The 110461-nt window shown below is 42.9% G+C and overlaps 3 protein-coding genes across 11 annotated transcripts; 1 reads left to right on the top strand and 2 right to left on the bottom strand.

Moving 5' to 3' along the window:
• Positions 1–65739: 65739 nt before the first annotated feature.
• Positions 65740–72781, bottom strand: ZNF22 (zinc finger protein 22). 8 transcript variants are annotated; one of them, XM_046655269.1, is made up of 4 exons: positions 72134–72749; positions 70499–70685; positions 69932–70065; positions 65740–67604 (listed from the first exon to the last, which is right to left on the bottom strand). In XM_046655269.1, exon 4 carries the CDS (start codon positions 67518–67520, stop codon positions 66843–66845), a length of 678 nt encoding a protein of 225 aa, XP_046511225.1. In that variant the 5' UTR covers positions 67521–67604; positions 69932–70065; positions 70499–70685; positions 72134–72749; the 3' UTR covers positions 65740–66842. The 8 variants fall into 8 exon arrangements, 7 of the variants coding, with proteins under 7 accessions (XP_046511225.1, XP_046511222.1, XP_046511224.1 ...); XM_046655266.1 differs by having other exon boundaries at positions 69444–70065; positions 70499–72751; XM_046655268.1 differs by having other exon boundaries at positions 69583–70065; positions 70499–72751.
• A 3025-nt stretch (positions 72782–75806) lies between these two features.
• RASSF4 (Ras association domain family member 4) lies at positions 75807–110229 on the bottom strand. Of its 2 annotated transcripts, none has more exons than XM_046654415.1 (11): positions 110111–110229; positions 100794–100886; positions 98497–98572; positions 86959–87101; positions 85427–85518; positions 84529–84692; positions 80623–80724; positions 80290–80341; positions 79546–79667; positions 78619–78716; positions 75807–77287 (listed from the first exon to the last, which is right to left on the bottom strand). In XM_046654415.1, exons 2-11 carry the CDS (start codon positions 100853–100855, stop codon positions 77227–77229), a joined length of 972 nt encoding a protein of 323 aa, XP_046510371.1. In that variant the 5' UTR covers positions 100856–100886; positions 110111–110229; the 3' UTR covers positions 75807–77226. The 2 variants fall into 2 exon arrangements, with proteins under 2 accessions (XP_046510371.1, XP_046510372.1); XM_046654416.1 differs by having other exon boundaries at positions 100794–100889; positions 110111–110226.
• Positions 91193–92677, top strand: DEPP1 (DEPP autophagy regulator 1). Its single transcript, XM_046654417.1, has 2 exons — positions 91193–91482; positions 92030–92677. Exon 2 carries the CDS (start codon positions 92057–92059, stop codon positions 92645–92647), a length of 591 nt encoding a protein of 196 aa, XP_046510373.1. The 5' UTR covers positions 91193–91482; positions 92030–92056; the 3' UTR covers positions 92648–92677.
• Positions 110230–110461: the final 232 nt, after the last annotated feature.

The raw sequence follows: 110461 nt of genomic DNA, 5'->3' as shown, positions 1-110461 counted from the left end.
AAATTTACAGTAACAAATTAAATGGAGATAACCTAAACACTCCAACTAAAAGAAGATCATCAGATTAGATTTAAAAATAACCTGAGCTATATGCTGCTCAAGAGACACATCTGATGTATAAGAACATAGAAAGTTTGTAAGTAAAAGGATAGGAAAATAAAAACTAAACATATCCCATACAAACTAAGAGAATGGGGATGCAGGTATATGAGTATTGTACAAAGTAAACTTTAAGACAAAAAATATTACAAGATGTAAAGAGGGACATTTATTCTAATAAAAGTATTGATTTAACAGGAAGGCATAATAATCTAAATTTACCTCAAAATATATGAATCAACAGCTGACAAAGATAAAATTAAATCGAAAATCCTAAATGGAGATTTTTAAAACATCTCTCTCAGTAGCTGATAGAACAAACAGACAAAAATATCAGTAATGAAAATGACAATTTAAACTGCATATTTAAACACTGACACATAGAATACTATATCTAACAACTGATAGTATTACTAGTAATAGAGTAATATTGCTATCCAGTGCACACGGAACATTTACGAAAATTGATCATATGCTGACCATAAAGAAAGTTGCAGCATAGCTTTAATACTGGACCCGACAAATACATTACATAAAAGGAACATCACGGAACAATAATAATTATGGAGCATTATGGTCTAATACATATAGATGCAAAAAGGCTCGATAAAATAGTAGTGTATCAAGTCTGGCACATTTTAAAATGTTAATACAAGTTAGCTTTATACCAGGAATGCAAGTTGGTTTAATATTCAAAGTCAACCAATGTAATTCACTATATTAAGACAAAAGAGCATAAAATGACATAACTTTCAAACTCAGGAAAAGAATTTCATAAAATTTAGCACCTATTCATTAACAACAAAAGCTCTTAATAAGATAAGAATAAAAGTGAATTTTCTTAATCAGAAAAATAGTAACAGCAACAACAAAAGTCTAAGTGAAACATCATATTTGATGATGAAATACTGAAATCTTCCTCTGAGATTAGGACAGAGACAAGTATGTCTACTATAACTACTTATATTCAATGTTGTTCTGAAGGTCCTAGTCATTGTAATAACTCAGAAAAAGAAAAACATATAAAATTGAAAATAAACAAATAACATTGTCAAAATCACAGATGATATGACTGTGTATGAAAAAAAATTCAAGGGTGAATTGGCCATAGTTGCCAGATACTTAACATACAAAAACCAATTTTATTTTTACATGCTAGGAACAAAAATTACAAAATAAAAATGTTAAATAATACTATTTGCAGTCTCATCAAAATATATCAAATATCTAGGGATAAACCTGTAAAAGACAAGTGAGGGCTCTACATAGAAAACTATAAAACATCACCGAAATAAAAGAATATCTGAATTAGTGTAGTGAGCCATACTATAACCATGTATTGGAAAACTCAGTATCATGAAGATGTCAATTCTTCCCAAACCAATCTACAAATTCAAGGCAATTGTAATAAAAATACCAGCAGGCATTTTTTTCTGGAAATTAATAAGCTGATTCTAAAATTTGTATAGAAATTGAAAGTACCTAGAATAGCCAAGATGGTCTTGACAAATTAGAATAAACCTAGAGAATATACAAGACTCCAGACTTATAAAGCTATAGTGAGGAAATATTGGGCAGTTTGTGCAAGAACAGATAAATAGACCAATAGAAGAACATAGCATCTTTAGTTTGATTGAGCTTCTGGAAACCAAGTTTGATTTGTGATAGAAAGTAACTCTAACTAGAATTCAATGAATAAATCAATTCTCTTAAATCCATACTTTCTGTTTAGCCATCTGGGGAAAAATGGTAAGAACAGCTGCTTGCTTGTCTTTTGTAAGCTCATGGCCCGGACATGAAGGCATCATGTTCCCTCCCTCCTGGAATATCTTTTGTGCCCAAAGACACCCAATTTCAAATTTACCACTTTTATATTGAAGATAACAGTTATTTTTCATCTGGATACACTGATTCACTTTTGGTAGAAAAAAATGGGTGGAAATAAATACACGTAATTTCTCTCACTTTTTAATTTTGAAATAATTGAAACCTTTCAGAAAAGTTGCAAGTGTTGTACAAAGAACTCCTACGTACAGTTCACCCAGGTTCCCCAATTGTTAACATTTTACCACATTTATCTTAATATTCTATTTTTTCTAAACTATGTAGCAGACATGATGACCCATTACTCATAAGTACTTCAATGTGTATTTCCTAAAACGAATGACACTTTCTGTTATGGATTGAAATATCTTCCCCTCAAATCAATATATTGAATCCCCAACCCCCAATGTGACTGTATTTGGTAGTAGAGCCTTTAATGAGGTGATTACAGTTGAATGAAGTCATAAGGGTGTGGCCCTAATCCAATAGGACTGGTATTCCTATAAGAAGAGGAAGCGATGCCACAAGTGTACATGCACACAAAGGAAAGGCCTTGTTGAGGACACAATGAGAAGATCTGCAAGCCAGGAAAAGAAGTCTCACCAGAAACTAGCCGTGCCCACACCTTAATCTTGGACTTCTGGCCTCTATAACTGTGAGAAAATAAATTTTTGCTGTTTAAGCCACCCAATCAGCAGTATTATATTATGGCAGCCCTAACAGACTAATACACTCCCCTATTACAGCACAGTCATTAAAATCAAGGTATTAATATTCATACAATCCACAGACCCTATACAAGTTTTCCAATTGTCCCAACAATGTTCTTTATAGCAAAAACAAAACAAAACAAACTTCCCTTTTTTCCCTTTCATTTCTAGTCCAGGATCTAATCCAGGATCACATGTTGATTTACTTGTCATGTGTCTTTAGTTACCTTTAATCTGGAACAATTCTTCAATCTTTCATTATCTTTTATGATTTTAAAGTTTTTGGGTACTGGTAAGTTATCTTATATCTCAATTTTATTTTGTTTGATATTTCCTTGTGACTGGATTAAGTATATGCACTTTTGGCCAGAATACTAGAGAAGTGAAGCTGTGTTGTTTTCAGTGTAACATACCAAAGACCTGTGATATTCATTTGTCCCATTAATGGTGATGTTAGCTTTTATCACTTGGCTAGGATGGTGTCAGCCAATTTTCTCTGCTTTAAAAGTAATAACTATTTTTATTTATTAACTGTCATATATAAATATTTTACTTACCAATCAATAAGTAATTAAGTATGGATTTTACTTATCAATTAATAACGAATTAGTAAGTGTTTTGTGCAACAATACTTTGAACCTATGTACAAATGCTGTTTTCTCAATTATCCATTAATTCTTTTTTTTTTTTTGAGGAAGATTAACCCTGAGCTAACATCGACTGCCAATCCTCCTCTTTTTGCTGAGGAAGACTGGCCCTGAGCTAACATCTGTTCTCATCTTCCTCTACTTTATACGTGGGACGCCTGCCACAGCATGGCATATATCTAATAAAGGGCTTGTATCCAAAATATATAAAGCATACTTATAATTTAATAATAATAAGACATTCAATCCAATAAAGAAATGGGAAACATAGTTATATCAATACTTCATCAAGAAAATACATGCAAGTCAATAAGTATATGGAAAGATGATCAAAATCATTAGCCATCACGGAAATGGATTACTTTTTAGCAATAAAATGAAACCAACTACTGACATATACAATAACATGGAATAATCTCAAAAATGTGCAGAATAAAAGAAACTAGGCACAAAGAGTACATATTGTATGATTCCAATTATATGAAGTCCAAAAATAGACAAGACTATTATATGATAATGAAAACAAGAATAGTGATTTTCTCTCAGGATAGTAGGCAGTAACTGGTAAAAGAGAGAAGGGAATTTTGGGGGGTTGTAGAAATGCTATATATCTTAATTAATATTGTGGTTACATGAATGTATACGTTTGTCAAACTATCAAACTTTAAACTTATGAACTGTGCTTTTTATTACCTGTAAATCTTACCTCCAAAAAGGAGAAATGGGAAAAAAATGCTAATTGCAAGCTGAAATTTTAACTAAATTATGAGTGGATACATAATTTTCCTCAAAATATAAAGTACTTACAAAAAATTGAAATAAAAAATAGTTTGGTCTTTAGAAATAGATCTTACAAAACAAAGCATTACAATCATCTTTGAGTTGTAAGTATATTTTTGTGAAAAAATTTCTGTTGCAAACTCTTCTCGACTCTAATGGGAGGAAGAGTTCAGAGATAGTTATGAGCTAACTACAAAAAACTTCCTCTGACCCTAATGTTCAAATAATTTCATCTCTTGTTTGATAATTTTGAGGAAACTTTTAGAAAAATACTTAAGGTTTTATTTTTCAGGGGCCAGTCCTTCTACTGATAGCTAATTGCAGTCTATTAAGAAAAACTAAATATGCCTTCATACTTTTTATTTTCATGATGTTTAAATGGTATTCAATGCAGGATCACCAGGACCAGTGTCGGCATTGTCCTGGACATATTCTACTTGTTCAAAACTTCTCTGAAGTAAGTGAAGAATTTCTCTTATAATGGAAGTTTTGCTTAGTCAATCAACATCTCCTTAGAAGATTATGGTGATATAGAGGAATGCTTTGGAAACAAGGACAAACTGTTCAATTACAGTATATAGTTCTGCACCTAGACATAATGATTTCTATCACAGGACACAATGATTCAGATTCCAGATTATTTATAATACTGAAATAACTGTGTCACATTAACAAAATCCATTTTTGGCTGAGTACAAATTTATATGATATTAAGAATGGTAAGAAGTCAGCCAAGAAGTCTCAGTGGGTTATTTAAGTAACATGTAGAGAGCAAGCTAATGCCATATTTGTGAAGTCTGATCATTAAAAATGTATTTGTCAGATGTTCCTAGGACCATTGAAGGAGAAAAAAACCTGGAGGAAAGATGAGTGGATTTTTATTTTAAAAAAATGCCACTGGGGATAATTGCCAAAATGATATGAGTGGCTAGACAGATTAAATATCCAGGCCAACAGATTGAGCAGGCAGAAAGGGAATGGAGCCTTTTGGCATTGTCAGCCCATCTCCCAATATTTATACCCTGCTCGCTCTGCCCCCACCCACTCAGGGTGCTAGTGACAAGTTTCTTCCAAGCATGGTGGAAAAAACAGTTCAATAGGTCCTTACAACTTGACAAACAATCCAATCTGGAACACACTCTTCTCCCTATTATGCCAGAGCCAGGCAATTATTAACTCCTTACTTGCAATGGTCCCCAAACATTGGCATGCACCAATACAACCTAAAGGGCTTGTTAAAACACGGGTTGCTGGGGCCCACTCCATGAGTTTCTGGTTCTGTAGGCAGACTCCAAGAGTTTGCATTTATAACAAGTTCTAGGTGATGTATTGCCACTGGTGTGGGATCAAACTTTGAGAACCAATGAAATATTTCATTCTTTTGACATCATTCCAATTCTCTTCCAGTAAATGTAAGTTAGTCTTTCAAGAAGATTAGCAGTGTGGGAAATGAAGCTGCAGAAATAATAAGCTGTTTTACATCCAGGAACAAAGTGGAGTATAAGCAAATCAATATAGTGGGAAATAGTATGCTCAAATGAGGGGCCAAGTAGAATTGAGCTGTTTATAGGAAGTGGTGTTAGAAAGAATGAAGAGGCAGGGGAGAGAGGAAAGAGGAAGTTTACTTTTTTATTTTTCCCTACTTTGTGTGTCAACTGGCTATGAGAGCCATGAGCAGAAGTGGCTTGAGAGCTAGTTAGTGGTAACCGTGATAGAACATTTTCAGGGAATTCTCCAGGGCTGCATAGGACCTTTGTAATCCATGAACACCATGAGTAAGGAGGTACCACACAGGAACTCTCTGTCCACATGGCCTTAAGATAGAAAGTAATAAATTCACTTCCTAGTTTACCAGTCACTCCAGTGGGGATAAATTAGCAGCTAATTAATTCTTCAGGGAGTACTTTTTCCATTGTCTAGTTTAACTTGAAAATCTTTTCTTTGAAAATTACCTGCTTATGTGAAATCATAAAATATTATTTTCATTATCTTGCTTATGTTCTAAGTAATTAATGCAGGAAAATAGTTACCAGGCATTTCCCCTCAAAACCTCAGTGAATCTGCCCTTTGATCTCAGCGTGGGCTAGGCAAGGCATGCAAGTCATTTAATAATATAGTGACTGAGTATTGGCCTTCACTGAGGAAAAAGGAAAATGAGTCAAGACCAGAAGATGTTCAAACTTTTGAGGTCCAAGATTGGATGTAGGTGATGTGCAGAAATAAAGGAGTAAATAAGTAATCGCAGGAACCAGTTCCAAGTCAGTTGGGGAAAACGTGTTCCACCCTGTATCTTCCACTGAATGCAGCTGTGAAACAGAATGGATGCAGCAGCTATTACAGGACTCTGTGAAGTGGATAGTAGCAGGAGAATTGGCAGAAGACCAGAATTTAAAGTACCGTCAAATCAGTGGTGAGCTTACCCTGTTTTTAATCCCCTGATCCTCATGCCTCTTGATCCAAGACACAGGTGAAGTCACAAAAGTGAGCAGCAGAGAAGAGGAACTAAGGCTCCATGTTTCTGACCACAGAACTTCAGAGTCACTTCAGGGAAATGAAATGTACTGGGGAGATTATGATGAGATTATTATAAGATCTCAAGAAAGAAATCCTGTTAAATTGTTAAATAACTCCAAGGTTTACTCCAAAAATGTGCATGACTAGATCTGATCCTAATCAGTATAATAAAGATTTTGAAAACTGAATTGCCAGAAAGATTTCTAGCCAGAACCCACACTGCCACTGGGTGATGCACATGTAGGACAGATCTGAATAGCTCTGCAAATGTTTTTGAAAACTGAACTGACATTGAAACCACAGCCTACAGAAGATGGAACAGACCTTGTGGCCTGAACCTAATCAGGTCAGTTCCTTACCAAAGTAAATATATCAACATTTTCCAAAGGATTTTTAAAAGACTCAGAGTCTGAAAACCTGATATCCCAGCCCAAAATTACTCAGCATATAAGAACCAGGAAAATCTCAATTCTTATGAGAAAAGATGACTGTCATCAACTCTGACATGACACACATGCAGGAATTATCTGACAAAGACTTTAAATCAGTTAAAAGTATTATAACAAGCAATTGAAAGAATCCCTAAAATTAAAAGAAAAATAGAGGGACTCAGCAATGATGTGTAAAAAAGAACCAAATGGAAATATTAGAACTGAAAAATACAATAACTGAAATTTAGAGGTCACTGAATGAGCTCAAAAGCATAATGGAGACGATAGGTGAGACTGTCAGTGAAACTGAAAACAGATGAATAGAAATTATCCAATCTGGGAAATAAAGAGAAAAAAAGACTTAAAACAAATGAACAGAGTCTCAGAGATCTGTGGGAAAATAACAAAAGATATAACATTCTTGTCATCAGAGTCCCAGATGGACAGCAGAAAGAATTAAGTGCTGAAAATATATATTTCAAGAGATAATGTCCTAATTTTTCCTTAATTTGACAAACCGCATAAGCCTACAGATTCAAGAAGCTTAACAAATCCTAAACAGGATAAATCCAAAGAAATTCCATGCTCAGACCAATCATAATCAAACTGTCGAAAACTAAAGACAAAGAAAAATATTGAAGTCTACTGGAAAAAAATGACACATTGTCTGTAGGGGAAGAACAATTTGAATGGCTGTGAATTTTCAACCAGAAACTAAGGAAGGAAGTGGTGTGATATTTTTCAGTTGCTGAAACAAAAGAACTGTCAATCTGAAATTTTATATTTAGTTAAAAAAGACCTTTATAAATGAAATGAAGGTAAAGTGAAGGTGTTCTCAGATGAAAAAAAACTAAGACAATTTGTTGTTAGCAGATCTGCTGTAAAGCAATTGTTAAAGGAAGTTCTTGAAGAAAGAAGGGAAATGATACCAGAAAGAATATGGTATATCAGGGACAACAAGCAAGAGAAATGGTAAATATCTTGGTATATATAAAAGTCTATCCTCTTGAGTTCTTGAAGATATATTTGATGGTTTAAGGCAAAAATAATAACATCATCTGCACAGGTTTTTCAATGTATACAGATATAATATATAAGACAATATAACATAAAGGGGGGAGTGTAAAGGGATCCATATGATTGAAAAGTTTCTACATTCCACTTAAGTAGTAAAGTATTGATTCTAATTAGACTGTGAAGAGTTAAACATGTGAATTGTAAGTTTCAAAGTAACTACCAAAAACAACCTATACAAATAGATATAGTAAAAAAAAAAAAAACAACACTTGGTCAATTACAATAGAATAATAAAAATATTTAGATAAGTCAAATGAAGGCAGGATTTGGGGAAACAAAGGAAGTAAAAACCACATCAAACAAATAATGAAATTATAGACCTAAATCCAAACAGATCAATAATTTCCTTAAATGGAAATGGCTTATACTCACCAATTAAAAGACAAAGATTGTCACAATAAGTGTTGCAAGATTACTCTTATATGAGCTATCTAAAGTAGTCAAATTCTTAGAAAAAGAAGGTGGGAGGGGGAAAAGGGGAGTTGTTTGATGGGTAGAGAGTATGAGTTTTGCAAGATGAAAAAGCTCTAGAGATCTGTCACACAACAATGTGCATGTTGTTAAAGCTACTGCACTGTACACTTAAAAATTGCTCACATGGTAAATTTTATGTTGTGTGATTTTTACCACAATAAAAAAAGACAGAGATTGTCAGATTAAAAAAACATAAAAATAAAAAATCAACATGACCAAACCTACGTAGTTCACAAGAAACTAATTTCAACTATCATGATATAGATAGTCACAAGTAAAATAATGGAAAATGATATAGCATAGAAACACTAATCAAAATAATGCTGGAGTAGGTATATTAATATCAGCAAAGTATACTTCAGAGCAAAGAAAATTACCAAGAATTAAAGAGGAATATTTCATAATGATAAAATTGTTCATTCACCAAGAAGATGCAAAACTCCTAAATGTATGCATACCTAACAAAAGAGCTTCAAAATACTTGGAACAAGAAAAGGGCAGAATTAAGGAGAAATAAACAAATCCACAAATATAATTCAGACTTGAACACTCCTCTATTAGTAATGGATTTAACTAGGAGAAAAACAATCAGGAATATGTGGAAGAACTGAACACCACCACTAAGTAGATGTAACAGACAATTACAGAATACTTTACTGAACAACTATACATTATTTTCAAGTGCACATGGAACATTCACCAAGATAAACCTTTTTCCGTGTCATAACACAAATCTTAACAAATTTAAAATAATTTAAATCATACAAGTATGTTTTCTGACCATAATTTTATTAAACTAGAAATTAATAATAGAAAGATAACTAGAAAATCTCCAGGTACTTGGAAGTTAAACAATACACTTCAAAATAATCTCTTGGCCAAATAGGAATTCTTTAAGCCAATAGAAAGCATTAGCAAAAATATTTTAATATTTTGAGCTGAATGAAAAATGAAAATATAACATATCAAAATTGATTGTATGGAGCTAAAACAGTGTTTCCAGGGGCAATTATAGTGTTAAATAATTATATTAGAAAAAAGAAAGTTCTCAAGTCAGTAATCTAAGCTTCCATGTTAATAAATTAGAAGCAAAAGGGGAAAACAAATTCAAAGCAAGCAGAATGAAGGAAATGATAAAGGTAAGAGCATTAAACAATGATCTTGAAAACAGAAAATAGACAAAAGAAAAGAAACAAAAATCTGGTTCTTTGAAAAGATCAATAAAGTTGATAATCAATTAATAAGATTACAAAGATAAAAAGAGAAAAGACATACATTACCAATATCAAGAATGAAAGACTGAATATCACTACAGATCAGACACATTAAAAGAATAATAAGAAACTACTATGAACTATTCTATGGACATAAATTCAACAAAGTAGAGGAAATTGCCTATTTTCTTAAACATAAAAAATGACCAAAACTTACCTAAGATGAAATAGACAACCTGAATAGGTTTATAATTATTAAAGTAGTTGAATTCATAGCAAAAAGACTTCCAATATACTTCTGAGGTGTAAAGGGCTTGGACATATCACTCTCATCCTTATAACAAGAAAATGCTGAAAAACTTCCTGAAAATCAACAACTTTTTTGAGATTCATCAGAGAACAAGTTTGCAAGACACACTGCTACCACAAAATCTGGGGACAGGCGCATCCAGAGAGACATGGCTAGATTGGATTATGTGGAGCAGTAGCCACTGGAACCATAAATTGGTAGGAAAACTTAAATAGTCATTTTGACTTACTGCTGGAAGCTGAGTCTGAACTAGCATGAGAGTGAGAAACTATTGTGGATTGCAGCTTGGGAGGTGGGCCCAACACTTTTGTGGGCTTTATCTCCAGGAACCTTACCAAATACTGACAACGAAAATCCCAGAAAGATCTTCTGATGACTCTGGTGGGGAGAGGGGAAGAGTAACCATTGTGAAATATGCCCAGAGCTTTCTACGTAATGAAGTCGCACATTATGGGGGAAAAACTTTGCCAGAGCCTTATCCTAGTAGATGCAGGGGCACTTTTCACACTCCAGCCTTGTCTAGCCTTCTTTTCTCAGGTAAGGGGGAAAACACCCAGAAATAATGGTCCAGAGTTTCAAGGAGATATTTTGGGAATACTGCAGCTAGGGAAGAGAGCAGGGACCCAGGGGAAAAACTCCACCACTGGAGAAATATTTGTGAGGATCACAGGCTCAATATTAAAATATTAAGATTTCATGAGAAGATTACAGAATGTCTCTCTCCTCCACACCTTATCATTACAACAACGTGGCTCAAATATAATAACTGTGGGTTATAGATGAAGGAGATCTGAAGAGGAGTACTTATGGAAACAAAGTCAAGAAAGGAGAAAAAACAAGAAAATTGAGAGGAATTTGAATAATCTGATAACTACATCTGCAGCAAACATCAAACAGAGCCCAAATCCTAGCTATAACAATATAATTCCTCACAATAAAAGCATATGTACCTCAGTTCCCATTATGTGATACATATCTAGCTTTCAACAACAAAAAAATTATGAGAAATGCTAAAACAGCAAGAAAAGACTATTTGAAGTGCAAAAGCAATAATCAGAACCAGACTCAGATATGACAGTTATTGTCCTTATCAGATGAGTAGTTTAAAGTAACTATAATTAATGTGTTAAGGGCTACAATGGAAAAAATAGACAACATGCAAGAATAGATGGGTCACATGAACAGAGAGATGGGCACTCTAAGAAAGAGTCACAAGAAAATGCTAGAAATAAAAAACCACTGTAATGAAAATAAAGAATTCCTTTGATGGGCTAATCAGTAGAGCTGACAAAATTGAGGAATCAGTGAGCTTGACACAACTAAGGAATAAGTGAGTTTAGGTCAGTAGAAACTTCCTAAACTGAAATGCAAAGAGAAAAAAATGAAAAAGAAAAACACCACCAAAACAAAGAAACATTCAAGAATTATGAGAAAATTTCAAAAGGTATAACATGTGCATAATTGAACTACCAGAAAGAAAAGAAAGTGAATGAAGCAGAAGAAATAGTTGAAATAATAATGATTAAGACCTTCCAAAAATTAACAGCAGACAATAAAACACATATCCAAAAATCTCAGAAATACAAGCAGGATAAATACAAAAAACACACAGATACAAGTAGAAGATTTTATTTAAACTGCAGAAAACTAAAGTCAGAAAGAAAATCTTAAAAGACTCAAGAGGGGGAAAAATGCTTTAACTGTATAGGAACAAGGATAAGAGGTGATTTCTTGGCAAAGTCCATTCAAATAAGAGAGAGTAGATTTAAATATTAGAGTTAGGGAAAGACAAAAAAATAACAACCTTGAATACTATATCCAGGAAAATTATCTTTTAAAAGTGAGGGAAAAATAAAGACTTTCTCAGACAAACAAAAACTGAGATAATTCATTGCCAGCAGACCCACCCTTCAAGAAATGTTAAAAGAAGTTCTTTAGGTAGAAAGAAAATGATAAATCAGAAACTTAGATCTGCATAAAGGAAAGAAGAGCATTAGAGAAGAAATAAATGAAAGTAAAATAAAATCCTTTTGTTACTCCTTATCCTTAAGTGATCTAAAAGATAACTACTTGTTTACAGTAATAACAACAATAATGTATTGGGTAGTTATTAGCCTATGGATGAGTAAAATGAGTGATGTCAATAACACAAGTGGTGGGAGGGGGAGATTGAGAATACTTTGTTATAAGGTACCTACACAAAACATAAGGTGATCTATTGTTATTTGAAGGTAGACAGAATAATTAAATATGTATATTGTAAACTCTTGGGAAACCACTAAATGAATTTGAAAAGAATTATAATTGATATTCAAAGAGAGGAGATAAGACAGAATCATACAAATTGAATCCAGAGAAGGCAGAAAAAGTGGGGGAAAAGAAACAAAGAACAAACTCAACCAACAGAAAACTGTTGTAAATGTGGTAGATATTAATCAAACTACATAATTACCTTAAATATGAAAGGTATAAATACACCAATTAAAAAGCAGTGATTGTCAGGTGGATAAAATACTAAAATGCAAATATCTGCTGTCCACAAGAAACGTTAACATAAGGAATTAGATAGGTTAAAAGTAAAAGGCTGGAGAAAGATAAGCCATGCTAATGCCAATCAAAAGAAAGCTTGAGTAGCTATACTAATTTCAAACAAAGCAGACTTCAAGTACGAAAATTATCAGGAATAAAGAGGATAATTCTCCAAGAAGAGATAGCAATACTTAATGTGTATATGCCTAACAACAACGCATCAAAATCTAGAAGGCAAAATAGACAGAAATGCAAGGAGAAATGGATTAATCCACTATTATAGTTGGAGATTTCAACACCCCTTTTCCAGTAATTGATAGATCAAGCAGGCAGAATATCAGTAAGGATATGATTGACCAGGACAGCAATTTGATTTTGACATTTATAGAAGACTCCATCCAACCACAGAATACACATTTATCTCAAGCAAAAATGGAACATTTACCCAGACAGATCACATTGTGGTCCACAAAGCATTCCATAATAAATTCAAAAGAAAAGAAAAGAATAGGAATCATGCAAAATACTTTTTCAAACTACAGTGGAATTCAATTAGCAATCAATAACACAAACAGAGCTGGAGTTTCTCCAAATACCTAGAAATTAAACAAAACAATTCTAAATAATCCATGGCCCAAAGAAGAAGTCTTAAGAAAATTTTAAAAATATTTCAAACTAAATGAATGAATAGCTTATCAAAATTTGTGGAATGCAGCAAAAGCAGTGCTTAGAGGAAAATTTATAGTATTAAATGAATATATTAGAAAAGAAGAAAGATATAAAATCAATAACGTAAGCTTCCACCTTAGGAAACAAAATAAAGAGCAATTTAAACCTAAGGTAACCAGAAGAAAGGAAATAATAAAAATTAGAGCAGAAATCAATGAAATTGGAAACAGGAAAATAGAGAAAATCAATGAAACCAAAATTTGGTTCTTTAAAAAGATCAATAAAATTGACAAATGTCTAGCCAGGGTAACCAAGAAAAAGAGAGAGAAGACATAAATTACTAATATCAGAAAGAAATGAGAGATGATCATTACTGGTCCCATGAACATTAAAAGAATAATAAAGGAATACTGTGAACAATTCTATGCCCACAAATTTGATAACTTAGATGAAATAGACCAATTCCTTGAAAGATACGAACTACCAAAACTCACACAAGGAGAAAAAGATAAATTTAATAATTCTATACCCTTAAAAATAAATTTATTCAATAGTTAATAACTTTCCAAAAAAGAAAGTACAGGCATATCTTGGAGATGTTGAGGGTTCTGTTCCAGACCACCATAATAAAGCGAATATTGAAATAAAGTAATTAAACGAAGTTTTTGGTTTCCCAGTGCATATAAAAACTGTGTTACAGTATGCTGCAGTCTATTAAATGTGCAATAGCATTATGTCTAAAATAACAACGTACATATCTTAATTAAAAAATAATGCTAAAAAATGCTTAGCCTTCAGTGAGTTGTAATCTTTTTGCTGGTGAAGGATCTTGCCTTGATGTTGATGGCTGTTGACTGATCAGGGTAGTGGTTGCTGAAAGCTGGGGTGGCTGTGGTGACCTCCTAAGATAAGACAACAATGCTGTTTGCCTCATCGACTGACTCTTCCTTTCATGAACAATCTCTGTAGCATGTGATGCTGTTTGATAGCATTTTGCCCACAGTAGAATTTCTTTCAAATTTGGAGTCAAATGTCTCAAATCCTGCCCCTGCTTTATCCACTAAAGTTACGTAATATTCTAAATCCTTTGTTGTCATTTCAAGAATCTTCACAGCATCTTCACCAGGAGTAGATTCCATCTCAAGAAAGTGCTTTCTTTGCTCATCCTTAAGAAGCTACTCCTCATTCGTTAAAGTTTTATCATGAGATTGCAGCAATCCAGTCATATCTTCAGGCTCCACTTCCAATTCTAGTTCTCTTGCTAGCTCATGTCTGCAGTTACTTCTTCCACTGAAGCCTAACCCCTCAAAATCATCCATGGAGGTTGGAATCTACTTCTTTCAATCTCCCATTAATGTTGATATTTTGACCTCTTCCCATGAATCGTGAAAGTTCTTAATGGCATCTAGAATAGTGAATCCTTTCCAGAAGGTTTTCAATTTACTTTGCCAAGATCCATCAGAGGAATCACTATTTATGATAGCTGGAGTCTTATAAAATGTATTTCTTAAATAGTAAGACTTGAAAGTCAAAATTACTCCTTGATCCATGGGCTAAAGAAAGGATGTTGTGTTAGCAGGCATGAAAACAATACTAATCTCATGGTACATCTCCATGTACCATTGCCAGAGCTCTTGGATGACCCGGTGCATTGTCAATGAGCAGTAATATTTTGAAAGGAATCTTTTTTTCTGAAAAGTAGGTCTCAAGAGTGGGCTTAAAATGTTCCGTCAACCATGTTGTAAACAGATGTACTGTCATCCAGGCTTTGTTGTTCTATTTATAGAGCACAGGCAGGGTTGTTTCAACATAATTCTTAAGGGCCCTAGGATTTTTGGAATGGTAAACGGGAACTGGCTTCAACGTAAAGTCACCAGCTGCATTAGCCCCTAACAAGAGAATCAGCCTGTCCTTTGAAGACTTAAAGCCAGGCATTGACTTCTCCTTTCCAGCTATGAAAGTCCTAGACAGCATCTTCTTCCAGTGCAAGGTTTTTTTGTCTACATCAAAAATCTGTTGTTTAATGTAGCCACTTTTATTAATTATCTTAGCTGGAGATTCTGGGTAACTTGTTGCAGCTTCTACTTCAGCACTTTCTGCTTCATCTTGCACTTTTATGTTATGGAGAAGGCTTCTTTCCTTAAACCTCATAAACTAACCTCTGCTAGCTTCAAACTTTTCTTCTGCAGCTTGCTCACCTCTCTCAGCCTTCATAGAATTGAAGAGGGTTAGGGTCTTGCTCTGGATTAGATTAAATTTGGCATTAAAACTTTAAGTGTGGATTAAAATTTTCTCCATATCAGCAATGAAGTTGTTTTGCTTTCTTATCATCTGAGTATTCACTGGACTATCACTTTTAATTTCCTACAAGAAATTTTCCTTTGCGTTCATGACTTGGCTAACTGGCACAAGAGGCCTACCTTTTGGCCTGTCTTAGATTTGACACGCCTCCCTCACTAAGCTTAATCATTTGTAGTTTTTGATTTAAAGTGAGAGATGTGTGACACTTCCTTTCACTTGAACACTTAGAGGCCATTATAGGGTTATTAATTGGCCTAATTTCAATACTGTTGTATCTCAGGGAATAGGGAGGTCTGAGGAGAGGGAGAGAGACAGGGGGACAGCTGGTTGGTGGAGCAGTCAGAACACACACAACCTTTATTGATTAAGTTTTCCGTTTTATATGGGCGTGGTTTGTGGCACCCCAAAACAGTTACAATGTAACATCAAAGACCACTGATCAGGAGTCACAATAACAAATATAATAATAATAAAAATGTTTGAAATATGCAAGAATTGCCAAACTGTGAAGAGAGACATGAATCAAACAAATGCTATTGGAAAAATGGTGCTGATAGACTTGCTCAATGCAGGGCTGCTACAGAACTTCAATTTGTAAAAGATGCAGTATCTGCAAAGTGCAATAAAGTGAAGCACAATAAAATGAGGTATACCCGTAGCAGGTTGGGATTGTTTCACTGGTGAATTCTAAAAATCATTTAAGGAAAAGTGGTACAAATGTTTCACAACTTTTTCCAGCAAACAAAAGCAGAAGGAACATTTCTTAACTCACTCTAGACGTCAGCATTTCCTTAATATCAAACATCATTAAAAAAAATGGAAAACTACAGACCAATATGTCTCATGTGCAAGGATATAAATATCCTCAAAAAATTTTAGCCAAAAAACATCCAAAAGTAAAAACAATTGTACATCATGACCAAAGGGGATTTATTCCAAGTAAGCCACGCTGATTCAATATTTGAAAATTAATCATTGTAATCCAGCACACCAGGCTAAAGAAGAAAAATAACATGATTGGATCATATCAGTTGACTTCAGAATAGTATTTTTACAGAATCCAACACCCATTCATGATAAAAACTCTTAGCACACTAAGAGTAGAAGGGAATTTCCTCAACTTGATAAAGAACGTCTAGAAAATTGTACCACAGCTAACATCATAATTACTGATGAGAGACTGGACACTTTGCATTTAAGATGGAGAACAAGGAAAGAATGTTCCCTCTCACCGTTCCTATACAACATTGTACTGAAGTCCTGGCGAGTGCAATAACATAAGGAAATAAATAAAAGTTTATAAATTACAAAGCGAGAAAGAAAACTGTCTCTGTTCTGTGTCATGATTGTCTACATAAAAAGCCCCAAAGAATCTATTAAAGAATTCCTAGAGCTAATAAGTGAGTATAGCAATTCTGTATGGTATGTCAATATAAAAAAACATTAATTACTTTCCTATATACCAGCAATCAACAACTCAAATATGAAACTGAAAAAACAAGTTATAATAGCATACACATAAAATAAATAATCAGTGGAAAATCTAACAAAATATGTATGGGGTCTGTACAACTATAAAACATTGATGAAAAAATTAAAGATAATCTAAGTAAATTGAGAGATATTATATTTCTGTACTAGAAAGCTCAATATGGTTAAGATGCCAATTTTTCCGTACTTGGTTTATAGATTTAACACAATTTCAACAAAAACCTCAGCAAACTATTTTGAGGATATTGACAAACTGATTCTAAAGTTTATATAAAGAGCAAAAGACCTACAATAACCAACATAATTCTAAAGAAGAAGAAAAAAGTTGGAGAAGTCACATTACCCAATTTCAAGATTTACTGTAAAGATACCATAATCAAGACTGCATGGGATTGATGAAAGAACAGACACATAGATCAATGGAATAGAATAGGTAGCCCAGAAATAGCTCAACTGATCTTTGAGAAAAAGTAAAGAAAACTTAATGGAGAAAAGATAGTAATTTCATAAAAAGTTCTGGAAAAATTGGACTTCCATATATTAAAAAAATAATGTAGACACAGTCCCTTTACCTTTCACAAAAATTAACTCAAGATGAATCTCAGGTCTAAATGCAAAATTCAAAACTTATCTAGAATAAAACATAGGAAAGAATCTACTTGACCTTGGGTTTGGTTATGAGCTTTTGGATACGTCACCAAAAGCTCACCTCAAGAAAGAGAAACATTGATGAGTTAGACCTTAAGAAATTATAAAATTCTGGTCTGTAAAAGACACTGTTAAGAGAATGAAAAGACAAGTCACAGACTGAGAGAAAATATTTTCAAAACACATATCTGTTACAGCACTTGTATCCAAAATATACAAAGAGATCTTAAAATTAAACAATAGAAAACAACTTGATTAAAAATGGACAAGATAGGGGCTGGCCCTGTGGCCGAGTGATTAAGTTCGCGCGCTCTGCTGCAGGCGGCCCAGTGTTTTGTTGGTTTGAATCCTGGGTGCGGCCATGGCGCTGCTCATCAAACCACGCTGAGGCAGCATCTCACATGCCACAACTAGAAGGACTCACAACGAAGAATATACAACTATGTACTGGGGGGCTTTGGGGAGAAAAAGGAAAAAATTTAAAAAAAAATCTTTAAAAAAAATGGACAATATATCTGAACAGATGCTCACCAAGGAAGATTTTTCAGACAGCAAATAAGTAGGTGAAAAGATGTTCAACATCACTTGTCATTAGGGGACTGAAAATTAATGCAACAATGAGCTAGCCCTACACACCTTTTAAAATGGCTAAAACATAAACTGGTAATACCAATTGCTGGCAAGGATGCAGAGTAACGGAAACTTTCATGCAATACTGCTGGGAATGTAAAATGGTAGAACCACTTTGAAAGATAATTTGGCAGTGTCTTACAAAGCTCGTAGTATCACCATAAAATCCAGCAGCTGTACTCCTGGGTATTTATTGCTTTGAAAGCTATGTCCAAACAAAATCCAGCACAAAAACGTTTGTAGCAGCTTTACTCAATATTTCCAAAAATTAAACGTAACAAAGATGTCCTTGAGTACATGAATGGATAACTGTGGTACATCCATACAGTGGAATACTATTCAACAATAAAAAGGAACAAGCCACCAAGCCATGAAAATGCATGGATAACTCTTAAATGCATATCACTAAGTTAAAGAAACCAACCTGAAAAGGCCACATAGTGTATGATTCCTATTACATAGCATTCTGAATAAGGTAAAACTATAGGTATTGTAAACAGATCAGTGGTTGTAAGGAATTCAGGGGACAAGTGGAGGGGGAATGAGTTTAATAGAGAAGCTCAGGGGATTTCTTAGCATGGTAAACTATTTTGTAAGATACTGTAAAAGTAAGCACATGACGTGCTTATGTCAAAACCCATAGAACTTTACATCATAAAGAGTGAATCTTGATGTAAGCAAATTAAAAATCTTTAGGAAGTCAGGGGATCCCAGAATGGAATGTAGAGTGTAACAAAACAATCTAACTATATACAAATATATGTAAAATCTTACTGAAGGGAAAAAGTTGATAGCTTAAGTAACCTTGATATGAGTGGAATCCCTAAGATTAAAGGCTAAAGAAACTTTACATAAGCACTATACTTTAGCTGATAATGTTTTTTCCAACAAGGGTATGGGTTAACAATTCTGAAAGCACTATAAATGTATACTAAGACTGAACAAGTGAGTAAATGATTGGCAGATGCTGGGAGCCAGGTTTTCCATTGTTGGAGTTGGAGGTTACTTATAATCAAGGGAAAGACGATAGAATGATCCATGTGACAATGGATTAGAGTTGGAGTCATCAATAAAAACTCATGTTTAGCTCAATATAGATACATATAGAAATGTTTATAGATATGTGTATATGCACAGGATATTATACACACATATATTTCCTTGATCTGTCATCTGAGAAGGCCTAGAAGCAATGATACTCCAGTAGCAATGAGCAGACCTAGCACCCAGATCATGGTTCCAAATACTATTCTCCAATAGAAGGAACTAAGGATCCTTGGAGAAATGGTTGGCTATAAGATTGCTGTAGGAAATATACAAGATGACCATGGAGCATCTTGCAGTGCCAGAAGGTAAGGAAGTGCTAAAAAAAATCCCCAAATGATGAGAGTATGGCAAAGGGAAATGGAGTCAACTGAAGGAGCTCCCAAATGCCAATGCTGGAATAATTTGACCAATGACAAAAATGATATAGCATTGGATAATAACCCAAAGTGTAAAATAAATATCCACAAGTTCATACTGACATGAATGATTGAATAAATAAATAATTGGACGAGAATAGAAAAATCTCAAATGCAGAATTCTGAATAATTTAAGGTGAAGTATAACTCCCTACTCCTTAAATGTGGGCTGCAAATAACGACTTTCTTCTGAAGAGTATAGTATTAAAGGAGTTGGGGGAGTAACTTCACAGTGGAAAAAGCTGACAAACTTTATGACACCCAGGTGATGAAAGTCAACATCAACAATTATATTGTTGGTGGTATATATATATGTTGATAGTACATACACTTGATATGATATAATAAAAATGGTACTTTCTCTCTGTGTTCTTCCTTCCGAAAACCTGTAAGTCTAGTCTAATCATGACAAAAATATCATATAAATCCCAATTGAGGGGAAAAAATACCTCACCAGTATTCCTCAAAATGTTCAAAGTCATCAAAAATAAGTACAGTCTGTCATATCAAGATAATCCTAAGGAGACATTATGACTAACAATAATGTGGTAACATAGATGAGATCCTGGAACAGAAAGAAAGACATTAGGTAAAAACTAAGGAAATCTGAATAAAGTATGGGCTTTATTTAAGAATAGTGTATTAATATTGGTTTAGTAGTTGTAACAAATGTACCCTGCTAGTGTAACATGTTAATAATAGGGGAAATTGGGTGTGGGTGTATGGGAACTCTCTATATTCAAAATTTTTTGTAAATCTAAAACTATTCTAAAATAAAAAAGTTATTAAAAACAAATTTCCAATAAATAAATTTTTAGACCCAGGTGGTTTCACTGGTAAATTCTACCAACATCCAAAGGAGAAATACCACTAATTCTACAAATCTCTTCCAGGAAATAGAAGAAGAGGAAACAATTTTTGGTGTCCAACATCACCCTGATACCGAAGTAGAAAAAGACAGTATGGAAAAGAAAACTGTAGACAAATATCCTTCTTGAGGGCTGACCCCATGGCCTAGTGATGAAGTTCAGTGCACTCCACTTCAGTGGCCCAGGTTCATATCCCAGGCACAGACCTACACCACTGATTGGTGGCCATGCTGTGGCAGCAACCCACATACAAAATAGAGGAAGATTTGCACAGATGTTTGCTCAGGGTGAATTTTCCTCAAGCAAAAAGAGGAAGATTGGCAACTGGTGTTAGCCTAGGGCAAATCTTCCTCAGAAAAAAAAAAAATATATATATATATATCCTTCATTAATATAGACGCAAAAATTTCAACAAAATAGTAGCAAATTGAATTCAGAACTATATTGAAAGAATAATAAACCAAGATTTATCTAAGGAATTCATGGATGGTTCAGTTTTTGAAAATGAATCACCATAACGCACAATATTAACAGTCAAAAGAAAAACCACATCATAATATCAGTTGATATAGAACAAGCATATGACAGAATTCCACACTTATTCATGATGAAAATTTCTCAGAAATCTTCTTCAATCTAAAAAGGATATTTACAAAAAAATCTTCACTTGACATACTTAATTGTCAATGGCTGAGTACTTTTCCCTTAAGTTCAAGAACAAATCCAGGATGTCGTCTCTTACCACTTCTATTCAACATCATACTATAAGTCTCAGCCAGTACAATAGGATAAGAAAGAGAAATAAAAGGCACATAGATTGTAAAGGGAAAAATGAAACTATACCCATTAAGAGATGATGTGATTGTAGTCATAGAAAAACTCAAGGAAACTACAGAAAGTTTTCTAGAACTAATAAATGAGTTCACAAGCCATAGGATACAAGTTCAACACAGAAAAATCAATTGTATGTCTATATACTAGCAATGTACAATTGGAAACAGACATTTAAAAAATACAGTTTACAATATCTCAAAAATATTAAATATGCAGGCATAAATATAAGGAAACATGGACAGATTTGGTATGCTGAAAACCACAAATTGATGATGAAAGTAATCAAAGACCTAAATAAATATTATGTCCAAGGATTGGAAGAATCAATATTGTAAAGGTGTCAATTCTCCCCAAATTGACTTAAAATTTAATTTCAATAAAAGTCTCAGCAAGATTTATAATAGATATAGAGAAACTGATTCTACAATGCAAAATGTTTTTCTAATGCAAAGGTTTGGAATAGCTTAAACAATTTCAAAAAAGGAAAGTAAAATTGGAGGAATCATACTACCATATCTTAAGGTTTACTAAAAACCAGAGTAATAACGACAGAGTGGCATTGGTAAAGAAATAGACACACAGATAAATAGAACAGAATAGTGAATTCAGAGATGGATCCACACAAATATGACCTATGATTTTGTGCAAAGGTGCAAAAACAGTTCAATGGAGAAAGGACAAGCTTTTGAATAAATGGAGTTGAGGCAACTGGACATCCATATGCAAAAAGAACAAACCTCACACCTAACCCAAATTAACTCAAAATGCATCATTGATCTAAATGTAAATGTAAAACTGTAAAACTTTCAGAATAAAACCAAGGAGAAAATCTTAAATTTCTAGAGTAAAGCAAAGAGATCTTAGGTTTGCAATATTTATCTACTGACTCCCACTCCTCATAGGTTGAGGGTTGCCTCCTGGGGATGGGGGTGAGGGCATGTCAAATCATTCCTGGGCTTCCCCTGACATTGGGATGAGCAAACTCCTATAACATTGGAGAAAGACCCTGGATAGAGAAAGAGAGAGATACACATGCTTGACGTGGAAAGCTCTCAACACATGTGAGAAACGTCCATTACAACTGAATGTGAACTTGGAATTGGGATAAGAACCTCCTACAGTAAAGAGCTAAAGGCAAAGTGGTAAAGGAGCTAGAGAGGTGGGCTTATCATTGCTCACCAATGTGATTCTGTGACTCCAGTGCTGTAAGGGTAGTTCTCATGGCCAGAGCCATAGAGTGTATGAACTATTGAGGATAACTATATATGAAAAAGTTGTGAGAACCTTTTGAATGTTCTTGCATTTGGGAGGTGAGGAGGGATTGCTGAATTTGCTCATTGGAGGGAAGACCTCACACACATTTTCCCCTTTGTGTTCTATGTTGTCCACACTAAGTAAGAACAGATTCATTTTATAGTAGCTCTTCCCTTATTCCTGGGTTCTCTTGCCATTGACCTCTCAATTTATGTCTCTAGATGTGATCTCTTCAATTTCCAAATTTACCACTCTAACTATTCACTTTACATCTTTGTGGGGAGCACTCATAGATTTCTCAGATTTACAAAGTGGGTATCTTGGTTTTTCTCCACTCTGTACAATCTGAGCACCAATCCCAATGCCATTGCCAGTCATCCACATGTCAATAAATAACACCACAAGGTCCTAGTTGCTCAAGCCAGGAACCAAGATAGAGTAGATCCATCCATTATTCTATATCTCAGCTTCCTTTTATTTCCTTTATAGCATTTCTTATAATTTTGAAGTATTTCATTGATTTGGTGGTTTGCTTGTGTTCTTTTTTGTTTGTCTCCTGCACTATAATATAAGCTCCTTGAGGACAGGGACAATATTAGTCTTCTTTGCTAAGGTACTGCCATAGTGCCAAGAATATAGTAGAATGAATGTATAAATACAGGGACTTACAAGACTAGCATGGTCACACTTGTCACCAGATTAACTTAGAGTCCCATAGGACAGGAAGCAAAGTTTTTAAGCAGGGCAGAACTGAGCATTTCTCTTCAGTAGGAGGAGTCCTTGCAGCTGTCCAGAAGTTATTATTATTCTCTTCGCCCACCCAAATGACAGCCCAGTTCAAGGAGATAAGACCCACAGGTGAGTGTGGGTTCTACCTTGGATTAGAAGTCCCACACCCCGTAGAATCATATTTCTTGTGATGACTCTGTATATAGCTCCCAGAGTCCTCACAAAGGTCAATCCAGTTAGCAGTATTACTGCACTCAGGTAAGCCCAAAGCTATGGCTTCCGATAAGGTCCAGATGCAATTTATCAACTGGGGATCATTTTACCATAAACAATCCTGCCTAATAACATAGCTGACATACCACCTGTATTAGTTATCTACTGCTATACAACAAATTGTCACAAACAGCAGGTTAAAACAATGTTTATTTATTATCTGACAATTTCTGTGGAATCTTGGTGTGATGGTGTAGTTTAGCTAAACTACTCCAAAATATTGCTGCCTTGGTGTACATTTGTGCTGCCAAGTGGCCTGCATGTGCCTTGAACCAACACTAGCCTTTCTCCCACGAGTGCATGCCCTAGATAACAGCCTGCAGAGTAACAAGTAAATGTAAATTCCTGATATGACTCTTCCAGTGACCCTTGTGATCAGTTCTCTCTCCCACTGCCCAGGACCTTTCCCTTGTGTTCCCCTTAGAGAAGACTCTCACGAAGATTACCAAAATCCTGTTCTTTGGGATTTTAATTGACCAATCCAGCCTTAGTCTGGGAACCCCAAAGCACTCCACCTGCAGACTCTAATCAAGGAATGTGCCCAGGTCCTGCTGTGCTCTTTCTGCCTGCACCCTGCCTTGACCTGCCTGCGTGGCCCTTTGTGGCATGCTGTGTACCTACTCCAGGACCTGTGAGTAATAAATGTTTCTATTTCACTTTCTCTTGTGGTGTTTGAACCATGGCTCACCATCCCACACCCCGGGGCTCTCCATAACAAGTGTTAATTTAACAAAGTCACAACGTATGGCTTAACTGGATTCTCTTCATGAGAGTTTCTTTCAAGGCTCTAATCACACTGTCAGCCAGACCTGAGTCTTATCTGAGGCTCAACTAAGGTTTTGCTTCCAAGTGTATGTGGTTGTTGGCAGCATTCACTTTCTTGCACGTTATCAGACAAAGGCCTCAGCTTCTTGCTGGCTGTCAGTCAGTGGCTACCCTCAGTTTCTTGCCACACGGACCTCTCCACATGGTAGTTCCCTTCATCAAAGCCAGCAAGGGTGAGAGTCAATGGAGAGAGTCTCCTACCAAGACGGAAGTTACAATCTTATGTAACATAATATTGGAAGTGACATGCCATCACCTTTCCCATATCCTATTGGCTAGAAGAAAGTCACAAGTCCTACCCATACTCAGTGGGAGGGGATTACGCAAGGGTGTGAATAACAAGAGCTGGGGATATTTGGAGACAACCTAACTGTATGCCACAGCATGTTTATAAGATTTCCATAGGAACAGAGCTGGAAAGCTAACCAAAGGCAAATCTGTCCTTAGAGAAGGAGAAAGGATTTCATTAACACTTTACTCTCAAAACGTTTAAAGAAAAAGTGAATAATCTCTCCTTTTCTCTTCCAATCTCCCCGCTCCAGGTCCACCCCAATATAGTCCATTTTGGTAGCCAGTGTTAGTTGCTGAGTTTTTAGCCTTAAATTCTCTAGACTCATATATTCATGTGTTAAACAGATTTAAGTTAAATATTTTAATAGGCCTTTTCTCTTCTTTACAAAAGTTAGATCATATCAATTAAATTATTTTCAAACTTACTTTTATTTCTCTTAAATTTTTAAAGTTTAAATTTTCACTTTGAAATAATCTCAAAGTTACAAAAAAGTTGCAAAATTAGCACAAAAAATTCCAATATACCCTTCACATAGCTTCCCCTAATATTAGCATCTTATATAAACACAGAACAATTATTAAAACCTAGAAATTAACATTCATTGTGCCGCTCTTATTCAAATTTTGTCAATTACCCCCACTAACCTCCTTTTTCTGGTCTAAGATCCAATCCAGGGACATATGTTGCATTTAATTTCTTGCCTCCTGGGTCTTCTCCAATCTGAGACAGTTCTTCTATGTTTCATTGCCTTTCATGACTTTGATACTCTTGAAGAGTACTGTCTAGTTATTTTATACAAGACCTTCCCTTGGAGTTTGTCTGATATTTCTTCATGGCTAAACTTAGGTCACGCAATTTTGTCAAAAATGCCACATAAACGATGTTGTGCCTTTCTCAGTGCATCATATTAGGAGACATGTAATGTCACCATATCTTATTAGTACTAGTGATGCTAATTTTTATCACTTGGTTAAAGTGATGTCTATCAGAGTTCTCCTCTGTAAAGTTACTATGAATCCCTTTGTAATTAATATCTTACAGGAAGACACTTTGAGACTATGTAAATATTCTGTCATCATACTTTAGCATCCAATGATGACTCTTGCCTGAAACAATTATTACTGTGGTATTTTCAAATGCTGATGTTCTATTTCCATCATTCCATTTACAGATTAATTAGAATTCTACCATAAGGAAGTGGTTTTCCTTCTCCTTCCATTTATTTATCCAATTCTTTATTCATATCAGTATGGACTCATGGGTATTTGTTTTGTTCAATGGTCTATAGTCTATTACTACAATAGTTTATTGTGTTGCTCAAATGCTTCCATATTTGGTCATTGGGAGCCCCTTCAAGTTAGTTCCTGTGCCTTTTGATATGTTTCCATTATTTTTTGATCACCTCCCAGCTTTCCGGGATCACAAGGTGCTCCAGGCTCATCTTGATTTTTTTCTTGCCCCAGCATTCCAATCAGCCATTTTTCTATGAGCTCTGGTTCCTTTTGTTGTGCTAACTTTGGCAATCTCAATCCCGATCATGACTGATGAGTGTCCCCATTGGTAATCCAAAGCTTTGAATTTTTTTTATAGACTTTCTTACCACTGAATCTAGCTGCATTTATTTTATTTTCCTAGGCTTGTGGTGTGTAAGTACTTGTCCATTCCTGCATGCTTTATTTGATTATTTAGTCTTTGAAAATTAAAAACAATAGGAAGCCTGTGATAGAAACTTTCCTCCTTGGAAAGTCTGGAGAAATACTACCTTCCCATACTGTCATTTTCTTTTACTTTTATTAACCAAGTTCTGAATTTATCTCTCCTTTTTCTTGTTTGTTTTGTTTGACCCTAGGTTGAATGTTAAAAGGGAAGATTCTTAAGGAAAGGGGAGTCATGTAGTCTTTCTTAGTCACCATTCAGCTGGCCTTGGGGACTAATAGGTATGGAGACACTGTTAGGCCAGCTCTTGCTTGCTGGAATAACAAACTATTACTCTAAAAAACACTCATTGGGAAGATTCTGTCTTGTCTGTTTAAAGAGAAATCGCTTTGTTTAATACAGGATGTCCTCATTCCTAATTTTCCTACTCCAAAGCTTATGATTTCCAGGCTATTAGTCTTACAGCTTTATTATTTAATTTTAATTTTTTTTAAATAATCAAAAGCCTGAGACACCACTTCACAAGTACCACTAGATGCTGGCCATCAAGACTCACTCCTTTTGTGTGTCAAAATGGGTCTCTGTCAACGTCAAGCCTTCTCCAAGCAGAACTCATGTATATTCTCACTATAATCATAATTTTTGTGCTCATATTCTAAAATAGCACAATTTCAATAAACAAGATTTAGAATTGCAAAAGCTATTATGGGGAACTTTTGAAATGGTAAAGACAATACTTCTTAGAGTAGCTTCTGGAAAGAAGAAGGAAACGTACCAAATAATCAGAAGGAAGCTTTTTTGACTGGTATGCTGAGGGCTCAAGACAAAATTTTGACTCCATTATAGCCTTCCTCAAAGAGTCTCTGGCAGTAGCTAAAGTTAAGAAATACTGCTCGAATCATCATAAACCTGTCCTCGTCGTCCTTCCTCGTGTTCTACCTGTTATGATTTCACAACATACTTAGACTACTCTCCTCAAGGTCTTCTCTAGAAGGCTACTGATTTAATGGGTCACTGCTCATCCAAGATTATTATGCAAGAAGGTAGATTGATGGAAGGTGAATATAAATTAAGTCATAGTAGAGCCATAATAAAAGACTTCCAAAACCCCAGAAATGACAAAACATTGCTATGGAGTCTTGAATTCTATTAGACACTTACTGGCCAGAGATTCTAGATCTAAAACAATTTATTTTTCTCAGATAAATAAAAAATTCATTGAACCCTATCCAGTGGGAAACAGAAAAAGATTTTTAAAATTCCATCATGGAAAACACTTAAGAAAGACTAGAAAGAGCAAGAAAAGGAGATCATTTCTGAAGCCTTTCCTTAAAGACTAATATCTAAGGTTATATATTATATAACATGTATAATATATGCCTTATAGATTATATACATATGTGTGTATATATATATATATATATATATATATGATTCTAGAATTCTGTTTCAAAACACTTTTAAACAATATTCTGGGGTGGACTCTGAAGCTCATGTAAAAGGATCCCTGTCCTCACTTTGTATAAATGGGCTAAAACCTGAAATAGGGAACTTGGTTGGAAAATTGTAGACTTGGGGATTTCCACTACTTGGCTGAACATTCTCAGGTGGACTTATAAAAATTGATAAGCTAAGGGCCAAGAACAAACTTATGGCTTTTCAGATAAAACAACTGGTCCCTAAAACAGAAGCTGAATTGAAAGGCCCTCCACCATCCAAGAATTAGAGAGCTATTAATGAGGATATGTGCACCTATTGCAAGCAAAAATTTCATGGGAAAAGCCAATTTCCATATTATTTAAAACCAAATTGAATCATCCCTTTCAATAGTCCTTGTAATACTCTTGTTTTTCTCTAGAAGGGCCAAATGGATGAGACTGTCGCTCTGTTCAAAATTTGCATGCAATTAATGCAATAGTATACTTTGCTTTTGATATTGTCTAATCCAAACAGCATAGTGTCCTTCGTCCTAGATTGAAGACAAATTCTTCCCTAACATAGACTTATAGTGTCAACATTCTTTACTATCCCAGTAGATAAAGACAGTCAATATTTATTTGCTTTTATTGGGGAAAAGTTACAATACACTTGGACAATGATGACTCTGTGACGCTTTATTGAGGTTCCATCTCTTATCTCCCAACCTTTAGATCAGGACGTCTAAAGTAAAGTGCTTACTCTGATCTACCTTGATACAATATGTAGACGATCTCCTTCTATGCTTCACTGATTCTGATTCTTCTAAAACTGATTCTAAATATCTGTTGACTGAATTGGTTTAAAAAGGATACACAGTTTTTAAGGAAAAGCTTCCAAGTCCTAAAAGGCAACAGTTCACGATCTCAACCATGACTTATCAGCTGAAGGTAGGACTTATTTGGGGAAAGATTGTTGACTGTTGAGAACAGCCAATATTGTTTTCTAAAAGGTAGCTGTGAGACTTTCTTGGATTTACTGTTTATTGCAGACGATAGGGACCCAGCTTTTCTGAAATATCAAGACCTTTACATGAGCTTTGCTTCTGTGGAACTCAGAAGCTAAAGATGGCTTTTAGTAACATCAAAATACCCCTACAACAACCAGCTTTGCTGTGTCTTCCAGATGATCATAAACCTTTCTTCCTGTATGCCCAGGAGAGTTCAGGTCATGGTCTAGCTGCATGAATGTAAAACACTGTGTAAAGCCTGCCTTCCCATCCAGTAGGCAAGGCTTTCTCTCCCTGCCTCTGAGAAACTGCAGCTTCAGCTGAATTGTTCTACTAGTGAAACTGGTCACTCTTCTCCCCTTACCTGATGACTGGGCTGTGATTATGTTTTTAACAGAAAGTATCTATGCCCCAAACTGGACATCTGGATACTCTTTTCCAAAATCTTGATGTGATATTATTTGCTGATGGATCTTATCTTAAAAATGAAAAAGGTTAATACCACATGTGGTTTCTTCTTGCCCAAGCAAGAATTTTGAAATAAATTAATTTTCTTTAGGTTTGAGAAAAGTATAATTTCCTTTAATAAACAGCTGTACAATATCCCATCATATGACTGTGCTGTACTTCCTAAGCAAGATAAGCCATCAAGTTAGTGATTTAAAAAATATACTAAAAGTTGCATATTCAACTATATAAAAGATTACTGAAATTCTATATAGAAAAAATTATATTTATATATATAAACAAATGAAGTACAAAATGATAGATTGGAAAAAAATATTTACATCATACCTGACAGATAAAGGTTAGTATTCTTAATATACAAGTCACTCCAAAGAGAAAGATAAACAATTAAACAATCCAATAAAAAGTTTACAAACAATAGAAAAGGATAATTCTCAGAAGAGGAAATGTGCACGTCAAACACACTAGTAATGAAACAAACACAGGGGCTGGCTCCATGGCCTAGTGGTTAAGTTCACACCCTCTGCTGCGATGGCCCAGGGTTTCGCTGGTTCAGATCCTGGGCACAGACATAACACCACTCATCATGCCATGCTGAGGTGGTGTCCCACATGCCACAACTAGAAGGACTCACAACTAAAATATACAACCATGAACTGGGGGGATTTGGGGAGAAAAAGCAGGAAAAAAAAAAAGATTGGCAACAGCTGTTAGCTCAGGTGCCAAACTTTAAAAATAAAATGCAAAGTAAAATAATAAACAGTGAAATAAAATTTTACCTATCATATTGGCCAATACTTAAAATAATTACAACAGTCAGTGCAAGCAAAGGATACTGAAAATAGGCCCCATTCCTCTGCTGTGGGTGTGTGAATTGCTGCAACTTTCATGGAATAGAACCTGACAGTACCTCATGACATTTAGAACAGCATGCCCTTTGACCTGGCAATCACACTTGGGAGCTCCAGCCTACAGAACTTAAAGTCCCAGAACATAGAAATCTATATGCCAAGATTTGTTTCCCAAACTTAACCTCCACACTAGAAAATTGTTGATCATGATGTGTACTTCTTGAGGCCACTGTGACAATTAAAGTTAATATATAGGAAATGCATTTTGCAAATTAATTATAATATTTAAACACATGGCCATGTGGAAACACTGCGGGATTTCCAAAAGAGGACCTCAGCTTTCCTAACTTCTATTTCCTAGCTTTTTTCCTCCAAGCTTTTCTGACTCCTCATATATCATCCTCTGCGCCTGGTGTTTCCCACAGTACAGCACTCAGCAGAGGCAGCAAAGAAAATAGCAGAGACATGTGACAGTCCAGGAGAGAAGCCTGTGCTTCCTCAACCCAGAATGAAGCCACCTCCTAGAACTCTAGCTCACTAGTCTATTGATGTTTCTCTCGAGTATTAATTACTCCCAGAAAGTTCCAGGTAAGGGTGAAAAAAAGCCTCTGGATCTTGGAGGCAGAGACAGCCCTGGCTGTGGCTGCAGGGATCCTGGGGTCTGGCCATTATCTATGAGTCACTGCGGGCTCTGTTATCTCGCGGAGGCAGGTCTCCAGTGAGTGCTTCCAGGGAGCTTGGAGGCTCTGGAGCAAGTTTTGAGGGACCACTTCTAGTCATAGGTGACTCTGGGAGCCTTTGTTAAATCTTTGTAAATCAGAAACCGATAGGCTTCAGGGGAATTATGATAACCAAGAGAAAAGTCTACAGGCTGGAGTCAGTACGTGCCAGGAGAAATGGAGGCCTCAGAGGACTCTTCATTTGGGAAATGATACACTTTTGTGCTGATGATACCCCAAGTTAGTGAGCTGGCTTTCACAAAAGCCTGGGCTACAGGGTTAGAATGCTCACCGTTGATTAATTGGAGACGTGTAGTGTTCATAGGGCCTTCCTCCCCAATGCTCACCTAACATTTATTCCTCTTACCTCATCTCCCACCCTTCTATCACCACCTCACTGGCTACTAGGATAGCATGGCCCTTTAGAAAAATAAAAGGCAGAGGGGCCAGTCCAGTGGCATACTGGTTAAGTTTGAGTGCTCCACTTCTGCGGCCTGGGTTTGTAAATTCCGATCCTGGTCATGGACCTACACTACTTGTCAGCCATGCTGTGGCAGGGACCCAAATATAACGTGGAGGAAGATTGCATGGGTGTTAGCTCAGGGCTAATCTTCCTTAGAAAAAATAAATAAATAAATAAAATAAAAGGCAGAGAAAATGCTATAAAGTTAGTGTGATGGGGTGAGTGAGTGGAATTTGACTGGACTTAATTTTATTGCTCTGTGTCTATACAGAGAGGCATAAAGATGAAATAAATGTGGAGTCAGACAACTGAGGACACTTCTCTACCACTTGTCATGTGTGTATCACAGGTGGCTTCATCTCCAAAATTTTTCTCTTGTGTGAAGTGGCCTGAAACCACAGAGAAGCTCCTCAGATATTTGTTCCCTTACCTTTGAAATAAAGGCCATGCTTTTGAAGGTTGGTCCAATGGGCTTTATCATCTGGCTAAGGTTTCCAAATAAAATTAGCATAACTTAATAGAAAAGAAAAATAAACTCCAAACAAACCCTGAATATTTGACAAATTAACATGTAGTAAATACAGCTTCACAAGTAAATGCTGGTGTTTGAACAACAACTAAGTATTTACAGAAATATCTTCTCACTTCATAATATATCGTAAATTCTAGTTGAATTAAAGAGCTCTATATGGACAATGAAACCATAGCAAAATATGGTGAATATTTAACTCATCTCTTAATGGCAAGTAACTTAAGCACAAAAGCGAAGAAGGAGGAAGAGAAGGAGAAACAAGTGAGATATCAATAGATTTAACTATATAAAATTTTAAACCTCTTACATTGAAAAATATCAGGAATATACAAGAGAATTAATATTCTTTTCTTTTTTTGAGGAAGATTAGCCCTGAGCTAACATCCGTGCCCATCTTCCTCCACTTTACATATGGGATGCCTGCCACAGCATGGCTTGATAAACGGTGTGTAGGTCCACTCGTGGGATCTGCACTGGTGAGCCCTGGGCCGCCAAAGCAGAGCACACAAACTTAACCACTATGCTACCCCTCCAGCCCTGGAATTAAAATTACTAAGATTAAAAAAATCTATCCAAGTCCATAAGTAAAATATAAGCACTTAAAAGAAATATGGTCAAAGGATGGGAATAGAAAACAACAAAAGAAGAATTCTAAGCGATATAAACGTGAAAAATCCAACTCATTATAAATCAGAAGAGCAAGATCTAGACGTTGCCTATAAAATGGCAAATGCTAAGAGGCATATTAATATTCAATGCTAGCAAGGGTGCAAATGGGCCGTATAATGCACAGCTGTGAAGTGGGGGACACAAGTGACCCCATGTAGGGGACCTGCCACCGGAGAAACAGAAGGTGTGGGGCAGCTTGCTTCTAAGAGGAAGAGGAAAGGGAGGGCTTGGGACATACCTGTCCAGTTTTTCCTTCAAAATTCACCTGTCACACATAAGTCATCCCCAACACACACCTCTGCAGGAGAGGGGTGAATGAGGTTGGAAGAAGGCAAGTGTGTGACAGTTGGAGGAGATCTCTTGGTATGGAAAGAAACATCAGGAGTTGGACAGAAGTCCCCCATCTCAACAACAAGCATATTCATTGTTTTTTCTTTTTGATTGTTTAACTACTTATATTAATTTTCCATTGCTGAGCAACAAATTATCAAAAACTTAATAGCTTAAAACAATACACATTTATTATCTTCCTGTTTCTATGCATCAGGATTCTGGGCATAGCTTAGATGGGGCCTCTGTAATGCTCCAATTGAAGAGTTGGCCAGGATTTGGTTCTCATCCAGAGGCTCAACTGGTAATGGACCCACCTCCAACCTCACTCAGGTTTTTGGCAGAGCTCATTTCCTTGTCACTGTAAGACTTCAGGGGCCTAGCTTCTTGCTGGCTATCGGCTGGAGGCCTCGCTAAGCTCCTAATGGCTTCCTGCAATTCCTTGACATGTGGCCCTCTCTATAAGTCCTATTATAACATGACAGCTTGCTTCTTCAAATGGAAAAGAGAGAATTGCTAGTAAGATGGAGTCTCATATAACATAATGTAATCACAGGACTGACACACATCATCATCTTTGCCACATTCTATTGATTAAAAGCAAGTCAGAGGTGTCATCTACACTCAAGGGTAGACCACACAAGGGTCTGAACACCAGAGGTGAGGACTAAGGGGGCCATCTTAGAGTGTGCCCACCACACTACTGGATAACAGGTACAATCTGGCCCCAAATAAAGGGATGCTCACTATCCTCACTCTTCCTATCTCATCATATTTTATAATCTGACTTTTACAATACTCTAATCCCAAGTATCATATTCCTACATTAATCAGGACTATTGGTTTTAAAATGACATATACCCAACCCAAAAATAGCTTATGAAAAACGGCAAATTTATTAACTCACAAATACAAGAAATAAATGAATATCAAAACTATAAGAATGGTAAGGATGGATCTCAAGAAAAATTGAAACTAGGCCTTCAAATGCTAACAGGACACTTTTTCCATCTGTCATGAATGCATCTCTTTGTGTGTTAGCTTCATTATCTCTTATTGTGGTGAAATTTCTCTAAATAGTGTTAAACATGGCTACTGATAGCACTTAAGTTTTGTATCTAAAGCTTCTGAACTGGGTAGAAATGGGCCCTTTCTGGTTAAAAATACCAGATAGGGACTTTTACTTCCATGCATGATGGAGTAGCCTATTGCAGAAAAAGTTAAAAGATGTTGTTGAGATCAACTTTAAAAGCCAGATAGGATATATTTTTAAAATCCACTTATTTTTAAATCAACTACAAGAATAAAGCTGGGAAAGGGCCAAAAATGTGGAGACTAAACAACATGCTGCTGAACAAACAATGGATTATTGAAGAAATTAAAGAAGAAATCAAATATTATCTGGAGACAAATGAAAATGAAAACACACCGTACCAAATTATTTGGGACGCAGCAAAGGCAGTCCTAAGAGGGAAATTTATTGCAATACAGGCTCACCTCAATAAGCAAGAAAAATCTTACATAAACAACCTCAAACAACACCTAACAGAATTAGAAAAAGAAGAACAAACAAAGCCGAAAGTCAGTAGAAAGAGGGAAATAATAAAAATTAGAGCAGAAATAAATGATATTGAAACAAAAAAGACAGTAGAAAGGATCAATGAAACAAAGAGTTGGTTCTTTGAAAAAATTAACCAAATCGACAAACCCTTAGCCAGACTCACTAAAAAAAAAAGTCTCAAATAAATAAAATTAGAAACGAGAGAGGAGAAATCACAACAGATACCGAAGAAATACAAAGGATCATAAGAGAATACTATGAAAAACTATATGCCAACAAATTGAACAACCTAGAAGAAATGGATAAATTCCTAGACTCATACAACCTACCCAAACTGAATCAGGAAGAATTAGAGAATCTGAATAGGCCAATCACAAGTAAAGAAATAGAAACAGTAATCAAAAACCTCCCTAAAAACAAGAGTCCAGGGCCAGATGGCTTCTCTGGAGAATTCTGCCAAAAATTCAAAGAAGATTTAATACCTATCCTTCTCAAACTATTCCAGAAAATAGAGGAAGATGGAGCACTCCCTAATACATTCTATGAAGCCAACATCACCCTGATGCCCAAACCTGACAAGGACAACACAAAGAAGAAAAACTACAGGCCAATATCACTGATGAACATAGATGCAAAAATCCCCAACAAAATTTTGGCAAACCTAATACAGCAATACATCAAAAAGATTATGCACCATGATCAAGTGGGATTTATACCAGGGACACAGTGATGGTTCAACATCCGCAAGTCAATCAACGTGATTCACTACATTAACAAAACGAGAAACAAAAACCACATGATCATCTCAATAGATGCAGAGAAAGCATTCGACAAGATCCAACATCCATTTATGATAAAAACCCTCAATGAAATAGGTATAGAAGGAAAGTACCTCAACATAATAAAGGCCATATATGACAAACCCACAGCCAACATCATACTCAACGGACAAAAACTGAAACCCATCCCTCTCAGAACAGGAACAAGACAAGGGTGCCCACTTTCACCTCTCTTATTCAGCATAGTACTGGAGGTTTTGGCCAGAGCAATTCAGCAGGAAAAAGAAATAAAAGGAATCCAAATAGGCAATGAAGAAGTAAAACTCTCGCTGTTTGCAGACGACATGATCCTATATATAGAAAACCCCAAAGAATCCATAGAAAAACTATTAGAAAGAGTCAACAACTACAGCAAAGTTGCAGGGTATAAAATCAACATACATAAATCAGTAGCATTTCTATATGCTAACAATCAACTAACAGAAAAAGATCTCAAGAACTCAATCCCATTCACGATTGCAACAAAAAGAATAAAATACCTTGGGATAAATTTAGCCAAGGAAGTGAAAGATCTATACAACAAAAACTACAAGACCTTCTTGGAAGAAATCAACGACGACATAAAGAGATGGAAAGACATTCCATGCACGTGGACTGGAAGAATAAAAAATGTCCATACTACCTAAAGCAATCTACAGATTCAACGCTATCCCAATCAGAATTCCAATGTCATTCTTTACAGAAATTGAACAAAGAATCCTAAAATTCATATGGGGCAACAAAAGACCCCGAATTGCTAAAGCAATCCTGAGAAAGAAGAACAAAGCTGGAGGCATCACAATCCCTGACTTCAAAACATACTATAAAGCTACAGTAATCAAAACAGCATGGTACTGGTACAAAAACAGATGCACAGACCAATGGAACAGAACTGAAAGCCCAGAAATAAAACCACACATCTATGGACAGCTAATCTTTGACAAAGGAGCTGAGGGCCTACATGGAGGAAAGAAAGTCTCTTCAACAAATGGTACTGGGAAAACTGGACAGCCACATGTAAAAGAATGAAAATTGACCATTCTTTTTCACCATTCACTAAAATAAACTCAAAATGGATCAAAGACCTAAAGATTAGGCCTGAAACAATAAGTCTTCTAGAAGAGAATATCGGCAGTACACTCTTTGACATCAGCTTCAAAAGAATCTTTTCGGACACCATAACCCCTCACATGAGGGAAACAATAGAAAGAATAAACAAATGGGACTTCATCAGACTAAAGAGCTTCTTCAAGGCAAGGGAAAACAGGATTGAAACAAAAAAACGGCCCACTAATTGGGAAAAAATATTCACAAGTTATTTATCCGACAAAAGGTTAATCTCCATAATATACAAAGAACTCACACAACTCAACAATAAAAAATCAAACAACCCAGTTACAAAATGGTCAGGGGACATGAACAGACATTTCTCCAAAGAAGATATACGGATGGCCAATAGACACATGAAAAGATGCTCATCATCACTAGTCATCAGGGAAATGCAAATCAAAACTACACTAAGATATCACCTTACACCTGTTAGAATGGCAAAAATATCCAAAACCAAGAGTGACAAATGTTGGAGAGGCTGTGGAGAAAAGGGAACCCTCATACACTGTTGGTGGGAATGCAAACTGGTGCAGCCACTATGGAAAACAGTATGGAGATTCCTCAAAAACTTAAGAATAGAAATACCTTCTGACCCAGCCATCCCACTACTGGGTATCTATCCTAAGAACCTGAAATCAGCAATTCCAAAAGTTCCATGCACCCTTATGTTCATCACAGCATTATTCACAATAGCCAAGTCATGGAACCAACCTAAGTGCCCAGCAACTGAAGATTGGATAAAGAAGATGTGGTGTATATATATACAATGGAATACTACTCAGCCATAAAAAAGGACAAAGTCGTCCCATTCACAACAACATAGGTAGACCTTGAAGGTATTATGCTGAGTGAAATAAGCCAGATAGAGAAAGATGAACTCTGTATGACTCCACTCATAGGTGGTAGTTAACATATGGACAAAGAGAACTGATCGGTGGTTGCCAGGGGAAAGGGGGGTCGGGGGAGGGCACTAGGGGTGAAGTGGTATACCTACAACAAGACTAATAATGATGTACAACTGTAATTTCACAAGGATGTTAACTTTCATAACCTTAATAAAAAATCCACTTATTTTTTTTTCTCAGGATTGCTTTGGTTATTCAGGGTCTTTTGTTGTTCCATATAAATTTTAGGATTCTTTGTTCTATTTGTATGAAGAATGTCATTGTGATTCTGATTGGGATTGCACTGAATCTGTAGACTGCTTTAGGTAATATGGACATTTTAACTATGTTTACTCTTCTAATCCATGAGCATGGAATATCTTTTCACTTCTTTATGTCTTCTTTGATTTCTTTCAATAATGTCTTATAGTTTTCAGTGTATAGGTCTTTCACCTCCTTGGTTAAATTTATTCCTACCGGGGGACTGCTGGGAAGATGGTGGCATAAGAGTACTCTGAACTCACCTCCTCCCATGGACACAACAAATTTACAAGTACCCTTAGAACAATTACCCCTGAGAGAGAACTGGAACTGGATAAAAAGAACCCCCACAACAAGGGATAATGCTGACTGAGGTGGAAGAGGCAGAAATACCTTTCTGGAGAGGAAAATGCCACATTCTAACCATGGCACTTTGTGGCTGAGAGCAACCTTAAGCTATGAAGCTTTTCCTGGAGGAGTGAAGGATCTGAGCAGGAGAGCTTTGCCACAACAAGCAGCTTTTGAACTCAGCACAACTGAGATGAGTGCCATGCTATCTGGCTTTGCTCGCTATTAAAAACAATAGGGAATACCCTCAGAAAAGCTATCAGATATAAGAGAAATAAAAGCCTGCTCTTAAAGGGCCCACACACAAATTCACCCAGTCTGGAAAGCAACACATAATCACCAAAAAAAAATGTGCACAGTCCTTTGGTGAAAGAGATTCACTTGATAGGCTCTGAGCACATCTCAAAGAGACAGGAGGCAGCAGGCAGCTGGGACCACCTCCCCAAGGACTGAGACATTGGTGGCAGCCATTATTGTGACCTAGTGTAGGCATGCTGACATAGACACTAGCAGATGCCATTGGAGTTCTTCCCTTGGCCTGTTAGCACAGGGGTCTGTCCCACCCACTAGAGTACAAATTGAGCTCAATCAGGGCAGGCAGCTCACCCTAGGGACTGGCCCCTCCACCAGCAAGCCCTTGGGAAACTTGTGGACCCACATAGGCAGGGTGTGTGGGGTCTCTGCAGCAGGGCAAGTGGGTCTGCTTCAGGGGGGGCAGGGCATGCACATGGGACAGAACTACACTGAGGGTGTGTGGGCCTGTGGGCGATGGGGTTTGTCAGCTGGAGCAGACTTGTGCTTCTCCAACAGCCACACAGGGGATTGGGCTCATCTTCCAAAGCCTGAAACAATTGTGTGCTGCCACACCTGGGGCTGGCCCCACCCACCTGCATTCCTGAGAGAAATGACAACAGCCTTGCAGGCTGGAGGCCTACAGCAATTGTGAGCCCCTGAGCCTAGCAACCAGCCGTGCTGGGGGACAACTCACTTAATAGTAGAACTGTAGCAGGAATGTGCTATTAGATCTTGCAGCCAACTGTTCTGGGGCTCCTTTTCCCAATAAAGTGACTGAAGGGACCATAGTAGCCTCTCACAGCTGAGCCTTACAACCACCAGCCAGGGGAACAGCCTAGCCTCCCCAGGCACCTGCAGTAAGAGCAACCCTGCCACCACAGAAGGACACATGTAGCCCACACAGGGGACACTCCTGGAACATGTGGAACTGGTGAAAAGAGGAAAGCACGTTGCTGGGCCTCATAAGGTATTGCTTACATAAGACCACTTCTCCAAAACTGGCAGATGTAGCTGATCTACTAGTACATAGACATAAGCAGAGAAACAGGCAAAATGAAGAGACAAAGGAACATTCCAAATAAGGGAATAGCACATATCCTCAGAAAAAGAGCTAAATGAAACAGAGATAACCTGCCTGATAAAGACTACAAAATAATAGTCATAAGGATGACTTTCACTTCTTCCCTTCCAATTTGGATCCCCTTTATTTCTTTTTCTTGTCTAATTGTTCTGGCAAAACTTCCAGTACTATGTTCAATAAGAGTGATGGGAGTAGGCACCCTTGTCTTGTTCCTGTTCTCAGAGGAATGGCTCTCAGTTTTTCACTGTTAAATATGATTTTGGCTGTGGGTTTGTCATATATGGCCTTAACTATGTTGAAGTACTTTCATTCTATACCCATTTTATTCAGAGTTTTTTTTAACAACATAAATTGATGTTGGCTCTTATCAAATGCTTTCTCTGCCTCTATTGAGATGATCCTATGATTTTTATTCTTCATTTTGTTAATGTGGTGTATCACGTTGATTGATTTGCAGATGTTGAACCATCCCTGCATCCCTGGAATAAATCACACTTGATCATGGTGTATGATGCTTTTAACATATTGTTGTATTCAATTTGCTAATATTTTGTTGAAGACATTTCCACCTATGTTCATCAGCAATATTGGCTTGTAATTTTCCTTCTTTGTGTTGTCCTCGTCTGTCTGGTCTTGGTACCAGGATAATGTTGGCCTCATAGAACTAGTTAAGAAGTGTCCCATCCTCTTCAATGTTCTGGAATAGTTTGAGAAGGATGGGTATTAAATCTTCTTTGAATGTTTGGCAGAATTCTCCAGAGAAGCCATCTGGTCCTAAACTTTTGTTTTTCTGGAGGTTTTTGATTACTTTTTCAATCTCTTTACTTGTGATTGGTCCATTCAGATTCTCTATTTCTTCTTGATTCAGTTTTGGGAGGCTGTGTGACTCTAAAAATTTATCCATTTCTTCTAGTTTACCCAATTTGTTGGCATATAGCTTTTCACAGGATTCTCTTATAATCCTTTGATTTATGTGGTGTTTGTTGTAATTTCTCCTCTTTAAGTTCTGATGATATTTATTTGAGTTTTCTCTCTTTTTTTCTTAGTTAGTCTGGCTAAGTGTTTGTCAGTTTTGTTTATCTTCTCAAAGAACAAGCCCTCAGTTTCATTGATCCTAATTATTCAGGAAATGAAAATCAAAACTACAATGAAATATGATCTCACACCCATCAGAATGGCTATAGTTAATAAGATAAGAAATAAGAAGTGTTGGAGAAAATGGAACCCTCATACACTGCTGCTGGCAATGCAAACTGGTACAGCCACTATGGTAAACAGTATGGAGATTTATCAAAAAATTAAAAATAGAAATACCATATGATCCAGCTATCCCTCTACTGGGTATTTATCCAAAGAGCATTAAATCAACAATTCAAAGAGATTTATGCATCCCTATGTTCATTGCAGCACTGTTCACAATAGCCAAGACATGGAAGCAACCCAAGTGCCCATCAACAGATAAATGGATAAAGAAGATGTGGTATACATATACAATGGAATACTACTCAGCCATAAAAAGATGAAATCATGCCATTTGTGACAATATGGATGGATCTTGAGGGTGTTATACTAAGCAAAATAAGCCAGACAAGAAAGACAAACACCATATGATTTCACTCATATGTGGAAGATAAACAAAGACGTGGGTAAGGAGAACAGATTAGTGGTTACCAGAGGGGAAGGGGGTTGGGGGAGGGCAAAAGGGGTAAAGGGGCACATATATATGGTGATGGATCAAAACTAGACTTTTGGTGGTGAACATGATGCAGTCTATACAGAAACTGAAATACAGTGATGTACACCTGAAATTTACACAATGCTATGAGCAATATGACCTCAATAAAATAATTAAATTAAAAACCACCACCAACAACAAAATATCAGAAAATATTTCAAATTAAAGTAAAATAAAATTTTTAAAAATACACTTAAGGCACTGGGGGGTTGTTGAAGCAAAGAGGACTAGAAGCACCAATATTCCAGATGGGGGAAACCATGGATTTATCAGACAACGTTCTGCAGCCACTTTCCCTGGAAGCATTTGCTAACTTTGGGCACAGAGGAAAGAGGCTAAGAATCTGAGTTCTGCTTAGACAAAGGGTTATTACTAGGGAACAGTGAAACCAGCAGAAACTCTAGCAATCTTCTGGAATTGAAGAAGAAAAATGAGAGACTTGAAGAGCCCACATTTTAATGAGAAGGGAAGGGAAAAGAACTACACTTGGCAGATGGACAATTTTCCTCTCAAGAAATTTGCTGAATCCTGAAGCTGCACAGGGAAGGGGGGAAAATCTCTGAAAAGTGAAGAGGTATATTTAACAAGCTCGAGTTGTTGAGGAGACAAGGTAGTTCAGGAACCTCCAAGAGGAAGAGCTCAGGTATACACACAAGGCTCTTAGCTGTAATCCCTAGAGAATCGTGCCCTAGGACTATGGGTGAGAGGTAAATGGAGCCTTTCTAAAGCTGCAGCCACACCTGACTCGCATAGATCCTGATCAAAGTGATCAGCTAGCATCTGTCTCCCTATAAGAAAAAGAATAGTTTTATTTGGAACTTTTCCAATTATTTTATATGCAATGTCCAGCATAGAATGTCAAGACTCTCTAGGACCAAATGACCAAAAACACCAAGAGAAAGAAAAAACAGACAACTTAAAAAGACTCTCGGGTGAACTAGATATTAGTGGACAAGGACTTTAAAATGCCCTAATTAAAAGGATTAACATATCCAAGATATAGAGGAGAAGATGATGAAAACAATGGAGAAGAATTTTAGTTTAATTAAAAGAATCAAGCTGAAATCCTAGAACATAAAAATATAATATTCAAAATTAATAACTCAGAAGAATGGGTTTAACAAGCAGATTGGACACAACAGAGGAAATAATTTGTAAGTTAAAGACAAATCAATAGAAAGTATTCAAACAAGCACACAGAGAAGTAATAAAAAGAACAGAAAAAAGTATAAGGGACATAAGGTACATAGTGAGAACACAACATACATAACACATAACTAGAGATATATAAGGAAAGTGAATGGGACAGAAGAAATATTTTTAAAAAAATAGTGGCCAAGAATTATCCAGAACTGATAAAAAGACATCACTGCACAGATTCAAAAAGGTCTATGAAGGATAAATAGGTTAAATTTGAACCAAACCATACCTAATTACATCATAGTAAAACTGCTGAAAATCAAAGATAAATCAAAGGGATCATTAACTTCAAAGGAATAACAATAAAACTAAAGTTGAATTCTCAATAGAAACAATGGAAGGTAGAAGGCAATAGAATATCTCTGAAATGGTGAAAGAAAATAACTGTTGACTTAGAATTAAACACTCAGAAATATATCCTTCAGAAATGAAGATGCAATAGACATTTTCAAACAAACACTCAGAAAATTGATTGCCAAAGAACTGTAGTAAAACTAAAACTAAAAGGGAGTTCTTTAGGCAGAAGGAAAAAAAAGCTAAATGGAAACATGGAAATGCAAGAGGGAATAAAGGTACAAGAGAGTAAATACAAATGAATATTGTCTATACAAAACAACAGCAATAGTTCCTTATGCAGTTTAAAATACACATAGAATTAAAATGCATGCTAAACATAAAGCAAAGGCATGTGGATGATAAAATAAGTGAAATTGTTCTAAAGCACTAGTATTATCAGAGAAATAAAGTAATAACTTATATCAGACTGTAATAAGCTAAGAATGCACACTGTAATTACTAGGGTAATAACTAAAAAAGGTAAAATATTGTCTAGGTAGCAAGAGACAATATGTATATTATAATTAAATAAAGAAACACATGCACACACATGCCCTTCCACAATAAAAGAAAGAGGAAAAGAAATATGTCAAACAGAAAAAGAAGATGGTAAATATAAACACAAAAATATCTGTAATAATGTTAAATATAAATAAGGTAGTTGCTCCAATTAAAAGAATAAGCTAATCAAACTGCGTGAGAAAACTAGAAAACTAAACCAACTATATGCTATATACAAGAGAACACCTCATTAAAGATATAAGTTTGAAAGTAAAATGGTGGAAAATGTATATTCTAAAAAAGTAAAAAAAGGAAGAAAAACTGGTATAGAAACTCATATCAAAGCAGACTTTAAGGCAGGAAGAATTACCAGAGAAAAAAAGAGGATATTTCAGAATGGCAAAGGAATTAATCCACAAGAGGATTTAGCAATTCTCAACCTGTATACACCAAACATCCTAGATTCTAAATATGTAAAACTAAAATTGACAAAAGTAAAAGGAGACATAGACAAATCTACAACTAAAGTGTGAGATTATAATACATCTCACTCAATAACTAATAAAATAATCTAGAAAGGGATACAGAGTAAAGATATATAGAAATTTTGAAAAACTTTTACAAAGATAGCCCAATTGATGATAGAACTCTGCATCCAACAATGACAGAATACAAAACCTTTCCAGTGGCCATGGAGTACTCATCAAAACTGACCATATTCTGGGCATAAAGCAAATTTCAACACATTTAAATGATAGAAATTATTCAAAGTATGTTCTCTAACCACAGTTAATAGAGGGAACTTCATGATCTTAAATGTATATATTACAGAAAAAGCATGTCTGAAAATTAGATATTTTTGCTTACATATAAATAAGCTGGAAAAAGAAAAGTAAAAAAAACCTAAAGAAAGGAAAAGGAAAGGATAAAGCAAAGAGCCAAATTCCATGAAATACAACACAAAGGAATTGCAGCTCCACATGTAAGAACGTGGAAGCTGCCACTCTGTCCTAACAACAAGCAAAACGCTGAACGAGCTGAAAAAAACCAACAACTCTTCTTAGATCTGTAAGAGAGGGGAGGACACAGGCCAAACCACAGCTTCCAAGACTGGAGAGACAGACGGGAGAACACAGGTCATCACAGCTTACCAGAGCAGAGAATCCCAAGTGGAAACCTCTGGGGGGATCCAGCGCCAGGGCAGGAAAACAGGAACTGTATTTGACAGATTGCTGGGGGCTCAGTGTAGACGACTCTGAGAGTTAAGAACTCCAGGGGGACCCAGCTGTAGAGGGGTCCCCTCAATCTTATGAGATTACCTCCAGGAAATCAGCCAGGTTCTCAAAGTAAATACTGGGGAAAAATCATCTTATGCTTCTGGCAGGGGGAGGGAAAAAGGAACCGTTTTGAAATAAATCCGAGCACTGTTCTTAACAGAAGAACTGTCCTCAGGGAACCAATGAACCAGAGCCTAACCTGCTGGGGTGTTATCAAAGCCTAACTGACCTGGGGGAGGGGAAATATCTAACTCCAGCTAGCTTTAGCCATTCTGTCCCATCTATGGCGGTAGAAAAAAACTGAGAAACACTAAAAGACTGAGACCTAATAGGGGACTACAGAATGCTTCCCCTCCCCGGACACATCACCACCACGTTACTAAAGCCCTGCTTACAGCAGTCCCTTTTACCCAGCACATCACCTTTTGCTATCAAGAAAAATTTACAGGGCATACTAAAACCTAAAAACACAATTTGGAGAGACAGAGCAAGACTCAGAAGCAGATATGGCAGGGATGCTGGAATTATTAGATTAGGAATTTAAAACAACTATGATTAACATACTAAAGGCTCTAATGGATACACTAGACAGCACGCAAGAACAGATAGGCAATGTAAGCAGAGATGGAAATCCTAATATGGAACCAAAAAGAAACGCTAGAGATAAAACACACTGTAGTAGAAATAAAGAACGCCTTTGATGGGCTTATTAGTAGACTTGACCCAGCTGAGGAAAGAATCTCCGAGCTGGAGGATATATCAGTAGGATCCTTGAACACCAAAAAAGAAAGAGAACAAAGACTGAGTAAAACAGAACAGAACATTCAAGGACTGTGAGACTACTACAAAAGGTGTAACATATGTGTAATGTGAATACCAGAAGGTGAAGAAAGAAAGGAACAGAAGAAATATTTGAAACAATAATGACTAAGAATTTCCCCAAATTAATGTCAGACACCAACCAAAGATCTGGAAAGCTCAGAGAGCACTAAGCAGGATAAATGCTCCCCAAAACTGTACTCAGGCATATCATTTTCAAACCACAAAAAATCGAAGATGGGGCCGGCTCTGTGGCCGAGTGGTTAAGTTCGCGCGCTCCGCTACGGTGGCCCAGGGTTCGGATCCTGGGCGCGGACATGGCACTGCTCGTCAGGCCACGTTGAGGTGGCGTCCCACATGCCACAACTAGAAAGACCTGCAACTAAGATGTACAACTATGTACGGGGGTTTGGGAAGATAAAAGCAGAAGAAAAAAAAAAATAGAAGATAAACTCCTGAAAGAAGCCAGAAGAAAAAAACATCTTACTGGCAGAAGAAAGAAGATAAATATTATATCTGACTTCTCCTCAGAAACCATGCAAGTAAGAAGAGAGTGGAGTAAAATATTTCAAGTATTGAGGTAAAGAACCCACCAACCTGTAGTTCTATACCTTGTAAAATTATTGTTCAAAAATGAAGGAGAAATGAGGACTTTCTCAAACAAAAATCAAGGGAATTTGTTGCCAATAGACCTGCCTTGCAAGAAATATTAAATGAAATTCTTTAGAGAGAAGGAAAATAATATACGTTATAAATTCAGATCTACATCAAGTAAGAAAGAGCATCAAAGAAGAAATAAGTGAAAGTAAAATAAAACTTTTATTTTTCTTATTCTTAATTGCTCTAACAGATCACAGTTTGTTAAAAGTAATGTCAACAGTGTATTCGATTATGTGTGCTTGTGTATATATGTATATATGATATATGTAATAATATATGTATGCTTATGTATAAGTGAAATGAATGACAACAATGACAGGAGGGAGGAATTAGGATTATTTTGTTATCATAAGGTACTCACACTACCTATGAAATGGTATATGTTACTTGAAAGTGGACTTTGATTAGCTGTAAATGTATATTACAAATTCTATGGCAACCACTAAAAACAGTAAAAAAAAAGTATAAATGATATGCTAAGAAAGGAGAGGAAAATGGAATAATATAAAATGCAGTGAAAACACTCTGTATGCTACCATAACGACGGCTACATTTCAGTATACATTTGGGCAAAGTCATAGAATGTACAACACCACAAGTGAACTGTAATGTGAACGATGGAATTTGACTTTTTTGATAGATTAATAAAAATGTATGTCCCTAGCAACATTGATAAAGAAAGAAAAGAGAGAAAACACAAATTATCAATAACAGGAATGAAAAAAGAGACATCACTGAAAATACTATGATGTTCAAAAGCTAATAAGAGGACATTAAAAACAAGTTTATATCAATAAATTTGATGATTTAGATAAAATATATGTATTTATTGAAAATTTTGCCAAAATTGACATAAGGAGAAATAGAAAATTTGGATTGTCCTTTTTTTTGAGGAAGATTAGCTCTGAGCTAACTGCTGCCAATCCTCCTCTTTTTGCTGAGGAAGCCTGGCCCTGAGCTAACATCCATGTCCCATGCCCATCTTCCTCTACTTTATACATGGGACGCCTACCACAGCATGGCTTGCTAAGTGGCACCATGTCTGCACCCGGGATCTGAACCAGCAAACCCTGGGCCACAGAAGCAGAACGTGCGCACCCAACTGCTGCGCCACCTGGTCGGCCCCACTGAATTGTTCTTTATATATTAAAAATATTAAACCTGTTATTTAAAAATTTCCTACACAGAAAACTTCAAGCCCATGTGGTTTCACTGATGAATTCTCCCAAACATTTAAGGAAAACATATCATCAATATGCACAGTCTCTTCCATAAAATAGAAGAAAGGAAAATGTTCCATCTCATTTATGAAGATGGAATAACTTTGGTACCTTAATATCCAAATTTGTTAAAGACATTACAAGAGAATGAGGGGCTGGCCCAGTGGCATAGTGGTTAAGTTTGTGCCCTCTGATTCAGTGGCCCCGGGGTTCACCAGTTCAGATCCTGGGCATAGACCTACATATCACTCATCAAGCCATGCTGTGGTGGCTTCCCACATGCAAAGCAGAGGAAGATTGGCATGGCTGTTAGCTCAGAGACAATATTCTTCAAGCAAAAAGAGGAAGATTGGTGGCAGCTGTTAGCTCAGGACCAATCTTCTTCACCAAAGAAAGAAAGAAAAGAAAATACAGGTGTGCCTCCCTCAGAAACATAAATACAAAATGCTAACAAAATATAAGCAAATAAAATCCAGTGACATATAAAAGAGCAATGCATCATGCATCACAACCAACTAGTGTTCATTACAGGAATCAAAGATTGTTTAAAATTTGAAAACTAATCATCTAATTCGCCACATTAACAGAAAAAGAGAAAAATCACATGATCATCTGGATAGATGAAGAGAAAGTATTTGATAAAATTAAAATTGTTTCACATTACAACCAATCTTTGGAAACTAGAAATAGATCACTCTCTATAAAAGGTTTCTACAAAAATACTTAACAAATCTCATATTTCATGGTGTAATTCTGATTGCTTTTCCTCTAAGTTTGGGAATAACACAAGAACACCTACTATGGCTAGTACTAGTCAACTTTGTACTAAATATTCTAGCCAGTGCAATCAGACAATAAAAAGAAATAGAGGGGCTGGCCCCGTGGCCGAGTGGTTAAGTTCGCGCACTCCGCTGCAGGAGGCCCAGTGTTTCGTTAGTTTGAATCCTGGGCGTGGACATGGCACTGCTCATCAAACCACGCTGAGGCAGCGTCCCACATGCCACAACTAGAAGGACCCACAACGAAGAATACACAACTATGTACTGGGGGGCTTTGGGGAGAAAAAGGAAAAAAAATTAAAATCTTTAAAAAAAAAAGAAACAGAAATTAAGAATATTAGGACAAAATATTTAGAGATAAAATTGTTGCGTACATAGAAAAAAACAAGAGAATCAATACATTATTAGAATTAATGAGTGAATTTAGCAAGGTTGCCTGATATAAGATTAATTTAAAAATTAATTCTATTTCTATATGCTAGCAACAAACAATAAGTAATGATATAAAAGCAATTGTGTTTATAATGGCATCATAAACTACCAAATACTTAGGAAATAATCCCAATCAAAATCCCATCAAAATGTTTATGAAAATTTACAAGTGTCTCTAAAATGCAGATGCCTAAGAACAGCCAAGTCAGTCTCACAAAGAATAAGCCTGAGGACCTATGCTACCAATGTCAAGATTTACAAAACTATAATAATTAAGACAGTAGGATATTGGTGCAGGAATAGACAAAACAATGGAACAGATCACAGAATCCAGAGATAAATCCATGCATGTACAGTCAGTGAATTTAAGAGAATGGTGACATACGATATGCAGTAAAAAAAAAAAAAAAAAAAATTGGTCCTTTAAATAAACAAATAAGAAAAAGTTGGTCTTTTAAATAAACAGTGCTGAATCAATTTGATAGCTACCAGAGAGTGAGAGAAACCAAGTTATATGCTCAAAATATGGCTAGGGTCCCTGTTTCTAACCTGCTGCTTCTGTGCCTCTCCACATAGCATCTAGAGCGATACTACTAAAGCCTTAAGGCAGAACATTACATTCCTCCACTCAAACCTCCAATGTCTAGCCAGTTCACTCAGTGAGTGCGAGAGGGACCTGTGAGCTGATTCCGACCAACAGAATGTGGGAGAGGTGAGGCTATATCACTTCCATGATTATGCTAAATAAGATTGTAACTTCTGTCCTGCCAGGAGATTGTCTCTTGGCTTTGAGGGATGTTGTAAGGTCTGTATGGAAAGGCTCGCATGGCAAGGAACTGAGGCGGCTTGTGGCCAACAGCTACCATGAAATTAAGGCCTTCAGGCCAACAATTCTCAAGGAACTAAATTCTGCATATAACCACCTGCTCTGGGAAGTGAATCCTTCCCGGGTCAAGCTTTGAAGTGAGATTGCGGCCTGGTGAGAGACCACGAAGCAGAAGGCCCTGGTAAGCTGTGTCCAAACTCTTGACCCACAGAAACTGAGATAATAAATGTGTGTTGTTCTAAGCTGCTGAGTTTGTGGTTGTTATGCAGCAACAGATAACTAATACAGCCTCTGAACTGAGAAAACTCCCCATAATTGCAGTTTGGAATGGTCCTTCCTCCTGATCCCAGTATACCATATGTGTCCCCCATCATCGTAGCCAATGACTCGTGAATTAGATCTCTGTCCACCACATTCTTTCTCATATAAAAATGAGAAATTTGTTCTTTTTCTCTACAATCTGCAAGAGTTTCTTGAGCTTTCTTCCAAATAGCTCTATTGTCGAAAATTTCAGTATTTGTCTCTGCTGCTTATAGTGTGGATTTCAATTGCTGAATTTCAATTTTAGATTCCTTTAACTCTTGCTAATCCACCCACTTCCTTACTCATCTCATTTTTGTCTTTTGCTTTCTGGACTTGGGCTTCTTTCATAATTTCGAGGATAAGAAGCGTTTTCCTGAGTTTCAGTAGATAATTTTTGGAAGTATTGAAGCATCTGGTTTGGTGTTAAACTCCCATCCTCTCAGTCTCCTTTCTGATTCTAGCTGTAACTGAGGCAAACAACTCAGTGTGGGCTTTGACTCACCTCACACCAAGAGCATCTTGCCCCAAACATTCCCTGCATGTTTTTTGCACTTTATTTTGGGGTGCCCCTGACATCATAGACTACAGCCCACTGTCTGGCACACAGGCACTGTCACAATCTGGAAGTGGGGGTGGGGAGCTGTGAAGTCCTAGGCAGCAGTCCTATCAGAGGCAACAGAGAAAGACCTCTCCTGGTGGCCCTCAGACAGACAACTGGGAGAAGCATTCTATGGGCTCCTTTGAAGGTTCTCATGGGATCAAGTCCCAGTTGCCCTCAGTCTTTCCTCCTTCTATCACTCTTGTCTTAAGTCTGTTTGGGCTGCTATAACAAACTACCACAGACTGGGTGGCTTAAATGACAAACATTTTTTTCTCACAGTTCTGGAGGCTAGGAAGTCTAAGATAAGGTGCCAGCACGTTCAGTGTCTGGTGAGGGCCCAATTCCTGGTTTATAGTGGCCATTTTCTCGTCATACCCTCACATAATGGAAGGGACCAGAGAGTTCTCAGGGGTCTCTTTTATAAGGGCACTAATTCCATTCATGAGAACCCCACCCTATGACCTAATCACCTCCCAAGGCTCCACCTCCACATATCATTGCATTGGGGATTAGGCTTCAGCATATGAGTTTTGGGGGGACACAAACATTCAGTCCATAGTAACTTTCCCAGGGGCCTCCCTTCTACTCTCTGGGATTTCCTCCCAGTAAATTTCCTACAAACACATTCAAAACGCTATGCTTTTGGTGGTATCCCAAGTCAAGTTTATTTTTTCCATTTTAATTCTGGGAGAGTAAATCCTTTCCATTACTCTATAGTACTTGCCAACAATTTGAATGACTTGGAAGTAAATTCTTGCACAGAGCCTCCAGATAACAGCCCAGCCTGGATGATGCCTTGATTTTCATCTTGTGAGACCCTAAGCAGAAAACCCAGTTAAGCCTGCCTTGACTTCTGATCAAGAAAACTGTGCTGTTTTCAGCCACTAAATTTGTGGTTTCGGGTTTTATCACTGATTTTGAGTCATCGGAGCAGGTGGAGAGATAGAACCTGTACTCAGCTGGATAGTGTCCCCCCAAAATTCATGTCCTTGAAATGTCAGAATAGGACTTTATTTGGAAACAGGGTCATTGCAGGTATAACTAGTTAAAATGAGGTGATACTGAAGTAAAGTGGACCCTTAATCCACTATGACTGGTGTCCTTTTAAGAAGAGAAGAGACACAGAAACACATGGGGAGAATACCATGTGAAGATGGAGGAAGAGTTTGGAGTATATGTCTACAAGCCAAGGAACACCAAGGATTGCTAGCAACACCAAAACCTAAGAGAAAGGGTCCCTTAGAGCCCTGAGAGAGAAAGAGATAGAGAAAGAGAGAGAGAGAGAGAGAGAGCATGGCTCTGTCTATACCTTGATTTCAGACATCTAGCCTCCAGAAATTTGAAAAAATAAATTTCAGTTGCTGGAAGCCACCTAGTTTGTGGTATTTGGTTGTGACAGCCCTAGGAAACTAATGCAGGACCTAGGTGTCTCCCCACCCTTTATAGGTGGTCTTTGGTTCATCAGTCAAAGCTTGAGCATGCTGTGAAATGAAGTCTGGGCTATATTTTCCTTAATCCAGCCTCATTTGCTAACAGGTTGTCTACCATTCTGAGTTTTTAGTGAGACTGTGGGTTTTTATACTCACCTGTGTGTTCATGATGATTTCAGTGGGAGGTTAGAAGAAACTACTAGTGAATTCCGTGCAGCACGACCATTCTGACTATTGCTGTTGATATTGATGTTGCATACTTTTTAAATCTACCAAAAACCTTTTCTGGAAACAGGTGAAGGATTAATTAATTATCAAGACAATAAATATTGACAGAAGGTAAGAGGGTCCTTCAATCCATTACCTTAGCTTTGCCTTGGCTATGGGGCTTTGGGGTTTAAAAGACCAGCTCCAGAAAGAAAAGGCATAAACCAGTCAATTTCCCTTCAATCTCAGAAAAGTAATAAAATAATGTGTGATTGTCAAGTGGTGTCATTTAGAATAACATACCCTTAGCATCAGAAGGTGGTCAAGGAGAGGAAATTGAAAAGAATCTGTGAAATATGCAATACACTACATCCTTGAGACATTCTTCTACACGCTGCCAGAAAAATCCATCAAAAATGCAAATCTGCTTCTTCCTTTCCCCTACTTAAACTCCTCTGATGGTACCACACTGTTTTGAGGATATCAGTCCACTCTTCTTAGCTGGGTGTTCAAGTCTCTCCATGATCTGTCCCTGCCTACCTCGCCTACTCCCCAGCACACACTCTAAGCAACAGTCACACTGGGCTATGCACATCCCCTGAATATCCCATGCTCCTTTACCCCTCTGTGCCTTTGCACATGTTTCCACACTGGCATGCCTTCTCCTCCCTCACCCATCTCCCCCTGTACCGGCAAACCCTTCCCTGGCCCTCCCAACCCGAGCTGGTCCTCTCCATCCCCAGTGCCCTGCTGTAGCCAGTGCAGGTCTCTATTTTGCACATATCCCCATCTTATGCAATGCTTTTTTCCATGGTTGACTTTTCTACTATGCAGAGAGCTCCTAGGCAGGACCAGTGTACACTATACTGGCACTACTGGTACAGTGCCCATCAGTGTTGACTGTTGAAAAGACACAAAGTTGAGCACTGACTGAACTTTTAGAGTTGCATCAGAAGCGAGAAGCAGCTTGGTTATCCACAAAGTAGAAAGTCATAGAGGTGGATAAAACCTCATAATACATGTTGAGTAGGATGTGACTACGTAACTTTTTAAACTAAAAGAGAAAAGTCAAACCAGTGTGATCACACAGGCTTAAAAGGCATGCCTTTTCCAGCTTTGTGACTCCCATGCGCACCATAGCAACCAGATTTCTATTTCCGATATTATTTCCCAGTAAAAGGAACCAGGACCCCCTGGAGGACAACTGATTCCACGGCTCAGGAAAAATCACAGTGGGTCTGGTCTGCACTTACTGATAACAGAAAGCGAGGATGCTTTCAAGATGTCAGGGGGAGGGGCTCCCACTAGGGAGGATCAAAAGGCAGGATAATACTTATGTTTAATTAGCACAAGTGAAGCCTGTGAAGGGCCATGACAAGTTCATAAAATACTTAAAAGAGAAGAGTTAATATTATGTGATAAAACAGTAGTTGTAACATCAAAGAAAGATGAGTATAATAGGATTAAAACAAATTTATATTTATTTCAATAAGTATCAGAGTATTAATACAAGGGATTTTTTTCTCTTAATTATATGTTAGTAAAAAGGTTTATTTTATATATATGTAAGAATATACATCTGTATTTTTTATCTGAGTGAACAGGAAAAAAGGAACAAAATAATGTGTTCAGAGTGGAAATATACAATCTGAAGGGCAAAGTTAGAAAAATGTCTTAAAAATTCTACCACAAAGAATAATGTTTAAAAACCAAAACTTGAGATAGCTTAAGATGTTTTTAAGGAAAAACTGCCTGTGAGGAACTTTTCTCAATTAAGTGTGAAGTAAAATACAGTTTAAATAAATTTAGTTTTATTACTTCTGACTAGATATGATTTACTTACTGGAAGTCCTTAGAAGATCTTATTCAATAAATATGAAAGTTTAATAATATTTTTGTAAGAATGGATACAAACATAACACAAACACATACACACAGATGAATTGTTGTTTCTTTGAAAGTAGTCATATCAGAAAGTTATGTGTTCATTATAAGGTTACCATTACTTAAAATATTGTTATATCACTAATTTGGAAATTGTCTTCAGAGCTAATTTATAAGTTTCAAGAATATAAGTCCTATTTCTTTATTCTTTTCTTGTATCTCATCTCCTCTCCTCCCTCTCTCCCTTCCTCCTTCTTCATTGTTGGAAATGGTATTACTCCTTCCCCTTGCAAAACACACACGTTAAAGACAGGAAGGAGCCTTCTCCTCACAGCTGCCAGGCAGAGGGTAGCTAGAGCTGAGAAATTCCAATGGCAGCCCCTGAAGATCCGCCCATGGCCTCCAGATCCCTGGGGCTGCCTTGGCTCCCATCCTTCCTAAGGCCTAGTGGTTCAACTCTTTAACCATCTTCTTTTGCTGCTCTTTATTTTGCTTTAGTTAGCCAAAGTTTGTTTCAATAGCTTGTAGCCACAGAATCATAACTGAAACAACTGGTTTAATCGCCAAATTTGACTTCATTTGATAGATGAGCAGACTTAGAGTCAGAGAGGAAAAGTGATTTGCCTGAGGGCACATGGATATTCTATAGCCGACCTTGATCTAGAACTCAGAATGAATCACTCGGATTCAGAGAGCTTTCTCTTATATCACTGCCTCTTACATTCAACAACCCCCGACCTCACCCCAGATGCACCCAGCTGCTGAACACAAAGATGCTCCCATGTGTAGGCTCTGTGTCATAATTCATTTTTCTTGAAAGTGGGGAAAAGAAAAGCACCAGGAAAGGGATTAGAGGAATAACTAACAGATGAGTCATGAGTTTATGAAATGCAACGCTACTTAGGACTTGCAACTCACCAGACAAAGGAGACAAAGCACCTACACGTTGCTCTGGGACCCCCACTCCTGTTTTCTGAGACTGTTCCCAATCTCTGTCTTGCTATAGAATGCAATTGACTTTAAATTTATGTTTTAATTGTAAATATAATGCATTCACATGGTAAAAAGTTCAGCTAATTGGACGTGACCAAAGGTTCAAACCACAGAAAACAAACTGCTCTCCCAACTCTAAGGCTCTGGCCTCGGTCTCTGCAACTGTGTTCCATGCCCTGAGGGCTCCAGCCTTCCCTTTGAGCAGAGCCTTTCCCTCAATGACCTGGGCCACTGTTCTGCACATATTTTCCTGGAGAAACCTTGGAAAGAGTGTTTCTGAGCAGAACGGTGGGTGAAAGCTTGATGGGCATTGACTGGGGAGAATGCTGTAAGGAAAGGGGGAATTAGAGACAAATCTTTCAGGAAGTTGCCTGTAGAAGAAAGCAGAGAAAATAGCTATGATTTATTTAGCAAACGCTTTAGATAATTTCTTTTCTTCTTCTACCAGGATAAGAAAGGGACTTACTTATCCCTCTATGCCTTATATGTTATTTAATATCTAAGTTACAGTGGAAATGGAAATGACATTCAGGTAATTTGACTAAAATATGCTCAATTTTTAAAATTATGCTTGTGTCTTCAAAGACATTTCACTGAATCCCAGCTGACTGTAAATAAAGGCCCCAAGTTTTCATTTTGAGTATGGTATTTTCAAAGGGAAATATCAAGTTGCATGTAGAGAAACTACAGGCTGGTTTCTATTCTATCTCCTTTGCTGCCATCTAGTGACAATTCTAGGTCATGTAAAGAAATGTAAGAAGGCCCAGTGTCCAGGGCCAATGAAGACTGTGTGACTGAGCACTTTCCGTTCCCTTCGCCCAGGGAGGCAGTGCCCTTATCCGGCTGGAGATGTTTCCCATTGAGCCTGGAGATTTAATCTGCAGATTTGCACCAGCGGTGACACAACCTCCTCAAGGGCACTTGCGAAACACGTTTCTGGGTCCTGTGCAAAGTGAGGCAAGCGGATTCCTGAAAATGACAGCGCAGTCCAACCACAGCTCAAGTCAAAAGCCATGAGCACACCATGAAAAACAAACCCATCACTGAACAAATATATGATATGTTTACATTGCAACTAAATATTTCACAGTGAGAAACAAGTCTTTTCTGTAAAAATGTGCTGCAATGTGTGTATATTATTTCGTATTTTGGGGATTATATCTTTAGGACTAATTCCTAGAAGCATAATTTCTAGGTCAAAGAGTAAATCCATATACAAATCTGCTGGATGTTGCCAAACACCCTTCTGTAGCACCTCCAACATTTTGTATCCCCATCAACAATGCGTGAGCTTGGCTGGTTCTCCGCAGCCTCGCAACGGAGTGGGGTTTACACTTTTGGATGATTCCAAATTGATGGGTAAGAAATGGTACATCCTTGTACTTTTAGTTTGTTTCTCTTATTATTGTTGCTGCAGTCTAGATCCAGCCAGGAAGAGAGAAACCAGACCAATTATTTTAATAGAGAAAACTGAATTCGGGTAAAAGGCTAAGCAGGAATTGGTGGACTAAGCAGGCAAAGAGGAACCAGGAGGAACAGAGAGAAAGTCTAACCAGCTATATTAAAATTCTTCATAATTGGAATGTATAGAGTGGCTTCGGTATTCTCACTGAACCATAACTTCTCTCCATGACTGTTTGCCCCTGAATCGTGATATTGCCCTCTCTCTGACTCACTTGCTCAAATTCTGACACTTAGTCTTTTAATCCAACTGAATAGAGATGCTTCTTATATACTAGGGAACCCAGTTAGAGTGCCTTGAATGTAAGGATATGACCAGAGGGCTCTCTGGGATTGGAGGAGAAGGATATTCATCTCAGAAAGTTTGTTTAAATCAGCATGCCTGTCCCAAACTCCTGAATTTTTAAAAATCTGTGCCTGAGAGGTCCCTTGACAAATTAGGAGGCAGAGTGACACATTACACAAGCCACTGAATACTGCAATCTTGACCCAGTTTCTGAAAGACTCCATGATGTAATCAATAGCAATATATCTCATGACAAAGATAACAGAAAAGAAGAAATTTACAACAAAGTTGATTCATGTATATTGATTCAAAAACTCTGAACAAAATACTATCAGATGTTATAGTGCTAACAATAAAATAATATTAATAATAAAATGCCATGACTTAGTAGGTATACATTCTAGCATTTATTCCAGTAGATTACCAGGTATGTGGGTGAAAGGAGAAAAATATAAATTACCATCTCATAAAATAACTATAAAAGATTTACTCTTGCTTATATGTAAAGACATGCAATGATTCTAGGCAACAGTGCTGCTTGTGCATGATTGTGCTACAAGAAATGCAACTAAAAATTGTGTTTCTATAGTTTTTGTCTTTTCTCATCTTTCAGCAGCAAAATTTATCAATTTCAAACTGGAGTGGATTATTTTACACTTATTCTGAAGAAAAAAAAACCTAATTGTTTTACCAGATACGTCATTGTGCTTTATCTGAAAATGACAGAAAAAATTTCTGGGTTATGAGTTTTACTACAAAACCCTGAATTTAAGAGACAGCCCAATACTCTTTTTTCCTAAATAAAATTAAAATAGATAGCCCCTTAGTCACTAGGGTGGTGAAAAAACCTCAGTCCTATTTTGGAGTTCCCCTAACAGCTCTAGAGTTACCATCTAGGACCTTATATGGTACTTGGAAATTGGAGGAAGGTGCTCGGGCCTCCAGTTTATCATGACTGCCCTTGGGATGTTCATTATCTAAGCTAGTTGGTCTATCTAAAATCAAGGTGAGGGTAGGGATCAGCTCCCTTGGCACAAAGGATCTTGCTGTTTCAGGTGAGTCCTCTGGTGCCCACTCATCGTCCTCTCACTGGTCCTGTCACACTCAGACTCTGCATGGTGGAGGGACACCCATCCTTTCTCCCACGTCTGAAGAAGGCATATCAGCCTCAGGACTGATTTTTCTAATCCCAGGCGTGATGTCACAGCACATTCTGGGCTGTCTAGATGAGCGGATGTTCACCCAGAGCTGCAGAGTCACAGGATATGAATAAAACACAAACACCTTTTAATGCTGCCTTTTAAGGCCTAGTGAAAAAGAAAGGGAAGGGTCCCCAGCCAAAAAAGGAAGTTAAGTGGTAGTATTTTTTGCCACTCTTGGAAGGACTTCAGGAGGAAACAGGGAAAAATAGTAAGAGAGGCAATGTTTCTCAACTATGGAGTCTCGCAAAGCTGAGTCTTTTCTCTTCAGGCCACTGAAAAGACAGAACTTTCGGGACTGGATGACTGGGTCCTGACAGGCACAAACAGAGCAGATGGGTATCAGTTGGGATAGGTTGGGTTATGTTGTGGTACCAAATTCACTCTGAAATCTCAGTGGTTTAACTCAACAGAGTTTATTTCTCATTCTCATATGTCCGATGCAGGTTGGCAAGGGACTCAGGAACTATCTGGAATGTCCCCTCTACTATAGTCTAGGAAGTGGGATCACAGAGAATCACACAACAGCTTTTAAAAGCACCAAGTTTGCTTACAGTCAAATGGCCAGAGCTAGTCTTGTTTCTCACCTGACTGCAAGGGTGCCAGGAAATGTGGGGGAACACTTGGGTCTTTGCTCATCAAGCACTCATTTTCCCCCTTCTTCCACATGGAACACATTCACCTTCCTTCCAGGGAAGACACTCTCAAATCCATACAGTCACTACAACAATCTGAAAATTCAAGATCTCTGGATCATCTCTAGATCAGGCATGGCTGTATCTCCTATTTGTCTAGAGCCCTACTAACCAAGAAGATCCACCACGTGTGCTCCCCTTCACACTCTCCCAAACATGGCAGAGGGACAGAGTAATGCATGACCATGCTCAACAGTCGACAGAATAAGAAATGCATGGGAGACCCTGATGGGTGGCAATTCTGGTGCCCTGAGGGCAGACATCCTGAAAGCCTCCTCCTGGGAGGTGGGGGCATCTCCTTGTTTAGGTTTTGACTCCGAAGTACCAGGGGATGAATAAACGCTGCTATGCTTAAGTCAAAATAAAATGTTTTCATTATGATTCATTATACTTCGTATTTTTGCTGTATAAGCAACTTTTCTGATAAATTTGCCAACTCTGGGTCCAGATTTCATTGAGTTAGAGGGCTTTTTCTGTAATCACTCTCTGCCTTGTGCTATTTATAGCTTGTTGTTACTCAATGGTGCATATTCCCTGTATTCTTCACATTTCTGTACATTTTATCTCCTCCTGAATTACATGTTCCTTGAAGATAGGAAGGGTGTCTTTTCTCAAATACCTGCAGCACCTGGCACAGTGACTGCTAATATTCACCAGGGGCTCAACAGACTTTGCACTGAGCTAACTGCTAACCATCCCTCACTTCTTTACTGCAAGTCTCTCCATCCTCTGCATCTGAAACACCGCACTGTCAGGATTCTTTGACTCTTCTGATTATTACTTCTCTATTACAAACTCATTTCCTCAATTGTAACCATTCCTCAATGTTTAATCCTATGATAGTCCTCTCTTTTCTCTACAGTATCTCAATTGAAAATATTATCAGAAGAGTGATATTCAAAACAATTATCAACCAACATGGCCAAGGTCCTGTCCAATCACAGGTGGACCCCTACTGTTTTGGACATTAACTCTTCAATTACTGAAGGAGACTGAGGGGTTCTGGGAAGGACCCAGGTGGCTGATGGAAAACAGGAGTGTGGCAGTGCTGATGGGTGATGGTAGGAAGCACTGGGGTGCTAGGGGCAATGACCAATTACCAAAAGCAGGGAAATATTTCAAAATTTTAACAAGTGGCTTGCCTTGACAAAGGTTTTCTGGCTCAATGCAGCCCTGCTTACCCCTGTAGCTTCTTGCAGGCAACTCGAAGTGAGGTGTACACCCAATAGAGATCTTTAATACGCTGTATACACGAAAGTGGCTACTACTGTCTTCCAATCTAACTCCACCCTTCTCAGAACCAGAGATGCATGTTTGCATGTTTCAGGCTTCTCTCTCTTCCTCTCCCACACAGCCTTCCCCTTTCCTTTCTGAACACTCGCCATGGCATACAGGCTTTACCCTTCATAAGCTGTAGTTTTCAACCTCAGAGAAAACAAGGGAGGAGTCACTGAATGAAATGAGGACAGAGGATCAGTATATGTAATCCTGGCCCTTTGCTATTCTTTAGCTCTGGGTATCTATCTCCTCCCGGCTTGAGGAGGCCCAGTCAATAGGGGGCAGCAAGTGTGTTTTGTTTCATGCTCAACTCCAGGGTGAATACTGCTAAGGCCAAGTGTGGGACCACAGTCAACACCAGACCCAGTTAGACTTTTGGTTCCACCAAAATACTTTCCAGTAGAAGACTTCACCGTGTTCTCCCTACTTGTCAGCAATTAGAGGACAACCCTTTGTCTCTCCCCGGACCACCATTCATTTTTATTAAGTCTTCAGAAGAACTATAGATCAAGACTTGTAAAACTGTCCTTGGAGTAGCTGAGTTGAACAACTAAGGTCTGCACATAAAACAGAACCTAGCTTTTGATCCCTATGGTTCTCAAGGGACAAAGAAATCCAGACTCACAGACATCGATGAAACCAAGGTAGACACAGCCAGGGAGCCAGGAGAGCTGGAGGCTGTGTGGAGAGTCAACACTCATTCCTGTCCTACTCTATTCTGGCAAGTCTCCTCTCTTTGAGGGCAGGGAGATTGGAGTTGTCACTTTCATTTTTGATGCCCATAAAGGTGGATTCATCTCACATGTTCTAGGATAAGGTAACAAGATTTTTAAAATAGATATAGAAAAGGCCATGGACCTTCTGGTCCCATTTGACCTTGAGTAAGTTACTTGAACTCTCTTGAGTCTGTTTCCTTATCCAGACAATGGGAATATCTGTTGTGGACTGAATTGTGTCCTCCCCAAATTCATATGTTGAAGCCTTAACTTCCAATGTGACTGTACTGTTAGATAGGGCCTTTAAGGAGGGAATTAAGGTTAAATGAGGTGATAAGTGGGGCCCTAACTCAATACGACTGGCTCCTTTTAAGGAGAGATACTAGAGTGTCTTGCGCGCTTGTACGCTGTGTTTGCATGCATAGAGGAAAGGCCATGTGAAGACACAGTGAAAAGGTGGCTACCTGGAAGCCAGGAAAACAGAAAACCACCCTGCTGGGACCTTGATCTTGGGCTATTGGCCACCAGAACTGTGAGAAAAATGTCTATTTTTTAAGCCGCACAGTCTGTGGTATCTTGCTATGGCAGCTTAAGCAGACTAATAAAATAGCTAATGTATGTAAAACACCTGACACAAAATGGTACAAATATTAATTTACTTCAATAATTTCCATGCTTCAGACACAGATATTCATTTCCTGTCCTACTTTGCCACCCAGATTAGCATCTTAAGATCAGTATTTCCTAAAAAAAATTTATCATCTTCTCCCCCAAACCTCCTAGTCACCTAGCCTGGAAACCTCCATCACAGCGTTTCCTCTCTTGCTTGTACCTCAGATCTGATGTCTCCAGGTCTGTCCATTCTGTCACCACAGTGTCTCTTACTTTCGCCCCTCCCCCGCGCTCCCCACTCCCCCCACTCCAGAGCCCTACTTTAAACATTTGTTCCTATTTGGACTATTCTAAGAGTTCTCTTGACTCTCAGTGACAACAAGTGGTTTCCTTGACCCAAGTCAATACCTTTTCAGATCATCTAGCAACAGTCTCTCCAAATAACCAACTTAAAATCTCTTCCAAAACTTCATTGACTTTCCAGTTTTGGAGGATCTGAAATTGCTTGGTCACAAAATTGATATTAAAAAAAAAAATGTGTTTTAAAGTCTGAAAAGTCCTTAAAATGTTCTAGATCTGTTTTTTTTTTTCCTTTGAGGAAGACTAGCCCTGAGCTAACAGCTGCTGCCAATCCTCCTCTTTTTGCTGAGGAAGGCTGGCCCTGAGCCAACATCTGTGCCCATCTTCCTCCACTTTATATGTGGGACGCCTGTCACAGCATGGCTTGACAAGTGGTGCAAAGGTCCGCACCTGGGATCCGAACCAGCGAACCTGGGGCAGCCAAAGCAGAAAATGCTAACGTAACCACTGCGCCACTAGGCCAGCCCCTAGATCTAGTTTTAACAGGAAAAACATAGGGCTTTGAGTCATTTAAAAGTTGGATGTCCCACAATTAGAAGGACCTGCAACTAGGATATACAACTGTGTACGGGGGGATTTGGGGAGATAAAGCAGGCAAAAAAATAAGTTGGACGTGACATTAGTTTTCTAAACTATATAAACTCTACGTATATATGTTTTATAATTCAAAGAGCATAAAAGAAGAATCTAGGTCACTAAAAACTAATCATCCAATTTAGGAGAGGGTCAGGTAAGTGGCCTTCCAGGTCCTTTCACACCATGAGAATGTCTGATTCCTTAAGGTTTGATGCCATTTTATACATTTGTTCTTTCATTAATTACGTCATTCATGCATTCAACAAACATAAGCGTGTACACAATGTGCAAGGCTAAAGAATGAATTATGCAATGAGCAATGACTTCCAAGAGAACAGAAGATTGAAGAAGCGGGATAGGGATGGAAGATGGGGGAAGAAAAGTTCTAGGTGGGACTCTCCAGCTAGTAGGCATGGTAGCTGATAGCCAGGCTGAGAACTTTCCAGAACTAACTTCTTACCTCTTTCTCTAACCTTCATTCTGAACTTCCCTCTTGGCCTTTCTTCAGTAAAACTTTCAGTTGAATAACTGGTATAAGCCAAGAGCTAGCAGATGAGAGGAAGAATGAGAGAAAGAGATTGAAATATGGATCATTACAATTCAGTTTAAAGGAAGAGCACCTAAGGAAGGTTCAAGGCTTCCTGGAGGCCTCTCAGAATAGATACTGGACAAAGCAGAATAAACAAAGGTACAGAGCATTTTGGAGCTGCTGTCATTCAGTGTGGGGCAGGGAATGGAAGGAGGTAAGACTTGAGGCCCAAGGTAGGAGGTCAAGCCCTACAGGTCCAATTAGCCAATTGGTTGGGTCCCTTTGGGGGAATGTTTCTTCTAGCTGGTTGTTACTTCTCATTGGATCAATTTCTAACCTATGCTCTAACAAACTTCTTGCATCCCATCTTATCAAACTATTCCACTCTTAAGGTTGATATTTAAGGCTCTCCTGGAGGCCCATTCCAGGCTTATCTCCCACAACTCTCTTAGATGAACCTGGACTATCTATAAAGTAGGTATCTGTTTCCTGAGAAGGATCTGTTCTCTGAGTAGATCCTTCTGTGCTTTGCAGCTTTCACTCCACCTTGTACCTCTGCCTCTCCCCTCCCCTCATTCCCTGGTCCCCCACCATGCCCTCTCTCCACCCTACCCCCACACAGTCACACACAGAGCCTTCACATCCTTAAAAGTCTAGACTAGGTCTGGCAAACTGGTAAGAATGGTTGTGACTTTTAAAATCTGGATTTCTGGTTTCTCTTGAAAAATCAAGAGCCAGCATATCTGGGCCTGAATGTCAGCAAGGTAACCACTGGCTGATACCGAGCCAGGGTTATCCTTTTGGATGGGCATGTGCACTCCTGTTCACAGCACTCTTCTCGCTCCACTCATTTACACTGGCTGCCTGGCCTCGATAGACTTTTGGGTTTCTATTCCCTAACCTAGTGTAAATCTCATCCCTTGAAGATCATTTCCTTCTTCCCTGTACCAGATGTAAATTCTCCAGTTTGAATGGGAATCACACTGTGTATTCATCACCTCTTTTAATATTACTTTTTAAAAATGTTAATTTACGTTTCCTACCAGTCTTTTTTACATGGCAGGTGCTCAACAAATATTTATTCCCTCAAAAAAATGAAAGCACTTTGCTTTCCTAACACAGGGAATAACACTGCGTTTATGGCTATGTACTTCTACTTTGAAGAGGTACTCTCACTACCTGTCAAAAAATTCATACAGATTCTTATATTTCCCTTAGAAACGTATTAGATGATTCTTGCCCTTTTTAGGTATACCTTTCTCTCCAAGAGTCTTGACTCAGCCAAAATAAAACAGAACTCACTTTTAAATTTATGGGATAAAACTTTGCCACTGACAATTTCAGATTTGATTCAACAGCTTCTCCGCCTCCAGCTCCCTAATAAGTCAATCAGAAAACAATGTCCCAGGCTCTCTGCCTGCATTACTTCATTTAATTCTACCTCCACAACTCAACCATCAGTATCTTCTTCAATGTAGTCAAGAACAAAAACTCAAATTGCCCAGTTGCTAGTTAATTGAGATGTAAACCTAAGTAGGTTTACCCCAGGGCCCAAAGTCTTCATCATTAAATCCTGCCTACCCTTGTCAAAGGTTTAGTATTATGTATGTATCTGACTTAAACACCACTTTATCTAAGCACATCACTAATCCCCAGTAATAGGCTATAGCAGTGGTTCTCAAAGTGTCCTGCACAAGCATGTTACTATGACCTGGGAGCATGTCAGAACCCTAAGTTATCCGGCTACAGCCCAGACCTACTGAATATGCAGTTCTGCGAGTGGGCCCAGAAATGTTTTACCAAGTCCTCCAGGTGACAGTGATACGTACTGAAATTGAGAACCACTGGGTCAGAGGTCCCTCCTCTGTGCTCCCATAGTGCCCTATACTTATTCTAGTTTTTCAATTCCTCTACTTGACTACTCACTTAAGTTCCTTTAAGCTAAAGCTGCCTTGATCACTTTTATTTCTACCGCATTTATTAAATGATTGAATAAATAAAAGAATGTGGAAGCCAAGCATTTTGTTTTTTAAAGCTTGGCACCTGAGTTAACATCTGTTGCCAATCTCTTTTTTTTTCTTTTTCTTCTCCCCAAAGCCCCCCAGTACATAGTTGTATACTCCAGCTGTAGCTCCTTCCAGCTGTGCTATGTGGGATGCCGCCTCAGCATGGCCTGATGAGCAGTGCCATGTCCACACCCAGGATCCAAACTGGTGAAACCCTTGGCCCCTGACCTGAAGTGGAGCACGAGCACTTAACCACTTGGCCACGGGGCCGGCCCCAGAAACCAAGCATTTTTAACAACACATCTCACTCGCTGGTGTAGGATTGAAGAAATTTCAGCAATATTTAAAAAAAAATACACTTGGAGCTTTTTTTCCCCCCTAAATAAAACATCCAGATTGTATATAAAAGGAGCCTGCCAGAAGAATAAAAGGATTCAGAGTTTGGTAAACCTGAGTTATGGTGGAAATTCAGACCATTGAGGGGCAGCATATTTTCATGCAAGACTGTATTCAAAGAGGCAGTGCCTACAAGACTCAATTTCTAGTAGTGCAATATTTCCTTTACTCATTAATGTAAAGCAGCTGTGATATTTCTCTCTTCTAAGATGCTCACAAAAGTAGCATAAAGTAGTAGTGCCACATGCTAGTTACCAAAGAAGGTCACCATAAATGTTAGTGACCTATTTGCTCTGTTTTAGGGCTCTAAGAAGAAATGAAAACCACAGTCAAACTGGGAATACACCTAAATCTGAAGAGTTTCTGCTTTACTTTTATAAAGTATGTGGAAGTCCATTTAGGATAAAAATGAAAACTAAAAAATCTAATATACACAGGTTTTTCTGTTGCCCTGTGGTTGCTGTCAAAATTGGCAAATTTATTAAATTTGAGAAAGTGATGTTGGTCCCAGTCAGAAGTTACTCCAGACCCAAAACTGCTATAAATAACATGGATGGTAGATCCTCAAAACGGCCCTAGGCACGCCTCTGCTACAGAGTGACTTGGGTGTGAGTAAACACAACACTTGCTAAGCCATCAAAGATCAAGTCTTTTGTGAAAGATAACTGCAGTTACCTCACACCCACAGGACATTTTGTGGACACCCTGTTGGATGAAACTGTTGTCAACAAGGCCATCTTCTATGACTTTGCATTCAAACGCAAGGCCAGGAGGGAGGCAAAGTTCAAGTCTGAGGCAATCAAAAATAGGCAAAACAAGTGATTCTGCCAAAAGCTGTGATGTTAGATGTTGCCTAAATTATTAAGACAACTTCCCAGGAGAAAAATGAACAGAAGGTAGTAGTAAGCAAAATATCCCACTTAAAAAATTTTTTATAGTAACCGTTATTAATACAGCAGGAACTTGTATGATTATAAAAGATACAAAAAAAATCAAAAGAATGTTAGCATTCAATAGAAATTAAAACCTGAGCTGAAGGTTGATCAGAATGTCTGACACTTGGCATTGTTCTGATGGAAGACACACATTTACTAGACTCGGCAAATAATTCACATAATTCACAAAAAGTTAACAGATTTCAAAATCTACACATTGAGCTACAAGCACTGACATTTGAATTAAATGACTTTTGCTGTTGACAAACATTCATTTAAGATAACCAGGGTTATCCTAAAGCTCTCAATGGGAAACACATAGAGGTTGAAAATTGTTAATTTCTAATTAGCAAGTGGAGATTGTTTCGGTAAAATATGGTTTAATTATTTATTCATGTAGATCTAAAAGGCTAGCTCACTTTGTCAGAGCACAAGAGAATGCCACTAAAGAAATCAAAGCCATGGGGATGGACGGATCAACATAAACCCATCCCAACTTCCAGAAAACAAGTGACACTGAGTAAGACCATCACAAAGAACGGTATTGGTAGGAATAGGAGACTTGTGGTCTAATTCAGTTCTCACTTTGGCTTCTAGAGTGCCTTTTTCTAAGAATTTGGTGAAAAACAGAGAAATTCTACACCTTTAATTAATAATTGTCCATAAGCAGAAGAGAAGAAACAAAAGAAAGCTAACATACAGTGATGGGCCTTGTTGATTAAAAATCTGTGAACATGAATACATTTTAATATATGGACCCTTGAGTGATACTTACAAACCAACGGTTAATATACTACAAAAACTTTACAAACACAAAATGTCCTTATCTGTTGCAGAACTCCAAAACTAATGGAATTAACTTCTTCTCCCTTTTAAAGTACTGATTCCACAGAAAGTCCTAAAATCGAGTTGTCATTGGAATTCCTGTACTTTTACATGTGTCATCAAAACAGGATTATTTTCTCATAATGATGCAGGAAGCAATTTCAAATGAGGTCAAGGATCTTATATTATCTCAAAAGATATTTTCAGTTCCTTGTACTCCATGTTACACACACAAAAAATGAGGACAGCTGGACACATGTAATTTCTTTCATACCAACCTCATTAAACTCCCAATGTCTCCATGCTGGGAAAGGATACCGTACTGAAGTGGTCTATTATAAAGTATCTCCAGTTCTAAAACAGATACTTTTTATTTTTTTAAAAGATGGCTGAAGTAGTGTCCTCTACCTAGCGGAGACGAGCCACTGACTTCCTTCCTGTACCAGCCTTCCAAGATGATACTGAGTGCGTCTTTGCCCTAATAGTCTTGCCCCGGGTCTTACGAGGCTTCTCTTCTTTGTGCACCTTCATGTGCTGCCTAAGATGAGAGCTCTGGCTGAAGCACTTGCCACATTCACTGCACTGGTAGGGCTTCTCCCCCGTGTGGGTTCTCTGATGTTGAATAAGGTGGGAACTCTGGCTGAAACAGCGGCCACACTCATCACACTGATAGGGCTTTTCTCCAGTATGAATTCTCTGGTGCTGAATGAGATTCGAGCTCTGTTTAAAGCTTTCTCCACACTCATCACACTTATAGGGCTTCTCCCCGGTATGGATCCGTCGATGCTGAATGAGATTAGAACTCTGAAAGAAACTTTTCCCACAATCAGCACATCTATAGGATTTCTTTCCAGTATGGATCTTCTGATGTTGAAAAAGAGTTGAGCTCTGACTGAAACTCTTTTCACATTCAGTACATTTATAGGGCTTCTCATCCAGGCTTCTTCTCAGTCTACTCAAGTTTGAGATAAATGGAACAGTCATTCCCCATTTTTGCCGCTGCCGGATGGTTTTGCGCTGGTTCTCAGAGGCTTTTCCGTGGCTTGAGCTCCGAGAAATACCACCCTTAGGTTTTCCTAATCGCATGGTGAAGAGCCAAATGTGTTAAGAGTCTACTCTCTTCTTCTGAACTAATGTTTCACTTCCTAGAGCTACACAGCTCAGAATTTTCTGTGTGTAAAGGAAAAAATAAAAATACAAATTATGGGCGATTAATTATTCAGCTTTAATACCTCTTCAACACATCAAAATCGCGTCCATGTTTAAATTAAAAATGTATTCAATACATATGGAAACAAAGACAATTTTGGGGAAAAGATATTTACAAAATAATTTTAATAATTCCAGAGTTTAAGCTTAATAGCTTTTATTATGCTTTATCAAATGAGAATGTAATTCTGAAGGATTAAAAAGTGGAGACAATACCTTAATGGAAATAGAAGACATAACTCCAAAAGACAATCAAAATTTGGGTAATAGACTACCATTATGTTTTAATATTTACTCCCACATTAAACTTCTACTTACTGGTGACTATCTAATTGAGGTGTTCAACTTAGAAAGAAATGACAAACCATACTACTTTACTGAATATTTCTGTTTATCCTGATTTGTTTAGCCATTCCATTTTCACAACTATAGATAACAACTTAGCTTTAACTTGATAGCATAAGTGGTTTTGAAAGTAGGACTACTCTATAAAGAGTGATAAGTTGGGGCCGGCCCAGTGGCGCAGGGGCTCAGTTCCCACGTTCTGCTTCTGCAGCCTGGTGTTTGCCTGCCCGGATCCTGGGTGTGGACCTACGTGCTGCTTGTCAAGTCATGCTGTGGCAGGTGTCTCACATATAAAGTGGAGAAAGATGGGCACGGATGTTAGCTCAGGTCCAAGCTTCCTCAGCAAAAAGAGGAGGATTGGCAGCAGATGTTAGCTCAGAGCTAATCTTCCTCAAAAAGAAAAAGAGTGATAAGTTTCCGTAAGTCAATTCAATAAATACCAGATGACAAAAACGTCAAAGAGATGCTGTATTATTATTTTTTCTAGATTCTAATGATTCAAGAAAAAGGACAATTCTTTGAAAACTTGAAACAAGAGGATTGTTTCTGGAGAGAGAAACAAAAATTTCAAAAGACCTTTTACCAGATGGCGAAATGAAATTGAGTAGACAAAAAGGCCATAGGCAGAACACAAGCAAAAGAGGAGGAGAAAGCAAGTTTACATGTAAAAATAGGACAGAATTTTAAAAATACCCAAATGCTGCAAAAACTCAAAATTCCAAAAATTAATTTCACTCACTTGCTTATAAGGTTATTTAAAATAATGGCCATAAACAAACAAACAAGCCACAAACTCCAAATAGATGACAATGTAGGAGAAGCTAAGCTGTGAAAATAAGATTACTGCAACTATTTTCCACATCCTGTGTCAAGAAGTAGACTTTAAAATGGGAATAATTGCCCTGGGACTCTGCATAGAGGCTTATAAAGCAAAGAAGAGGAAACACAAATTACATCATTGTTCTCGCCTTTCCTTCAGCTCATTGCATAACTGAGACTCCAGGCCTGATAGTGCTGAGAACTTTATCTGGGATTTAATAATTCTATCTGCTGTATCACAAAGAGCGAACTGCATAAAACAAAATTACAGAGAGCACTATTCATTCCTCAACTTTAGTAAATACTAATAGAACATCTATTACAAGGAGACATTTATTAGGTAATGTTACTGTTGAAAAAATAGCTTTAACGGTAATTATACCTTTTTAAAAACCACATATATTTCTTATACGATATAATTCCGATCCGGTGGGAAACTCAGAGACTATCTAATCCACCTAGAACAATACAGATGAAGAACTCATACTAACAGGTGTCCTTTGTGCTACCTTTCATAATTCCCATAGCAGCTTTATACGGTTATCTGCGTTTTACAGCTAAGAAAAGGCAGGCATACAGCTGGGAAGACTTGGGCCAGGTTCCCAAACCCAGCGGCCCACTGACGGGCAGCCCCACCTTCTAGCGCCAAGTCCAGCGCTCGGACGGTGCTCAGCATAACTGGACGGCAGGGGCGGGTGCGAAGGTAAACTTGAGCGACACGGGCTACCAGTCGCGCGAACCCGCGTCACTGCACTGTGCCTCAGTTACCTCCTACCTAAAACTGGGATGACAATAGAGCTGCTGCATCATCAGAGTGTCGGAAGCTTAAATGAGTCAAAATCTGTAAATGGCTCAGCACAGCCCTGCGGTGACCGAGTGTTCGTTCAGTACATGCAGCCCGGCAACGCGCCGCACGGCGGAAGGCGGAAGGACTGCGGCCCAAGGGACCTGCGCGGCCGTCTCCCGCCGCAACTCGCTGGGGCCCCGTGAAGGCCTCCGCCCCGCTGCCTCTGCCACCGCCCCCGGCCCGGCGCCGAGCCCTCCCTGCGGCACGGGGAGCGGAGCCCGAGGCAGCGCCCGCCCCACCGCGCTTGAGGCAGCTCGCGCCCGGGCGGGCCACTCACCGCGGGGCTGGCCGCCGCCCTCTCTCTCCCGCTCGGTGCCCTGGCCCTGCCGGAAGTGCGGGCTGCGGCTCTTCGGCGCCACCGCGGTCGCTCTAGGAACGTGGCGGAGCGACCCTCTATGGTCCCGGGCCCACCTGAAAGAAGAAACGCTTCGTTGCGTCTCGTTTTGTTTCCCTCTCCCGCCCCTCGGAAGGCCTGCCTGCTGGGGTCCCAGGACCGCCAGGCCTGTGGCCGGCTCCTCTGCGGAGGAGGAGCGGCCGGCGAGCTGCAACCTGGGTCAGTCGCGGCTTCTGAAACGCAGCGCCAGCCTGCCCATCCCGAGACTTCGTTCTTTCTACAAATACTGAGCACTTATTAATTATAAAGAGGGACTTTCGGAGAGCCTCAACTGTTCCTATTTTTCATGAATCACCTCATTTAATTATCACCCAGAGGCCCCTGCAAGATGGACATGATCCTACTCATTTTACAGCTAAAGAAACGGAGGCTTAGAGAAGTTTGCTGAAGTTCACACGGTGTAAGTGGACGACCAAGGATTGGGACGGGTCTCTCGCGATTTAAAACCACCTCCTTGCTTTTCTTTAGTAACGATCTTTCCCGCTTCTCCTCTCCCACAGGCTCCTCTTCAGCCAATGTGGCGGCGCTGCGTCCGTCCTCTGGTGGCCTCCTTCCCCTGCGGACCTCCTCCAGTTTAACGGTTTCACATGCGGTCTCTATGTGCTGAAGACTCCGAATTGGCAACTCCAGTCTGACCCTGGGATGCAAATATTACTGAACTGTAGATTTGTATATCCAACTAGTTACCCAGTACCATTTGTATGTGATGGACATCCCCCAAATGAACTTCTGATAGTCACCTAGCCTGTTCCTTCAGCAGCATGCATCCCAGCAAATTGATGGCAACTCCTCCATCTTTCCAGTTGCTCAGGCCAAAACTCTTGATGTCATTGTTGTCTGTTTTTTCACCCCAAACCCAGATCCAATCCATCTGCAATTTTGTTGGCTTTATCTTCAAAATATATCCAGAATTGAGCCACTTTCAACACCTCCACTGTTAGAACATCCACCAAGCTGCTGTCATCTCCTGTTTGGATTATTGTGTTGCCTTCCTGACTAGTCTCCCTCTTGAAACCCACGTCAGATCATGTCATTCATTTTGTTCAAAACCCTTCACAGACTTCCCATGTCATTAGAGCAAAAACCGCTGGCCTCATAGTGGCACACACAGCTGTCATGATCTGTCTCCTGTTCTTGGTTGGGTCTGCAATGCTGAGAACAGCAGGTAGCAGGAACTCAGCCAGTATTTGTTGAATGAATGAATGTACAGGATGCCTCATTGTTTACAAGTGCCTTTATATCTATTCTTTGGTCATTCATCTTTACTACAGTCTCATGAAGCAGGGATCATCCTGTCTTGCAGATCAGTAAAATGAAGCTGAGAGAGGGAGACTTGCCTGAAGTGACACAGAGAGTTGATGGCAGAGGCCACACTAGATCAAAGGTTCAGACTTCAGTCTGGAGCTTTCTGCTCTGCAGATGGCAAAGCATGAAACTGACTAAGGCCTAGATAAGGAATTTCCAGTCGGTAATCTAGATAAAAACTAGACTGTTACAAAGATTAAATGAGATAATGTGAGGCACTTAGCACAATGCATAACACATTGATATTACTTTTATTATTATTGTTATAAGTGATTGATGCTAGTGGTTGGAGAGAGTGGGGGTATGGCCAGAGATAGTTTAGGAAGTTTCAAGAGCAAATATGACCTGCTGGGACTGTTTGCTCTATGCACATTAAAATAGTAAGATAAAATTTATTCAAAAATATTTGATTAGTAAGACAGTCATTAATTAAATCTTTCCCTGTCCCACATAAAGGTGGGTTATCCCTTTTTCCTGTACCTGAAAACCATCGGGCCAGCTGCAGAAGACCCAGAGATGTGTAGATTAGAAAGGGAGATAATTGGGTAAAGAAAGATGAATTTTAAAAAGGAGAGAGATGAAAGTCAGGAAATAAAGGGGTGTGGGTGGCTAAGAGTGGACAGAGTAGAAGGTAAGGATGGAGAGAGGCCAGAGATAGAAAAGGATATTGGGTGGGGAGGAGGAGGAAGAATAAAGGGAAAAGAAGAAAGGGGGAGAGAAAACAGGGAGAAGGTTGTATGCCTTCCATTACTTATTAGTATAATAACAGTCGGCACTTACTGAATGCTTAGCGTGTGGCAGGCACTGTCCGGAGCATTTGTAGTACCTCGTTCAAGATTCCTGTGGTATGACTGTTCCTGAGCATTTGCTCTGCCTTTCTCGGATTTTACATCCCTGTTTAGTGCTGTGTGACTTTCAGTGCCTCCTAGCAAACGATATGTCGTCCCAGTGATGTTGACTTTACATGTGACTAGCATTGGTCAATTGCATGAGAGTGGACGCAAAGTGTACCACATCCCAGAAGCAGCTTTGGGTCACTGTGTTCCTGCCACCACTGTATTCTTTCCCTTTGCCTCAAGAATAATATGTCCCAAACAGGAGAAGACATGTGGAGCAGAGCCATATAAGCCCACCTGCAGCCACAAGTAACATGTGACAGAAATAAATGCTCTTGTTGTAGCCAGTGAGATTTTTGGTGGTGGTCCTGCAGCAGAGCCGACTAATACACCTCCCACAACTTTAAGAGATAGGAACTGGTATTATCCTCATTTTATAGATGGGAAACCAGTGGCAAGTAATTTGCATAAGGTCACACACTCCTAAGTGGCAGAGCCAGGCTTTAAAGCCAGACAGTCTGGCTCCAGAGCCTCTGCTCCTGACCTCTACATAGCAGTATCTCTCAAATGGGATTCCAAGTTATTTTAAGCAAATTAAGTTATCGAAAATGGTCACACCTGATATTTACAAAACAAAGGGGAAAGGGGGTGGGGGTTGGAGGGATGGACAGTCAGGGCAGCAAAGATAGGCTATGTCACCACGTTCTGCTAACAGCACATCTTTCGAGGGGAACTGGGCCAAGAGAGGCCAGACCCCTTAATGGCTGGGGCTTCTCTGGGAAGCTGCACCCAGCAGGGGCCAGTGTGCCCCAAGCCCTGTCAAGACAGCTTCCTTTTATTATGGCTTTGTCCCCTGCATCCCTACTCACAGGCGCGCAGGTGCGCTCACACTCGCACGCACGCACGTGCGTGGAAAAGCACGTCTCAACAGGGAGCACTGCTGCCTTGGGTCTGCATTTGGCAACAACAGTGCAAGGGAGGCCAGTCACATGTGTGGCCCACGTGCAGTAACAGGAGTGGTCCACCTCCCATGAAGGGACCCTGGACAATGGTTCTGTGCACTGTGGACAGAGTTTTGGGACCTCTCTCCCAGGTGAATCTAGCAAGCAAACTGCATAGGCTATGAGTCAGTACAGCAAAATCCATGCTGTGCTGTGAAGCAGCCGTGCAGGCCATCTTCAGCCTGTGTCAGAAGGACCTCGCAACCCCACATAAGACACCAGCTGGACAGATCCACAGCAGGGAAAGATAAAGGGTAACTCACTCTCACATCTCCCAGCTGCATTTCTTAGAGATTGAGAGACTAATTAAGCACCCTGGTCCTTGCCTCCCTCCATACATCGATAACATCAGCATCTCTGTACTCGTTTGATGTATAACCAAAGAATTCTTACGTTACCATCAATGTATAATCCAGAGAAAAGCCCAGATGTACTCTATCCCTTTTTTGATATTTTTGAAATCTAGTTGTAAGTTTTTTTTCTTCTTCCCTGCACGTGCACTGTGTTGTACACACAGTGTACAGATGTAAGCTGCACTTAAACTCACACCCCTCGGAGCAGCTCCATCAGATCACGCTCTCTGTTGAACTGTTTTCCTGGGGTTCAAACTCCTCACGCTGGTTAGTGAATAAACTTCTTCACTAATATCACCCAGGCTCTTTATTTCAGTCGACACCATCAAGCCTGAGACTTTGCTTTCTGTTTCTTTTGGGTCCTCCAGGAAAGGAAACTTGGGGAATTCCCATTCCTGGGTTTGCAGAAAACATCTCACAAGCCAAGCCAGGAGGGAGCAGAGCCCCACGCCCACGGCTGAGTCCAGGGGCAGGTCAGCAGCTGGCTTTCTCGCAGACAATCACAGCCCCTGGGGCCTAAATATACCACATGCATTTGGTTGTTTTTATACTCAGAACAGCTTGGCTCTGACTGCACTTCCTGCCTGATCATGGCTGAGGGACTGCAGGGCGGGGGTCTGCTGCCCACCTCGGGCACCTGACAAGGATATGGCCGCTGCTCTGCAGCTGCAGGGCACCTGTGTCCTGCCCACACAGGCACACTGCATGGCAGGCTCCTCCACAAGGTACCTGCTCAGATCAGATAAGCCTCCTGCTTTGTTTCCCCGGGACGAAAGGTCCAGATGTGTCCTGGGTGAACCCATGGCTTTATTTTGATAGTGGGAAGCTCTTTAATCCATTTTCTGGTAAACATCCCCAGCAGGTAGCATATGGTTATCACCACGAGAAAAACAAGCTGTTTTTTGATTCCTTCTGGTAATTTGTTCTGGGCAAACCACCCTGTTTTTCCTGAGTCCAGTCCTTTTGCAATCATGTTGACTTCATCCTGTGTTTGTGATTTTCTCAGTGCCTGAGGCCTGGCCTGGGAGGAGTCCTGTTTTAGGAGAGGACACTCTCTCTCAGGAATCTTCACTTTGTCGTTGGATCCATTTATTACCTGAGATACCCGTTAGCGAAGGAGCCTGTAAGAAATATTGTCATCTCTGTGGAGAGAGGACAGTGGAGCGCCCACAGAAATCAGCAGGAAACCACAGAGCCTAGCAGGGAAAGTCGGAAACTGTGGTGTCTTTGTGAGCCGAATTAGCAGTTTTTCAAGTGGCCTCTGAAAAGCAAATATTTTGTTGGGAAAAAGATTTGTTAACCCCTCAGATGACTATAGAAGTGTACATTTTCCCCTTTCCTGTGCAACTTGCTAGTGATTTTTCTTAGTTATGATATTCAGAAGTTAGTTTTGAAAACGTCTATTTCAAAAGTGATGCTTACCTAGACACGCCTTAACTAATATTGTAAAACTGCAAAAAATTTTGAAACAAAAAATACCCCATACTGAAAAAGCAAAATCGGTGCATGCTTACAGAGGGGCTCCTGATCAACGGCTTCCCATGTGTCAGGCCCTGTCTGCTCCCGGCTGGCCAGTGTCTCTCAGGCTGGAATGCCACACACACTGTCTTAGCCAATGTGGGCTCAGTCTCAGGCGTCCTTCCCAGGACCTGTACCGGCTCCCTGCTCTGCTGGTCCCCTGAGCATCCCTGGTATCTGGCCTGCTTCTCCTGATGAGGAGACCCTTGAAAAGAGGGTGGACTGTGGCTCTGTCTTTGTCCCTCTAGGGTGGAGCACAGGTGTGGCACAAGGCAGTCACTCAATTACCGCTGAACAATGGCCTGGCAGTTGTCCTAGACCTGAGGTGGTAAATACTGGCTGGGGAGTAAAATGACCTGGGGCAGCCTGTTTGTTTTGTTTTCCACCCTCTCGTAGGCCCTGGCACCATCCCACTTGAGTCCCTGCCTGGAAGATTCCTGAGGTCCTCCTGATGCTGAGATTCTGCGATTCAGGGTGATTCTATCACTCATCTTCCAAGCTGCCCACAGACCCACACCAATGACTCCTCCTCCATGCCCAACAGGGGCCTCTGCCCCAGGCCCCACATCAATTCCCAGGATATGCAGGGAAATGAAGGAGCCATATCGTGTCAAGAGCAGCAGGCTGCGGCTCAGCTTTAGCTCTTCTGCCAAACTTGGCCATAAATACCATAGGATAAGAGTTTCAGGGGTTAGAGCAGGGGGTCAGGGTGGACACGCACAGCAAAAAGAAAGCTTGGTTCTAATTCCAGTACAGCACACCTTTATTGAGCACCTAGGAAACTATGCTGCTAAAGGAGAGCACAGATAACAGAAACTGCGGCTGGGCCTTCCCCAGCCATCTCTCTGCATGTCTCTGTGACGATGGAGCGAGTTGGGGGAAACCCTGAAAAGTAGGTCCACATGGCATGGCTGCCCCAAGCTCTGTTCTTTATAGGCGCTGATGAGGAGCTGCTGCAAGAAGCAGAGATGGAATCTCCTGTATTTGGAAGACTTTATAGTTCTTCTCTTTAAATTTGCTATCCACAGGCCCCAGTGGGAGAAAAATTTGCTCTGTTTTGGACAAACACTTCACATGACAGATGTAAACTGTTGCATAGTTTTACAAAGACCTTCTATTTCATTCCAGAAATTCTCCACCAGCTGATAAACCCAAATTGTTCAGTATCTGGTCCCAGGGAATTCAAAGTCCTTTCTCCTCAAACAGGCATTACTCCTTATCTTGCTCCTTTGAGAGTGGAGGAATGCAAGCCCAGAGAGGGCAAGAGGTACACAGGTGTCCATGGAACAGCAGCAATGGGGACTGAGCACTGCCTTCCCAAGGTGCTGCCCGGCAGCCCCTGGACTCTCATCTACAGGGAAGGCATCCTTCCAATGCCACCTGGGCTACCTCCCCCATGTGATCAAATTGACGTTTCTTGCAGCACGCTCCCTATAAGAATTCCTTACTCACTGAGGAAGTCCAGAGCGAGTGCTGCAGAGAGAAGATAGGATGCTTGTGCTCTTATTTCTAGTCTGACCTCTGCTGCCAGGGTGCTGGGCTGTGTGAGGTTCATGGGGTGACATCAGAGGCTTGGAGGCCAGGGATGCCATGGTGAAGTGATGGGTGGGAGGAGGGCATGTCTCAAACCTGCTGGCAGCCCCTGCTTTTCCTGGCAGAGCTTCTGAGTGGCAGCATGAGGCGAAGGCAGACAGGAATCATGTAGTTCATATGGATGATGAGGACAGGGGCTTGTGGCCCTGCAGAAACTCTGAGCCAGGCACTGGGAAAGCAGATGGAGCTCAGGGCCCAGGGGCTCAGTCATCTACAGCTCCCCTGAGCAGGAGAGATGTGGAGAGAATAGGACTGGCCACACCATCCAGCCACATAATGTGGCTGGTGCCACAGCTTCAGAGCTGCTCACTACACAGGCCAGTCTATGCACAGACCCCACCAAGCAAGTTCCTAGCTCCTCAGACTTGGGTCTGGGCCCTGTGAGTGCTCACCTTGGAGCCAAGAGCCAGGGACATGGGACTCATGGGACTCAGGCAGGTAGACAGGTAGAAGCATGGCTGCTGGATTCCTCAGCTGGTGGCCATCAATCAGTGTGACCAGTCAGGGCCCGGCCACTGGCACTCAGTGTACACTGGCTGCTGGGGGCTTTGGAAGAGGCAGATGCTGTCCGGCTACTTGGCCTCCACTAGTTGTTCCAGGCGCCGCAGCATCGTCAGACGCAGGGCTTGGAACCTGGAGAGAGACACAGCCAAGAGGACTCACTGACACTGGAGGGGACAGGGAGCAGAGCAAGGGGGTGCACAGATGCCTTGGCCAGGAGACCCACAGCTCCTAAGTGGCTGATTAGCGGCCACCATCTCACCACCACCAAGGACAGGGAAGAGCCAGGCCCACACCCTGCGAGACCACTGTCTTCGAGGAGCAGTCAAACAGGGCTGCAGACCCTGTTAAGCTTCAAAGCAGAATGCTGATGTTTCTATCCCAAAGATTTTCCAGTAGAAAAAGGAGCATGCTGGAGTGGACAGGGCAGCAGAGCAGGGATCAGGAAGCCTGTGTTCAAGCCTGGCTCTCTAATAACTTGTGTTACAACCTTCCTCATCTCGGGCCTCTGTTTCCTCTCTGTACACTGAACAGACTGACCAGGTGACCCCAGGTTTCTTCCAGCTCCAAAATCTTACAGTGACACTGCTGACTGCATGGTAGACTGTGCCCTCTGATGGAGGTCTCAGCTGATGGCCCAAATGGGGTCTGACTGCACAGATGGAAGCCTAGGGGGGCTGTGGCTTTCCAAGAATTATTCAGCCAGAAGCCAGAATCTGAACCAGTCCTCAGACTACAGGCCCTCCCAGTGAGCAGCCTCCTTCCTTCCCTTCCTAAGAGGGACTCTCACCCTGGCCCTGGCTGAGCACCCTCCACATGTCCCCTCCATGCTTCACCTTCCAGAGGGAGAGAAATCACTGGGACACGCAACCCAGCTAACCTCACACAGCCAGGACTTGACATAGCTTCCCCAGGAGCCAGCAGGTGATGCCTACTCACCTTTCCATTGAATGGGTCCCCTGAAACTGAAAAGCTGGTGCAGGGAGTTCCAACCACCACCACTTTTTGGTAGGCTCAGAATTCCCACTAGCACAAAAGGCCAAGACCAGGCTGAATGTGCATGGAGCAGGCCCTCTACTCAGCTGCTCCTCCAGAACTGTGTCATCGGCAGAACTCACAAGCCTGGTCCAGCGCCCACCCATGCTCCTGCCTGACCCGCCTGCCCAGTTTTCAGCAGCTTCTGTCTCTCCCGTGCTGGTGAGATGCTGAGGCTGGATGGTCTGACTAGACTGCATGCCACCATTTTGGCAGGCTGTCACCCCAGCTTGGTGTCAATAGGGGGGAGGGGGCCAGAGGGCGGTGCTGGGGAGCAAGGGTTAGCAGGCATCCTTGAGCCAAGAGCTGTGCAAGGGCACCCGGTGCACTGGAGGAAAGAGCTCTCCTGGTCCCAGCCCTGGGGTCTCTGCCCTGCAGACTCGACCTGATGTTCAGGACCCATGACTGGCCCTTTAAGTGCTGCTTACTTCATGGTCAGTTTGATTATTTCTCTTTCCTCCTCTTCTTTTAATTTTTCAACAAAACTGTCCAGCACCGGCATTTCAAACTTAATGTACTGAGCGACCTAGAAAATCCAAGAACATTTTAATGTGTTTTAAATTAGAAGCCAAAAACATGTTTCCTTTTCTTTGTGGCTTCCATAGTGGCCAATTCAGCACCATCTAGTCTCCATGGAAGTGGCCACCCCAGCCCCTGCCCCTCAGGGCTGTGTGTCCCAGGATGGGAGGATGGGGCCCATTCTTACTGCAAAGAAAACTATTGCCCCTGGGAGGAAAGATTAAGATGAATATTAGGAAAAGCATTCAATAGTTAGCACAGTCACACTGGGTGGTCTCTGGGGAGGGGGTGGGGAGTGGTGGGAACACTATTGTTTCTAACAATGGAATGAAGTGCAATAGCTCTGAATGGCCCCAGGGATACAGGGTCACTGGTCCAAACCCTATAGGTCTTTTCTGTGCAGGGGAGTTTGGAAATGTGCTCCTGGCCTCTCCAGGCCTCAGGCTGTGGTAAGACTTAGACACCTAGTTCCCTTCCACAGGCCCTGGTTAAGGACGTTTGTGTGGGTCTTTAATGAAATGTCAATAAAACACACTCCAACAGAGGAAAAGGTTCTACCTGCCTAAGGAGAAAAGCACAGCCTTGGTTTTCTAGGACCCAACTTCTTGTTTCCCCTAAGCCAGCCAATGGGCCTGGCGGTCACTGACAGGAAGAGGGAGGGCTGGAGCCATCCCCATGCTGGGCTTGGGGCCCTTCAGGACAGCCGTGTGACCCCTGGAGACGTCACCTGAGAGGGCTCTGGCCAAGGTCGCCTTCAGAGCCCTCAGGAGTCCGCCATTCTGTCACCTAGGCCCTTCCTCAGGAGTAGGCCTCCAGGAGCCTCAGCCCCTACTCACGTCATGGGGGACTTCCTCGCCCAGGTCAGCTTCCATCAGGAACATCCTGGCGATCTTCTCACAAGGCCCATGCAGGATTCTGGAAATCAGCGGGTACTCACAGTCTTTTAATTTTGTCCGCTCTGAAAAAGAAGGTGATTTGGAAAATTCATGGGGCATTAGGATTGCCTCTGTTTCATCCAGGATGGGACTGTGATAGAAAATGGATGTCCAGGGGGCCCAGGAACCTTCTCCAGACCTCGCTGAGAATGTTGCCCTGAATGATATATGATTGTGTCATTCAGCAAAGGCCCAGCTCAGAGAGGAACAGGAGCCGGAGGAGCAGGAGAGAGGGGAGAGCGGACACGGGGAGGCCAGGCCTGCTCAGTTACTAGACTGAGCCGTGCAAGTGCTGCAGAGAGCACCATGCAAGTTCTCCAATGCTTCTCAGGGGGCGAGGAGCTTCAGCTCCCTGTTGCAGACCCCCACATCCACCCTGAACCCCTCCCAACTGAGTGAGGCTGGAGATGGCGGATTCCCACGTGGTTTTGGTGGGATTCTGAAAGGGTTGAGAAATGTGCCTAGGTTTCGGCTGGGGAAAAGCATTTGTGGTGGGGGCATGGTGTGTCTTAAGGCCAGGAGGACAGGTTGCCCTGTGCCAGCTGCACACGCCAGCACGGCCCTGAGAAGAAGCATGATTGGTGAGCTTGCCAAATGGACAGAGACTTTTGTTTGTATGATCTGGAAGCAAAGGCAGATGCTTACCCCCAGACTCGTGTACGATGTAGAGTGCAAACTCACTGGGGCCATTTTCCACCTACAAAGGCAGCGACAGGAAGTCAGACCATGGCTTTTTGAGACCAGAGAGACAGAAAGGGACCCCTGGCAGTAACCACACCCCCAGTGCCACACACACAAGTCCCCAAGGACCCTCCCCTCTCTCTGCTTCAAATCCCAGAGATGCCAGCTCAACAGGGGAAACTCTACTAGACCTTCTACCCAGGAGCCACAGGCATCTCCCCCTAGTCTTCGCCAGCCCCTCCCCAACCACAACAGCAAACAGCAGCGTCAGGGCAAGGCTGCTCTGGCTGGACTTACTCGGAACTTGTTCAGCAGCAGGGTGAGCACGTGCAGAGTTGTCATGGTGCTGTTGACCCTCACATTGGTCACGGATCCATAGGCAGGAGTAAATACGGAGGTCTGTACAGGGAGCGGGGGAAATTCAGGGTGGGGCCAGAGGGGACATGGGGCTCACATCATGCAGGGTCTGGGCACACTGTCGGCCTAACGGTGCTGAGCAGACTGAAGCAGCAGGCAAACCTGGGCTCTGGGAACACCTGCGCCTGTCATTCACATAGGTCCACACACAAGCTGTGCTCAGATCTGGGCGCACTGGGGAAGCTATAACAGCTCATGTCTTATAGGAGACTGTGAGGGCCAGCTCTGTAGATCCTGGGAACCAGTGCCGTGGTAGTAAGTCACAAGGGGTGGGGGGAACCAGTCTCTTCCTCACTCCTGCTATTGATCAGATCACCAAGTGTCTGTTGATTCTAAGGCTGAGAGTTCTCAAATCTGTCCACTCCTCTCCAGGCTCCCTAGGGGGCCCGAGTAGAGGCCCTCAGCTCACACCGCATCAGCTTCCCAACTTTTCCCTTTCCAGTCTCAGCCCTTTCAATCCACTCTCCAGACTGCTGCCCAATAGAACAACCTTTGGGAAACCCTGCAACTAGAAGTGCATGCTGGACCAGCTGTATCAGTGAACAGACTCAGGCCCCTGGCCCCAGAATTCTGAACCAGAATCTGCATTTTGAGGAGAACGCCAGGTGGTACCATCTGCACAGTACAATTTGAGAAGCAGTCTTATGGCATGTTCTAGTTAAAAATATCTGAATGCTCCCCATGGCCTAAAACAATGCCATCCATGGCTCTGCTCACTATGATGCACATGTGGTACGAGGATTCCCTCCCAAGCACCCTGTGTTCCAGCCACACGGCTTCTTCAGTTTTGGGGTCCCATTATATTCTTTTTTTTTTTTTAAAGATTGGCACCTGGGCTAACAACTGTTGCCAATCTTCCTTTTTTTTTTTCCTGCTTTATTTCCCAAACCCCCCTGGTACATAGTTGTATATCTTAGTTGCAGGTCCTTCTAGCTGTGGGATGTGGGACACTGCCTCAACATAGCCTGACAAGCGGTGCCATGTCCGCACCCAGGATCCGAACCCTGGGCCGCTGCAGCAGAGTGCGTGAACTTAACCACTCGGCCACAGAGCCGGCCCCCCATTATATTCTTAAAGGTACCTTGCCTGTGCCTATGAGATGTGGTATATGAAGTCAACCAGGGAATTGCCTGAATCTTAGTAAGTCCTCAATGAACACTAGCCAGGTAGTAAACCTGTAAGCATTTTACATATAATCTTTGACTTAACCTCACAACAGCCCTTTGAAGTACCTGTCACTAGCCTCCTTTCTTAGAAAGGACACAGAGGCTTTGAGAGGTTAAATAGCTTGTCAGGGGCATCCATCTAGAAAGGGCAGAGCCACCGAAGCCCCATGCTTTACCCCCATGGCACTTGGGCCTCCCTGAGAGATCGACTCCCCTAAGGTGAGCTCCTCCTCGCTTTTCAAAACGAAGTTCATGTTCGCACATTCCTCCTCTATGGTCCTAGCTCTGCTTTCCTTAGGATGTTACTGGGGCTCTGGGTGCACGAGGGACTTGCTCCACGCCCCCAGCTGGTCCCCAAGTACCAGAGCCAGACTCAAACCCAGACCTGCCTCCTCCATAGATGAGATACAGAATGACTCTGGGTTACACAGAAAGCCAGACTAGGCTTTCAGTTTCCAAGAAATATGGAATAAATAGAGGAGTCAAGCTATGTCAAGGAGAACAAAGGTCTTGTCAACAAAACGTTGTTAGTGTTTTTTCTGCCTGAAGCCTTTTCTCAAGATGATATCAAGCAGCTCCAAGTAGGAACAAAGGTCCGTGGCTGCTGTCCCATCTCTAACCACAATGGCTTCTCTCTGATAGAACACATCGGAATCCAACAGGCCAGGGCAAAGCAGTGGGAATCATAGCAATATTACTGTGAATCAGCACAGTTTTGGAAAATGACTAAGTAAAGTAATAGTACACCGTTCTAGCAAACAAAACGCAGAACAACCACTGAAGGAAGTCAATTTTAGGAATTTCTTTTTCTTAAAATTGTTGCCTGTGACTCAAGTACTCTGTCACCTGATTTCTAAGGACACTGACTCTGAATGGATGTAGAGCAAGGCGAGAGAGAAGGAGCCCCTTACTCACTCAGGAGATGTGAATCAACTGTCCAGCATGCCTGAGACACTAGTCCATTTCCTAGAAGGCAGTCAGTTTTCCTGGAAGAATGGACCCATATTCCTCAGGTAGATCTGTTACTAGGAGGTAAAGCCCTGACTGGGTTACAGGACAGTGTGTGCAGTGTCAGGCTGGCTGGCTGAGGGGCCCTTCCTGACAGAGTGCTCCGATGGACATGAAAGGCTGTGATGAAAGCCCTTGCTATTCATTTCTGTTCATTTCAAAGGCTACAGAGTGCTCAGGCATCTCCATGTCCCTGTGACATTTGCAATCATTAAAATAAGGTTTAATGTGCCAGACATACCTCTCAGAGATAAATGATCCCTTAGAGGAGGGGTGGATGTACTGAAGATAAACCCTGCTATTCGGTACCTTGAGTTATGGAGCAAAGGCTCTTTCTTTAGGAACGAAGAACTAGGAAAGAGCCTAAAGCCATGCAAATATTCCTTTGAATTTTTTTAAATAATTCCTTAGAGTAGCATATCAATATCTATACAAATACTAGCGACTGGTGCTTACTTAACACTTTACAGACTAAACTCCTTTTGGAACAAGATTTAAAGAATACCCAACGCAGATCATGGTCTTTTGGCTGATCTAAACTATTCTTAATCTCTGTTTAACTCCAGCCCTGCATCCCCCTCACTGTCTCAGGAAACTCTGCTCTCAGATAGTCCCAGGTTTTCCTGGACTGAGCAAAGGCAGCCCTATTGCCACTCACTACCACTCCTAGCATGGAGTGGAAAGGAGGTCCTGATAGTAAAGCAGGGTCCCTTCAGCTTGCCTTCCTGAATTCTTCAACCCAGAGTCCAAGGCGCCCCAGGAGAGGCTTGAATGGCTCCTACAGGCCTCACCTGTGCAACTGTTCTTCGGCTCTGCCCCCAGACCACCCTCTATCCTGGCCCCCTCCCTCTCCCATGAGTCATCATCTATCAAGAAGGGCAGCCGCTTCAACTGGAAACCTCTGCTTCCATTTCCCAGGGCTGCAGGATGTGGCCCTGTTACAGGACACTCCATCTAGGACCCCACCCAAACTGCCACTCATGCCATTAATAGTAACAATCAACGTCTCCTTTTACAGTTTGGTTTGTTTATGGAATGATGTCATCTGGGGAAGGAGATCTTTTCCTGAGGTCAGTACAATACATACTCGGACAAAAGGCTAAGTGCTGGGAATCGGGAGCAGTACAAGTTCTCTGGGACACAAGCACGCACCTCTGGGCACACCTCAACCATGGGCTTAACCTACCAAGCAAGAATGCCAGCAGGGTACATGATATTCCCACGAAACTATCAATCGAGCTCGATGGAACCCTCTAGAAAATTGCCTAATTAAAGATAAACTTGGCATTACTTTCCAAAACACCATGCGACTTGTGAGAATGGATTGACAGTGAGTGTTTGGTGGAGAAAATACAGGCTTTGGGGTCATCAACTGGAATGTTATTTTGATGTGACTTTGGTTAGGACAGTTCTCCTCCTGAGTCTGTTTCTCCTCTCTGGCAGGACATGGGTATGACTACACCCGCACAAAGGGCCATCGTGAGAGTGCACTCTGACATGACTATCCTGGGGCCTGGCCTACAGAAGGCCCAATAGTTATGCCCATGCTTGAGGCTGGTTCCCTATGGTCTCAGCTTCAGGGCCCGAGCAAGATGCCAGGCTGGGATGTCACCTTATGGTTGTAAAAGTGCCCGTTGATGGAGAACCGGTGTCGCCGGATCTTCTGGGCCTCTCCAGGTGTGCGGCACCTGGGCCTCCTCTGGATCACACAGGCTGCATCGCTCTTGGTCCGCATCAACTGTGGCGTCTCCTCGTCCTCCTCCAGGGCCTCTGTAGCTAGAAACAGATGAGGGGGTTAGACCCAGGTGGAGCAACAGTGACAGAGAACTGCTGTGCTCCAGCAGTGGTACTGTGTGTGGGTCTTGGCTCCCTGGAGCCTTGTGGTCACACCACGCTGTAGCAGGAGGCAATGCGAATGCTGTTCCTGTCATAGAGGCTGGGGTCCAGCTCCAGCGATGCCCACTTTGCAGATAGAAAAGGTGACTGCCAGACATGATGACCTGTGTCACCATGCCACATGGCCATAAGTCTCTGGGCCTCCGTCTCCAGGCCCCAGGACAGGCCTTTGGCAGCTCCAGCCCCTTCCTCTGAGCACCCACTCTGGGACGTGCCTTTCACTGAGTGCATGGGAGAGTACAAAGAGGACAGAGCAGTTATGGATCCCAGAACATGAGGAAGATGTCCTAGAGGCTTGCAAGGCCAGGAGGGCACCATGCCCTCTACTGACGTTCTCTCCTTTCTATGATGCAGCATGGTGCAGGGGACTCAAGCAACCTACGTCAAACAGCAGCACCTCTACAAGCCTCTGCTGCCCTTTTGGGAAGTGGAGTCGATGAGAATGCCTGGTACTGAGGGGGTATTTAGCAAAGGGTTGCTCCTGATGACAAATGAAGCCACTCTTTGCTACTCCACAAAGCTGTTCTTCAGAAATGGTGGTCCTGAGCCAAGCTTCTCCTCCCCTACCCTGGATGAGTGAGACAGGGTCCTGGGTAGCTGGAGGCTCCACTTACCTGAGCTGTCTCTGGAACTCTCAGCCTGCTGCATGGGCTGAGCACTTGGCTCCTGGGCAGTGACCCTGAAATCCTGAAGAGGTGGCTCCTTTCTGAAAAGAAACAATCATGGTGCTCAGAGGGCTGCTGGTAGAGAAAAGTAGCTCAGGCCAAAGAGAAGAGGCTGGCTGCCTCTGTGGACAGGACATGGGCAAGAAGCAGGGCAGGCCAAACTGAGGCCAGGATTTCAACTGAGTCAATGTAAGATACTAAAAGAAAAGCAGAGGAGTGCCACAGTGTCTGCTGGAAGGAGAGAGTCTGCGTGCAGACCTGAGTGGCCGGTGCTTGCCTGCACCGCACGGACACATGCAGTGCCCGTGTGCTCCTGGGCACCAGGCTGAGGCAGGCCGGTGTCTGCGAGCCCATGCCCAGTGGGCCCTCTGGGCATCCCTAGCCCTGGTGGAGGGTTGGACAGGGGCAACCTTGAGGCGGCCAACTTCCGGGCCTCTGGGGAGGGTCTCCAAGCCAGGGCAGCCGGTGCCGGGCTGGAGAAGGAATGGACGCGATGGGAACTAGCCCCACATTGAGAGGGAGTCAGGGAGGAGCAGAGAGAGCAGTGGAACCCACTCTGAGAGACCCCTGAGGGTCCTGCTGTGACCGCTCATGTGACTGCTTTTACCCCAGGGAGTAGGAAGCAGGAGTGACACTTGCAGCCCTTCTAAGAAGAGCATACAAACTTTGTGCTCTAAGTCTGTGTGGCTCAAAATTCACTTTTTGAATTTTGAATTTTTTGTCTGTAACTAGGACAACTTGGGATGCACCACGGGTGTCAACGTGCTAAGTGGCCTCAGAGCAGCAACTTTACTTGAATTTTTGAAGAGGAAGGGGTTTGAATTTCCTCCTCTTAGAAGGATTTATTACATGCAGAAACAAGCAAAACTCAGCAGCTACCTGCCCTTTCTCGCGAGTCAGGGGGAGAGGAGGCCAAGGCCCACCAACAAGAAGACAGGTAAGCATTTCCTCCTGAACAAAACACTTTTCTGATATTAAAATAAATCTGATATTAAATTCTGATAAACTTATAAAAATGAATTCTGATATTAAAGTGAAAACAGAGCAGTAGGAGGCAAAATTTGTGTGATTTTTAAGAAAGAATGGGAGGTGCTGAGAAATATTCATCAGGCAAAGGGTGGCGAGCACCCTGGGCTACAGCCCTTTCTCCTTGCAGTCAAGGTGGCTCCTGTGAATGTTTGAGAAACACAACTGGAGGTGATGGGAGCCTGGAACATTCTCCAGGAGGAAGGAGACTTGGTCGTCATGTAGAAAGATCACCCTGGGTGAGGCTGCATGTTGGCAGGCGAGGCTGTGGGCTGAGGCAGCCAGGGGGTGACAGGGATGAGGCTGGGTAACACTCCCAGGCTTGTGCCCATACAGGAGCAGGGCTTTTGCCCCGAGACTGAGGACACCACCCTTCAGACACCCCAAACAATAAGCTCAGGTTGAACAGGTGTCATGGAGGCCCCCTGACCCCGCCCCACCAGCTCAACACTTACGGGTGGCAGCTGGGCTGTCCGGGCATCCAGGAGGCCGCAGAGAGGTGCACTCGCTCCCTGTCATCCTGTATCTGGAGCCGGATGGGCCGCCTCAGTCCCCAGGCGATATTGAGGAGCCCCTCAATGATCAGAGCCCCTTCTTCCTGTAGGAACCCACAAAGGTCAGCCTCTTTCCCAAGATCAGGTGTCCTCAGGGGTCACTGCCTCCATCCCCGAGCCCCCTCAGGACCCAGCCCCTCATCCATGGGACTCCAAGTACACTTGGGCCCCCAAACATACCCTCTCCTCCTGAGGTCCCGCATCCCCCGAGGGAAGGCTCACAAACTTCTACGTGCTCTGAGGCATCAGGCCACGGGGCCACCAGGCCAAAAAGAGGAAGCCTGAGGCATGCCCTTCCACTGCTCAGCCCATGCCTGGTGAGAGGCATGGCCAGGAACAGAGTGGCTAAGTCAGGTGTCCCACAGGAACCTAGCTGCTGTCCGGCAGGCATGTCCACAAAGCATAAGGAAACACATTCCTGGGAAGCACGGTCGCGCTGACACCAGTGCAGCACAGGCACCTCTCCACCCACCACCATGCCTGGTCACCATGGTCACCAGGTCCTGCTGGGAACGTGCCGAGGACACTGGATTTCATGCCACCAGAACAGAAGTGGCTGTTCCTTCTCAGCCCTACCCTTCTCCCAACACTGTTCTCATTAGTGGGCAGAACCCACCCCCAGATTTCTAAGCTGGCTGCTTTCCCGAGGCCCAGTCTTGCTGTTCTCACCACCTGGGACATTGCCAGCCCCACGTCTCACCACTGACACGCACACTTAGAATATCTACAACAGCTCTCATTCCGTGTCCTCAGCCAGCCTTGATTTCCTCAGGTCTGTGGATGGCAGGGCTACTCACCTGTTGCCAAACCCTGAGGTCCTAATTGACAGAGCTCTCCAGAGGCTCTCCTAGCCAGCGCCCACCAGCACCCCTCAGGTCCTTGATTCTGTTTCTCTGGCCTATTTCAGCCTCCTGTTTATGCATGACCATGTCCAGGCTCTCTGTGCCCAGCCAGGCTGCTCTGCTTGCAGCCTTAGAGCATCTGCCAGAAACCTTCTTGGCCTTACTCTTCACCAGAGCCATGGTCCTCCCAGCTACGTGCTCTTAATCTGCTTTGATACTAGTCTTTTGGCAATGAACTTTAAGCATCATTTTCCCATTGCTATCTCAAGCGCCATTTTAGGTTCACAAATCCTGTTTCTTTCTCCTTGTTGGCACTGAAAGCCCTGTAAGGACAAGGGCCTTGTAGAGAACTTCTTTATATCCCTGGCAGCACTTACAGAGGCGTCCTGCAGTGTTGATTTCATGGGTAGTTAGTAATGGTTTAAAACTCCCTGCCGTCTGATCAAAGTTATCAAAAAAACACATACCTTTTTTTTCCTCTTTTTTTATTTTTCCTTTTTCTCCCCAAAGCACCCCCGGTACATAGTTGTATGTTTTTAGTTGTGGGTCCTTCTAATTGTGCCATGTGGGATGCTGACTCAGCATGCTCCGACGAGCGTTGTCATGTCTGTGCCCGGGATGTGAACTGGGAAAACCTGGGCTGCTGAAGTGGAGCACGTGAACTTAACCACTTGGCCACAGGGCTGGCCCCCAAATGCTTCTTTTTCTTTCTTTTAGTTTTTTTGAGGAAGATTAGCCCTGAGCTAACTACTGCCAATCCTCCTCTTTTGCTGAGGAAGATTGGCCCTGAGCTAACATCCATGCCCATCTTCCTCTACTTTATACGTGGGACACCTACCACAGCATGGCTTGCCAAGCGGGGCTGTGTCCACACCCAGGATCCGAAGCGGCAAACCCCAGGCCACTGAGAAGCGGAACGTGTGAACTTAACCGCTGCACCACCAAGCCGGCCCCTACACATAGCTTTCTGAAATGACCTTGAACTATTTGCTAAAAAAGCAGACAAACACAAAAAAACAGAGCTATTTGATAACCACTGATGTTACACAGGCACAGATATGTAACTAACCCTCCCTATAAAGACTAGATTGATCCGTGGAAGTTAAAGGTCTTACAGGGTTAGCAAGAAAACCCAAAGTGGGGTTCAGTTCTTTGTTCTCAGTCTTGGGTTTGGATGCCCCTGTCAGATGTCAGCACTTCATTGGAGAGAGCCCAGCCCCACCTGGAACATCTCGGCAAGTTCATTCACGCAGACCCAGCAGCCCCACACTGGACCCTGGGTGGAGGGAGACGAAGCAGAGATGGCCCCGGTCATGAGGCGCTCATGTGGGGGGAGGAAAAGAGGGCACAGCCGCGGCAGGGGCAGTAGGCTGGAGACACCAGGGCCAGGCCTTCAAAGATGCTGCGGGCAGGTTCTGGGGACCTTGCAGTGAAGAAGGAGGCAGGAGGAATTGCTCTGGGACTAGGAACGAGGGGCTGAGGCAGAGCTGCTGCTTCTGACGTCAGGGATAAGCTGTGCTGGGGAGTGGCTGGCCCGATGTGACTCAGGCCTGATGTCTCTGCACAGGCAGCTTATGTGCCCCTGACTTGTTCCTCCATCAGAATGGAGGAAAGGCCCTGTCAGCCTGCAGCTGTCTGATCAAATCAGAGGAAGCCAGAGGTCACAGCGGAGAACCTTCAGGCTACTGGGCAGCCCTCACCATACAGGCAGAGAAGGGCGTGTAAGTGGAGGCAGGATGAGACCCGGGTCCTGGGGCCTCGCGTTTCCATAAGCCAGGAAGTCATTCTGGGCCCTCTCTCTGTCCCAGTCAATATTTCCCTCCTTAGCTCAGCCTATTGACTAATTTGCTAACGTGCTAGTGAATTCAGAGAGTCAGAGAAAGAGATAAAAGGCTCTACAGAAGCATCCAGACAGAAAATCTGTCAAGGTGGGAATTGCCACATCTAGTTATAATCCTGATTACCCAGCTCTGAAGGGCTTCCTGGCCCCACGCTTTTGCCCATGAGGAATACCCCACCCAGAATGCAAGAACTTGGGACCGCCAGCCCCTCCAGTTTGCCTTAGGAGTCTGGGATCAGCCCAATAATCAGACCTCAGGCTTGGGTTGCTATCTCAGTGGCTGCTTTATGTCACCTGTGGCTGAGGACTGCGTGGATAATCTAAGAAGTCTGAAAAAGTGCATGGCGCCAATTCTTTACCAAGAGCTTTCCTGGGACTGCCTATCTCATCCTCAGCCGCCTCTGTGCTGGTCACCCCTGGACATCTGCAGTGGCTTATAATGCTGCCCAGATGCTCCCTGGTCTCCCCATTAGCTGCCCCTTTAGCCCATGCACAGTGGCCAGGCAAATCCTTCAAAGCAGAAACCAGACTATTGCACCCTTGTTCAAACACTGCAGTGTTGTCCATCCCCCTCAGAGGGAAACCCAGGGACCACACCAAAGTCCACTGACTTCCTCCCACATGGGCCAGTCATGTGGGCCCCTTGCTATCTCCTGAGCATGTCCAGTACACTCCTTTCAGAGGGGCTTTGCACACCCTGCCCCATCCACTGGGAACACAAACCTCTATTTGTTCAGATCCCTGCTCAATGTCCCCTCTTAGAGATGACACTCCTGACACTCTGCCACAGCTGTCCTGTACTTTTCTTTGCAGCTGGTATCAGTTCCTGAAATTACAGCACTGATCCACAAGCACTTGACCGTCTCCCTCACTAGAAGGAAAACTCCAGGACACAAGGACTTTATTCACTGCTATGTTCCCTGAGCCTAGAGCAGTCACTGGTGCACAGGAGAACTAAGTAAGATACCTGGGAAAAAAGTAAACAGACAAGTTCTCCTTGGAAAGCACCACACCTGGGAAGCAGCAAGACCAGGACCCTGCAGGCTGCCCTTGCCTCAGAGCAGGCCCAGGGAGCTCTGCCTCAGCCACCTCCAGGCTGAGCCCTGCGTTGCCATGTCTGGCAAGGCTGCCTCACAGGTGCAGGCACAAGGCTCTCCCAGAACTAGAGCTGGGCAGAGTGTTCCAGGGTCGTAGGGTGCTGGTGTAATCTGTAGTGGGGAACTCTTCTAGGGGGTGGTGGCAGACCCTAGAGCTGCTTGTGGGAGCCCAGTGCAGCTTCCTCCTCCTCTCCCAGTGGCCTGAGGTGGCCAGGAGTCCTGTCCACCCCGCCCCGACCCTGCCCTGCAGAGTAAACACTCCCAGAGCCTCCCACAGGAGCAAACACTCTCCAGGCTGGCAGCTGGGCCAGGCCCCACCCACCAAGCTGTTTTCCTCTGAGAGCCTTCCCAGGCTGCTATTTTTGGCCCTCGTGACAGTAATTGATGGCTGGTGGAAAGATATAAAAGCAGCTGCCAGGTCTGGGGGTTTGCAGACAGCTCAGGGAAGATTTCGCTCTGGACAGTGGCACAGCAGACAGAGGCCGTGGCACATCGTCCTCACCGACCTCCTGCCGGCGATCCGACGCGGACACAGGGCTCTGACTGCTGGCCCCCCATCACTCTGCCCTAGCTTCCTGGGGACTTCCCGCAGACTGCCCTTGCTCATCCAGCATCCCTGCTAACCCCCAGACCCCCTCTGCCACAGGTAAGAGAGAGCAACTGCCCTCTGGTTTGAGATAAAACAAAAAGGCTTTGTGTATCTTTGAGGGTGGTTCTCTACCTGGGACTTGCACAGCCTCACTGAGGTTTAGAGACCAGTTAATGGCAGTGGTAACAGCTGTAGAGGGCTTTATATTTATAAAGGGATTTCACATGAGGTGTCATTCCATACATTTCTCACAACCCCTGTGTGGTGAGTATTTATAACCCCATTTTATCAAGGAGTAAGTCAAGGCTTAGAGAGGTGAACTTGCCAAAGGTCCCCAGGTCAGGAAGTGGCAGAGCCTGGTTTTACCCAGGTTTCCGCTGACCCAGACTGGGTTCTCTTATCTGTACAGGTTCCTAAATGATAGTCTTAGGTACGCGGGCTTTTAATATTAGCAGGAAGGAATGCCCAGGGGTTTGCACCTGGTCTAGAATCTGTAGGCTTCACAACACTGAGGCACAGGATTCACACAGGCAGCCTCAGATGAGGGAGGGGACACGGGGGTGTCAGGATGGCATGCAGACTCTCACTCTCTGCCAACCAACAGGTTGCTGCTTCTCTGTCGCTGGCAGCCATGAGGTCCCGGCTTCTGCTTTCTGTGGCCCACCTGCCCACAATCCGGGAGGCCTCGGAGGAGATGCTGCCCGGGGGGCCTGGGCAGGAACTTCCAGCCTCCCCCAGCCTGGATGACTATGTGAGGTCTATCTGTCAGCTGGCGCAGCCCACCTCAGTGCTAGATATGGCTACAGCCAGGGTCCGACCCAGCAGACCCCACCGGACAGCCCGAGCCTGCGAGAAGAGCTGCCCCCCTGGGTCCCTGCAGGACATCACCACCCACTTCAGCGCCCAGCAGCCTGCAGCGCCCAGGCCCAGCACTGCCGACCCCCTGGACTGGCTCTTTGGGGAGTCCCAGGAAAAGCGTCCAAGCAGGAGAGAACTGCCAAGGATGACTGGTCCTTCTGCTGAGCCCAGGGGTCCACGCAGACAGATGGACAGCAGCAACGCCTGGAGGGCCCACAAAGGGAGGCTTGGTGATGCCAGGATGCCCAGACACTCTCTAGCAAGACCACTGAGGGATGGGCACCAGGACACCCCCAACAGCCGCTGCCCCAGCAGTGTCCTCAGAACTCTCTATCTGCAGCTCCCGGTGATCCATGAACTCTGACCCCTCCTCAATAAAGGCTTCTGTACCGAACATGCAGGTCTATGTCATCTCCCCACCCTCCCTCCCCTGAGGTGGGCCCTGCCCCTGGCAGGTCTCTGGGAGGGAAACACCTTTCTGCAGGGGCTGCCTGCTTTGGCAATTTACAGCGAGACCCCTACTCTGAATAGGATAACAGCCTATTTCACGTGATGTGATCCGGCTCACACTGCTCATTACTGGCTGATCACCTTGGGCAAGTTGGTTAATGTCTCTGTTCCTTGGTTTTCTCATGGGTAAAGTGGGGGAAATTAATGGGACCTGCCTGCTGGGCTGTAAATGTGATAAAACCCACACACCTCATGAGGCGCATGTTACAAGCCCATACACGGAGTAGCTGTTGTCTCTGTGGCTGCCTCAGAGGACTGGAAATGAGGTTAGGTGAGAAGAAGCGAAGGTCTCAGCCCCCCACTGGTTTCAGAGCGAGGCCCTGGGCACTCCCAAGTCAGCCTCTTGGCCCCCACCCTCAGAGTCTGTGTTCCAGGAGGCCCAAGAGAAAACATGAGGTCTCAGCAAATGTACCCACTGTGTTTCAAGGGACCTGTCCAGGGGTGCCTGGGAGAAGCTCAGTGGCTCCAGCCCACAAGTTCTGTTGTGTCATCAAGTGAGTTCTCCCCATGCTGAGGGCCAAGACAGAAGCTGCACCAGCTCAGCCTGCAGGGCGCCCAACGCCTGGACCAGATGGCCCCATCCCCCTTCATCCCCACTCCTACCCCCTCCACCCAGGGGGGCTCCCAGCTGTGGGAGGAAGCCCAGGGTGTTGTCCAGATGCCCTGCTTTCAGGCAAGTCCAGGGACCAAGGCCTCACCCCACAGAGGCTCAGGCCAGCCTGGGCAGCCCTGGGTCCCCCACAGCCGGGCAAATCCCCGTTCCCGGAGGCATCCGGTCAGCAAGGAGGTAGGGGTAAGGAAGGAAGGTAAGGAGAGGGAGGATTTCCTTCCTCAGAGAAGCAGGTGAGGCATCAGACAACTCAAAAGATATCAGGCCTGAGGACCTGTCACCCTGTTCCCTTGGGCCAGGCTGGAGCTGGCTGACCACGGCTCGGGCAGAAGGGACAGAGACGAGAGGAAGAGGACAGAGCTGGGCCGGCAGCTGAGCTCACTGCCTGCTTCAGTGGACATTCAAACTTTTTTCTTTTCTGGCTATTTTTAAATTTCTTTGGACTTTAATAACGTTTATCTGTCCTCTTACATGTGTGTTTTGTGGAGAGGCAGAATGTAAATCAGATTTAAAAGAAGAAGTTTCAGACAAGCAACTTAGTTTCCTTATCTGTAAAATGGGGGCCCCAACACCTACCCTTCATACCTACAGGGCTCAGGGAAATGGGACAAGTGAACGTGGAGGTGGAGTTACAAGCACCATATACAAACGTTTGCATCTGTCACAACCAGCTGAGTCTCTGCTCAGCTCAAACCTGCGGGTCGCTGACCTTCTCCGGAAAATACATCCGGGGCAGCCTTCAGCCAGAACATCCTTAGGAGGTGGTGGGCAGGCTGACCTGCCGAGTGGGCGCCTGGCTGGTGAGTGGATGGGCTGGGCTTATTGGGCCCAGCCTCACTGCAGCCCCTTCTGTGAAGCACTGTGACACTAGGTCAGAGGGAGGCAACTGGGATGATGTTGGCCAATTCCCCCCAGCTCAGAAACCACACTGCTGTATTTGGGGAGGTTAGAGGGCGTGAAGAGACCCTTGGACTCTGGGCTCCTCTGCTAATATCTCCCGATATGAAAGAAGTTAATGATACCTTCAAAATATGCCAAAATATTTTTTTTGTTTTTGAATAAAGGGCTGTGGGAAGAAGAGGCTTCTGGCAGTGTCCCAAGCTCCTGCAGGACAGAACAGCTTAGCAGAAAGTCCTCACGGGGTGGGGGTGGGGCCTGGGCTAAAGAGCAGTCTCATTTTCTCCCACCCACTACCAGAATAGGGAAGGCACACAACGCCCCACCCAGAGGGGCAGGTTGGGAAGCACTCTGGGGTGCCCAGGGAATATGTTCAGGGGCCAAGCACTCACCCAGGGGCCAGTGGTATGTCAACTGCCCATCGTTCCTGCCTTTAGGCCTCAGAAGAAGAGGGATCATTATAAGAGGGAAGGGCATCCTGACTTTCTGCCCCCTGGGAGAGACAGCGCTCTTTCCTTTCACACATTGAGCAGGGGGCCTGCGGCTCAGGCTGGGGACTGGGAGTGGTGCATGCTCCTGCCACCAGGGGGAGCCTGCAGCCCACTGAGTGCTGAGAGAGAGGCAGGTGGGAGGTTGGGGCCACAGGCACACACCAGGACACGGGGGGTCCTACTGTCTCTTGCTCACACAATTTGTCAACGGTGATATATTTACCCACTGGTATTTACAGGGTCTGTTTTTCTCTTGAGATGCCAACCAACTTGGTTAAAATGCTTTGCTATCTTCAAATGCACAGATTGCTCCCAGATACTCATGCTTTTCATTGTAACACAAGCAAAATTATCCCAAAGGCAAGACTTAAAATGAAGGAAGCTAGTGCCTTGGCCTCCTGAGCGGGTAACCCCTCTCCCCTAGCCCTTAGGAGGCTGGGGCAAGGTTCCCAAGGAAACACTTGCCCCAGGGCGTGCCCCCTGCCCACTGACATACTTCATCTCTCCAAGTTCTATGGACCCCAGACAAAGCAGCAGAGGAGAGGATGCCCCTGAAGTGTAGTGGTCTGGCTACAATTGCTCCGGGGAAGCCCCAGTGACAACGGGGCGGGTCTTCCAGGGACCCACATGGCGGTGAGAGAGCACACACCCGGTGCTGAGCCCCTCATCAGCCAGAGGAAACTTAGCTTGGGGATCGAGGGTGACAAACAGCATTCTGAGTCCCTGAGGCTTGTTGAGTGATATGCCACCAAGACCTCCAAAGACCTCCAAAGCTTAACGCTGGAAATGATACTGCCGTATTATAAACTTCTGTGCTCAGGCCCGGGAGCCACACCAGCGTCTTTTACCTACTACAGTGCCATCTTGGATGAGAAACTTAAACTCTGAGAACCTCAATCTCTTTGTCTGGAAAGTGGTCACTCCTACGTTGCAAAGCTCTTGTATTACAACTAATAAAACAGAGGCAAAGTATCTGGTGCATTGGAGGTGCCTGGAGAATCGTGGGTTCCTCCCGTCTGCCTGCAGTGCCCAAGGAGAAGTCGGCCTGGGGAGGCCCTGCAGCAAGTGCCTAGAATTGCAAGTTCCCCAAGGCCCAAGAGATCCCACGTCTGCAATCCGAGAAAGTGTAGAGGCCCTGGGTGGTGGGTGGGTCACTGAGGGATATGGTGTCCCAGGAACCAGTCATGCATTTCAGCCTCAGAACCCCGTGCCTCCCAGGCCTACAGCCTGTCTTTAGGGTGGTGGTGACCTCCCAAAGACGCACACTCCCTCAGACTGGGATCCTTCACTGTTAAGGCTCCAGAAGGTTCCTGAATGGTACTTTTTGGCTCCAAGGAGATCAATTCAGACCCTCACATCTTCTTTAGGGTTAGGAAGATGAAAATCCCTGCTGTGGGATGTTAACTTCCTACCTCTGGCAGCTGTCAAGGATACCTCTTCCCTATTGTGGGTCCCCACTTCTCCAGGTGGACTGTCCCTTCACATACAAATACAGGGCACAGGTTTGGGGCTTCCCAGCCCCACTCCCCACAGAGCTGTTCCTACAGAGGGGATTGTCTTGGGGAATCCCAAGAGCCAAGACCAAGCTCTTAGACTAGTGTTTCTGAAACTTTGCCTTCCATCAGAATCCCCTGGAGAGCTTGTTAAAACACAAATAGATGGGTGAAGAGTTTCTGACTCAGCAGGCCTGGGGGAAGGAGGGTGATAGGAATTTGCATTTCTAACCAGTTCCCAGGTGATGCTGAAGCTTGTTGGTGTGAGGACTATAGGTGGAGAGTCACCATGGTCTTAGATCAATCCCTGAATGGCCCAGGGCTGAGCAACAGGGCCCAGCAGAAGACCCCAGCCCATGCCTTCAGCACAAAAACCAAAGTGAGCCTAGCTCCTCACTTAACAGCACAGATCAAAACTTCCCAGCGCAGTGGAGCTCAGGACTTACCCCAATTTGCCCCACACCTGTGCCTGATGGCTAGTCATCCCACACCTCTGCACAGGTATCACCCTGTGCCTGGCCCACAGGATGCGGAACCAGGTAGGCACCTAGGCCTAGGTCTGCGGGTTTACCACCCAAGTAAGAAAAGAGACAGTGAGACCAGAGAAAGCAGGGCAATGGGATCAGAACCTGCAGGTAGCAGTAAGGGCTGAGCCAGGGCAGGCTGATAAGACAGATGTCAGAGACCACTCCGCAGGGGAAGAGCATGAGGAAGGAAGCACAGGGCAGCATGGAGGGGATGGGGAACAAGTTGTCAGGGCTGGCCCCAAGACCCTGTGCAGAGCTTCAGGTCAAGGGGAGGTGGACCCTGAGGGGTATGCCACCCAGGTCATCACACACAGCCCAGCTCTGCCTGAACCATGAGCCAGCAGCCTCCCTCCCATTTAGGCTGCTGAACCATGACACTGGCCTGGCCTGGCTGACTGGAGGCTGATGGAGGCAGTCTGGTGAATGGGTTCCAGTTGGCCCTCCTTCCTGGTACTGACTGGCAATCCCTAGCTGCCTAGACATCAGGGCTCGCCCTCTGGTCTGGTAACTGAAGAAAGATGTGTGGCTGTCTGAATAACTAATGGAAGCCAGGATTAGTGAGCAGAGTGGCCTCTTTCTGGATGAGGTCTCTGTGGGTTGACCTGGGCTTGAAGTGCCCTTTCCTGTGTTCAACAACAGAAGGGGGACTTGGATGCCACTGGTCAGACTGACTGGCCGGAGAAAGTCCAGGAGCCAGCCCGATCTCACCCTCAGACACCTCCCAAATAAAACATTACCACTATAAGACTCCCCATTAGGTTTTACAAATAAATTGAATTAGACCAAGATGGGGCCCAATGTCCCGAGCGGGGTTCCCACGTGAAAGGCAAGACTAGGCCTCTGCTTGATCTGCCTGGTGAGTGGTTCCCCGAGCCTAGGCTCTGCTGGCCACTCCATGGTGTCTGTTTGGCCTACAGACACATTTTGTTTAGCCCATAAGATGTTTCAAGGTTTGGGAAATTCCACGTGAAATTCCAGATATCTAACTTCTTTTGAAAAATCAGAAAGGGTCTGGCTGTACTTAGCCCACATTCCTGCATAGCAGTGATGAATTTGATCTGAAGGCAGCAACAGGCTGCCGACAGGACACGCTCTCCAGCTTCCTCCACTCCCCACACCTGCCCTGCCTCTTGCATTCAGGCCTGCCTGGCCCCGTGAGCATCTTTTGGGGAGCTCTCCTCCATCTCAAAGCTTTCCTCTGATGTTTATTATGATTGACAAGCATGGAGGCTGCCTTCACGCCTCAAGTGTCCTGTAAAATTGGAAGCCAGGGCCCTGTGCTGAGTTCCTTATTTGCGCTGTGGGATGGGCAAAGAAAGGATTGGGCTGTGTGGTCTCAAATATTTCCAACTCCAATATCCAGGCAGTTCATGTAGGCAAAAGTGCCGGGTGGGAGGAGAAGGGCCACAGGTGATTTCCACCTGTTCTGAACTCTCCCAGGGAGGCTCAGGCCCTCAGCAACCCGTACAGGACCTCAAAGGAGAGGTCCTGACTACTGGGAACCTGACCCCCGACTCAGAGGACAGGTGACTTTATAATTCATTATCTGAACTGGGACACTTCAGAGAGTGCAAGGGATAGTCTTAACAATGACCCTGGGTGGGAAATAACAGGTAGAAATCAGGGCTGTCTTCAGCAAACCAGGATAAACGGAGACCCTATGAATAAAGAGAAACAGGCCTTACCTCTCGGTGTCTCAGCTGAAAGCTTCTGCCCTCATGATAGCAGTTGTAGGTTTTCAGCAGGCTTAAGAGCTCCGACCTGAAAAGGTAAAGGCACACACACAATCTTGGAGCACGGCCAGGCCTTGCACAAGGCGTTGGTTTCACTGGTCTCAGTTTCCTGATTTGTAAAATGGGCATAATAGTCCCATCTTGCCAGCCACACATAATCAGTTGAGAAATAAGACTCTGCCATCAGACACACACCTTTTAGTCTTCCAGAGGACTTCTCAGATTAGCCCTTGTGGAAGGCATAGGAGTGGGGCTGAGAAGGAAGCGAAAATCACAGATGGGCCACATCATTGCACAGCCAGGGTGTTTGCACACTTTCACTATTACAGATAAGAGTGCCTGACAATCTCCCTGAACTTTACTCCTGAGTTACTTCCTCAGAATAAATCCCCTGGGCTTGGATTACTGGCATTTTAACGACTCTTGCTTTTTCCCCATATTACTTCTACAAGGCCCTGGTGTGCTGCTGTGGGGCCACCATGAGAGGCGCCTTCCTCTTCCCCATCCTGACTTTCTGGAGGTATAATCAAGGGATGAAGGTGACAGCTGTGGGAATAAGATACTGAAGGCCCTAAGGAGGCCACTCTGCCCAAACGCCTTCTCCCAAGAAGAAAGGGAAAGCCACACTTGTCCCTCTGCTGGCGTGGAGCAGAGAAAAAACGAGAACAGCTCCCTGGTCTCAAGCTGGGCTCTGCAGGACAGTGCAGTCCATAGACATGAAATGTGAGCCATGCATGTAAGTTAACATTTTCTAGTAACTATATCACAAAAGAAAATGAAATAGGTGAAATTTGTTTTAATAACATATTTTATTAAACCCAATATATATAAAATATTATCATGTCAACATGTAATCAATATAAAAATTATTAATGAGATCTTGCTCATTATTTTATTTTGTAAGAAGCATTTGCCACCTGGAGCCTCTTTTATAGTAACTACACCTTTCCAGCCACAGGTCACGTGCCCAGCAGCCACATGTGGCTGGTGGCTCCGCTACTGCATAGCACTGCTGTAGAATCTCTTTAGGCAGTGATTTCTCCCACACTCAAGTGACCCAATGTGTGGATGAGCAAAACTTGCTCTGGTGTTCTGGTGTCATCTGTGTGTGACATGGGGATAATGGCAACTGACAGGGGAAGCGATTTACAACTTCATGGCATTAACAAAGGAGGATTCAATGTTGCACATTCACTGTGCTTACAAGTGAGTCAATGCTGACCATAAAATTATTAGGATATGTGTACATGAAATTAATCGTGTTATGGTTATTATTATGACTTTTAAAAATATTGTTACATTGGTCTTCTTATAAAATTTAAATAAGGAAAATGAAGGTAAGGGCAGTTTGTGAAATGATAAGATGGAATGCTGCCTGTTTTCTCAGGGTCCTCTAGCAGGAGGACCCCAGGGGGCAGGTCCTCAGCAAAAGCTAGCCCATTTCAGGAGGCTGATTTGTCTTCAGGGTGGCCAATAGGAGCTGCTCAAATTTAGAAAATATTTGGACTCAAGACATAAAAAAGCAAGATAAAATAAAAACTATACTGTTCTTTAGTTCAAAAATGAATTTGAAAAAGTATCCCCAAAACTTTTTATGAGATAGAGAATAAAGAACATAAGCAAAGTCAAAAATCATTATGTCAATAAAATACACTTTTTTCAATAAAACTCAAAATCAGGGGCTGGCCCAGTGGCGTAGTGGTTCAGTTCACGCACTCTGCTTTGGTGGCCCAGGGTTCGCAGCTTTGGATCCCAAGCAAGGACCTATGCACTGCTCATTAAGCCATGCTGTGGCAGTGTCCCACATGCAAAATAGAGGAAGATTGGCACAGATGTTATCTCAGGGCTAACCTTTCTCACACACATAAAAAAGAACAAAAAAAACCCTCAAAACTGATTTTGAGGGTTTTTTGTTTTTTCCTAAACTGTTTAACACAATAAGAGTGTTAGGATTGCTGTAGTTTTCAAATAAATTAAATGCCATCTCTGCAGAGTCACAGAGGGCATTGTCACACTCTCCTGCTTTTGTGGGCCCGAGAAGGCAGGGGTCAGACTCACGCCCCAAAAAGATATTTCACTTCCAAAGAGACAGGCTTCCAAAAGAAGTCCCTCATCACTGTCCATGGGGCAGGCACGCTGTCCTATCTATGAAGAACACCCAGAATCCTTGACCCAAAGGCTGCCTAAGGCAGAGGAGTGGCCACAACAACCGCACGTCTGAAGCTCCCTCTCTGCTCACAAAGGCTTACTTCAGAATGGACTTGCTGTTGCTGATGGGCACGTGAGAACTGGGTGGACAATCTTCCTTCATCTTCTCCTCTTGTTTGCAGACTCCAAGTTACCTGCTGGGAAGATGAGGAAGGATGTAGAGACAGGCGAGCCTGGAGGAGCGCCGGCCTGTGCAACACCCAGAGTCCTGGTGCAGAGTGCGGGGACCTTGGCTTCACCTCCCACCTCCCCACTCTCTCCCACCCTCCACCTCCACTCCCCGGCACAGGGCTGCTGAGGTTGAAGGGTCAGGCCGAGAGGACTTAACACGGCCCCACACCCACACATGTCAGTCAAGCTCCCCCTGGCAGGGCAGGGTCAGAACTGCTGAGCCAGGCCCTATCAGCTCCCCTCCCCAAAACTGTCCATCAGTCTCCTAAATGGTTCAGACCACATGCCCTCTTCCCTCAGCCAGGACATCCTGGATGATGGTTTCTGCCTCAATAGCTCCTCCAAACCTCCAGATCACCCTGGGGCTTTCTCCGCCATTCCCACTGAGCCCAGTGGTAGCTCCATTGCTGCCTTTAGAGTCAGTACACCTGAGCCAGCTCTCCTAGTGATGGGTTCCTTGGTACTGTACTCACTACGTGCTGGACACTGTGTTGAACATTTTCTATGAATTAGCTTATTTACTTGCAACAACATTATGAGAGAAGTACCATTCTATTCCTGTTTTATGAGTGAGAAAACAGGGACAGAAGTTAAGGACTTTGCCCCAGATTCTCAGTGGATAAGTAGTAAAGTCACTGAACACAAGCATTTAGACCCTAGATTCTGGTTTCTTAACCCCTTCTCTATACTGATCTTGGACAGTGACTTAAACCCCCCGAGCCTTCCTTTTCTCATCTACACAGTGGGGTAATCCGTATCCTACAGGAGTGTTAGTGGATTCACATATCTGTTCATATCTCTTCCCATTCACGACCTGGAAGGGTGTACGGAGCTTCTCAAACTCTCCCCAGGGTTTCTTTCATGGCGGGTAAGTCCACTAGAGCCTTCTCTGTCTTCTTGGCATCTTCTGCACAGACTCCTACTCTACTCTTCTCTCTCCACATTACCCTTGCCGAGGACCTTCTCTCATCAAAGCCCCATGTGTCAGGCAGTGAGCCTCAGCTTCACATACATACACACACACACACTCTCTCTCTCTCTCTCTCTCCAGTCTTAACCCTGCCTCTACCTCCCTTCTCCCAAGATGCAGTAGGAATCTGAGGGGTTAAGTTACACTGGCAGGTGGCACAGACAGGGCACACAGCCTGCCCTTCACACCACAGAGACTGGCTCCTTCACAAAAGCCCAACATCTGTTCACACAAAGCTAGCTCAGTCATGTCTTTCCAGCCTGTGTGTGTGCAAGTGTCACCGGGAGGCTCAAGGTCAGGTCCAGCTGCTTTCATATTAATGTCCTCAGAGTGGATGGAGCACCCCATCCCCTTGGGCACCGACTTTGACCAATCCAGCACGCTCTCTCCCTCTTGTTTGACACCATTCACAAACAAGACGAGCCTGCCTCCTGGGGTAGCACCAGCCCTGAATGAGTACTTGATTCTGGAGGCAGAGGAAAAGTGGAGAAGGGGATGATTTCAAGGAGGTGGGCTTCCCTGTGACCTCAGAATCATCCTATAAATACCTCCCCTCTGCCTCGATCCAGAGTGAAGCAAGTCATGGCCTAGACAGAGGGCAGGCCACCTTGTGGGGCAGGCCCCCAGCAGTGGCCAGCAGCAAGGCCCTTCCTCCACAGGGCAGAGGGAGGAGCACCATGGGGGCTAGAGCTGGGGACCTCCAGCTGCATTCTTCTCAGCCTATTTCAAAATAGGGTTTCAGTTCCTCAGCACCTCAGCTCTCCTGTGGAAAAAGTGATCTGCCAGGCTCCTTCTCTGGGTAGTTCCTCAAACACTTATGATGCGGAAGCTGGCTTCAGCACAGGCTAAGGCAGTGTGTCTGGGTTTCTCGCTCAACACTGTGTCTGTGGGTCTGTGGCACAACTGTCTTGCTTTAAGCAAGCGCATTATAGGAAGGGCTGGATTTACTCAGAAATAACACAAGGTGGGTGTTTTCTCGCCTCCCTCTATAGCCAACTTCTCTCCTGCTCCTCCTCACTTCCTGCTCTGAGCTCCAGCCTTCCTGAGCTGCTCACAGCTCCTATCTAAAAGGCCCTGTGCTTCTTCCTCACGTTGAGCTTTTACGGCGCTGTTCTCTGCTCAGAACACAGCCTGGGCCTCATCCTACGCTCTCAGGTTAGCTCCTCCAGGAAACCCTTGGGAGCAGCCCCCTCCTGTAACGTCAGCAGCAGCTCCTCTCTGCCCAGCACCTGCTCCTGGCTCCTCACCGTGCCAGGCACAGCAGGGCCTGCCTCTTCATTTGACTCCCCCAGAAGAAAAGGAGTGTGGTGGGCAGGGATGTTGCTTCTCTGCCTCTTCTTTCCAGTATCGAGCATTATAAGAGTATTATAAGAATATTGGAAACCTCATGGGATCTCCCAAAGTCAACTTTCCCAGAATTGTGCACATAAGCACCAGAACAAATCGTGTACACATCTCCAGGGGCCAGGGAGATGATCTGGCTGAGAGACACTGGCCAGTGGAGTCCACTGGGAATTGGGGGACACATTCCTCCTCTAAAGGGGCAGCTTTCCTGGTTTTCAGGAGAAACTAGAGATCTAGATTTGGGGGGCTATATTTCACCATTTAAAGCAAGGTGATGTGGCAGAGAAATTTACTGCCCCTGGAATGACCATGTGATGGCTCACATTCCAGCCCCCTGCAGCTATGGGGCCAGGTGACGAACTCTGCAAACAGCACTGTTTTGTGTCACTCTCAGGCCAACACATTGAAGCTCATGCATGACCCTGCAGCTCTCCTGTCCTCCACCGTAGTGACTCAGAAAGCCACATGTTCCAACTGGTGCAGCTTCTTTATGGTCCTCCTGGGTCCTTGAGTGCCTCTGTGGACCAGAGCCCTCTGCCACCCACAATGGACATGAGTGAGAAAGAGAAATAAACCCCTGCTGTGATAAGCCACTGGTGTTTCAGAGATTTGTTACTGCAGCAGAAACTAGACTATCCTAATATAGTAAATAATTCCATTAAAATGAATACATACAGTTAAAAATAAAACGTAGCCAGAGAAAACATACTTGCAAGATAGATGCCCTTAGTGGGGCTCCAGTTTGTGACTTCTGATTCGCATCATGACTCAGTTTACAATACTTTCACCCTCCCACAGTATGTGGGGAAAATATCCATTCTGCTCTACGTAATAGAAACATTTATAAGTGGAATTCTCTGTAAGTCAGTCAGTGATTAGTTATGAATAGAAGATGTTTCCTAAAGAGCTCTGGGCTGCCCCAGACCTGTGTGGCTTCAGTTGCTTGCCTTTTCCTCTCTGAGTCGTAATCTTCCCATCTGTACTACGAGAATATTAATCTACAATGGGTTAGAAATTTTCTCAACTGTAAAATTCTTAGTTCAAATGGAATATGTATGCAAATCAGATTAAAGGGGGCTGCTCTGGTTGACAGTGAGGCGGGTGGAGGGAGCTCCATCCAGGGCTTTGCCTCAGGCTCCAGTAATACTATTAGTAAAGCACTGTGCTGAGTAACACATGAGATCCTCTACACTGGCCTTCCGGAGGAGCGCTTCACCCTCAAGAACCTGCTTATTTAAAGGACATGACCAACACGGTGAGCATTGCCAGTCAGAGGTGGATGGCATCAGCTAGGGGAGGCTGCTCAGAGGGAATCAGGAAGAAAGTGAAGGAGGGTCCTGGATTGCAGACGGCAAAGTGAAGGGAGGAAGAGGAAGGCAGCTCATGGGGTAAACAGCTCAGTTTGGCATGGACTGAGAATAGGGTACACCATCCAGGTGAGGGCAGGAGTTAAGTGAGCAGAGCTGAGGGAAGCAATGCAGGGCTCACTTCAGCAAAGGGTGCTCTTCCAACTTACCGGGCAGGGTCCAAGCCTTACGGGGTGATAAACTTGACCCCACAAAAAAAGTTTCTCCTTTGAGAGAACCACGTATTTCTGAGTCCTCTGACATTCACTGTCTGCGTGACCCTAAGCAAGTCACGCAGTCTCTCTGGTTCTTACATGTCCCATCCCTCCACCCTAAGCAGGCAGCATCTCCATCTCCCTGAGCTCCAGACCTGAGCTCTGGTACCTCTCACAGAATTCCACTCCAAATGTGAACACTGTGCATTTGAGTCTCCTTTGCCAGACTGAAGGTTGACATGATTTTCATTCATTTTGATACTCCCCATGTCTTTCGAGTTCTAAAGTAAGCTGCAAGTGGCCTAAGAGGCATCCTAGAGATAACTTGATGAGAGAGCTTCAGAGGAGGGAGAGAGCACACACATCCCTGCAAGAAAGCAAAGGGAGATTTCTCTCCATTTGGAGCATGTTCCTGAAACGTCCCCTTAAACACTCGCCTCCTTGTGCATTGGGCAGGCCTTAGAGAATCTCTAATGGAGTGTTTTTCAACCTTTCATAATAAGCACAATCTTATCTTTAAATAAAACCCTAGGCAGAAGCCCAAAACACAAATGGATTAAGGCGAGGCTGCTTTGGTTGAAGCAGGAGTCAGGGAGAGGAGAGGATGAGCTGGGGCCAGACTGCCATCCAGGCACAGTCTGAAACCACAGAGTGACAGATGCAACTGGGCAGGCCCAGCCCAGTGTTGAAGGAGTCCAGCCTTCTGTGTCCTGGTCTGCTCCCCTCCCCCAGGCCCCAGAGCACACAGCTCAGGGCTCCACGCTTGCTTCCCTGGCTAGAGGGGGCTCTGTCCCCACCCAGAGGCCTCACTGCAGCCAGGGCCCCCTGTTCCCCAGAGGAGAGGCCCCAGGGCAGTGTGCCAGCCATGGTTACCTGTCCCCAGTGAGCAGGCAGTGACTTGTTTTCGCTTTCCAGTTCAGCGGCTACTCCGTCAGCTGGGTGGAAGGGCTGCTGAGGACAGCTGGCACCACAACCTGTCCTCACCATTGTCCCTGGCCTTTGATTTGAGACAAAGGACACTGAAGCCCTTACAACTGCTAGGCTTGTCCCATCTTCCCTCTTTTGTGGTCATGGAGTTGTGATCACAGAAGAAGGCAGTGCTGTGGCTCCTCAGGTCCCCACTGCAGCCCGGTGGCAAAGGAGAAAAAGACGGCTAATGAAGTGCAGTTTTCATGAAGACTATGCACTGCCTGCTTCTTAGTCTTACAATGCCCTCTCTTTCAAAAAATGATGGCAAAAATAGATGGTCATTGTTGTCCTCACTTGGCAAAATGGAAGATGCATTAGTGCCAAATTACAATGTCCTGAGGATGTCTGTGAAATCTGAGAGCTTGGTTACCCCTGTTCTGACATTTCATAAAATTAGGATTCTTATTTTCTTATTTAGGCATGATTAAAACCAAACACATAAAGAAAGTGACATGAGAAGCCAAAGAAAGGAGGACAAAGCATGTGGGGCACAGCTGGGGGCCTTTTGGCCCAGTCTGTTCCCACTAGAAGGAGGTAGGAGGTCTCCAGGGAGAAGGCATGTGCTGGTGACACTGCCATGCATTCCTGGGAAGCTAAAGCTCCCTGCTCTGCAACCCATGGCCACAACTTTCAAATGCCAGCCAGGGACAGCAGGACAGCACTGAAAACAAGGAAGCTTTAAATGAGCCGCCCTGGCACCTGTCAGCCAGCAAATGGCAGGCGGTTGGCCAGGGGAGAAGCTGCAGTGCCTGCTGGTACCAGCTGCCTCTGAGAGGGCATCTGGCTGGACACAGGCCACTCCTCAGCAATACATTTTTGCTGAGAAAGCCAGCTTCTGGGATATGGATGGCAAGCATCAATTCAGCAGCTGCAGCTCCTGCCCTCTTCCACACTACTGTCCTCATCCCTCCTCCCTGTGCCACCATCACCTTGCTCTGGCTTGGCCACACCCCTCCCCACCCCAGCAGTGATGGCTAGGAAGCCCTGGGAGGACACTGTGCACAGCCCAGAAGGAGGTGATGGTGGTGACCGAGGGAGGGCAGGAGAGGAGGCCACAGAGCTACCAGCCACCTCTACTCACCACCTTCTCTTGGGCCGACCCCATGGACCGCAGCTTGCCTTTACCTTATCCTCCCCACCTCCACAGTCCGGGGCTCCCACCAGGTCTCGCTGAGCCCATTCTGGCACCCAGGCCTCCCTGACACCGTTGCCTTTCCTCTGAAGAGCCTGGCCCTTTGCACCCATGCAGACTGGCCTTCCTCACAGCTTCCTGACAACCCCAGCCCAGAGGCAGTGCCTCACTCAGACCCCTGTGGCCAGATTTCTGGTTTCTGACCTTGCTTTCAAGGCACAGCAACCTGGGGCTAGAAAAGCCATTTCCAATCCTCCTGCTCCCACTTATTACACACACACTCCCTGCCCTGTGGAACCGTCCCTCCCAAATCGGGCTCAGCTCTTGCCTAGGAAAGAGGGGATCTGTGGCCACAGGAGTCCTCCTAGCCATGCTTTTTGGGCTAAACAGGTGCTCAGAATGACCACTAGCCAATATCCTGAGGGCCTGGGGCCAGGGGAGTGGCCCAGGGGACAGTCCCTCGAGGTGCTGGGTGCCAGCTGCTGCAAGGCCACACTGGGCAGTCCGTACGGCTGCCCCCAACTGTGCTATCCACTGCCAGGCCTGTGTGCCACATGCAGCTGCTGGGGGTGGTCTCCTGTGACATGCGGTGTGTCTCAGAAGTCTTCTGGGTCATGGAGCCCTTTGGAGTTTCTTGAAAGTTAACATTCTCTCCCCAGAAAAATCCATGTGTGCATGAGTGTGTGTGTGTAAATATACACACACACTGAATTTGCACACCACTGCAGGGGGATCAGGAAGGCCCTGTTATGCGCCCCTAAATCCCTAGATTTCAGGTTAAGAATTTCTGCTAAAAGGTGTCGCAGCAAGAGAGGGGAGGCAAAGGAGCAGCACAGACAGAGAAGTCTGGGTGTGAGCTTTGCTGGGGCATCAACTTAGCCTGTGGCTTCAGCATGTCGTGCCATCTCTTAGGCCTCAGTTTAGCCAGGATTGTACTGGCAGCTGGTCTAGTGTCTTCAGGGCTCTTCCCAGCTCTGGGGCTATGGGGCTGTAGGACACGCCGCCCCTAACCCCCAAGGTCAGGCAGGGCAAGGGGAAGGGGTTCCAAATGTCTCCCTCAGCAGTGCATCCTGGGGAAGGACGTCAGACAGCCAGAAAAGGTGACTGAGCAATCTGCAAGTTCCTCTTTAACAAGAGTGAAAATACTGCAGAAGCTTTGGGAAGTGCAGCCACTTCCTATTTGATTTTAACTTACTTTAAAACAATTTCAAAATATTCTCTGTGACAGGATAACCACCCAGCCTTTGCAAGGATCTGGGTTCACAGCTCTGCTCTGTGATTCTTTAGCTGTGTGACTTTAGGCAAGTCCCTTTCCTGCTCTGAACCTCAGGTTCCTCATTAGCTGAATCACTGACTGCTGCGAAGGTGAAGGAGGAGGCACGTAAGATGAGTTTCATATGGGGCTCACCCACAATAAACAGCAGCTCCTCTTATAGGTCATAATGTGAGTCAGGGGCTCCGGAGATGGGAATGTGGGACTCAAAGAGGATGACAGTCCTCCCAGGAGGAGCAGCTGTGAGCAAGGACATATCACTGAGTTTACTCTCAAAACCAGGACCCAGGTCCCCAGAGGCCCAGTCCAGAGTGTGTTCTGACAGACCTCAGAGTCCCCCTTTGAGGCTTTGCATTTACAGGATCTGAACTGCAACATGTCCCAGTTCTGCTCAAGTTCCTTATTATGTGTCATTGTCCACCTGACCCTGACCCAGGGGGACCCTGAACCTTCACTCTGTTCTTGACCTCCAGGCCACCCACTGGAGTCTTACGGCACGACCCCACCTCCCAGCTTTCACACTGACACTAGAGTAAACTGTGGCCTCAATCTCACTTCACTGTCAAGTCTTGAACCACCAGCACTACACACAGAACTAGGACAAGAACTAATGACAACAGTTAGCAAACACTGGCAACGTGCGCAAACACACCCTATTACAACTTCCAGCCAGCAGTTTCTCATCTAAGTTTAACACGCTCCATGCTCCGTTCCATCTTCTCTCCCTTCTTCTTCCCCTTCTCCTCCTCCCCCTCCCCCACGCCCTCCTCCCTCCCTCCCTCTCCCCAGCACCTCTGCTCTGGTCCGGGCAGCTCAGGAATTACACAGGGGAGTGGGAGGCAGGCAGATCTGCTCCTATCTGTACCTGTTAATTCTACCAATTCCCTTACAGTTCGTTTGTTTAATCATGGCTTCTGGCAACAAATTCTGATTGTGCCCTGGGCAGCTAAACTACAGAAAAGCCAGCGAGGGTCTCTTCTGCCAGGGCAAGTGCATGGCTGTGGAGTCTAACCTGCTTGGGTTCAAACTCCAGAATCCCAGCCCTCATTTGCTGCGAACTTATTTAATTTGTTTGTGAAGTAGGTTACAGACGCTCTCCCTACAGTGTCTTAAGAAAGCACTGGCACTGGCTTGGCACTGATCCTGGTGTGAGAGGAGGCCCTCCCCCCCACAGGGCCATGCCAGGTTAAGGAAAACACTGAGGCAGCTCTCGGGAGTTCGAAAAGTAGGACTGAAAGTCAGGAGGCTCGGGGAGAGCAGGGTGGGCTCTGCCGCCAGTGGGTGAAATGAATGAGACCTGGCACCATCAGCCCCGGGTTCAAATCCTGACTCCGCCACTGACTCATCTGGGTAAACCCGACGATTCCACAACTCTTTAACCCTCAGTTTTCTCATCTGAAAATGGAGATTATGAAAGTATCAGGGCTGTGAGAAGTAGGTGGCATACTGTGCTAACGCCCTTAGCACAGGTCTGGGAAGGAGTCAAATCATCTATAAATAGTGTTTGTGAGGCAAATCCCTCTTTCTGCTATAATCTTGGCGTTGGTTTTCACCCATGAAATCTGAGAGTTGTGCCAGAGGCGCTTCAGGACTCTCCCCCCAACTCTAAGTTCAATGCTTCTAGGATATTGGCTAAGAGGAGAGACAAGGTGGTCAGACGTGTATGGAGCCTGCGGCGGCCTGACCTGTCTTGCTCAGGTTTTAGCCCTAAAGGGCCCTCCCCTTGAAGAGGTGCCTGGCACACTGCCCACTGTCAGCATTGGGCCCAAGGCCCGGGATGCGCCAGCCTGGCAGAGGGAGGGGACCCCGCGCGCGGCAGCCAAAGGGCACCTAGTGCCCGGGCTCCACCACCTGTGGCTGGGGGTGCTCTGGGGCTCGGGGCGGAGGTCTCGGTGCTCCGTGGACGCCCCCGAACTCTCCTGCCCGTGCATCACTCACCGCCTACACATCTCGCAGTCCAGAAGCCTCTGCCCGTGCTGCGATCTCGCCGGCACCAGAGGGGCCTCCGCAGCGCCTACTGCCCAAGGCCCGGTGGGTTCCCAGCGTGGGGTCCTCCCGTCCCCGCCCCTCGCCCAGCGCCAACCAATGCACCGCCCCGTCTCTCGCTCTCCGCCTCGCTCCCCCCGCCCCTCCCCCCGCGCCGGCCAATGGTGCCGCTTCGTCCGGCCCGCCCCGCCCCAGGCACGCGGCGCAGGATCCGCTCCAGGCGGTGCCCAAGGGGTGGCGGGGGAAGTTCGGTCCGTCTAGTGCTGGGAGGTGTCCTCGGACCGCCTCGAGGGCGCCCGGAGA

Source organism: Equus quagga, chromosome 2 (genome assembly GCF_021613505.1).
Source record: "Equus quagga isolate Etosha38 chromosome 2, UCLA_HA_Equagga_1.0, whole genome shotgun sequence".
Lineage (NCBI taxonomy): Eukaryota > Metazoa > Chordata > Mammalia > Perissodactyla > Equidae > Equus > Equus quagga.
This window is presented reverse-complemented; position numbering and strand designations above follow the sequence as displayed.

Bases quoted from the DNA above. Each gene is read 5' to 3' on its own strand.
- DEPP1 (XM_046654417.1), top strand. From the start codon at position 92,057: ATGAGGTCCCGGCTTCTGCTTTCTGTGGCCCACCTGCCCACAATCCGG.
- RASSF4 (XM_046654415.1), bottom strand. From the start codon at position 100,855: ATGAAGGAAGATTGTCCACCCAGTTCTCACGTGCCCATCAGCAACAGC. The intron at 80,725-84,528 runs GTGACATCCCAG...CTCCCTGTACAG, and splicing joins GGCACTTTTACAACCATAAG to ACCTCCGTATTTACTCCTGC. The intron at 80,342-80,622 runs GTAAGTCCAGCC...CTGCCTTTGTAG, and splicing joins TGCTGCTGAACAAGTTCCGA to GTGGAAAATGGCCCCAGTGA.
- ZNF22 (XM_046655266.1), bottom strand. From the start codon at position 67,520: ATGCGATTAGGAAAACCTAAGGGTGGTATTTCTCGGAGCTCAAGCCAC.